Source organism: Phaethon aethereus (assembly GCF_964289735.1).
Source record: "Phaethon aethereus genome assembly, chromosome: 7".
Taxonomy (NCBI): domain Eukaryota; kingdom Metazoa; phylum Chordata; class Aves; order Phaethontiformes; family Phaethontidae; genus Phaethon; species Phaethon aethereus.
In genome coordinates, this window is record NC_138583.1 from 18,479,120 (window position 1) to 18,600,007 (window position 120,888).

The 120,888-nt window shown below is 42.9% G+C and overlaps 5 protein-coding genes across 5 annotated transcripts; 1 reads left to right on the forward strand and 4 right to left on the reverse strand.

The window, feature by feature from the left end:
* Nucleotides 1-251: 251 nt before the first annotated feature.
* Nucleotides 252-14,777, reverse strand: LOC309406836 (neurotrypsin-like; the record flags this gene model as incomplete). Its single annotated transcript, XM_082002180.1, has 15 exons — nt 252-562; nt 2,228-2,508; nt 3,050-3,172; nt 3,418-3,496; nt 4,044-4,249; nt 4,507-4,648; nt 5,637-5,839; nt 6,918-7,059; nt 7,476-7,654; nt 8,475-8,622; nt 9,127-9,302; nt 10,021-10,144; nt 11,484-11,720; nt 13,112-13,157; nt 14,706-14,777. 15 exons carry the CDS (start codon nt 14,775-14,777, stop codon nt 252-254), a joined length of 2,469 nt encoding a protein of 822 aa, XP_081858306.1.
* A 4,881-nt stretch (nt 14,778-19,658) lies between these two features.
* CHCHD1 (coiled-coil-helix-coiled-coil-helix domain containing 1) lies at nt 19,659-22,027 on the reverse strand (the record flags this gene model as incomplete). Its single annotated transcript, XM_082002355.1, has 3 exons — nt 19,659-19,769; nt 21,153-21,271; nt 21,886-22,027. 3 exons carry the CDS (start codon nt 22,025-22,027, stop codon nt 19,659-19,661), a joined length of 372 nt encoding a protein of 123 aa, XP_081858481.1.
* An 8,325-nt stretch (nt 22,028-30,352) lies between these two features.
* Nucleotides 30,353-38,541, reverse strand: FUT11 (fucosyltransferase 11). The gene is made up of 3 exons (XM_082002016.1): nt 37,672-38,541; nt 35,753-36,378; nt 30,353-30,904 (listed from the first exon to the last, which is right to left on the reverse strand). The coding sequence occupies exons 1-3, from the start codon at nt 38,419-38,421 to the stop codon at nt 30,757-30,759; spliced, it is 1,524 nt and encodes a 507-aa protein (XP_081858142.1). The 5' UTR covers nt 38,422-38,541; the 3' UTR covers nt 30,353-30,756.
* A 3,524-nt stretch (nt 38,542-42,065) lies between these two features.
* On the reverse strand, nt 42,066-71,334 carry SEC24C (SEC24 homolog C, COPII coat complex component; the record flags this gene model as incomplete). Its single annotated transcript, XM_082002117.1, has 24 exons — nt 42,066-42,206; nt 42,635-42,724; nt 43,153-43,344; nt 44,026-44,205; nt 44,583-44,701; nt 45,500-45,638; nt 46,115-46,260; nt 46,550-46,646; nt 47,032-47,202; nt 47,663-47,779; nt 48,985-49,078; nt 50,074-50,265; nt 50,534-50,658; nt 51,926-52,041; nt 53,967-54,105; nt 56,673-56,800; nt 57,659-57,770; nt 59,536-59,604; nt 60,853-60,983; nt 62,046-62,495; nt 63,707-63,885; nt 64,866-65,007; nt 67,533-67,619; nt 71,160-71,334. 24 exons carry the CDS (start codon nt 71,332-71,334, stop codon nt 42,066-42,068), a joined length of 3,531 nt encoding a protein of 1,176 aa, XP_081858243.1.
* A 9,647-nt stretch (nt 71,335-80,981) lies between these two features.
* Nucleotides 80,982-118,981, forward strand: SYNPO2L (synaptopodin 2 like). Its single transcript, XM_082001912.1, has 4 exons — nt 80,982-81,173; nt 96,618-96,769; nt 99,532-100,193; nt 116,367-118,981. The coding sequence occupies exons 1-4, from the start codon at nt 81,069-81,071 to the stop codon at nt 118,700-118,702; spliced, it is 3,255 nt and encodes a 1,084-aa protein (XP_081858038.1). The 5' UTR covers nt 80,982-81,068; the 3' UTR covers nt 118,703-118,981.
* The last annotated feature ends 1,907 nt before the right edge of the window (nt 118,982-120,888 follow it).

A 120,888-nucleotide genomic window follows, 5' to 3' on the forward strand; every position in this document is an offset into this window, starting at 1 on the left:
TAGACTTATTATTCTTACCAGTGTGCACCTGCTTTCTCTGCTGAGAGATTATGGACTAAAGTGAAACGAAAGACTTTAAAGAATCAGCCGTAACTGTTTTCCTCCCAGTTCTACATTAAAGTCTTTTCCCAACATCCAACAACAAAATAAATCTCCATTAGCCAGTCACAGGCCACAGGCCACAAGACACAGCCTTCTGCTGCTGCAGGGCAAAAAGACCATACAATGAAGTTCCTAGAGCTCAGACATTGTCATTTTAGCTTGGTCACTTTCTTGATCCAGGGTACGTATTTGCTGACCTTTGTGTACACACCGGGGGAATCCTTCCGACCACAGCCGTAACCCCAGGAAGTGATCCCCAAAATGATCCAGCGTCCGTTTGACCTCTGACACATGAGTGGCCCTCCACTGTCTCCTTGGCAGCTGTCCACTCGCTTATCTTCAGAGAGGTTCCCAGCACAAATCATGCGGTTAGTGAACTTCTGTCCATAACGGACCGCACAGTCTTCCCATGGGAGAAGAGGCACCACCCCCTGCAGCAGGGTTCTTGAATAGGACTTCCCTGGAACAGAACAGACCAGTCAGACCAAGTCATGTACAGACAACAGCAGCGACCTAGAGCAACGGTGCTCCATGCAAATCCAGATATTTGTACATTGCACATCAAGACTGCAGCGCAGAAATAGGCCAAGCTCAGCATCTCTGAACCAGCAGAACTTCAGAAAACAGTACTGCAAAGCTAGACCACAAAAAAGAGTTGTAAGATCAAAGAAATGGGGAAGAGGTTGAGAAAAAAGGTTAGATCAAAGGGTGAGTCTTACTCCTGGTTCTGCCAACAAGTAACTTGAACCTTGTTCAATTTATTTTACCTCTCTGAGCCTCCACTTCCTGCTCCGTAAAACAAGGACAGTGCTTTCTCAAGAAATAAATGCAGTAATATTTGTAAAGCGCTTAACCCTCAGAGAAGTTTTGGAAGATATTTCAGAGGCATCCAAATATTATTCAAAGGGAGCTCACTTCATCTTTGGCCGGATTTGTCTCTATTTGCTCAAATCTCTTTATTACCCTAGCTTTACTCAAAACATAAGGTTCATGTGCTATATTATAGTATGACCTTTCTGTGCCCAAGGTTTACGGTAAGCTCACAAGGTTGTAGGTAACTGCCCCTCTGTTTGGCAAAGCCAGGTTTGGTGCATGGGAGGGATTCTAGCTGTTAAGTCCCAGTACAGCTGAAGGAAGTTACATAGCTGGGTTGCTCCTTGATCCTCCCCAGACACCCAGTGACACGTGCACCTGGTGCAACTGACTCCAAAGGCAAATGTATACTTGCAGTTAAACCCTTGGGGTAACAGCTAGGGGAACAGACAAGCTCCTGGGGCTATTTGCCTTTTGGCAGCAAGTCTTTCTGAACATATGGCTTTGCTCCAGTCACAGCAGTGCCAGAATGGCCTCCTTGCCCCCAGCCCTGCGTTGCACCTCTGATCCTCAAATGGGGGAGGACTGGACAAGCAGTTATAAAGCTTTGTTTAGAGTTTAAAGCTGTCTCCAGACCTTGCTAATGCGTTCATGTCAGGACTCCACCAAGCCCAGCATCACCTTGAGAGAGTTAAGTATTTAATAACGAGTAATTTCTAGAATATTCCCTGCTCCCTTTTACCTAGGAAGCTCCATAGCAATGTGCTGAAAGAGGACAGGTACAGACTGTCTCAAACCTAGTGCAGAAACTAGCCTCAGAGCCCAGCTGTCCCTGCTGCAATATCCAAGGAGATCAAGCAAGGTAGTCAGAGAGATTCCTTCCACCTCTAAGCGCCCCCACAGTATCACGAAGAAGGCAGGAGGTCATGGAAACATGGGGGCCTCTCACAGGCCTTGTACACCAGCTCTGCACAGGCTGCTGCCTAAGTGTCTGCTGTGGGCAAACATGCATGTAGAAAGGGGAAGGAAGAGAAGGCTGTGGCCAGATGGCAGCATTGCTCTCCCACCCAGCTTCAGAGGGATGCTATGGCAACCCAAATGTCCACCATGGGCTCAAGAAGCCTCAAAATCAGAAAAAAACACAATGGCATAAAAATCACCTAACCTCCCTGCTCCTTAACACCATGCGCTGGCACAGACATAGGAACAGTAAGAACGTGGCCTTGAGTTGTGCAGACAAATTAATGGCCCATGTAGGCTCCTGAACTCAGACTCCCCCATCTTTCTTGCCCCTCAAAGCCCCATCACTCACCTGTGTCTCCCCAGCCAGAGATGATGCAGGCTTGCCTGTTGATGTCAGACTTCTCTTTCCTGTTGGGCAGGCAGACAGGCAGAACATGGCGATTGAAGGAGACACAGTGCCCCTCTCTGCCCCGCATCCGGACCAGGGCAATGTCATTGTCATTGCTGCCAGCCCAGTAGTTCCTGTGGAGGACGATCCGCTCCACAGGCAGTTCCCTCTCAAACTCATCCTTCACACCTGTGTGATAATCTCCCACTCGCAGCAGGTAGCGCCGCACATCAACACCAAACCTGGAGAAAAATAGACTCAAGATCTTGATACTCCTGCTAAGAGGGAAACAGACTCACACAAGTCTCAGTTGCTATGAGACTGAACCACCTCCTCACAAACTGATAAAACACTGCCAGCTACAGGACTGTGGGACCTCTTTAGCAGATGTGATAATGCCAGCTGTTGCAGTCAATGGGTGTCCCAAATCACTATTTACCACGCACAGGATGTTTTTTCCTATAGAAAGAGCTACAATAGTTGCAACAGGCTTGTGACCTTATCTGTTCACAGTTCCTTAAAGCACTGAAGAATGGCAAAATGCTGGTTCCCTTTAAGTTGTAAAGCTTCAAAGTTAAGAGGGCAGGTGTAAGCAGTGAAGGATAAAGCAAGCCTATATTGAGTCATCCCCATAAGTGCTCCAAGATCACACACATCATAACCTGAAGGTCTTGGTTTAGAAACTTTGCTCATGTGCTTCCACTGGGCTGGGAGGATAACCTTGTATGAGGTTATCTTGTTCATCGTTGAGTATCCCTTGAGGGTCCCCACTCACAAACTCACCTTTTGAAGCAGTGGGCTGCAGTCACTACCCAGCAGCTGCTGATCAGTGTTGCTCCACACAGCAGACGGGAATCTCGATGAAAACCCTTCAACCGTAGTGAGGCCTGCCATGGCCAACTGCCTCTGAAGAAGAAACAGAGAAACAATGGGTGTCACACATAGGAGCTGTCTTCCTCTTTTCCCATCCGCTCTGCCCTATCTGGGCTCAGCTGGCATGCATCCTTCCATACATAGGCCCACTGGTTCAAATAAAGTTAAAAAATCACCAGTGAAAATGTGTTAATGTGCTCAGGATTTGCCAGGCTATTTCCAGAGTCTGTAGGAATGCTGGAACCAGTTCTGGTTTTCCCAGTAGTACAGGGTGGTACCTGAGAGACTTGTTTCCACCTATGATCCTCTTCTTGCGACGGTGAAGCAGGCGCATCCCACACACACCAGATGCTGGACCTGCACAGCAAAGTTAGAGCAGCTGAAGGTAGATACCGTCAGCTTAAGTATCAACAATTGCTGTCACAGAGCCAAATACCATTCACCTTCCCTGAGGGCATTAAGCCTGATGGTAGTTGAACATATTGTGTTGTGCATATGGAATTCATAGGAGATTTGATCCTATAGGTTTCCTCAGTTTTGGTGAAGATGCTTACCTGCAGTACCTGTAGTCTTATGCCAGGAATGGGGGTGGGGAGACCTATACAGCTAGTTCTTTAGTACTCTAAAACCCAAAGTTTTCTCATGGTTACTGCTCTAAGAAACTTGGGGACTTGGCTGTGGGGAAGTTCTGCACGCTCAAAGGCCTGACGTGGGTGAAGCACCCTGTTCTCCTAAGAAGAGACAATAAAATCAAGGAAAAAGTAGGAGGTGCAGGACAAGATATGCTTATTTTGTAGGTAAAGTTTCAGCCAAAGAGAAGAACTGCAAGGAAAAAGCATAAAAGCATGCAAAGATCCTACAACTGGAGCTCCAGGTTTCTGCATAGAAGAAGTAGGCATGTCACCTGTTCTCCTGATATCTTGGACCTTCTCTTCCACATAGTCACAGATCACACCGGCATCCTCACTGTGCCAGCAGCTGTGAATCCCGGTGTCAGGCCTGACACATTGCCCCAGGGTGTGCTCCGTGCCACTGCATTCTATGTTGTCCAGATGGATGGGCCCATGGCCTTCGCCAAAATAAGCCATTGCTCTGGCTTTTGCTGTACCACTGCAATTAAAGAGAGGGTGGCTAATCTGCAGTAAGCAGGAGGCAGGTGAACCTGAAGCACCAGCACATTTTAAGAGAAATAATATTTACGTGTCACTCCACACACAGACAGTAGTACAGTGAAAATAGGACCCTACTCCCTCAAGCATATGTGGGTATGCCAAAACTAAGAAACAAAGCCCCCAGAAACAGGTCCAGAAAGAAGGAATCCCCAAGAGCTGTTTCTATCTGTAAGATGCATATACCAGAGCTCTTACCTGAATCCCAGTTGCCTGCAAACTACTGCAGCGTCTCTGTCTGTCCAGCCATCATCACAGACACTGCCCCATTGCCCATTCAGGAATACCTCAACCCGCCCCTCCTTGGTGCTTTCTCCATCCACCAGCCGCACGGGAGGCCCTGCAGGATGGGTTGCTGCAAGCAAAAACACCAGAGAGTGTGAGGTGCCCAGAACTTGGATTCTACAGGAAAAAAATGAATCCCAGATACCAGTAAGCTTAAAAAGAAAAAAGAAAAAAAAGAGTGTTTCTATATTGAAGACATTTTACCTCGGTTGCTGAATCAGAAGACTACATGTTAATTTACTTAATACATACTGGAAATCATTAGTGGATCATATTCTGAAAGCTGAATAAAGAGGAGAACAAGAACAGAAGGAAAGTTATTAACTCCTGAGCCAAGAGTGGACAAGCTTAAACATGCCTGGGAAAGAAATCCATTAAATTATAAAACTATTACATTATTCTAATCAAGAGAAGAGTTCTACATCCAGGAAAAACAAAAATATTGGATGCTGTCTATTTCAATAAAAAATGTCTGACAAACTGGAAAGTCTCCTGTAGCAGGGAAAAGGGAGAGTATCAGGCCCTCATATAAATAAGGAAATTATGCTAACTTGAAATACATGCACTATTTTAATTAAGTGTGCCATTCATACAAGAGAGTGCAGATTTCCACTCAATAGTCCCTCTGAAGTCCTCTTATCTTGGTAAGGTGTGATACTAACATAACTATACCAGTTTTCTGAAGGGTCTAGTTAAAGGGGTCCTGTGTTCCCACAGACATGGGGCTGAGGTGTCTCATCAGTGAGCAATAGCACACTAAAGCAGCCACTGTTCCTCAGCCTCTCAGGTTTGTTTTAGAGACTGCCAACACAATTCTCTCCAGTTTCAGTTTCTCTGTAGGTCTGGCCATAGGTCTGGTGGAGCCACAGCTCTGTGGCTCTGCCCCAAGACAGACAAGACTTGTTCCTAGCAGTCCTCCTCAAAAAGCAGCCCCCTCACTGAAACAGCACAGGGGAAACTCCCACATCTGCCAGAGCTTCCAAAGGAACAGACCAGCAGGTGACACCTCGCCACCATCCAGGGCAAGAGGCAAGGCAAGTTACCCAGGCTGCCATCCATGACTGTGTTGCTCTCTGGGGAACAGCGGACTCCCACATCCTCGGTGTGTGAGCAGTCATGCTGCCCCCAGTTGCTGTGGGGACAGTCCAGGAGGGACAGCTCTGTCCCCACACAAACCACATCATCCAGTAAAATAAAGCCTTGGCCAGCAGCATAGTCCCCTTCAGAGGCCAGGGTAGCAGGACCACTAGAGGAAGGAAACAGAACATAACATCAGACTCATTAAAACTCATTAACCCCATAGGGGGACCCAAGCTCAGACCCAAAGGGAAACTCCCCTGCAGAGCTCAACTGTGATATCGGTGGCCTCCTGACCTAAACCACTCAGTGACACACAGGATGGCAACCAAGCAACTTGGAAATCTCACCACCTTCAGTTTTCAGGGAGGCCCGCTCAGACCAATCCATTTTCTAGTGTCTGGTCAAAGGCACAGTCATAGTAGCACAGAGGGCCAGCTATATCACAGAGGCTGCTTTGTAGACATGACACCAGGTACATCAATGTGGGGAGGGGCTAGCAGAGGAGGCATCAAAAACATCAACATTTAAGTAATTCTACTTCTTTTTATAAGAAGCAGCTACCTGGAATTGAAATGCAGAAAGCTGCAAACTTTTAGGCACTACAGTATATGACAAACACAGTATGCAGCTGAACCCAAAGGGAAGAATTTAGTTTAGTCTATAAAGCTGAAATTTTACAGGGATACCCTAATGATATTAAAAAATCTACAAAAAAAAATTTCACTGGCTCCGAGACTACAGTATTCTGATTTAAATCTTCCCCAAACTCATACCTGGAGGGACGACAGTTCAGCAACAGGCTGAAAGAAATGCATTACGAAAATCCCTAATACTATTCTTTTTTTTTTGCCCTGATGGTCTTCGTTCAACTACTGAAGCAGGTGATATGTTTAGCTGACAGAGCAGAGGGGGTGGCAGTGCTGAGCTGATACACCTGCAAATTTAAGGATTGTTAGGAGAACTTTCTGACTTTGGTAAGGGTTTCATAAAGACAGTATCAAGCCTGTTACCTGCTTTCAAAACAGGCCGAGGCAAGAGATAAAGATTCTTTTTTTTTGCCTTAGAATAAAGGGGAATACCTTGGATATCTATTAATCTTTTCTGAATAAAGTTGTATAATGGTAATAACCATTTTAACAAAGACAGCATTGAAGGATTAAGGTCCAGCCTACCCCAGTGAAGGGTGATGGAATCTAATCCTTGAAATTAGGAAGCACAGACACTACATACACTCTCAGTCCTACCTGAAGCCCAGCTGCCTGCAGACCACCTGGGCACTGAGGTCTGTCCAGCCATCATCGCATACTGTGCCCCAGTCTCCATTGTAATAAACTTCCACCCTGCCTTCGCTGGGGCTGCGGCCACCAGCCAGCCTGACAGTTCCCTCTGCAAGGGGTGGGAGAAGGAAAGGTCAGCACTCAGCCAGGGAGAAAGGAAACAGCCTATGCCCCATTGCTGAAGTCTCTGTACAGCCCATGAGTGAAAGAAACCAAAGACACAGATATCTGTGGGTACTCAAAAAACAAACATTCATTACTCCCAAACATGCCCATCTGTCAGGGAAGGATTCACCTCAGCCTTTCCATGCCACCTGTGGAAAGCCATGGGAACACCACCAAGCCTGGCTCTGATCCATTCCCACTTGCTGCTTGCTCTCTGCCTCCACATCTGGCAGCCCTTATGGGAGCTGTATACAGAAGGCCTGCAGGATCCTGAAGCAGGGGGGTTATCTGCTGAGCAAGTCGTGTAATATGGGAGTAAGACCGGCTGTGTCTGACTGGCATAGAGCTGTAGGTCTGTACCTGTGAAAGGGTCACAGGAGACCCCAGCATCTTCAATGTGGTCACAGTTTTGCTGTCCCCACTCACTCTTCTTGCACTGGTCAAGCGAGAGTTCATTGCCTGAGCACTCCACTTCATCCAGCAGGATTGGGCCAGGCCCCTGCCCATAGTGAGCCCATGACAAGGCTTTTGGGTTCCCACTGCAAATGTTACAGACACACATGTTCAGTGAGGAAGGTCACAGCCTTGTGCCCTCAGATTCTGCCTTGCACAAGGACTCTCCTATGCTAGGTCAGTGTCCTCCCATAGATAATCTATATTTCTGACACAGTGGTGTTGCCAACCGTTAACAGAATTACATTATTCAAAAGTTTTTGAGACCTTCCAATACATAACAAAAATGTGCCTGCAGCATGAACAGTTCAGACACTTGGGGAGTTCTGAGGACGTTTCAATCTCAGTAACAGGCAAAACTCCCAAAGTTTGAGGGATCTCAAACTTGAATCATCTGTTTTAAACAATTCTGCATGGATGTGATTTTCAAGAATGCTCAGTATACAACAGCTCCCATGTTAAGTGCTGAATGGCACACAGAAGAATGAGGTGATCTCTCTTGCTTTCCTGTCTGAAGAGGATAAGGGCAGTCAGTGAAACTGGAGGTGTTTAAACTTAACCAAGTAAGAAACTGCAGTTCACATATGGAAATCACCATGACAAGTTATCACTGAGGCCAAGAAGATTTGCATTAGGACATGTGTGCAAAAATAATGAACAGGGATAAACACAAACAAACCTTAGACAGGGATGTACCGACTCTTTTTTTCCACAGCATAAGCCCATAAAACTGACAGGAATTAAGTACAAAATCCCTTTATAGGATGATTAGTCCAGAATTCTCTTTCCTAGGCTTTCTGTGTACCTCCTATAGAAAGGGCAGGTACTCTAGTGAAAGGACATGCTGTCATGTTCTTCATTCTGCTTACTTCTGTTACCCTCCATGACATACAGTGGGGAAATTACCTGAGTCCCAGCTGCCTGCAGACTACTTCAGCGTCCCGGTCATCCCACTGGTCGTCACAGATGGTACCCCACTTGCCATCATGGTATACCTCCACTCGCCCTTCAAAGCTCTCCTTTCCCCCAACTAAACGCAGAGGGGCACCTACACCTGTGCTTCAAGAAATGGAAAGAGAGCACAACAGAACAAGACAGAGACAAAGCACATCTAGAAGTTCAGGGCGTAGAACCATTCACCAGCCAGAGGAGCTCTTGGGATGCTCTCGTCCCACCCTACCACATTCTCCTCTCTACACCCGCCAGAAGCATCTGTGATTGCAGCCCAGGGTACTGCTGGTCCAGGGATGGCTCTTTAACTGGCTGCTACAGTGACTAGGACTTTGCTGCCTGCAGACAAAAGTCTGGTTTGATAAAAAGGGGATGTGGTCACAAGCAACAGCCATCTTTCAGTGATTGTAGAAGTATGCCCACTCTGAGTATTTGGGATTGGGAAAGAATGTATAATTTTCCACTGGAAGGAAGATAACCACCTGTATAGCAGGTGAAAGAACATGCTCCAATGATTTGCCCTCCACAGCTTCACGACCTTAGATTTTACATCTTATCAGCAACACTGATGCAAGAAACAGGGAGTGAACGTCCCCTGGAGATTTACCTTCTGGAGGGACGCAGGTTACCATGGCACTGCCCTGGTTACAAGCTCCTGACATAGCTTTCCGATAGCCACACTGCAGCAGGGCTTTCTCATCCCCATGGCAGTTTGCTGACTTCAGGTGCAGGGGAACAGACCACAATCCAGCATGACTCTTCTTTCCAGCTGTGCCGATCTCACTGATACAGAGAATTCAGAGTGATGAAATGCTGTACCACTGCTTGATTTACAAGTTCCCCTCAGTTCTTGAGACTCTCCAGTCCACTTGTGCCATTTCACATCCCAGTGCGCCTGGCTGATTGGGAGTGCATAAAGGGGTGGCCATTCACAGTCTAATGGGAAAGCACAAGCAAGCACAAAGCACTTCCCATCACCTAACCCATTTTGTATTCCTACTTACTGCAGAGGAGTTGGCCTGGTCAGAAACAGCACTCTTGTTTGAGAGTGATGAACAAACCCATCAACAGATTCAAACATCCAAATATCTGAATCACCTTCTTCCTTCTCTGTGGACCTTATCTCCTTGCTACTTGGAAGTTTGAAGGTCTAAATCCCAGATTCCCAAAAAGGAATTTCTCAAAATTTCTATTAGATCACTACAGTAACTCCAGCTGGTAACACCAAAAAGGGGATACAATCTCACAGCTCACTCATCACAGTCTGTAGCACCAAGCAGAAACTACAGTTTTAAAATATTCTTGCAAATGCTGATTGAGGTTGGGCATAGCCACAGAAAGAAAGAAGTACAAAAGGATCCTCGTAAGTGGGAAATGAGCCCACAAAATAAACTCCTCTCCCCCAGCCAACACACGGTGCCAGAGGGACTGTAACCACAGAGGCTGTTCTTTCAAAGGCCACATGAGCATGTAACTCCCACAATCAGACTGACGTTCCCACCTGAGACCTAGTTGCCTGCAAACAACACTGGCATCCCAGTCAGTCCAGTGGTCAGCACAGATGGTGCCCCAGAGTCCATTGAAGTACAGCTCCACGCTACTATCTTCAGCTAACCGCACAGCACCTTCAAAGAGAGAAAAAAAAAAGAAAAAAGCTGCTATGTTCTGATGGAGTTTCAGACCAGCAAGTCTTGGACTTGCATGTAGCTGAGCTGAACTGCACTTGGCTTCTCTCATCCCTGTTTTGCTGGTGTTGTCACTGAAGTGACTTGTATGGAGGAGTGCAGGACATAGCACCTTCCCAGTTCCATCAACGGCTGCTTGGGACAATGGCTGGTGCTATGTTCTTTTCAAAGCCATGGTAACATCGGCAGGAAGCTTGGCTTCTGCCACAGTTCCTGGATCCTCCTTCTGTGAAATGGTGGTGATTTTACATGCTACCTTGAAAAGGTGTATGGAAATGGCAGGCTCTCTAATTCCTTCTGACACTCCACTGATTTATTTTTCATTGACTACCTCACCTGTGAGACTCACTGTTGCTACAGCTAGATGTTCAGTAACAGCAGGTGAATCCTCTTTAATTTCTCTAAGAAAAGCAAGTGCCAATGTAAATGCACTTTCAATTCCCCTTGCACTACAAATACCTACCACTGTTTAGAAAGCACATCTCCTCACTCAGTTATGTATTGGGAGAAGGATACACCTTCTGTCTGTAGTACCTCAGTGCAGGCACATGGCACAACTACACTTGTATCCTTCACTTTAATGAAGCCATCTTTGAAAGCACTTCCATTGGCAAGAGAAAAAGACTTTGTAATTTCATTTATTAAACTGGTACTTCATCCATTCCACAAAATGTAGGAAAAGCAAGGAAGGTCAGAAAACAGGAGAACAAACAAAACATTTTCAAGAATGTTGCACTAGAGTCAGTGCACTGAGAGAGCTCAGCTCCCTTGCATGCCTCAAAGTAAGCAACAGTCCTTGTGTCAACACTGCGAGGAATTTTAAAGCAAGCCTATCACCTACTTTGCCAAAGAAGATTTACAAACCCAGCCACAGAAGATTATATCTTGTTATATTTGAACTGCTACTCTTACATGAAGAGAGCTCTGATATGGACACTTAAGGAGCAGGAGTGGGTTGTTTTCCACATAACTTAAACTGTTTTCAAAGTAGCATATATTAACAGCAAAAAAAAAGTCATCTCCTTGTATGAGAATAAAAAAATCCATACAAGCCATTATGGCTACAGCAGCTTAAATCCACCCCCTACTATATACAGACGTTCTTCTCCCACACAGGCTAGCCTATAGTCCTAATTATTTTGGCAATTTGGGACAGTTACTGTACTGTGCTTCTTTCACAGGGTGTCCCACTTGCTGCTTGCAAGTCTGTGCAGCACACGTTTCTGGCCTGAGCCCCCCGAGACAATGCAGCCTGGGTGGGACACACAGCTGCCCTTACCTTGCTTACAGTTGCAGTTAGCCCAGCTGATGGCCCCTGACGCAAGCCGGTAGAAGCACCAGGGTGTAGTTCCCCCCTCCGGGTTCCTGCAGTGGTTGTGGTCCCCCAAGCCACGGTCTGGGTACTGCTGAACATAATCGGGGAACTCGGCCCAGTTGAGGCACTCTGCCCCGGCCTCAGTGACCGCCAGCGAGCCATTGTAATACCCAAGAGGTCCGACACCACACAAGTTGGACGCTGGGCACAGGAAGGGAGCTGTTAGCATCACTTAAGACATCACACACTGAAGCTCAGACAATGTGGGAGACACCAGCTGATCTCCTGAAACACCTCCCATGTCTACGGTCTTGATTACTACTTTCTTGATTTCAATTCTATCACTCTTCAAGGCAGCTGCTCAAAGACTGTTTATAATATGAACTATATAAAAAACAAATTGATCTGAAAGTCATGAACTGCCCAGACAAACCTTTGAAGTGTGTTAACACTGGGCCCAAACATGAAAAATTTGAACTGGTTCCCATTACCATTTATTTCAAATAGATGTATTCACTTACTCTGGAGCAGCACTTGAGTCTGGCACACACTCCTCCACTTCCTTCCCCACCTGCTTTGGCACCTGAATAAGATACTCTTAAATTTCCTCCTAGGCTCTTTAGAAGATTAATTGCCTATCTAAATTGATTGAAACTGAGAGGACTTTAAAATTAGCTATAATTTCATTCTATACAGCAGAAAGGTGGGAAATGACATTGTATTTCATTGTATGTATGTTCGCTATCCACATTAGCACATCACCTGGCTTATCTGAACTTGGCCAATATAGGCCAATGGAAGGGAAAGGGAATATATTTTGGGGGAAGTACAGGTGCCAATGTTCCAGGCCAGTGCCCATGAGAAATATCTCATGCAAAGAAACCCCAAAAATTAATGTAATATGGTCTTTAACAAAACAATAAAACTCTTAATTCATGACCCTGAAATAAGAAAGAGGGAAACTCGATTCTGAGCCCATAACATGGGAAGACCAGACTCAGAAAGGAATAACAGTTACAGCTCTGTTCACTGAAAAAAGAAAAAGATGACAATACCTTCAGAAAACCCTTTAGCCCTAAAGACACATAGGGCAAAAAGCAAGGGTACAAAGAAATTTTGCCTCATGCCAGTTGCCTTCCAGCTGCTGCCAAGCCCAGAGGGGGTAAGTGACAGCTGAAGGTTAACTGCAAGGTACAAAAACGAGAAGCAGTTACAGGTAGGTGTCTGGAAAACACACTGTGTGTGTTTGCATCAACTGGGACCCTCAGAGGGGGTGCATGAGAATTCAGTAGTTATTAGAGTGGAGGAAAGGTGAGCATGCAAAAAAGACTGAGGCAGAGAAAGAGATGAAAGGAAAAGAACATCTGGGAGGAGTAGAGAACTTCTAGAGTATTATGCATGAAGAAAAGAAAGTGGTCTGGCCATTTTGGGGAAGGAGATAAACAGACATTGAGACAGGAGAAAACACTGAAGAAGTAATGGAAAGAAAGGAAGAACACCAGGTAGCAGTGGTTCGTCGTACCTATGGTCTCAGATCACCACTGCAGGAAAGAATCTGCCCGATGACTGAATTAATAGCTTCTTGTTCTTACCTGCACTCTGCAAATGGTTTTGGTTGGGCTGGGATCCCAGGAAAATCTGGGAAAAGAAACAGAACAAAAGCAGAGAGATGATTATCCGATGAAATAAACATGGGCATGTCCTAAAAGCAGCTCAGTCTTTTGCTGCTTTAGGCAAACACACCCTAGTAACCAGCTTCTTCCTCGCTCTCCCCATTGCTCCTCTTCAAATCCAATCACAGCTCTGCCCACTAACAGCAAAAAGAGTAATTACTGGCCTGCAGAGATTTACCCTTGATCTAAGCACTACATTACAGGGCTCTGCTTGTTCTTTTCAATAGAATTAAGCCTGAGCAATATGCCTATGGATAGAAAAGCTAGAAGAAAATCGTTGTTACCAGTAAGAAAAATAATGAATAACCACTCATTGTCTCTCCATTTATAGGACAAGCCACCTATGGCCACAGAAGCAAATAGAGCTATATCTATGTGGCAGAATGATGCCCCCAGGGATCCCTGTTAAAACAGTAATAACCATCTATGTACAAAGTGGGAAACACCTAAAGAAGAAAATGCAACAAGGCTTTTTGAGCGTTTGGTTTTAATATATGAGAATATGATATGTCCTATGGTATTATTATCCAAATGGGGTTAAATAGCTAAGAAAAAAAGTATGAAACAAAGCCCCCAGAATTCCAGCATCCTGTCTGGCCACAAAACTGCATTTCCTCTTATAGGCAGTATTTTTGGTGGTTAGAACTTGACTGCTGGCTGAGAGATAACGATCTCCACTCAACACCATTACATGGTGTGCAGGCAGGTGCAAGATCTTCACAGACTCAGAGTGAAAAGAAACTGTTCATGCTTCTGCTAGCATCTTGTAGTTTAATTCATTATTTCAAAGCTCTTTGCAAAGACAGGAAAGTGAACTAAGCTACACTTTTGTGACTGCACCGAACAGGTGACTGAGCCACAGTCCAGGTCCCCTGACTCCTAGCTTTTAGTGTGCACCTGCACACACACGTAAGCCTGCAGGCGATAGAGGGATCAGTTGGACTAGTAACAGGCTATATATGAAAGCCTGAACCTGCTCTTCTTGGAGACAGACCATAAATGAAAGAACTGCAGTCCAAGTAATACGCTTCCCTTCTAATGGAAGATTAGTAGCTGCCAGTTCCCATGGCAGCTTCCAAAATCCCACGATGCTGACCATCACCACCACCAAATTTAAGTGCAAACAGCCTGTGCTGCAGTCACTGCCCCAGGTCCGTGTGGCTATAAATCATCTGTCCACAACAGCAACAGGCATAATCAGTCAATCAGCAAAGAACAGAGACAAAGCATCTCTCCTGCCAGGGTCACTGCAGTGCCTGAGAAACATAGGAAATCTGAGCCAAAGCATCTGCAAGCCCTTGTGTATCCTGCTTTCCTGCTTTGTTTCCTTTCCTGAATTTCTTATGCATAATGAAATAAATCCCTCCCCAAGCCCCCAGCCCTTCCCAGGGACCACAGCTGCCTAGACGCTTTGGAAAACATATTCAAGTAATAACAAGATCCACTTCCAGTGAAGACGCTAGAAGAGCCATGTGACTTCTTAGAAGCAGAGAGAAGAATAACCATTTCTTACCTCCACACATCTGAGACAGGATAACAGACTCGAGAGCTCTACCAGGAGCCCGAGTACTTTGGGGATCTCCATCTCTTCTGTACAGAGTGGGCAGAAGCTTCTTCAAGCTTCACATTCTGGTTCGGCTGCCGGGCTCAGCCGCTGCCGTCGCCCCGGGCTCTGCAGCTGGGTCTCCCTGGGAGCCGGGCGCTATCCGCTCCGCACCGGGGTGCCTCTTCCATTTCTCCGCAGGGAAAGGATCCCAGTTCCCAACAGCATCCTAGAATTTCACTTTCTCCTTCCTCTCCTCATCTCTCCTCGATTCTTCTCTTCGGAAAGGCAAAAAAGAAGGGAGAGAAATAAGGGAGGAGAACATGCCCCAGAATTTCTCTAGCTGGAGGCGGCAAGCGCAGGCGGGTGGGGCGCAGCCCTCAGCCCGCTCCCGCTGTCCCTCCCTCTCCCTCAGTCTCCCTCCTTCCCTCCCTCCCCCCCGGCCGTGCCGCCCGCCCGCCGCTGCCCCGTCCTTCTCTCCCCGAGGCACAACGGCCGGCGTCCTGCTGCAAAACCTCCGGCACCAAAACCGGCCAAGGGTTTTTCCAGCCTCCTTCCACGAAGCCTAATCGCGGGGCTCATGGGCGCACACTCGCCAGCGATTAGGCTTGTGGGAAGCAGCCTGGACTTTATCCCCCCGCCGCTGCCGCCTCGGTTAGCTGCCTGCAGCTTCCTGAGGTCAAACTCTCCTCCAATTTGAACCTAGGTACACGGGACACAGAAAACTTTACGTTAAGCGGCTTCCAGGTCTCGCCATGGAAAAGCCACAGGTAGCATAGCCCTCTCCAGGGTGCCCTCCCGATTTTCGGCCCTGCATCTTGCCAGCATACGTAGTGCCTCCAGAGATCTTTTCCATCAAGTTTCCCCTCGATCTTGGGCTGTAAAGTTATTTTCACTCGATTGGCTAGGATGCTTTCCAGGGGGTTGATCATTACTGTATCGCTATGAACAACCCTATGGGGTTTTTTTTAGTTTTTTCGGCTTACTGCTCCTTTATGAGTTAGGGTTAGAGGCTACAACAAATGTTTTAAGCCTTACTAAATCTAAGAAGGAAATTGCTCCATTTGAAGCTGTTCAGTCTCAGACTTTTTTTTACACGTTCCCTGTGCTGCTCCTCAGCTCAGTCTGATGGGCATTTCCTATACTTATATTCTGATTTTGGAGGCATTAACTCCTGGTGTTCTGCAGCATGCAATATGAAGGTCACCTTAAGAAATGAGCTCACTTCTGGCCAAGTCTGCTGAGCAGCATTTCGAAAGACACCTTCAGCATAAAAACAAAGAATGGGCTGATAAAAATCCATTAGCTTGACAAAAAGCCACTTTTTTTTCTTCTCTTACTTATTACCCATTACTCACTTCACATGACAGTTTTGGGTTGCCTCATCCTCAGTCACTCATCAAATGCAAGGAAATTCTACTACATGCTGGATCTTTTACAAGAGTCGCTGAGTGGTAGGAGGGAGCCCTTTCTGGAGTCGATTTTTACCACAGTGCATTCTGGACACAGTGGATTTGGCCAAGAATTACACTCAGTTAATTAGGAGCAAATCTCCTATATCCTCAAGTGAGGGAGGCAGATGATCAGGGCAACAGAGGATGGAAATAGCTTAGATGTTACAGCATGCTGTAACTCTCAGGCAGAACTGACAAAAAGGAGGAAAAAAAAAATGAAAATACGGGAATGTGTTGGAATTTAGAACCACTTACTCCAGTGAAAAGATAAGGAAAGGATATACTGGAGGCAGAAACAGAAAATCTACTAGCATTCAGAGAAATCTGCTGCTTAGTCAGGAGTAGTGAGGTTGTTCATGCCCCTCCAGAACTCCCGTAAGACACTCACCTATTTAGCCCTCTGACACACACCAATAGGGTTTAATACCTCTAGCAAAAGCCTGTACTGGATTTCTCTCACAGTAGCTTATAAGTTGCTTCCCTCTCAAGGCAAGGCTCTTCTAGATAAAGTAACTTCCCAAATAAAGTGATTCTAAAGGAAACACAGACCAGTGCACCAAAAGCAACAGAAGTCCAAGTCTGGTATTCAGTTTCTGAAGGAACGACAAACTGTGCAAAGATAGAGTGGGTTTTGCAGTTGTCTCCTCTGTGGCGGGTCCTCTTTTGGGACTATTTCCTTCTTGCCAAGACTCCCCCTGGTTTTCTGGGACATATAATGACATTTTCTTGAGAGGTGGATCTCAGATTTTCAAAAGTTTCTCATGGCTATATGGCCCCCTCCAAAGTGGAGAGTAAGACCAAGAAGGAAATTATACCAGTACAACCATGGCAGTTTAGACAGGCAACATATCTAAAGATAAGGTAAAACAGATCTTGAACTTTCTTGTGTGGGCAAGTTTGAAGTAATTGTAAATACCCAAGTCCACTATTTAACACAAATCTCCCTCTCACCCTGATATAAGCACAGTTGTATAATAATGTCTATGATTCCCTACAGACTCTTTCTGTCTTGAGTTTTCCAGATTATTCTGCATTGACCCTTCTGAACAAGAAGTACCATCTTCTAAAATGTTCTTGGCTCTCTGGAATTCAACCTATTTTTCCTGAACTGGCAGGACTACTATTCATCAAAACCAGCTGAAATATGAATGTTTCCTCCATAAGAGATCTTCAAGGAAAGACTAAAAAGAGAGGTAGTTAATAGCAATCATACCCAGAGCTGATATAATACTCAAGCTGTAAGGAACAGGAGTAAGATCAAGGAATTCCAGCAGATTTGCTTAAATCCTGTAAATCCGACTTAGGAGGGTAGAACAGCTAGTCAGCTTTTGTTTAATTCTTTCCCCACCACGCAATCACATACAGGACTCTGCAGCAATGTTCTTCACCAGTGGGCTCAGCACCAGAACCCAGTTTTCTTTTATTCCCCAGCAACAGCATCATGGGGTGGCAGGAGCCCTGAACTCAGAGAGCACAGTGTCATTCGCTGCAGTTATGCACATGTACTATGAACAGAATGACCCCCAATACGAGCATGTCACAGAACGTGTTTATACACCCCATATAAGCTTAACGGTGCGAGATGGGGAAATGGCAGCAGCTCCAATTGCCAAGGACAATCACTAACTGGAGGTTGTTTGGTTACAGCATGAGATCCTGAGCCAAAAGAACCCCTACAGTCCTTTTAAAAGAAGCACTGTAAAACCTGGGTGCATCTGAAAAACAGTCGCTTTCTAATTCTTCCAAATAAATGCATTCCTTTAAGGACTGGAAAGCCATAGCATCGTAATTTTAAGCTTACAGTAGACATGTACAAGGTCAGAAAAAACCCCAAACAACTGAACTTGTGAAGCTCACTGTGAAGCAGTAAAATAAAAAAACAGCAGTCCAGATTAGTGGGAAATTATGAAATTTCAAAAGTAAAAACAGAAAAAAAAAGTATTAGTTTCTCTGTTACAGCCTCTTATATAATGACAGTTCTTCACAGACACTAGAATTTGGTACCTTTAGCACAGCTGCTAGCTTAAGAGGTGCAAAACTGTACTTGTATTTTAATACAAAGAAAGAAAAACAGAAATGAATTCAGAATTCATCGGTTCCTCACTCACAACTTAACTTGTCTCCTTCAGAAACAATGAATTAGCAAGTGTCTCTCCTTCTGTGAACATCTTTTGGACTGAAAATGCAAAACGTCACCGAAGTGTTTTCCCACACTTAGATGTGGACATCATGTTCTTAATGACCCCAAATCCTCCGAAAGACCCATTCATGCCATAATAGCAACAACAGAATAAGCTACCCTGTGGGATAACCCACTAATGAGCCACCGTAAGTAACAGCTAAATGAAAATTGCTTCAATAACTTGAAAGCATACACTTGAGCAATATTTATGTGATGAACACATATCAGCCTGGGGCTCCAGAGAAGTCAGCTCCAGCTCCATGCAAACTGCAGTCACATGGGAGTGATCACACAGTCTGTGTGTGCCTGACTCCCTCCTTACTCTTCGCTTTTTCTTTACGCCCCAAGGAATTAATGACATAAATGGTTATATCATTAGTTCTCTGACGCACTGCATTTTTCTTAGCAATTAGTACTGGTCCTAAAACAAGAGGGACCTGCCTGCAGTTCTGTGGTACTCTAGTGAAAAATAACAAACCAAAACCAATAATTACATTATTTCAGTATTAGTCCATGTTTGAACTTTCTCTCTTCCTTTTAGTTTTTTTACCAAACCAATGGAACATTTTGTTGTAGATTATGAGTCGCCCAAGCCAAACAACAGTCTTGCATTATTTTATTGTAGTACAGACAACATAATTGATCTGACATGGCACCGTACCTGTCCCACCTGCAAGTCAGAGGGCCTAAATCACAAGCTTCTACATTAAAGTTGTATTTGATCCTTACCAATGTTTTGTGTATTAACAAAGTATTCTGCTGGAGAGTTGTTCTTCATTCTACAGCCTTCTTGTACAGCAACAGGAATTAAAAAAAATTCAAGAGGAACCAAATTGTGTATACATACATGTACAAGTAACAGTCATGAGATTACTAACAATTTTAAGTTGGCTCAATGTCTGCGTCTGAGCACTTTTTGACAGCAGCTCAGAAGTTAGGCAGGAAGCTTATACATGAGGAAAAGTCAACCCTAACTGTTAGAAAATACATTTACATGCATTTCTTGAAGATTTTATTTCACAGTGAGGACCCAACTCCACACTGTGGCTAGCTGAACAACACACTGCAGAAATCCTAAGACTGTAAGACCCAAGAACCTCATGAACAAAGTCAGCTGATGGTCAAGATGGGTGTTTTTCACTCTGGAAACAAAGGTGGGGTCAAGATCCATACAGCAACGCTGACAGATACCACTTGACATCAAACACTCACTCAAGTCTACCTTTCGCTTTTTTGCCAAAGACTCCAACTTTAATTGCTTGTCTGCAGTCCCTTTAGTAAAGCTCATTATACGTAACGTGTGATCTGAGGAAACCTCCTGAGGAGTTTGTTCGCTTTGCTTGAAGTTAAGTTTCCCCTAGGTGACAGAGTGTCCGCATTTTGATTCTTGCGCTCCTTCTGAAAGAGAAAAAGAAACCTCAGAAGGTTAACTCTTTATTTGCAGAATTGATACTCAACCCCAAAGACTACTAATTGTACTTCTTTCAGAAGAATACTATTTCTATAAGGAACACTTACAATAGCACTTGGCTTAATTATCACAAGGCTTTCAAAATGTAATTAATGACTTACTGTCATCTTGTGAAGATTATATTCTTCCATACTCTTTGCTAACAATATTATAAACTTATAGTAATAATGCAGATCTTTTCTTTTTACTTGCTTTTATTCAATTTGATCCTTTTTAATCTACCAAATAAATTGTGGACACTTTTCCATTCATGCTGTCAACAGAAATAGTAAATAACTATTTATTAATTGATGGCACTGTTACTGGGGGAAAAAAAAGGAAACCTGAAATCAGTTTAAGGAGAAGTTTAGTACATATACTTACCTTTAGTCTGCTTTTGAAACTAACTTAATTTCAAGTTTATCATGTTGCTGGAAACCTCTAATTTCCAAACAACATGAAATTTGTTTTTCAAGAAAATATCTAGCCTTCAAAGTCAGAAACAGTCTAAAAGAACTCCTAATTGAGAATATCTGTACCTCACGTATCCTGAAAATTCTCTTTGTTATGAGGATTACTGACACCACTGGTTATTTCTCCACCACCTCGTCTCCACCCTCACCCCTGCAAGCACAGAACTATTTACAGATTTATAACAGATTGGAATCTGGGTATCCTAACCTGCCACTCTCCCCCACTGTCTAGATAACGCAGGTATTGGACTGGTACCCAAGTCAGCTATTTCTCAATTTTATGAATCAGAACAGTTGCGGTAACTTACCTACACTGTACATGTCCCCAGTTACAATATAATCCACATCTCACACCATACAAATCACTGTTCTACTTAATAGCTCCAAATTGTACTTTTCCTCATTCAGAACTATTATGTAATTATGGAGAAGAGCAGTGACTGTTATTACTTCACTAGTGCTGAAACTTTAGAGATTAAAAACTGGAAGAAACAAAAAAAATAGCCTAGGTTAGGGTCAACTGACAGCAACTGAGCTCTGCTTCAAGAACCTGACAACACAAAAAAGACAGGATGTGACTATTGTTTCATCCTTAGTTATAACATAACAAACATCCAGTCCCTTCCTACAGTTTCTTTACTTTAATTCTACTTTCATTATAAATTAATTTCTGCATTCAAAAAGGAAGGACTGCGTGTTTGATCTACGTCATCCTGCATCTCTCCTACAGCTCAAATGGGTTAGACCACCAATCAAATTGTTCAGAGAACATCATAACTGTTGGCACACAAAAAATGATTGGGGACTTCCTCCTTCCCTGCTACTAGCCTTTAAGAACACAAAAGAGGCCTTAATTACTTCTGCCTTTGCCACGCAGTCATAGAATATCCGGATCTCCTCAGCACAAGCTGTATCGCTGAAGTCATTCTGTTTCCAGCAGGCCATCATTACTGACATCTCCGTAATGCATGTCGCCTCTAGAAGGGAAAGACACAACAAAAATCTCAGGTGTTTGGGATTTCATGCTAAAAGCCTCCACAGTGCATAAATATACACAGAGAAGTTTAAGATGAGTTAGAGGCAGGCAACAAAAAAAACCACTGATGTAAAGATCTCATCTTTGTTTTGTGTAGAGAAGATGTTGCTAGCACAAAGATCAGCACCATTACAGCCATCTGACATCTGACTGAATTCTAAAGGTAAATCCTATGTTGAGATATAACAAGGTATTTCAGATGCCTGATTCATATACGGAATACCACAAGACACAAATTTAGGTTTGTGTGTATGAGAAAGTAGTCTTTTCAAAAGAACCCGTGTGCTAATTCTATGGCACAAGCCAGACCCCCTCCCTCTCTGCTGCCCTGAAGAGCAAAGGCATTTCCAAACGCCAACTCGACCTTGCCCCGACACTACCATGACTCTTCCTAAGGTAAAGCTGCAGGATAGCGATGGGACAGCTCTCGGGGACAACGCAGGAGGCCTCACCAGCGGCAGATCTAACCCAGAGGAGCTGGAGGCCCAGCTCCTCTATCCCCGGCCGTTTCTCCCCGAGGAGGCGGTGTTCAATGGCCTGGCGCCGGCAACTCACCTCCCGCCTGCTCCCTGCGGTTCGCTACCTTGTTGGACAGCACCAGCGGCCGGGTCGGGCGGAGAACCGGGGGCCGCTTCTTCTGCCGCCACTGCCCAGAGACCCAGCGGGTGACCCAGGCCGGATAGACGGGCGCCGCCATGATTTTTGCGACAGGCCGTACGGCGAGCAGGCCCCGCCCAGGCAGCGTGCGCTTGCGCGCCCCCGCCCGGGGGCTGCGGCGTCGCAGGAGAGTTCCGCTGCCACAGCGTGCCGCCGGCTGCCGCCGCCGATGGCCGAGAACGGTAACCACATCTCCGGCTCTGACAGTAAATGCGCATCCGCCGGGAGCCCAGATGCGGTTGTCGATAGGTAACGTCGTCATCCCATTAAAAGGCAAATCAATCCGTTTGTGGTGTAAGCATGTTTTTCCTCCCCCGTCTTGTTGGCGAAGGCAGTGAAAATGAAGTGACTAATCACAGTTTCTGTGCTACAGGGAACTGCCCAGTAACAACTCCAACAATTCACCTCTCAAAACTTTTTGTGCAGCAAACCTAACCACTGAAGGAGCATACATGCTTCAACCAGAGCAGAAGAAGTAATGATTGTTTCAAATAATTCAAATGGATCTTAAGGAAACCTTTTGCAACTGTATGGAAACGTTTTTCGGTGCTTGAAACAGCACTGCTTCATTCTCAGCCCTTCACCTCTCTCCACTACTAACAGCAGGATCTCTTCTACATAATTTACTGATGTTCCTACCCTATTGTCCAAGAAGATACTGAAACCGCTGCTTCTGAAATGGTAGCGTTGTTCTCACAGCCTCGTACTCTGTGGTGGAGAATCCCGTTGTTCCCAGAAACGTCTTTCCTAGCCTAAGATTTAAATCCCTGGAAGTCTTCAACTCATCTGGCTGATTCTGGAGCCTGTATGTCCCCAGCTGAAAATGACAAGTAATACAGAAGGCATGGTAACATTTCAAGGGCTGAGGTACAAACAATTTTTGCACAATATGAGGGACAAGGTAGATGTAGAGAACTGAGGAGTTAAGACGTTGGACTGGGGACCTAAAATACTCAGATGCTTGTCATACAGTGGTCACTAAGCCATCTTATCGCCGTATCAGGGCTCCTTCAGGCACCACCAATTCCCCTTGTGCACTGGAGGACATAAGAAGAATCAGTTTTCTTCCATAGGAATGTTGGAACAATTTTTGCATAGCAGATTGCTTTGGATGAAAAGAATATATTCAACCTCCTAGCTATGAACAAACAAACAAAACAAAGAAGCACTCCACTTCTCTGCCCAGTCAAGGAAGTTAACAAGACATTGGAAATTTTGTTAACTTGATTTAAACATCAGCAGACCTATACCAGAATATTCTTGGTATCATCACTAGAATTTACTGCATGTGCAGCTTTAATATACATTCTGGTATGTCTGATTCTGTAATTATTTTTGTGTTATTATTAAAATAGCTTTTTCTTAGAGCCCAGTTTAAAGAATATGAGAAGACATTTTCAAGTAAACAAAAGATTTCTTTCGGTCCTCTTTAGAAGGAAATTTCCATCTCTTTAGGTCCAAATTCAAACAGTCTGTCTGGAAGTTCTGGAACATTTTGATAAGAGGGATGTTTCTCTACTTCCATTTTTTCTGATGGGACAGGAAATGAGCTATTGTTCTAGTTTGGCTACCAGTGGGGAAGAAAAAAACCAAGCTGACATCTTCAAATTAGGCTAGAGGCTTGCATCCTGCAATGCTAAACATTAGAAATCTTGCAAATTCAAGACAGGAATATGAAGACATTTCAGTATTCCAGTTCATGTAAGGTTCAGCTGCTCCTGGTTTTGCCTCTTCTAGTTACCCCTATTAATATCCAGTTTTCTCTGTGGCGTTTGCTGCAGTTACTAACTAGACTTGCACAAGAACAATAAAAAGGAAAGGTGCAAATAATAGGACGTAAGAGAAGCTGAACTGCACTCCCTGTAAATCAACCTCCCTTTTTCCAAATTACATTAGCTAATGGTGACAGCACCTTCAGGTACATTCACCTTCAAAAGCTCATCTCTCTTAAGTAATTCCAAGAAAAATGGGGGGAGGCTGAAAAACAAAGGCAAGCTACGTAAGGAGAATTGTAATAGCTTCCTGTCAGTTACTGCTGTCTGCATTAGAATTTCTTTTTTTGGCATTCAGCCTGGGATTGGGGCATCAGCCTAAGAAATTCCCAAGCAGACAGAGTAAGGTACGTGATGGCGTCTGCACACTCCATGCAGGGATGTCTGAAGCAAGACGCAAACATTCGTTTTAAGGGAGAATGTAGCACTACAGAAGAAGTATGTTACTCAATAGCCAAGTCTCCCTATAACCTGTATTTCATACAGCTGATGGCACAGAGACACTAATGGATGTGACAGAAGTTCCACCTTTATAGGGACAGTCAGAAACCCAATTCCCTCACACTGATGAGTGAAGCCCACAAATGTTTCATTGTGAATCCTGAATGTACAACTATGAAGTACATGTAAAATTCTAACTGCATTTACAACTACTTTACTTGGATCAACATAGTTAAGGCTGAATCCTAGCCTGCATTTCAGCTAGTCAAAATCAAAATGAAGCACAGAGATTAAAGTATTAGTATTAGATTTGAAAAGAATCTATATCATAACTGGAATAAGGGCCAGTTATGATGCTACAGTAAAAGCTATGCCACAATTACATACAATGCTAACAATGCAGTAATAAAATACACTCTTAAAATGAGATTGTTGTCTTAAACACCTCTTTTAATAGGCGATAAATTACACCGTGGATCCCTTGCTTTCTGGAGTAACTACGTAAAACCTCCAGACACTGCCTAAAAAACAGTTAGGGGATGAGGCTAAGAAATCAGTTGTATTGGGAGAAATTAATAGAGTTGATATTCGTGTCTTTCTGAACTGCTTGGATCCAGCTTTCAGGTACATTCCAGTATATTCACCCAAGTTTATCCTGAATGCCTCAATTCTTCTCATACAACTTCATAATACCCTCATCTACCACAATTTATTCTCAGCTGTCCCACTATGACTTCCTTAAATTCCAACTTAATTGGAGACGCCTTAAAAGATATGGCATCCCCATTTTAACTTTAGTAGCGAAACTATCCAGTTTGCTAAGATTCCAGTCAGTTCAGACTTACTCCTGTCTGCTGAGCTATCATGTTTGGACAATATTAGCACTTAATGCATTTGCTAGAACAAATGCATTCATTAGGACAATAACAGATGCAATTTCTTTTCTGATATGTCACCCCTGGCCCCACTACGTTATCCTGTGCTATCTCAATCAGATCAGCCACCATGCATTTTTCTGTCCACCTGACTAGTTCTGAGCTGCCATCCCTAATCCCAGATCTACTCAAATCCAGCCCATTTCCACTGCTAATTACCTGATGCCTCCTTATTTGCTCAGAGATGCCACAAAGTATCATGATCTGCTCTGATCCATTCCAAGATGCCCAGAACCATGCCTAGCTGAGACACTTCAGCATTAGATGGATCTTTTCTGCAGGAAAGAATCTATGTAACAGCATACAAATTAAGATGCCAGTCGTGTCACAGCTCTGGAACAAATCTGCAGTTCCATTCTTCTCCACCCTTCCTAATTCCTCTGCAGAGCCATGGATCTCTCACTGCCAGCTCTGAGACACTGAATAATAAGAGAAATGTAGTTTGTTAAAGCCTGACACAGGCTTTGGCTCAGCTGGTCATATCACTAAAAGGATTTTGTCTCTGATTAATTTCAACCTGTCAATAGAGGTCTCTGGGCAGAATGAAGAAACCTGCCACCCTGTATGTTTCTGATTAATACAACTTCTCAGAAGGTGCCTGGATATCCATCAACAATCTTAATTAAATGCAACGAAATGGATAACAGCTAATCATTAAGGGAGTGGCTCTTTTGGGACAATGGCTGAAGATTGGGTATGCAAAGATGGTAAGGGAGGCAGATGGCTGCTTGTCTAACATAGCAAAGCCTGTTTAAACAGTGATGTCCCTGATGGCTGTGTTTCAATTCAATTTACCCTGTTCCCAGTCCTTTAGGAGTTATTTATTCTTCCATACCAGTGAAAACTAACCTTTGCCAAGACGCAAGACAGGCATTTCTGCTGTGATTCTCCAGCTGCTGCACTTTGCAGACCATTTCCCGGGAAAGAATCTCATTCTCCTTTCTCTCCAAACATACACATCCACTGTTGCTTGGCTCTCATTCTACTTACTGTCACAGAAGACCCAGAGATCCTACATTTTGAAAATTACTACAGTAACAGAAATAAGAAAAAGGCAATTCTTTTTCAGTTCTAGAAATTATCATTAGGTATCAAATCAATATTCTTCAGTGAGGTTATCTGCTTCCTAGAAATTGCAGTCCTTGCTAAAGGACAAAAAACAGAGACTACTAGTTCAGTATATAAAATACCCAGCTTCTTACTGAAAAAATAGGCAGCACCTGGTATCAAGGTTTGGCAGGAGAATGAGAACTTTAGCTTGTCCAATGCAACAAATTGGATTGCTAGATTTTTAACCTTCTGTCAGAGATTTGTTTGTTCTCTCTCACCTCTCAGAGGACATAAACTTATTCTAGTTGTCAAGTCAATTCTGAGACACAGCATCAATAGAATCTACTGGTGTCTCATATGAGCAGTAATGAGAAGACATCTATTTTTAGAATATTAATGTCAGTGAATAAAGCTATCCTGATGGCTTTGAAATCCTCCCTTTAGTCACACAGTGAACAGGCAAAATGCATGACAAGCAGTGAAGTGACTCACCCTAGTTAGTAAGAAGCCTACCAAAGAGGCAACCTCTTTATCATCCTCAATATATGGTATCTTTTCTAAAATTCCCAGTTAGTCTCAGTTGTGTGTTTTTATGAGTACGGGCACCAGCACTGTAAGAACTTGATTAAGAAAGATCACAGAATCATTAAGGTTGGAAAAAACCTTTAAGATCATCAAGTCCAACCATCAACGTAACACCACCATGCCCACTAACCCATGTCCTGAAGTGCCACGTGCACAGATGTTGCATACACTGTTCAGTCTGAGTATCATAAGCCTTCCAGTAGTCACAACATGAGTGACATTCAGCCACCATCTAGGTGGTCTGGATTTACAGCAGTGAAGTGAGAAATCCCGTTAGCAGTCAAGAACAGAAATCAGAAACCTTCTTCCAAAATATCAATAGTTACTGCAGTGACCTTCCTCCTTCTCTGCATTCACATACTTGCATTAGTAAAAAGACAACTAGGATCGTAAATTGAATTCACTTTGGCTAAGACTGGCAGTAGTCTTTGGACATGATATAGAAATCCTTTCAAATGCACTATTATGTAAATTAATATCAAACTCTTCAAGGGTATGAGACCCAGCTTCCCCTCCTGCCTCCTCCAAATAACAGGAGAGACACGAAAACAAATCCCTGGTGGTAGAACAACCTTACTTCAGCATTTTGCAGTCCTTGCTGGGCCAAGAAGTGGATGTTGTGAAGGTCAGCAGCCTGGAACACAACTGCAACCACAACTCTTTAGCCAGCTAGGGAGGATTCTCACTTCTGCTGTCCCTGAGGAGTTTGCCTGGCAGCTATACAAGTTATTCATACTATGCACCGGAAGAAATACTTCAGCCTTAATTCTTGCACATCATGTACAATAAGTGAAACATATTTAGTATATTAACTTAGGCAACAGTCACACTGTTTTTAAACCACGGACACACTGTGACATACAGGAGATTATAAAGCTAGTATGATCCTATTACTACAGAAAAAACCCTGCAGATACAAGTGAAACACAAGGCTTGGGTGAGCATCATGGCTGCGTAGAGTCGTAGCTGATACTCATTACCTTTTGAGAAGTCCACCACCTCTAAGACTGTAAAAAATAGATAAACCTAGGAAGACACTAAGAACTCAGAAGAGAAAGCTATTGAAACTGGCTCGTGTCTCTTAACTGCAAACTAAAAGTTGTACTTTGAAAAACTTGGACAAAAAAGACAGAATATCTGTGATGAAGTTACTTTCATATCTCTGCTACTTTCATACCCATGTTAAGAAGGGATATGGCAATCAGAAATACTCATGCTTGGCAACAGTCATGAAGCTCAAAGCAACAGCCTTCTGTAGTACATACATAAAGCAAAAAACTCAACCAAACAAAAAACCCAAACATCTAGGACTGACAAAAAAACTTGTTGACTGGTGACTGTAATAGACTGAGTACAGATAAATATAGTGGTGAAGGAATACATGGTTGGGAACTAGTAAACTGATGAATCAGGGTCACAGGAAATATGTTTCTATCTGGTTTGCTAGCTACTCTTAAGTTTGTACCATGACATCTTCAATTCTATTGTTAGCTGACAAACATACTTGTTTTGCTGAGCAGGCAGGCAAAGTGAGGCTTTAGGACATCACTAACCAAGAACTAAGCAGGTGCTATGATACACATGCTTATATTGCTACTTCCTCCTGTTATTCCTGCAAAGACAATACATTAAATGTAGCATATCTAATTTTGTCAACAGTACATAAATTACAACAAATACCTGGACTTGGTTATAAATCCCATACTGCTAGAAAATCTACGTAAATTACAGGGTAGAATAGCAAAAGCAGAATGTGCTAGTACCTGGTTCATATTTTTTAGATTTAGTACAAAAAGCAAGATCAGAATTTCTCTTCTTTACTTCATCTCACCAGACACTGAGTAAGAAAGGGTTTTGAGATATAGCTAATTCAGAGTACCACGCAGTCAAAGACGACTGAATGATTTTCTATACAGAAACATGAAGAGAATATGAAGTAACTGAAGGCATTAATTCAAACAATTTATTTAAAGAATATTAAACTGTTCAGTAGAAGTTGATATTCAGAACTAAAGCAGCCATAATTTATCTTAATTTACTTCTCCAGCACACTCTGGCCACTTCAATCCTGAATACACATATCTGTAATCAATAAGCCACTTTAACAATTAATTCAGATATATTCACTTAGGTATTCATGTCTCCTGAGTACCTGAAAAAAAAGGAATGTAAACTGATGAAGGTATTTCAGATTAAGAACCATTTATTACTATTACAGAAGAGCTATAAAAAAGCAGTTTTCTCCTGGAAAAAATCAGGTGAGATCAGTGTATATTTTATGTGTTTTCCACATTTATAAGAATCCAATGATAGTTATGGGTCTGAAGTCTCCTCTGTCAAGGTGCCCAGGTTTAAACACTGTAATATTGTTGTACCATCCGAGAGGCAAATGTTGAGATGCATATCATTACCTATGTTAATATTACACCTACAACATTATGAATGGGAATTTGAGGGAAAAAACCGACATTAAGTGATCCATCCACAGCTAAGCAATAAATAGTGACTTAATTAGGGACAGAATATAGATTCACTCCTGTTCCTAACTTTTACTAACAGGCTTCAGATTTCCCGTAGCAATGCATGAACTGCCTTACAAAATGGAATTACCCCACAGACTCTAGACCTTCATTACCAACATTCTGTCTTAGACATGGATAAACTGGCTATTTAGTCAGTAGTTACTTCCGAAGAGGGAGGAGAAATAGAGAAATAAAACACCATTATACCATTAGAGACATCACTGCAGTGTGGCCATATTTACCTGTGCTTTTAAACCCGTGACATTAAGTGAATTAGCCTCCCTCCAACCCAAGATCAATTATTCAGAAAGGTACCTGACATGGCAGAGAACACTGGACTTCATTTATATCTGTAAGAGATAGAGGCTATGCAACAAGGAAGATCTATCCACATGTCATCACTTTTAGAAACTCCAGTCACAGACCAGGATCATACTGCATTAAGATTTGGTTAGAGATACAAAACCATCTCAGTGCACCTGACTCTCATCATCTACTCCAGCACAGAAAGACTAGTTTGTATCCAAACTGGAGAGACCACTAGAAAGGCACCATCGTTACCATGTATTTGTCTTTGCAGAGCGCTGCAGATACTCAAGAACAAATCAAAGGCCTCTGAATTGCTGGTATTAAGGAGATAACAAGAAGTCAAGATTATAGCTGGGATTTCAGCTCTGATGGCAACTTAAAAGAAACAAAGCATACCAATTTTACTCTAGTTCTGCACAATACCAGGTAATACACTGGTGTGAAATACTTTGTTGAAAGTTGTGATTTAAATAATTTAGTCTCTCATCCCATTGTGTGTATCACCTAGAAAGTCAGCAGAAGAGGAAAATTTGGCAGAGAGTAAGTGACCTGCCCATAGCTATTCAGTTACCCTGAAAAGTAGGAGTATTTGAGGCATGCTTACTTGGGGAGAAGAGACTTTATTGCTGCAAATTCATAAGGCACAATTGCTCTCCACAGACATTTGTCTTTTGTAACTCCTTCACTGAAAAAGCTATTTGTTAATAGCAGCTAAAAGTACACTTTAATGAGGAGAATAAGTGACTGACAAAATACTTATAAAAATGATTAATATTTTGGAGATTAAAAAAATCCCTGAAATAACTTAGGGCTTTTGAGCAAGAGTCTGAAGAGGTGTTCCTCTTAAGTCATGTAAGCCACAAGGAAACCATACCAAATGCAACAGGAGACTAAATTCCTCTTTTGCCCCACATGTTGACACCTGCAAGTCAGGAGTGGCTTCACACCACAGCGCTGCAATTCAAACCAAAGCAGTTGCCAAGATCTCCACCGCTGAAATCCAATCTTAACAGAAACTTACTCACTTCATGCACCAGAAAAAACAGTCTCTGTGAGAGTTTTTCTTCTATTTCAAGGCAAACATTTGTAGCGAGGTAAGAATTCACAGTCTCAACTTTCAATGCAATTTATAAATCAAGCTCATGCAAAGGTGGGTCAGTGTTGCTTTGTCCTCTTGAGAAAAATCTCATGCATATAGTCCCAAAATCTTCCTTGATGCGACTCATTGCGATGAATCATAGCAGTGAGGGCCTCACCCTGATCAAGGCTTTGCCAGTAGTCCTGCAGCCACATTTCTTTCCAACTGAAACAAAAAAAGACCAAAAAAAAAAAACCCATAAAAAAGAGTCTGCAGCTGTAATAGCACTGAAACCACTTTTTTTTCCTTTCACCTAAGAGGAAAACAGGCCCAGAGATGGTCATGACAGAGTATGTTGTTATCATGCCATTGTGCTCCCAGTCATTTAAAGAAACTTGCTATGAAAATTCTCTACAGAAATATAAATTCAGCATTAGCTTTACAATAGTCTAGAAATATCAGCATGCGACTGTCGTGTTAACCAAAGAGACTTCATTATTAACTGTAGAGAATAAAAACTTCTATCAAAATAAATTCTAGCACAGAGTCCTTACATGATTTTGGGAGTAGCCTTCCATGGCCAGTATGCATGTAACAGCCTAAGAATCAATTTTTAATTTAGATAAACCATTTAACAATTAGAGAATGACAGCTACCCATTACAAATACAGGTAATACAAAGATGATGGCAGAGACAAAAAATCATTATATCCTTCAACCCTGACTCTATTCTTTATCTCCAGACTACATGGTCGAGTATACACTTTCTCTTTTTCAATGCATACATCCTCAAACTTTTCATAGCACAGACTACATCACTGCAACTTTCAGCAATTCCCTTCCCATTCATGACGATGTGGACTACTTCTCCCATTTGTGTTATATCTAGGTATAGCAACAATCTATTTATCTCTTTTCCATTACATCTGCTACCCAGCTATATAACCCCATCACAAACTTTGAAAAGAAGAACCAAACATGATGCTCTTTTTTTAATCTGTCTTCAATCTGTTACCCAATACTTATTAACTTATATACAGAGTTTTTTGCTGCTTCTCCCTCCCAATCACAGAAATAAGTACCATGCATTCTGCATTCACTCTATACACCATGGCTGCACTGCCCAGAAGCAGATCTCAACCACTGCTGCAGGAAGACCAAATGAAATGCACATGTCATAGTAGCTTTCTTTGTGGAGCAGCATACAACTTGTATGCCATGGGAATTAACTTTCTGTGGTCAACAGCATCATCTATGGTGGAACATTTCTGCAGTGTACACCAACAGAGACCTCAAAATTAACCTTTTTACAATGTGAAGGATCATAGACAGAGACTTACTTCTGCATGAAAAAACGCCAACATCTGCAAAAAGATTCCTTTGTGAAATGCAGCACTTGGGCATACTGTGAGATCACTTTGCTTACCAGCTAAATTCATTAACCTTTGTTCAAGGACTGCCAACATGAGTTACTTATTTTTTACAGCACTGAATAAGGGCAGATGTTAGGAAAATGAGTATACTTGCATTAAGTACTAGACACAAGACTAAGTGGCAGTAGGTAACAGAAAAAAGAAAATGTTTTCCAGCTGAACTCTATAGAACCAACACTGAAAAGAATTCTAGTATATAAGTGAAGATTTTTGTCAAAAACATTAAATAAGAACACTTTGGTATTTTTCTTTCTACATTGCTGTTATTGGTTTTTAAGAAAATTTCACTCTGATTCTGTAACTTGGAAAAAATTGGTACCCCAGGATGAATAGGACTGTACAAATATCCTGAAACTACCAACTACATACACCTGAAACATTATTACCATGAGATACAGACCTATCTTTAATCCTGATTGATTATTGGATTCTATTGTAAGAGACACCTTACAGTGTAACTGTGGCAAATCTGATACACTTTTAGGCTGGTTTTTCTCTTGTCATAAATAAACTGTGCCATTATCGTAAAATGGAACTAGCAAAACCATGATAGTTTCAAAATACTCCCTTATCAAAGGCACACTGGCTTCTCTTTTCTCATCCTACCACAGATGAAAACTTTAGGTAACTAGAATGGTATTGTCACTTAGTTGTCTTACAGTTAACCTCTCAAACATCCCACTTTTGGAAAATGAATCCTTATCAGTGAAACAAACCAAACATTTCTCTTCACAAAGGTGGGAGTCCAAGAATAATTGGGGATTCCAGTTCCTATTAAACAGATACTCTATTCACCGGTAGTACAGTAACTTACTATTTTCTGTACAAAGCAGTCAAGAATTCAATAGTGACTGAGTTAACACATACAAATGGTTTTTCTACAGCCTTTCTTCTTAAAGCTCACTTGGGTGTGAAGCCCAGAAGTCCAAATACAAGTGAGGCTGCAAGCATAAGGATTTAGGAACCATGCCTCCACACTTTGAGCTAAAGAACAGCAAGGTGAAGGTATATATAATAATGTGCTCCAGCTACATATAGTTACATAGAGAGATTCTGATGGAACAGTTCTGTCAATTCAGCATGTTCATCAACCCTAAAAAGAAATTTTATCTGGGAATAACAATTATAGAGCACGCAGATGCGCAGGGTAACCTTATTGTAACTGGGTACTTGCTCTAAAAATACATAAACTCCAATTGCCTTTGTTGTTCTCTGAGTTCCTGAAGCCTACAGGACTTAAAGTCACAGTGTATGTTTATAGTCAGACCTTGTATGCTGCATATATTCTATCATTTGAAACTCCACTAGGCCTGCCTCATTGTTCCACAATAATGTTTTCTAAAGTAATAAAATACACAATCGACTGGCTCAGTAGACAATCATCTAAATTGATCCGTTGGCATATTACTGTCAAACTCTGACAAAGTATGAGCATATTTAGCTAAGGCTTTGGTGACAATTTTATGTCACCGTCACACCATTTACAATTCTAAGTTAATCACGTTCCATTTTGGAGATAAAACCAGTGAAAGCTCAGATGCTTACAAGATAGAAACCACTGTATTTCCCTGGAGATCCCCTTCATCGTGTCTCAGAAGGTACAGATACATACCTTTCTAAAGTAGATAGCAGACAATGTAAAATGTTCCCTGGTACAATTTTTCCAGCCACATCTCATGTCTATAAACATGAGGAGAATAACACATGAAACTTCTGTGGGATGCAACTGTAGCTTGGATTATGGACCAACTGTTCAAAACTCCTTGCTGATGACCACTGTGCAGAATGATGAGCTTGGAAGCGAGTGGCAGAGGCACCCATGCTGCGCCCTCAAAGGGATTTCTCTACTGCCATCTGCTGCTCAACCAAATGAAAATCTACGAAAAAGTAGAGAATGCTCTCACAGAGCAGGATGCTGCATAGATGCATAGCACGCTACCCGGGAAAAGCACATTTTGCTACCGAGGCTGAGGAAAGTATTATGATAAAAAAGCTCCAGCAAATCAATCAACCAACAGAAAACAAAGGATTATGGGCCCCTTTTACTGACAAGCATAACTTTTCAATTAGTCAATATGAGAATTAATTGTACTGTGAAAAATGCTTTTTAATGACAAACATCGCAAGTTTTGTGCAATAGGGCATTTCCTAAAGAACCTGAATGACTTCAGGCTTATTCTCCTTTTTTCATTTCAGTTGGCCATTTCTGAAAGCATCCAAACATAGGATGAAGTAGTTCTCCACGCTAAGAAAATTCTTCATACTTTTTTGTGGAGGGATAACGTAATAGAAACTTTTTTAGAGCTTCATATCCACATTGAACTTAGTTCTGGGTTAGAGTACTCGAAATGATGGACTCTACATTTTCAACATACTGTTTCTTCCAACATTTTAACACTCCTAAGCATTCAATTCCTTAGTCTAGTGAAATATGAACAAAGCTGTAAACCAATATAAACTGGGATATAGTGTATTAACAACTTCCTTCTGGACAGTGCATGCGATTTTTCCAATGTTTTCAAAAAGTCATTAATTTAATACTACAGTGGGACTGACATCAGAACATTGAAATCTTTGGTGATAGCTATGAACATAGGCAAGATCTGCTATGGCTGAGGGTTTATCTTTGTTAGCTGTCTGATGGCTTATAAAAAGTGAATTGCATGCACTTGAGTAATTGCCTAAAAAGGCAGAAATTGTTGCAAGTAATGCAAAGGAAAATTACAAACCTGGGGGATCCAAACATGTTACACTAGTAATACACACTACAAAAAGTGTACACATGGTTTATGAACCACAAGAACCCTTCCTTCTAGCTTCAAACACTATCAAGGGAAAAACTCAAGGTCTGGGAACACAAGCACTGACATTGCCTGAGGGTTGGTGTATTCAGTTCCCTGCTGACAAGACTTCAGGGCAGCCCGCACTACAGATAGCTAACACTGGGCTATAGGCCTGGGAGATTCCAGCAAAATTAGCAATCCCTGTGCATAAAGGGGACAAGAAACTACTCAATTTATTCTCTGTCCTGCACGGTCCCTCCTAAATAAATGGGATCGTGTCCTACAACACAAGCCAGAATTCACACAAAACAACAATAAGTCTTGTAAAGTACTAAACTTAGTAAAGACTAACTTCTGCCCTGAAGTCAGCAGGAGTTAACCAGGTCTGCACTGAACACTGTGGCAACCCCATTCTTAATGCAGCACTTTGTAGTAAGGTACAGAGCTTCTTTCACCCAAGGGCTACCAAGTGCTTTACCATCACTGTACTGAAAAACATCCCTCCTCTGCCTCCAAACAAACAAACAAACAAAAAGGCTAAGTTAGACAAAGGATAACATTGCCCAAGGACACAGAGCGTTTCAAGACTATTCCGGGTGTCTCACACTCATTCAACCAACCACAACACCGTACATGCCTCTTTTTCAGACTCAGTGTTACAAAATATTACCAGAACTACCATACCACCTACAAGACTATTATAAAGTGTAACTGGAGATGTATTAAGAGATCCTGTAACTTAAAATTAAAACATTAAAAAAAATTAAATTTAATTAAAATTAAAACATTATTAAAAGTTACAGATACTATTATTTGAAGCTTTTTCCCCTTCAAAAAGCGTAGTATTGGTACATTACCTGTCTCCTGCAGAGAGGTCTTCAACACTTCCAAACCCAGGGGTTGGCATAGGACATCCCATGTGCTTGAACTGAGCTATGTGAGGTCTGGGAGCTGGAATTTTCCCATGAGACTTTTTGTGTTCCTGCTCCTCTTTGACCCGGGTGTTCTCCCTGTCACAGATGAAACACTCAAAGCCATTCAGGTAATTGGGCAGAGTCATGTCATTCACACCCCACTCCCGCCTTGCCAAGCTCTCTAGCAAGAACTGGTTTTTGATTCCACCAAGGTTTTTATATTCTAGATACTTCATATATTCCTCTCCATTCTTGTCCAGGAAATCAAGATACTTTGCCAGCTCTTGAGGGCTGTCAAAGTCATCTATAAGAATGATAGAGAGGTTGTTTGGCATCCAGTCCCGCACAGCTGGGGAGCCTCGGTATACTGGGACAGCACCCAAGTGCATTGGACGCCACAGCTTCTCTGTCATGTAGTCGTCACATATGGCATTCTCCAAGGCCAGATGAAACTTGTACCTGGCGATAAAAGTCATAAATTCAGAATCTTCTGTAGTGGCTGTAGAAGTGTCTCTCAGTCGCTCACTGGGAAGCTCACGGTTATGCAGGCATTTCCCATAGGAGTCAACCTAAAATAACAACCAGCATCTTTACAAAGTGGTTTGTTTGCCCAGAGCTTGTTTTCAGAGCTTGTAGTTTTTGTAACATTCATAACTTTGATCAGTTCCTAGCTACCTTAGTTCAGCTTCACTTTCACTCCAAGTTCTTTCGCTTGTGATTATTCTTAAAGTCCCAGTTCTAACAGCTTCAGAGGAAACTGAGTGCGCAGTTTCAAAAGCAGCATAAACTATGCTACAGATTCAGGGGTGGGGGTGTGTGTGGAGAAACGAAGATGTCACCCAAAAATGTATCTATTACCAGATAAATCAGAAACTGAGAGGTAAGGAAGGGCATTTAACTCTTTCTCTGTTAATTTAAAAGTCATCTTTCCACTTAACAGAGACCCCAGTACTTTTCCAAAGAGTTATTACACACAGTTTCTGCCAGTCTCAGGAGGCTAGCAAAAATTTTCCAATTTGTTAGACTAAAAAAACTGATGCAGGGAGCTAAAAGAATGCTGTCTAAAAATGAAAGACAATACACTTGATCTAGAATCTTCTTCATGCTTTGTCAATGCATAGTCATATTTTAAAAATTATTTTGTCTTTGCTTCACTACTAAGCACATGAAGAACTTGCACAAAAAATTATTTGCTACCAACAGAAACAGCAGAAATCACTAGGAAAAAGATGTTTCAGATAGACTATAAACAAATGCTTTCTTTTTTTTCTAATCTACTATCCTTCCTAATTTTTACTAATAAAAAAAAAGCACTAAACTTTTTTTCTGCTTGAAAGTACGTTATTTCTGTTTATGAAGCTACTCTCCATCAGCTGTTCCACAGCAGAACACACCACCACAGAAATTAGATGGTCCTACCACAAGGCAGATAAGGAGCAGATTCTTGAAACACAGCAACCTGTCTTTACTGCACGCCCATACTTTAAAGAGGGAGCAAGGCTTGTAAATGGACAAACCTCCTGTACGCTAACTTAAAGGTCCAGAGATTTCTCCACAAGACCAAGTTTATTCAGGCTTAGCCCAACTTGTGACTGAACCCGAGTCTGGCCAACTCCACAACTAACAGCTACCATCAGGCCTACCTACTGGCACGCAGTGTAGTCTAGACCACGCTTTGGCAAGGAATACAACTAGTTTTTCTGTCCAGCGTGTAGTCGGCATGCATCCCGTTATGATTCGTGTCTCGGCTAAAAACAAGGACAAACAAACCCCATTAACAAGAGGAGCTGGAGGCGGGCAGCCTGGCAGGCCCATCTCCTGCAGCAACGCCATGCTACTGCTCCCCTGCGCACCCCACCTACCTGGATGTATTTCATGAGCTCCCGCACGTAGCGGTCCCTGTCTGAGGGGACATCGCAGTGGGACTGCATGTACAGCACCGGGGCATAGCCCTTCCGCCGCCAGGCGTCCTTCTCGGCCAGGGGCACCGCTGGGCCGCGCAGGTACCCCACGCCGGGAAGCCACTGCAGCGTGAGGGGGTAGTCGGACTCCCGGCGGAAGGTGGCCGTGTAGTTGAAGAGCTGGATGCCGGGCGAGTGGGAGAGCACGTAGTTGTTCATGGGGGACTCTTCGTGGAAGAGCGCCCACGTCTGGTGGGGCAGGCGGGGCAGCGGCGCCTCGTAGGCCCTGAAGTCGGTGCCGTAGAAGATGAGGGCCTTGGTGCGGCGGTGCCGGGCCACCCGCCGGCTGCGGGTGACGAGGCAGGAGCCACGCGGGCAGTCGATCCGCTCCGTGTCGCCAGGGAAGTGAGGGAAGAGGCTCCCGCTCCACCACAGCAGGATGGGCAGTGCCTTGTTACTCCGCGTGTCGTTGTTGCCGGGGCCGCGGTACGACGCGGCGGCGACGAAGGCCGCGCCCGGCGGGACGGCATCCTGCGCCCACCCCTCCGCCCCGCACGGCTCCTCGGCGCCCGCCAGCTCGGCCTCCCCCTCCGCCGCCGCCCCTGGCTCCTCCACGGCCAGCGCGGTCCCCGCGCCCCAGGCCAGCGCCAGAGTCACCCAGAGGCCAGAGGGCCCGCGCCGCGGTACGCGACCCGGCCTGCCGCCACCCATGCCCGCCGACCTGGGCCAGCGCCGCCCGCCCCCGGAAGCGACCGCAAGGGCCCCGCCCCCGGGCGGCGTTCTGCCGCGTGGGCCGCTGCGGCGCGGGCAGGCCCGGGGCGGGGGGAAGGCCGCGCGCGTTTCTACCGCTCCTGTCACTTTTTATCCTCAATGTAACTTGAGAGGCCTGTTAAGGGAACAGCAGCACCTCACTCTTTCTGCAGCCATACTTCCAGCCGATGTCAATCCGCCTCCAATGCCCTTACGGCCGGCTGCGGGGACACCTGCGTGAGCAGCGGTACCGAAAGCTGGCAGGGAAAAACTCAAGCCATGTTTAAGCAAACAGGCATCTGCGGAGAGGTGGTTCCTGTACCACAGGCGTTTAGGTGGTGCAAGAAAGCACAGCCAGGTTAGCTCCTGCTTAAGACCCTAAAGGGAGGGAACCGAAAATAGCTTTTAGTAACTGAACTTTGGGGGTTTGGGCAGCTTGAAGCTGCTCTTCTGTACCAACGTGGAATAACTAATTTGGTGTTAAAATACTCTAAAAGTAAATCGAGGTGAGCTACAGTATAAAAATAAAATATGCTAGAATTACCCCTCAGTTATGGAATTGCTAAAAGCTTTAAATCCATTCCTTAAGAGATAACTTAATCCCAATCACAATACTTGTAAGTGATAATTCATAATACAGGACAGTAGTAGGGACACAAACAAGTAAGTATTCCCTATCAGTATAAGGGGCAGCTTAAAACATGGAAATGTTTTTGCTTTCCTTTGGAAAGTTACGTCTTGACACTGCTCGGGCCTGATCCAGCAGAGAAAGACTACCACCCCATGCCATCCCTACCAGCTCCTCCACTTCCATCCCCAGAGTGTGCTAACAGACATGGGCTCTGTAAGGCAATTTCCACACACAGCGGAAGGGGTGCTGCCACAAAAATGCCCGCAAGCACAATTTACTCCACACAATGTACAAGATGCACAAGACGCATCATTATCGCAAGAGATCAATTCAGTAGCAGATTCTGGACATTATGTACATGCTGTAGGAGAGTAATCTCAAAAATATTCTACAACAAACTATGATTGGATATTTAGCAATGATTATCTTGTGCTTTCATACAGATTGTTGTAAGGTTATCAGCACATTGTTCAATATCAATGTTCTAGGCTACAATCACATTACACTGCCATTTCACTCTGAACTTTGTTTTTGTATAGTGCCCTCCCCTCCAAAAAAAACCAAACCAAAACAAAACCCCACCCAGCTTTCCTCCTATCTGAACTCTGAAATAGGAGCTCTATTTCTCTGAAAAATTAAGACTACAGGAGTCTTTAAGTTAACATTGTCACAAGGAAAAGGTAATACTTTCTAAAGTAGACCGGAAAAAAAACCCAACCCCAATCAATCTGACCCAAGCTGTTAGAGAAAATGGAAAGCTCCTTGCAAAATGAAAGTTCAGCAGGGACAAAGTTAAAAATACAATCATCTGAGATTAAACAGCACCTTTTGTCTGTTGACTCTTGTTGAATTTCTTATCACCATTCACTGTGAATAAGGAGAAAAAAAAAAAGACTGAACTTCGTCAGCAAAAGATCAGATTATAAAGGATCAGTCAGCTAGACTTCAGCCCTTCCCATTTCCTCCCTCCCGCAAAATACAGGGTTTGGAAAAATAAGCAGTGTTTATTTACTAACAATGACATAAAATACATCTTAATATATTTTTATTTCTTTACAAATTAAAAGATGCATTGGAAAAACAAGTGAAGAAAATGAAAGGTTCATTTATGATTTCATTTCCACCCCTCACACCCCCCAATATTAATACTAAAAATTAGTATTTGTGGAATTCTGTGGTTGCTGTGCCTTATATTCCTGGGAAGTTGTTTTTCTCCTCTGGTTAAAAATCCTCTAGGTTTTTTGGTTGGAGGCAGTACGTGGAGTAAAAAGTCAGCCACATTCATAGAAAAACGCTGAAGGTTCTGTCAACTACATCTTGAAAGAGTTTCTCCATTACAATTTTCATATTCCCCTTTCTGTGTAGTGATGAGAGGGAAGACAAACTAGCAGCATTAGAAGAAAAAAGGATTTATATACATGCTACAGGATATGGAACTAAAACCACAGCCAGATATTTTTCTGATCTTAAGAAGGACTTTCCTCTGAAATATCAAGCCCAGATAATACGTTCTCTAATCCACCCACATTCTTCCTTTCACTTTTAGTTCTATTGGTAGCTTAAACTCCTGGGTATTGTCAGAACACTTGTTAAGTGTTCAAGCTAAAATATACAAGCCCCCTTTCAAAAGTGAATAAACAAAGCCCTTAGAATTCTGAATTTCATTTATACTCACTCCCTCTTCACAGGGGTCTTCTCATCCACCCTTGCAGAATGGAGCAGCAGAGTAGCCAAAGCAGATGGATTAATCTGTCTGAGGTATTTTAATTTACAAACAGGCTTATAAAAAGGTTTTGTGCAAGCTGATCAGTAGGTAGAATGGGGGAGGGTATAAACATCCAGTAATGAAACTCTTCACTCTGGCCTGGATGCTTTCAATAACCGAAATCACGTACTTACAAAAACTAAGATTTAGACTGTACTGTAGTAGGTATTCTATCCCCTTCCTTGTATTCCAGGGTACAAAGCAGTCTCAAATTTGTATCAGTACAGCTCAAATTCCTGCTTATTTGCTGTAATTCACAATAATATGGTTGAAAATGGCCAATTATCATCCAGTTCCTACACAGCCCCACATCACCTTGTTAAAAGTATTTTCTGCTTAAGGTTAAGAGGCTTTAGTTCCCACCACCATCTGGATAGACAGGTAAGCTCTGCAGGAGAGGCCATGGAACACGGATTGAGTAGGACATTACAGAACTATGCAATGAGAAGGAAAGGAGTCACCACACATACCAACAAGAATCACTGTCTTTACTCCTACGCTGTTCAGAAGCTGTTGATTGTTGCTCACTGATCTATTACTTCATTACAGATCTGCACAGCAACTTATAGTACAGGGAAGATTGTGGAAAGAAATTTGCCCCGCTGCCTCCTGGCTTACCACTCATTTCCGTTTTCATGGATTTCTCGTTCAGACAGCCACATGATACATCTCTGCTCTGCAACGTCATGTTTCCCTTTTGAGAGACAGACACAAAATGTTTGGCTGCTCCAGCTCCCATCACCTGACCTGCCTTTTATCCTCCCCACCTGTGCATCCTCTTCACACTTGGAGCATGCACACACGCCCATACAAACACACAGCAACTACCAGAAGTTTTGAAGAGTTATCGCTTTTTCACCCAATGTTGAATCATGTACAGTGAACTGAAAAAAAACTACATTCATTACGACAGGATTAGCGAGCATGGGGTGGGGGGTGAACTCCTGCCAAGCACAGGAAACAATTTAAATACAAGTAAAAGACCTGGTATCAAAGGCCTTTTTTTTTTTTTAGCCCTCACCAGGAAAATTTTTCATCTCTCATACGGGACTGGGAGAGGTTGAAAGGATTCTGCTTATGCAATGTGTATTAAAAATTATGGAATTGTACAGATTTCTACGTTGTCCTTTTTGAGGGCGCTGGGCCTTCTGATCAGGTCATTAGTGGAGACTGAAATGTCACTGCTGAGTTCCAGCACCACTCCCTCCTCTAGCTCAGTAGCTGCCGAATCTCCTTGTGCATGTGACACAGGAAGTCCACATATGAAGCCCCCCCACTCAGGCTCTTGTCCTCCACTAGAAAGTGTTTGAACAGCATTTCCAGCTTGTCTTCTTGCTTCACAATTATTAACTACAAAAAACAAAACAAGAACAAAACCAGTTAGCAGAATTCATGTTCTTGGAAAAAGAGCAAAAAGCTAAATAGCTCAAAAATCCAAAGACAGACAACCAGAATCACAGCACATATAGCTCGTGTGCTCTAACTGCTGCAACTAAAAAAGGACTGAGACTTAACCCAGATAAATAGAAGGAAAAGACTGTGTATGTGGTTTGTGCAGTAGTACATTATAATAGGTCTGAAAAAAATTAGTTTTAGAACCATGGTAAGCACAGAACTCCAAAACTAGTAACAATTTTTTTTTTCAGATACTTGAAAACTTTGTTTGAATCACATTTATGAGATCAGGAAGAGTAAGCCCAGCATTGCAGCATTACCAGGCATCACCTGCTAAAAGGGAAGGAGATTTAAAACTACGAACTGGGGGACAACATTTTTACCTTCATGTAGCGGGATCTCTGCACTTGAAGCATGTCTACAATAGATCGTACTTTCTTTGAAAAGGGGTTTTCCAAGACAGGCAGGGTACTCTGGAATGAAAGATATCCAGTCCTCATTAGTCATGTGAAGTAGAATAACATTAAACAAAACTCAGCAGTTTTGTCATATTACATAAGGCTAGAGATATATCTACTCCCACTAACATACAATCTCTTTGACCTCCACTAGCTGAAAGAGAATATAACATGATATCAGAATTAAAGGTCAATTATTCATTCATTTTACATATCAGCTGTCCTCCTCACCATCAGCGGAAGTGTGGCTTGTCAAATAAAGCTAGGCAAAAGCATGCCCAACAATCCCAGACTAGGGACATTGCCACTAGTTTCACATACCTGTGTTTCCCTTGTTGCTAGTACGAAAATTTTAGCACTATTTTCTCAACTTGCTTTCTCATTGTTTTTACATTTTGGGTGACTATCACAGACACTAGCTCCCGTACTGCCATCCAGCTCACCAAGGCGTTGCTAATTTGACTGAAGGATGACACTCCAAAAAGGTTCTGGATCAAGGCTTGCTGCACATTGACTCCCACCCACACAAAGATGTTCAGCCCATTCTCCAGCAGGTATATGTCGCCCTTGGAGAGACGTTCCTCTGAGTTCCGGATTGCTGCTGGCAAGGAGTCACCATCAACATCTGCTTTGGTCTGTTTTAGAGTGAAATAAAAAATAAAATAACATCAAGGTTATAAAACAAGAACATCTTATGAAGTCCTGAAAGTTTCTGCCACTAAGAAACTTTCTTGGATTTTCTCCAAGCCGTCCAATGATTTTCTCATTTCTAGGACTCATAACATCACAATAGCTGTGACTGAAGCATCATCTTCCTTAGCTTAGTTTTCTCTCTGAATGTGACACAGAAGCAGATCTCTAACAGAGACTCTAGGTTAGCAAAAGAGAACATAAGGCTGTTGTGAAATTACTCTGTAGTTCCAATATCGCCTCCTGGAGTAGGAATGTAATTAGTTGTTAGTGTTATTCCAGCAACTGTGGTCAGACTGAAAAGTCAGAATAGTATGCAGAGTTGCCCTGCAATGATGAAAATTACTTCATAAAGTTACAGGAAGCTTCAGGACTTTTAAAAGACTATAAGAGCGTCAAAAGACTCATCTTTGCCACTACTCACGTGCTCACAGCTCAGAAAAAAGTCCCTCAGCAAATTTACAAGATGCAGTAATGTACCTATCACTGAGTGGAATTTAGTGAAGTACCTCAACAGATGGCAGACCCCAAATCTCTTTCCCTTGCTAAAATATAAATGCCAGTCTTTACGATGGGTCAAGGCAACAGCAAGTCCCAAGTGGTAAGTTATATCCTGAATTACTCACCAGGGGCAAAAGCCTGGGGTAAAAGAAAACATTTGTTTCTGCCACATCCATGGATGTGACTAACTGACGAATGTAGGCACGGTCATCCGTTGTGACTTCCGGACCAGGCTGAAGGACATCACTCTTCAACACACAATTCAAGTACACAGGAAGCAGCTTCATGCATTCAGGGAGGATCAGCTACAAGTCAGAAGCAGACAGAAGTTGGTCAGCTGTCTTGCTAAATAAGCATATGTTTGACAAAACGAGGCTTGCATGAACCAACAAAGCGTGGTATGGCTGCGAGGAGTGAAAGCCGACAGTCTAATTATATCATGAACTTGCAAAAATAAAATTTCTCCCCTGGACAAGGCAATGCTTCCTGGGCTCCAGACAGATGTCCAAGAAGCCATTCTCAATTATAGTTTTACTTGCAGTCTCACTACTTCCCTGGGTCTTCTCTGCAAATTTCTGCTGAGCAAAGCAACTGACTTTTTTTGAGTAGGTTAAGTAGGAAGAAGCTCTCATCATCTTTTAATACTCAAGCCTGTGCTTCAAGTGAAAGCATCATTCTTTACCTGGCCAGCAGAAGAGGGACTAGCACAGTTCTTTCGATAGCAGGCTAGGATCTGGGCACACTGGTTGATCAGTGCATCTCGTACAGTCTTTACTGGACTACTCAGAACTCCACGATATGCTGCACAGGAAGAGGAAAGAGATGGACGGCTATCAAGTGATGGCTCATGAACAGTAAAACACTCAATACTACTTCCACAAAGTAAACCTAAACAACTATTGTTTCTGAAGGTCTTTTTTCCTTCCCCTTCAAACTCACGGGAAAGAGATGATACATTCCTATTGAAGATCTGAAGAAGCTCATTTACTCCATTTTATTACATATTATTCAACTCTATCTCCCACATACTTTAAAATACACTTAGTCGTACTTGAAAGCACAGGGTACTATAAAAACTCCTTCTATAGCCTGGCCATCTTTCTTTAATAGACTGAAAACGGCCTGTTTCTTATATTTTAATGCTGATAAACATACACAACTCTAAATCTGTGCTGGATTTGTAGGCTTTTACGGCAAACTAGAAAGGGTAAATAGGGTACAATGCATAAAAGTATGATATTTAACCCAGATCTATGAGCAAAGGCCACCATTTCCTATTCCCAGAGCAAAATTCTGGAACAGTTAAAGAACAAATTAAAACAGTCCAAAAATAAATACAAGGATGAATTAAGATAGCTGTCAATACAAAACTCTATTAAAAAAAATTTAGACAAGAATTTGTATGAAGGATAAGCCTACACCCTCTATCTGTACCTCTTGTCCTAAGCAACAATACTGTCATCACAGCTTTATGCTCTCTCCCACAAAGGACTGAAGTATCAGGATTGCCACCTGACATTTGATGCAAAGAGAATAAACAGGCATCATTGGATGACAACAGGCATTTTAACAGCAGCTAAAAATTGCAATTCTTGTTACCATATTTAGCCAAGTAATTGATGAGCGTGTCTGTCTCACAGTTTCGATAGAGGTCAGCAAGCTGCGTGCAACAGTTTAAGGAGAGGTTGTGAATGCGGAGTCGTCGCTGTCCTGCACAACTTGTATATAACAGAGCACACTGTAGGAGACAAAAATGACAGGATATAGAAAAATGAGGTCCTGCTATAGTAAGAAAGGCAGGGTTTGAATATACTTCATTAAAAACTAGGACTTGGATGCCTAAGCAATTAAGATAAATTATGTAAAAGACTTGCACAATAGGCTAAAAGCATATGCTAAGAATCAGGGTCAAAGAAATATAACAAGGAGCAATGTTCACAGTTTGTATTAAGGGAACTGGTCTTGGAAAAGAGATGGTAGTTTGAAGCAGTCTAGGTCACCCTGACAACAAGTATGCTGAAAGGCTAAGGGTATAGTAAGGAAGAACAAACAAACAGTTCCTTGAAGGAGTGTCTAATAATTCAGTTCAGAGCAACCCCATCCTCTTCTGCAACAGGCACTCTTCCCACTTGAAATTTGGTTCCGCCTTTACACAGTTTTGTTGACAATTCTAAATTGTCAACTCACTTTCTCCTAGAAAGCCTCTCCCCTCACCTGAAGGAGCGCACCACTGTCTTCACTCAGTTTATCATCATGCTTGAATTCCACTGTGATTGTTTTATCACAGTCCAAACCTGCCATCTCTACATCAGTTGTGTTACTCATATAGAAAGCTCCAAAAAAGTCAGTTGCTCGAATACCTGAAAAAGAAAAACACCCCAACATGAACCACAATTTTCAACAGAATAACAAGATGGACAGCCTTTGGAGCACTGACAATCCTGTCATAGGTGACCCTAAGTTATCTTGACAGATTTCAGCAGGGATCTCTGCTCAGTCTTGACAAAAGTCTTAGAATTACAAAGCTTTAGCAGAGCTTTTTGCATAGCCTAGTCTCAGGATATTTTAAATTAGAGAAAAATCTGTTACTTCCCATATGACATGCTTGAAGTGGTCAATTTATTAAGACTCATTCATGTTAACACCCACCTGTGCTTGTGCGCACTCTCATTACAGCATCAAATCCCACTTCTTTCTGGACATCTCTTCTCAAGTCATTCAGGAACCTATCCTGGTCTGTCTCCAGCTAGAACACAAGCAATAATTCAAATTTCATAAATCAGAGCTGCTCCATAAACGATGAAGTAATTTAAAACCACATACTGTCTTCTGCAGTCTTACTCTAAAAAAAAAAAAATCAGCCATCATACAGGGCTCAGTGCACTGCTAATAAAATATTGTGCTAAAAGGTAACAGCATAGCTTTTCATCTTGTTGTTTGTGTTAATAGAGATATTCTGTGTGAAGACATAAAGCTAACAAAATAATTTTGGTGAAAATCTTGAAATTTAAATAGCAATTTATTTCCAAAGAAGTACTTTTCACTATGGTTCACACTATGAAAAAGAACTCTTAACTAAACAATAATTCTTATTTAGATCAAATACCAGTCTGAGTCAATGTCTCTCTTACCTGGAAATACGCATACTTATAAATGGAGCCTCCTGTTTGGTAAGTTACTACACCTAGTGTCGCCACATCCAAATACTGGTTCGGAAATAGGAACAGATCCACACAGCAGCCCTGGGCCACACAGTCCTTGGCCAAGTTGTTGTAAAAGCTTGTCTGTGGTTGAAACAAAGTCTAAGAAAGGAAGTCAGAGGTGAGATCAGAAGTTTGTAGTAAGAAAAGGAAAGTGAGATCCAGTTTATAATCCCAGTCAATACACTTTTACACTTTAACTCTGAAATTAGGATCATATAAATTCTTCCTGACTCTGCCTTTGAAGAATTGTTGAATATTACAAAAATTACTACACATCTTGCTTTAAGTTCAGCACATTTACTTTAACCCAGCTATGGTATTTTATCCTGTATAAGAAATCTAAATCTATCTCTTCTTGTTCTCCTACTAGAGTTGTCCTTATGATGTCAAGTCTACACAGCCCTGATTGAGAACAGAAGATAGAAGTGCAATGTTAGAAGATATTAGCTGGGTTGGTTACATTATGTTCTACCCTTGTAATTTTTTTAATGTTGCTTCAGTTATTTTCTCAGAGCATAATATAGACCTGTAATGTAAGCATCATGCAAGTCATCATTACCTTCTCCTTATCTGTGTTGATCAGTTTCTTATCATCCCTATTCTTTAACTTCCCTGGGGCCTCTGCAATGGGCAGGGAGGTGTGGAAAATGAAGAGCTTGCCAGCACACTCAGCTGCCTGCAGGAAAGCAAGTGCAATAGAGCAGGTTAGAAACACTGATAAAAATTGTAAGGAAAACTGTGATTCAAGAACAAGCATTCAAGCATCCTCATGACTTCACTTCTTTATGTTGGGAAGGCACTATCAGACACACGGGTTCTGTGATCGCTTGGTTACTTCACTGGTATCCCACACAGGGAGCACAGCTAACTGGTCAGTTACGACAAAACAAGTTTCAATTCTACTGGACCTGTGCTAAGTTCCACAGCGGGGAAAAAAGGACTGGCTCCAAGGAAGACACAGAGCAGTAAGCAGGACTCAGCTACAAAAGGTTTTGCACAAACATGTTAGGTTGCTTTTTTCTCTAATTTGCAGCTACTGAGCTTGTGGGAAAGGAAAAGTGTGACAGAAATGGCAGAGGTTTTTGTAATCTGAGCTTCAACAGACCATTAATTTTAAATCAATAACCTACATCAACACTAGCCAATGTTTAGTAGGTTATTTTCTCTGACATGCACAGTACCTAAACAATCCGTAGTAATTTACATTATTTCTTGATTAAACAATTGTCATGAAAACTGAGCCTAAGAGAGACTTCTAAGGACTTACATGACAAATAAGAGTTACAGGAACAGTTTTGGATGGAATCATACAGGCAATCAATTCAATCAGTATATACAAGTTGGAGTTATATCATGCATGTAACTATCTGGATGAAGTACTGGAATGGAAGAACTTTATGAAAGGTTTACTTGGTTAGCACATTGGTGCAGGCAACTTCAACAGATTGCATTCTCTCCTTTTATTTAAGGTTATAACAGAGCTTCAAGCACAGGATTAGAAAGACACCATGTTACAGAACTCCTCAATGAGATATGACAGAGTTCAGTATCTGGTTTTAATGTTGGAGGTCTTTTCTTTGGTAGGTTTTGTAATCCGCTCAAAGCAAAACCCAGCCAGGTAACTGAGATAAAGCCACATGGCTTGTACTTTGAGCAAAATTATTTTAAAAAGGTGGGCAGAGAACAGATAGCTAGCTAGCTACATAGAACCAGAGGTACATGCACTTGAAGCACGAGTCAAGTACTCCCAACATGTAGCGTGTCTACCACAAGCAGATTTACAAAAAGCTTTAAAATTGTCCTATTAGGGTATGTTAGCAGAATATGAACTGTAGAGTCCTCAGACTGAAAACAGTTTGCCATGACAACGCATTTACTAACCTTCAATGCCTCCAGCCCTGCTTGAATCACAGGTGCAAAAACAGTTTCTGTTTCTCTTGTGTCTGCAAACATTTCTGGAATCTGGTCCAGCAAACTAGCAAAGAACACAAAAAAGCAGAAATTCAAGATTCCCTTTAATTGGAAAAGCCACACAGTTGCAGTTGATGTCCTATGAGACTGAGGTGGTTTAAACAGAAGTCCCTAAAATGTCTTTAAATTTGCAAAATTTTTACAGTATTTGGCATCTCATTATTAATCTGTATTTAAAAAAAGATGCTTTCTCATTCTTCATTGGCTTCCCTCATCCATATCCTGTATAGCCTCAACTGATGCCTACTCCAACAGCTCTTCTAATACGTTCCAATATATATTGGTAAGTAAACTCTTAGGAAAGACTAATGACGCTTGGCCTCTGCCAAGCATCCTGTGTACTAGTTAATGAATAGTAAGTTTAATCCACAGTTTTGTATTTACACTTGTTAATGCACAACAAAACAGGCTAGAAATTTTCTTCAAAAGCATGCAGTGCCAGGTCTCGTTCCTAAAACATAGTTAGCTATACACCATTGTTTAATTATAATTCAAGTATCATGTTAAATAGTTTGCCAATGCTTTGCTAATTTCTCTTTCTTTCCTTCTAGATTTTATCTCCTTTATCCCACTCATTCAATTTTCTCCACAGAACCAAAATTAGGCACCACTGCTGTCTCAGTTTACAGTTATTTAGGCAGCTGCCTTAAAGACAGTGATTCAGTACTTTTATGACTTTCACTCTGCATCATTCTAGTTGTGGGTTTGTCACTTTTTTTTGTTCTCCATCCCCCACCCTGAAATTCCCTTTTGCACTAAATCCCCTTATATGTATCCTCTGCAAAGCTAGAGTACGAGCCAAACACACCCTTACACCATGAATTTTCCCATCCTACTTTGCCAGCTTAATCTCAAAGAGTATAGGAAGTTAAAATACAGGGAGCAACTCCTAGGTGAATAAGATGACAAATAAGCAATCAATGTCACACTTTTAAATGCAACACTTGAATCTACCAAACACAAAGTTTACTACACACGTTGTAGATCAGTTTCTGTTACCTGGCAATAACTGTCCTGGACTCGTTCACGTTCACCAGAAAACCATCAAGGAGTGGCACAAACATATCTGCCACATCTGAGACAACCATCATTTGTGGCTGTGCCAGTGAGCTCTTCACGTTATAAAAGTGTAACACTTTGTTGTAGGTGACAAAGCCTACTCGAATGGCTGATTCTTCCATATTGCCTTCCCTGTAAGAGACATACTTGCCTTCACATCTAAGTATATAGTGAAACCATTACACAGAACCCAACACAACAGGGAATAAGGGAAAAATGAAATGAAGGAAAATTTATTTTCACCTAGAAGTACCCAGAAAGATGTTCTGCTTGGCCTTTTTCTGAAGAAAAGCTTGATAGTATTATCAAATAATTTTTTAATTTCTAGCATTTTTTAAAGGGGATAAACGTTACAGTTTCCCCCATTTTGCCTGGCTACAGTAGTACACAATATACCTACCGGGGCAGGTAATCTAGGAGTGACTTTAATTCTTCACATATTAGCCTCACTAAGCCACTCTTCACAGCATTGTAAGACACATCAATCATGAAAATGAAAGCAGGTGGACTGGGAAACTTGTTATTCTGTGGAAAAGAGGGAAGAAGTCACATGATGGCCATGTAATATAGCCCCCACAACAGCCCTGTAACACGGACAAATGAATGCTGGTCAAAACTGTAATAGGTTTCATGTACTTTTCTGCTCATGAAGCAGTTTCTTCAGATCATTCTTCCATCCTTGCCCAACTAGCAGACATGTAAGCACACTGTGCTTGAAATGGGCCAGTATTACATGCCCTTAGACTGAATTTGCCATTGCTCCGTGAAGAACAGCCTAGTCAAACTACATCCTCCATTTACGTGACTAGGTCAGGTATGGAAAGTAGCAGGGAAGTTTCCTGCCAGTTCTCAAGACTTTGGAATCTGACCAGATTTGTTATATGTAATTTCAACAATATAAAACAAAATATTTTCCTCTCCGAGAACTGCAACCTTTCCTTTCTACTTAAATATCAGGTTTGTTTTGGGAAAGAAAAACTTGTTTCAGCCAACAGTTTCCTGAGATCTATAGGCCATACTGGAAGGAGCACACAGAACAAAAGCAAAACAGAAGAATTTTCCAGAAAGCTGGGAAGATTGCATCTCATTTGAATTAAAAATGCTTCTTACGCTGTTAGAAGCAAGATAACTGGTTCTTCCCTTAACCCAAAGTAAAGCTGAGGCATTAAAAGGTAACTAGTATGAAGTGGCAACACTTAGGCATTTATTTTCCCAGCATTTATTTCAGCAGAGATGTAAGTTGCTTTAATAAACACTTTGCACATATTTTTCCTATTCCTTGGAAGTTAATTATTATTTAAATCTTTAATTTGAAAGTGAACTAGCTCTGACAATATATACTTCCACACTCTTCTTGTGTTTTTAACCACTATTTGAAATTTAAGTTCAATAGGTAAAGTCTGTCTTAGGCACGCTACATAATTACTACTGTACTTTTCTTGAATCTCTCCTACATTCTCCTTCTGCCCAAGGACTACTGCAAAAGAGTCCCTCCTGCAGAATTGCTGAGGTAACAGCAGCTGTAGCTGCTTATATACCTCCAGAAGAGAATGACAGAGGCAGCTATAACAAAATTATTTTATGTCACATGTCATCAAGACTTCCTCTACCTTGGGAAGTAAGCAGACAAGCACATCATATTTCACAATGAGGTGGGATGGATTAATGCTGTTAATTATCTCTGCCAGCTAGAAAGAAGCCCCAGGTAATCCATGTCATTCTTACTCTTACGAAAATAGGCTTTTTATTTAAACGGAAAACAAAATAAAGTAATAAACACATATTACCATACCTTGCAATAGTCAACTGTTGCTAGAAACTCATAAGACCCCAGTGATAACTCAGGTCGATCATAGAAGTCTACTCGCTTTCCAGTATGATCCAAATGCTGGAAGTAGTGAGGTGGCACTGGGGAAGGAAAAAACATTCAATTCAGTGACATACCCATGATAAACACTGTGACTAGAGAGCTAACATGACAACAGCTGTTTCAAATAAAACTCCAGGAAAGCTAGCTAGCACTCTCTGCTAGCATGCAAGTATTACTAAAAATATTTATGCAATTTAAGAGCATCATTAAAGCCAAGAAATACAAACTACTTCCAGTTTGTCTTATGCACCAGGTGGCACACTGTATAGTCACTATTGTACTTTTCCTGAATCTCCTTTACACTCTCATTTTATGTTTCATATCAGAAATGTCACTACAACATGCTCTTAGGTTTCTTCTGAAGGATTTAGTCCAAAGGATAAATATAACAATCTTGCATAAGTAGTAACAAATGACTTAGAGTAGAGTTTGAGGCAAACTACAGGCTACAACATTACTGACTCAATTCAGGCTTATCAAAAGACTGAGCTCCCTATTTTGCTGTATGAGTTAGCTTTTTCCTTCCCTTCTCATACTGGACAAGAATAAAGCCTTCTAGGCACTCTGAGGTGCAGGGACTGCCATAACCCTTTTGTCAGAATAGACAGGGTACTTCTTAAAGTGGATTGTAAAGCATTAAGAAGGAGGAACCAAAAGTGTAACCACATGCTCAGTACTTTTGTGCTGGTACCAGGCACTGGAAGGTAAAATAGGAGTTACGCTAAGTTTTCGCCTACAAAAGTCAGAAACAAAGCATTTCTCTTGTGCCCCAAGAACTATCATGATAAAGTCCCTCCTGCAGAAGTGCTAGGGTGACAAAATGGATTCCAGCTATAGCTACCTATATAGCTCCAGGGCAGAATAAAATGAAATTATCTGTAATGATAGTATTCATCAACTTTAAATTATTCTAAATATTCCAAATTTCAACAGTTCAAAAGAAAACAAAGTGACATCATCACCACTATAAAAGCACCCATCACTCTTCTCCTCTTCAAGTACACATCCAGTACAAGCTAGTTACCTGATTGTTTTTGCAGAGAAAACAGAATTTGTTCTCAAGTATTAGGTACAACTACATTGTATTTTCAGAGCATTGCTTTCATCAGCAGTCTCTGAGCATCCCTCCCTTTTCTGCCCCTGCTCAGTTGTTAACAGGTACAACCATTCATGCAGCTCTGAGTGAGCAGGGACAGGGAACTCATGCAGGCTGAAAAAAATCAAAGTTATTGAAGTTGGCCATTTCTAACCCAAATCAGCTTCCCATTTTAGTTTGTATAAACAGTTTGTTCTTATCACCTCAGTACAAACACAACAGTCCATTAAAAGGCATCGGTGCTACCAAATGAAACACTCAAAACATCACCATAAGGTTTGCTGTACCTTACATTCCACTGGGCCTTCAAAACAAACCTACAGATGTCATGCTGTGAGCAGCATATAGTGACTTCTGCTTAAAAGGAAGCATGTTTTTATTTATTTAGAAGAGCAACTAAGATTAAGTGGCATATATTGAACACTCCTATTCAGCTGTAGCAGATTTAGCTGCAATCTCATTTCTAAGCAGTGTTTAAACAGGCTTTGGGAACAAGAAAAAAAATCCTAACTCATGCTACTGACTAGATGTACATCTCACTCTGTCATAGCAAAATGTAAGTTTGAAATACCCTAAGAAAATAGCATAAATAATTTTTCAAACCACCGTACATTATGCTACAAGTACCTCATGTTAAAAATTTGGTACAATAATACCACAACGTATAAGCACCTACTTAATTTGAACATAATTTCAGAACTGAGCACTTAACATGTTTTATAATGTATTTTTTCACAACACTAAACACACATTAAAGCACGGTATTTATTATAAATCATCATAACACGATAACGATTTATTTGCTTGCATCTTGTTCAGAGATCACTCCAACAGAGCCTAGAGACCAATTTCCAGAAGAAACCTTACCCTCAGTGACACAGCTGCAGAAACAACACTGGAACCTCCTTCCACCCTCAATGAATTGCATAAAAGGGCACATGTAAGCCTTGCACCTATTACATCGGACAGGACCAGATTCTCCATGGTCTACCAAATAAGGAAGGGTCTGGGGAAGCAGGGGAAAAAAAGAAAAGAAAGGTCACATGATGATGAGAAAGAAGTAACCACACATATTACAGAGCTTAAAACTATCTTCCTGTACATTGCATAGGATTTAGCATTTTGGCAGCTGTGGAAGATAGTGCAGGGGGTGGGGGAAGTCTGACCGAGTATTTCATAAATACTTTTCAACTCAAGCTCTAGCACAGCAGTTCTTTGTGGGCTGCAGTCATTAATGGGCTATCCCACTTAGAGACAAACGAGTACTTCTGCATGGTGCTGCGCTACTTTAGATAGTAGGCTGTTTCAGGAGCATGAGCTTTAGGAGTACCGCACAGCACAGATGTATCCCAAGTGCACACAAAAGACTGAAACCATGAATTCATGAAACTGAATGCCTGTGATATGCTCATTCCCATGAGGTTACAATCTACATTTCACCACTGGCTGGGTGTTTTAAAAGCAACTCTTCACCTCTCATTTTTCCCTTGTAAAAAGCAAGCTTTTTGACAAAATAGCAGCCAGTCATTGCATTCCATATATTCAAGAACATGGAGCATCCAGACTATCTTTACTTTAAAAATTTCACCTGGTAAGACTTATTTTTGAAGTCCACCATGAAATACCGTATATTTTAAGTTCCGCTTGTCTTGACTCCGTTGTATAGCAAGTCCTCAAAACTGTTACATAGTGACACCATTTTTGAACTATTACTGATAATACATTCTTTTTGCGGCCAAACCAGAATAAGATGCTTGGCAACTTCTGCTGCTTTTCAACCTCAGAATAAGCAGGAAGCACTTTAAAATTATTAAGACAGAACTCATGCAAGCTACAAGCTGCATTCATAGTTCAAAGCACCTTTCATAACTAAAAATCTAGCTCAAAAGAAAGTTTAACTACTTACTTTTAAATTTTCTGACACTAAAGGTGTCCAGTCTTAATTCTCTCAGTCACCCTAAACCTCTGATCATGTTTAAGAGACAACATATTCATTGAGCAGGAGTCAAGCAAATGCTCCAGTCACTGTCATCCTCTTTGTGCCACAGATGTGTCACATCTTTCAAGTTTTCTGACTGCCAGGCAATGTTGGTATTGATATTTCCACACAATAAGCTTTTTTCCTTGCACGCAAACAAACTACAAGGGTGCTGTAAACAGTCAGTGCTATGCATAACTTGTCACTAACCACTTACTCCCAGAAGGCACAGAGATACTTCTTTGTGAAGCCTCAAGCTTAGCTTTCTGAACTGTGCATTAACATAGGGCAAAAGTCCTGTATCTGGGAACTGGGTGCTAAATTTTTATATATTCTAGATTTATCTGAATGCTGTATTTTCATGAGATATTTATCCTCTCATTACTGGTATGTCAAGCTTTAGCTCTATTTACAGTCTTGTTGTGCTGAACAGCTGAGCCTTCGCCTGTTGGAAGGGCTCCCACCACAGGGAGTTTACAGTTGCCATAAAGAACTTCCCAATGCTAGAAGATGCCAGTCTCCAAGGCAATTTTGTGATCCTAGCCATGTATTTTTTTGGGTATCACAAGTGTTTGTTCAAAGCATAAACACACCAGGTGACCTAACAACTATTTGTTTCTAAAGCTCCTGTAAAAATGTGCAGCTCCACAAGCCTCCAGGTTTCTCAAATAAGACCACGTTCTCCTATTGTGCTCCTTTTAAACTCCAGCCACAACACAGCAATACAGGAATTAACTTCACAACCATTTTTCAAAATCCAAAACATAGTTTAGGAACATTAATGAAATGCAACAGGACAAAACCACCCTTAAAAGCCCAGAGGATAGTTCTTTCCTCAGCAGACGCTAAAGTTAAGTTTAACAGGGCACAGAATACCGCAAACGTATGTATTCAAATTTAACAAGCGTATTTGTCTTCATGTCACTGCTCCACGCAGGCTAACAATACACAGTAGGCAGATTATTTAGAATATTTTTTAAAGTTTCTAGCTCTGTACTCTCGAAGCTTTCACATTCTTAGCAACCAGACAGAGTGAGTAAAAGGCTAGCTAGTAACACATGGTACCCAGAAGGAAGTGCTTCACAGAGCAAGGGCAGAAATACAAGTGCAGCTCAGCAGTGCCCAGTACTCAATCTTGTGCTGTCATCCCACACAGTGCTCCGCATGTACATACAGATTAGACATCTTAACCAGTGCTGCTGGATACATTCTCATCCAATTCCACAACTTAACATCCTACAAAAGACTTAACATCAGTGATTAGTAACCATATAAATACTTTAGGCCAAGGAAGAAATTGAGATCAACTGGAAGTGTTGATTTGTGACCATCCTAGTATTGTGGTCATTTGGTCATAGTGCTTGACAGTTACTGCAAAAAAGCTGAAACTACCACAACAATTAAAATACTAAATGTTTTGAACACAACATTCTTCTGCCTTAGAGATCTCTACCACATGCTTGTGTGACAATCAATGTTTACCTAGTCTTCATTATCTACATATACCTTCACAAAATATCTGTCAAATGTTGACATCAAATAGCATTCTCCCGATGAGTTCAGAGTGCATACGTAGCTCTGCATAAGGTTCTCACCTCCTCTGGGGGTAGAGTAGCCAGTGGTTTTATGACAGCAGCTAGGGGAACTTGGGACTGTTTGGCCATATCTGAGGTGCAGGGAATATTGTAAGATGTGCATCTTATGTAGCGGGGGCTTGCATTACCTGGGGAAACAAAAAATCCCCCCAAATTTCAGTACAAGTTAATTTTATATATTCAGTACAAGGACAGAAATAAAGATACCTTCAGTTACGTTATTAACTCACAGAGACTAAGAGCTTATCTAAACAATTAATTTCAATATATGTGAAACTTGAACTGCAAACAAAATGCCTCTTTATGATTAACTATGAATAATAAAAGCCCTTAACTCAAAACTAATAAACTTGACTCCACATCAACTTAAACTTCCCAAAAGGCATTCCTATTTCACCCTTTTTGCAGACTAAAATGTACTATAGGCAGAAAAATCAACTCAAACATTTCAATTGTTTGATTTTGTAATTTTGGCTGAAGAGTAAAGCACTTGACTGTAGAATCAGATTCTGAAGTTTTAAGTGAGCTTAAAATATCAAAAAAACCCATGGGAAATTAAAAGATGAAATATCCTTTCTCTATGAAGCTCATGGACCAATTGCCATTCCACTCAATTAAAAAAAATACATTTCCAAGCCCAATTCAAATGATATTGCTAGTAAATTTCAGTTCTTAACTGTCTTTGATATAGCTCTACAGAAGAGGCTTCATTTGCTGCTTTCTGATATCCCTGCTAATACTGGTCCCAGGTACCTGCCTTGGAAAACATTTTTTACTTGCAAATTGGTTACTAGCTACCAAACAATCAGGAGAATCTAAATTGAGATTAAATCAACACAGGACTTGAAACTAAGCTTCTGTTGGCAAAACATATCCCCAGCCACTGAAATAATTGCTCAAACTTTTCTTTTAAAGACATAGTTCTGTCACTGACTCTTTAGGGTTTGTGTTTTGTCTGCTTGTTTAAGAAAAGAAAAATATTTTACCTTGATCCTTGACCAAGAAATTAGTAGTAACAAGAGGTGGGACCTGCCCTCTCACTCCAGTGACAAATGGTTCTGACCCACGGTTACTTCTGTCATCTTCAATCACTTGAATCTATGATGGAAAACCCCACATTAATATTTAGAGGCTTGGTTTCAAAGTACTGTAAAATACAAAATTAGTATCTCTAAGGCAGTGACAAGGGGACCTGAGGCAAACACTACTATCTCTAAAAACAAGTAGTCTAAAAGCAAATACGTTTTGTCAAGCAGTCACCTCTCAGTTTGATATCAAATTGTACTTAATGACTAACAATAAATTACAAGTTGCAAATAGTGTTTTTCCCCCAAGTATTTTGAGTAGTAGCATATTTTGTGTCTTAAGGCTGATCTGAACTCATAAAAGCAAAACACAGATCAGGAAAGGATTTTTTGGTAGTATTCCCCTGTATTGGTCCTAGCCAAATAAAATTAGAAGTTTCTGTAAGTCTCAGGCTGAAGTTCTATAGATAATCTGGCTTTTTCTTCCTGTTATGTTCACACTGTTTTCATGGTATGTGTTTATTTCTAACTACTGTAACTCTGACCTAAAGGCAGTTGCTTGCAAACTCAGGTGGAAGTCTTCATTACTCTGTGGTGCTAAAGAGTTTGTGATTTGAGTTCTGGGGATGTGGAAAGTGAAGTTTCAATAGACTTGTCAGTGAATCAAGCTTAAACTTCAAAGACAGTAAAAATAATGAATTTTTTAGTATTTCAAATTCTTAATGAATGCAAATATGCTTAGGGTAATGAAAATGCATTAAACAGTTTTACTTGACTAAAATATCCACTGACCTTTGCATAAGACCAGAAAATGGTAGTTATACACAGATTTTCCACACTGGTGCCTGAATGAAAGCATTAAAGCTAGCAATCATTCTTCTGATCTTATTTTACCACCAGACACACATGCCTTTGTTTAGACCAAATCGTGAAATGCTGAAGTTTGCATGGCAGAACTTCTACCCTCTCACTAAGGATTCCAAGTTGTCAGCAGAAAGCCTCCCATAGCATCAGACAGTGACTATTCTACGATAAACCTAGTCCCATTTCGTAAGTCTACAGATTGACTGACAGTTGTGATCTCACTGCTGGTATCTGTTACATGACCAACTTTGGCTAAACAAGGAAGAAGTGACATGGGAGTGAGTAACAGAAAGTCAACTTTTTTTTTTTTTCTTCCAACCCAAAAGGTAGCTGCTTTTTTCTTTCTTTAGGTAAGATTCTCTACACATAAACATTAAATTTTCAAATTCAAAATTTAATGGTTATGTATGAGCACAGATAATGAGAGAATGTTTATAGCTCCCCATGCCTCATATTAATCTACTAGAAGATTTATATCAGGAATTAACATCAAAATGAAACAGTTCATCTGCAATTTTAAAACTTCAAAGCATTAGCCCAGTACTTGCATATCAACAAGAACAGTAATCAAATTCTGCTCAAAACTGGTAGAAAACATGGCTACAAAGGCTCATGCTGTGTGTACGTTAACATGAGACACACATTGTACGGACAATTATACTGATGGCTTACACTGAAAATGCCAGTTGGAATCTGATGAAGGAGATATTCTAAAGATCAAAGTGAAGGGGAGACATTCTTCATGATCTGTTTCTGAAACAGTCTGCTTTCTATTGCCTTACCATTTATCACAGAAGAGAAGATTTTAACAACATCTTGTGGTGTAATGTTACTTATTTTGATAAGGCAAGCAGAAGACAGCAAGGAAAAGGTAAAGGATTAACGGTGGAGGGTTAGTGAGGTGAAGTTCAGGTTTCAGGCATGCAGATGGTCACCAACACAGAGACTACAATTGACATATATACAGCACTTACTGGACTAGGAATTGCATCTGGGTCTATTCTGTGCCTGGGTTTCTGCTGGGGTGGCAGCTCATTAAGTTGCTTTTTTTTAAAAAAAAAAAAAAAAAAGAGAGTGCCACAAAAAAAAATAGAAAAAGAAAAGAGAATAATAAACCAAAAAGTAACAGTGTTACTTCTCTCTACCCAAACCTGTAGCACTGGAATTAGATACATTTGGACACTGGTTCATGCAACAGGAAACATCAGCTTCTGCAGCATACACCGATCCCAAAACCAGTCTTGCCAGGATATTGGGCTTGGGCTCTGAACGCATTGCTAACAGAGGTAGTGGCTCATGTGCTCATTTTGGTTAGGAACTGGGGGTTTATGCTTTAAGAACATGCTAAAATGAAGGCAACTGACACAAGCCATTTAAGATCTCATTTAGTGGAAGAGAAGCAGACAAGCAATTAAAGACTTCTTAGATTAAAAAAAAAGGCTATAAACTTGACAAAAACCTGGAGTCTAAACAGATAAACCTTTTTAAATAGAAATAACTTCTGAACAGTGCCAGTCCAGATCTAAGATGTAACAAAATAATTTTTATAGTTTTTAAGTAAACTGATTGTAAGCACTGCCCTGGAAAGGTTTCCTGTTATCAAATGACTGTGGCCTTCTAAGACAATAACAGAACGGCATTAGCAGCAGTGGAAGGAACAGCACAGTAGTGGCAATAATACTGCCAGTCTTAATATTACTCATCATTGCTAACCATTACACATCACTGCTCATCCTTTCTCAGAACCTCCATTATGAAAGATAATCCCAGTTTGAGAAGTCGTCCATATTTGACTGAATTAGTGTCATGACTTAATGACCCAAAAAATGCTAGCCAGCTTTTTGACAGATTACAGGAAAAGGAAAAGCACTACAATCATCTCCTATTAACCATACTTTAAACTTGGATCATACAGTTCATAGACTGTCACCTCAAAACCTGAAATTAGTTCACCTTGGAAAGTCATTAAGCAATAATCCAGAAATGGAGAAAAAGCTTAATCAAAGCCCTCAAGGATTCTCAAAATGTAACATAGTACAGAAAAAGACCTGAGGAATTAGAGCGTTGATTTGCATATGCAGTGCCTTTCTTTACTCATGAAGAAAAATACTGCTTATGGGCTTATTCCTAACAAAAGACTGAAGCTGGATATACAAGAGAAAAGCAAGCAGGAAAACAGACTGATGTTCTTTGGAAGGAGAAACCTGTTTTCAGCTTTGGTCTTTGTCCTTTCTGTTTTATGTGAAGACACTATGGAAGATTTCACGCTGATAAGAACAAAGTAAGCTTACAGGGCTAGGAATGGAATCTGGATCCAAGCGTTTTGGTGGAGGTGGTGGTCCAGGTTGACTTCCATAATTTGGTGTTCCTGGATAGGCTCCTCCATAGTTTGGTTGGGGACCCCTCACCTGCCCAAAGGAACCTTAAAAGAAAGGGACAGCAAAAAATCAAACAATGGCCAATACCAGGCATTTCCTCATTACACACTTAACACTTCTCCTGTCATCATCACAAAACAAGTCAGTCACATGCTCTTCAGTTAATTAGCATTAAGCCTATCTATCACAATGTTTCAGCTTAGACCTGTACATCTCTATCAGTGATTCAATAAACTGATGGATAGAGACCTAAGGCAACACAGGTTTTTAGACTAACATAACTATTTTTAGAATAACATGATTACAATGCACATTAAGATCATGCACTATGAACATTTACGTTAAATTGCAGAACTGCCTAATAGAAAGTGCACACAGAACAGCCAAATAAGCTAGTGGATGACCCGTAATTGCTCAAACTAAAGGTATGCACGGAGTTCTCTTGGACAGTTTTGGCCTGTCTGAAATCCTCAATCCTAACACTTGCACATGATTATTTTATCTTAGTTATCTGTAAATGTTACTGATTAAAAATCAGCCAAAACTCTTTATAATTCAGAAAGCTTAACTGATATTACTTCTAAGCACAGACAAAACATGAAAGCTTCTACAAGGAGAAAAATACACAGTTTGTGAATTAAAGAACAAGTAGCAACTCCTTTTCAATTTTTAACAACTCCTCTCAGACACATTGTGTATGTACACTGGCCACAAATTGAAAAAAAAAGATAATATGGATTTTCAGGGTTTCAAATCCATTACTTTTGAACAGATGAGGTTGCAGACATCATACTGAAGTTCACAATAAAGTTTTTATCACAAATTCCTGTAGTATTATGGCACTAATTATTAAGCAACTTTTTGGCCAAGTAAGCTAGGATTCCTTAGTTACATTAATCTGATTAAAACCTGTATGACAAATACCTTAGAATGATGCATCCTATCATTTATCTTGGATTTGTCCTTCAGTCATGAGCACAGGGAAACAAGAGGGAAGCTTTGAAGTGCAGCTGGAAGCCCACAAGTAAAACCTGAAATCCAGTTCTCAGTTTGCAGCACACAGAGAACACACATTAACTTACAATTCCTATACTCAGAATACTCACCGTTCTGCTGCATTTGATATCCTGGCTGCGGAGGATGAGTGGGAGGAGGCGGTCCATGGAGGCCACTCATGGGAGGCCCAGGGTGCGGCCCTGACATAGCCGATGGAGGTGGTGGTGAGGATATATGATTAGGCTGGGGCATTGGCGGTCCAGCAATTGTCTGCCCAGGCAGTGGTGGGCCTGCCATGGTAGGTGGCCTAGTGGCACCTGTGGTAGGAGGGTAAGAGGAAGGTCCAATCCCTGTAGAAGAGGGAGGTGGGCCAAAACCAGGGACTTGAGTAGGTAGGTGCTGAGTTGATACTGGTTGACCGGGAAAAGGAGGTTGTGCCAAAGGAAGACCCTGAGACACAGTGGTAGGAGGGGGTCCTTGGCTCGCAGCGTAAGGTGTGTAGAGACCAGATCCTGTTGCACTAAAGCTTCCTGAGACTGGGGGAACCGATGTTGGGGGACCTGATAAGAAGAGAAGAATATATAACATAATTTTCTTCTATCCTCGAGACATTAAGATGCAAGCAAAACCCATTTGCTCTAGATCGTCTAAGTAAGTCTACCACTTTCTCATCTTCAGATGGACTTGCCAGTAATAATAAAGACAAACCTTAAGTGAAAACCCTCCTAAATTGAGGAGAGCTGAAACTCCTTCAAGGGATCTGAAACTTGGTAGTTCCATCATTGTCCTCTCTCTCTCCATCTGAGCTTATTTTACATAGTGAGAATACATTTCAGGATTCAGTGCCAGAAAAAAGGCGCAAAGCCAGAGTATGCAAAACTAGAGCCACCACAAACCTGTCTACCGATTTCTTGAACTGAAGTAAGTTTGTGTCTTAAACTCCACGTTAAGTTGGGAGCCTGTAGTTCAAGAATGGTTTTGAGCATCATGATTTTAACAGCATGGAACTAGTAGCTTCTGTATTTACCACTGTACTATTTCTAAGGATAATTTCAGACACATTGCCAAAAGCTGGAGAAATCTGTATCCCCTACTCCTGTAGGCAGTCTGTGTTAGAGTATGAGATGCTTGTCAAAAAGTACTTTACCAAAACAATTAAAAAAAAATAGAAAAGTGTAGTCAGACCAGCTTACACACACTAAAGACAAATCTCTAGCCTTCAATTAAAAAAAAATAAAGTCCTGTAATCTACAGCAGTGGGACTGTTGACCTAATACAATAAAACAAAATGTCTAAATTCAGTTTATACTGTTTAAATAAGTTTCTTCTCAACTTCCAGCAAAACCCTTCACAGTATCATTTAGATTAACTTCAGCCCTTTGTGATTTACCGAGCCCTTTTTCCTTCTTTTTTTTTGACTGGGCTGCTGCACAACAGTGGCAAGGCATGTAGACTCTCCAACAGATTACTTAGGCATAGACTGGTTTTTTGCTTCACACTAAGATTGACCTAGTTGAGGAGAAATATTGTTATTCTCTTTTATTACTCATGTCCTCCAGTACTTCCTGCACTGTCCCCTACCATAGTCTCAGTTCTGTTTTCCCCAATGATGACCTTAGTCAAGGAAACTACTGTTTACTATGGCAGATGTCAACACACAGAGAATTCCCATCACCATATGGTAATGAATTGTTGACAAGAACAAATCTTTTACGAAATTACTAGCATAAATGAAAAGCAATAGCATATTTCTGTAGCCAGGAAACCTCACCATAGCCCAGTCCAGCTGGGGGAGGAGCAGAGGCTGTAGTACTGCCAAGTGTCATCCCTGCCATGTGATTGCTGAGCTGCTGTACACTGGCTCCGGGGGGACCATATTGCTGGAACGTAGATGTCTGGCTGACAGGTGTGGGTGCTGAGCCTGGCAGAAACAGCTGAGAAGCAGGTGGCCTGAGAAGGAAATGAGAAACTTCACTGAATTCCCCGTTATACAAGCAGTTACAATTCTCTGTGCCTTTTAAAATTGTTCTACCACATGAACACTAGCTGGGTCTCAATTATTTACATGAAGCACTGTAGCTCAGTTTTGGAAAAATAATTACATATCTTGCATGGATCTGAATCCTCTTCATAAAAAAAAAATCTATTGGTTCTCAAGATACAAATTTTACTCTGATAACTTTTTTTTTGTTAATTCCATTTTAGTTATCCAACAAATCAGAAATATTGCAACAGAGTCTATAGGGTAAGCAACAGTAAGGCCTGCACAGCTAGATCAGAATGCTCTGTTGCTCAAAAGATTTGGACTCTCCAGCTGACAGTGCTAAGCTTAACCAGAAGGAAATAAAAAATAACTACCTTCCCCCATAACCAGTAATTGGAATGAAGAAGTGAGGACTTGCCACTTTCACCACACAGGTAATGGCAATATCTTCCTGGAAAAGATGCCCAAGAGCTTAGACGAAGGTAACTCAGGGATCCGTAACAGACAGAATGAATACTAAAGAATTACTCAGTAATGACAGACAGCAACATGCTCCAGACAGATAGCAATTCACACTGCTAAGGAATCAAGTACTACAGCTGTGGGGATGCAATTGTTTTAAAACAAGACAGATTATGGGAATCAGAAAATTCCTTATGGGAAAATGACTACCACAAAGAAAGTCTTTGCAGGACAAGTGGTTTTGATCAGTCACTGACATCTACTCATATCCTTCAAGAAGTTTTTCATGTCCACAGATTCTTATTATCTAAAAATACCCCTACGGCAAAATGTTATTCCAAAACAATACGGAAGCAATAAAGAAAGTAAATTTCCATCACAGGAAAACCGAGGTATTTAGTTTGGTTTAGGTCCTAAAAGGTCTAGACATATCATAGGTCTACCAAGGCAGGCCTTTGTTATGATTTGCTTTTCTTCCACGTACCTCTGCACTGGGGCTGCTGAGGCTGGAATCCCATTCTGTACATCTCTGTGTCCAAACTGACTGTGTGTCAGGTGGCCAGAAGGAAGCGATGCTCCAGAGGCTGGAGGGGGAGCTCCAGATGTTGGAGTGGCTCTTAATGAACCTACAGACATAAGGCGGAAAAAAATTTAAAAAAAATAAAATCACAAATTACTCACAGAAACAAGGGCTTGAACCAACTACCATGAAAAATCCAGGAAATAAAAAAAGTGCAGAAACAGTTTAGTGATGACCAAATGGATGTATCAATACTCCACGAGCAACAAATAATTCATACAGCTATATTAGGAGTAGCAAAGTTGAAAGCACAAATATTTTTAGCCAGTGTCACTACTCACCATCTCCACACAGATCAAGTAGAAAATATGTAATGTGGAGGGTCTTCAAAACACAATTTAATCTTTTGATGAAGAAAAACCAACGTTATCTTGTCAGCAAGGTATTAAATTCTTCCTCCTCCAAGTCCAATTATTTTTATCCAGATCAAGAAGAGTATTCACATGGAACCTAATGTTCATTACAAGTCAGTTTTCCCTACTAGAAAGCTAAGCAGCTTATGAGTAGATTCAGTTTTCAAAAATTACATCTAACTGCTTTGATATATAACATAATGGAGCCCACCACAGACTGGCTGTTCCTCCTAGTCTCTCAAGGTTGGAGCTAACACGAATACATTCTCATCTTTCAGATTGAGCTGGTTCAATCACAGCACAAGCATACTTGACTCAGAAAGAAGTGTTCACACTTTCCACAGACCACGCAATGCTGGATGCAATACCAGCAGACCAACTGCAGTGTCTACTTCCAAAAAAGAGAATATAAATTTCTATTTTAATAATATTATGTAAAAAATACTGATAATTAGAACAACCATATGACCATGCCTACTAACCACAGGGAACATATTTCATGTATGGGCTATCGTTAAATACAGATGACCAAAAAGAGTAAACTACTCCTTGAGACCAGGGCAGCACATACACACTCTTGTGTCTCTCTAACAGTGACCAGTGTGACAAGTTTAAAAGGGACTCTGAAACCTCATTATGAGGAACCATTATGAAAGAAGAAATAAGAGAAGCCATTTCTCAATTCTACAGTATAATTTATACACCAAAGCATGAAGTTTCAACTGATACATATTTTTATCTTATCTGCTACATGTAATTCTTAGTAAGCTTGTGGATGTAAATTCAAGGAAGGAATTAACTAGACCTTGTATGAATAACCAGTAATTTCTTAGGGCTTTTTTCTTTATTACTAAACCTCCTCCTGTTCTTCATTTTGAGACTTAGGACTTAATTATTTCCAGAAACATTTATTACCTTTACATACCTTCATCTCATTAAATATTGTCTACTGTTACAACACCTTCATCTTACTGTTCCTCTGGCTAAGCATTTCCTGATCTCTAACTATTTGTATGTTGTATGGTATTTCTATTTCTGAATGTCTTTTGTGATACCTTTTCGGTTAATCTGATAGACTTTCATCTATTTTGGAAGCCCTTTCCTTTGATAGTACATGTAAACTGTTTGGCATTGTTATTTTTTGTCTTTGAAAGCATATTTAATCCAATTCCTGGAGGGATCCTACACTTTTTTTTTTACATTAACTCCCCCCCCCCCAACTTTAACAGGCATACAATTTGACAAATACATGCTTACTTCAGAAAAAGCTTCTGAAGTCATCTTCTTCTAGTTCTTGTCACAAATATACTTCTGTAACCATTACCATAGACTGCTCAAATAGCCACTGAAAAAAATTCACTTGAACAGGTATGAATATCTAGTGGTTTATTAGCTTAAGTTTCATTACTCTTGAGGAATCCTGAAGCTCCTCTTCAACACCTTTAAGATATTTTTTTTACTTAATACAGACCTCAAAATGGAGGTACGTTACAGCAAAAGGGGAAATGCCTGTGATTTTACTCAAAGCCCCAAGACTATACGGTCTTGGACCAGTTCTGACTCTCTGCTCTTCTAAACAAATTGACACTGCTGGAAATAGCTCTTCCAAAATACCACTAGTTGGAAAGAAGGAAAAATACAATATGATTTCTTGCAGTGTTTCTAATTCTTACATCTTGATTGCTAGCTTTGCAGCTTTTGGTATCATAATTATTCCTAACATATATTTGGGTTCTATGCTATAGCCAAGGAAGCTAAAAACTTTTTTCTTCCCTTAAATGAAAGCACAGGTTACAAAAATCTCATGACTTCCAATAAATAGCCTCCTGCTGCTTGGGAATATTTTTTGTTTCTTCATTGCAGTGCTATCATTTCAAATCTCACATTTTAGTTCTCTCTCAAGTGGGAGACTGCATTCTTTTAAACTAAGTATTCTGGGCCAATTCAGGTTTTGAAACCAGTCATCAGAAAACATTAGTCACAAGTCAGGTTTTATCTATGAATCTGCAGGCATAAGGGATTTCTACTAGGACTATTTCTCCATATCCTATTTATGTTTCTGGAGTGCTGCCTACAAATAGATTGGGAAGTGTCCCACCCACCTCCGCCTGAATAAACAGGTACCCACACCTTTGAGATAAACATCCATATTAAATGGGAACTTGGCACAGACGAAGTGGCACAACACAAACACTCCCACAGAAAGGACACCATTTACCTATGAAATTAGGTGCAAGAGAAGAAGTGTCAGAGTTGAGAGATACAGGAGAGCCCTTCGAAGGGAACCCCAAGGAAGGAAAGTAACCTGGAAAGACAGAATACACCAGTAAATCAAGCCTGAGAGAAAGCACTAAGTGTTTCCAATGTTGGGGACAGTCTGCAGTGCAGAAAATACCATATGCTTAAAAACCATGTCACATTTACCACACTTAAGCTATACTTCCTCTCACTGTTCTACCACGCATAACACATATTACCAACATAGTTCATATATTAACATGAATACAAGTGTTAATAGTATTGTAAACTGGGTCTATATAAAACAATGCAGCAGACACCCAATTGTTACAGGTATTCAGAGAGTTGTGTTTGCACTTTCAACTGCATGACCTCATCAGAAGGAAACCGATAGACTGACTGAAAGACTGGGGCAAAATTGTCCTGGTTCTTTCAACATTCTCATAGCAAGAAGCAGGTGTTTTCAGCTAGCAGCACAGTGCTCCACTTCTGGTCTCAAGCAAGACTAGCATCACTGGCACAGCATTCCCGTGTTTCTATTAGTTAGAGCGAGGGTTTGTCACAGAAATCAGATGCAAAAGACTCCCTGACTGAGGATGGCACCTGTTCCCAACAGTTGTCTCCCGAGTCCTCCAAGCAATTTTATTGTTATTTTTAAAATAACTCCCCAAGACAACTACTTTGACATCACTAATGTTGGCAGTTTTCCTTTTACGCCTCAGCATTCACTAAATTCCTGTCACTCTCATGCCTCTCAAATTAATTCTCACTTTCCTCTGTGTTATGCAGCTACAACAAGTCTTGCTACAAAGACCTGCAATAAACATAACATGTTGGAGATGGGCATAGAAAGTATAACCATCACTATCCTCATTATCACCTGTCTGCTCTCTTTGATAATGCGTTGTTTGTTTGCTACTCTTTCCCATCTGGATGTCATATTCAGCAGCTACTACCAGGTCAATTTCTGGCTGTTGTGCTAGTGCTCCGAATTTCACACTCCCTCCTTCTAAAGATAGGAATCCAGCGTTTACAGTAACAGGTCCAAAATGCACAACTTGACAACTGATATTTCCTTAACACAGTCTGCTAAGTCTAGGAAGGATGGTCTCAGAAGAAAAGATGGAAGAGAAATCTCTACAAACCGTGGGTGGCTTTTGCCTGATATATCAATAAAGTACGCAAGATACTACTTAAGAGTAGCGCAATACACTTTTGTTGTCCAAATGAGACCACCTTGTTGCCCTCAGTGTCACGCTACTTTTCAGTCATTACTGGTCCAAACAAAATCTGCATTTTTAATCTGCACAAGTTTATAATGCACATTATAAAGCTTTCTAGGTATGTCCTTACTGAGCTGTCATGAACCACATTTCTGTTGTTCTGAAATTTAGAAAGGCAAATCAGAAATAATTCAGAAGGAAAAAAGTGAATTCCCTTAAAAAGAAATGCTTTTCAGACTTGTAAATAATTCTTTAAGTATCTGATGGAAGATGCTCATCAGTTTCTTTTTACAAACATCCTAAACATTCTTCACACTGACAACAGCCAAAACATCTTTTCTATAAATAGCTACACTGATGAAACTTTTGCAGCAAAACTGTAGTAATTTTTGTCCTTCTTGAATCTCCTTCTCTCCCTTACTGAAGCAAGTCCAATTTCTTCCCATTCTTTCCATGGGACAGGAAACACTAGCTACTGAACGGCTACATTGAGCAACAAAACACAGTGCCCAGTGGCTGAGCTCTGCCCCTGACTTCCCAGGAAGCAGAATTTCTTTCCTCTGCCTAGTGCTGATTTTCATTACTTTTATAGGAATTTAAACCCTCTGTGAAATTAGTGCAAAGCTCACAGATTAAAAGGGCTGCTGGAAGAGATTTATTGAGAGGAGGGGAAGAACAGGATTAAAGAAAGAAAAGGAAGATGGATCAACTGAAAAACCCATTCTTTCACACACCACACTAACTCTTCTTCTTCTCCACTACCCTGCTAACTCCAGACAATAAACCCAACAGGGCAATCATTCAGCTCCCAAATTTCAGTCTCCTACTTCTGTAAGCTTCAAGACAACTATAGGCACTTTGATTGTTTTATCCTTCTCATTGAGTTTGGTTTAAAATTCCAGAAGTTGCAAAAAATTCAAGATGTACTTGGAGGGGAGAACAATACAGCGACCATTAGCATGATTAGCATATTTGTCATTTCCTTAGAATACCAATCTGAAATCCAAACAAACATTTCAGAGTGAAAGTTCATGTTGTGCTTATCTCCGTGGACCTGAATTCATCCACATGATTTTGAAAGGCAGGAATACTTCTATTCAAATGAATAGTATTTTCTCCTCTACATTTCAGATGTTAAAGTGTCTTGGTTTAGCCCACCTCTGGGCTAAACACTAGCAATTGCTCTATCACCTGAAAACTCCCTTTCAGCCGACAAAGGGGAATCGGGGAAAGAAAGGAAACCTGTGGGTTGAAATAGAAAAACATTTTACAAAACTACTATTAATACTAAAGCAATGTAAAGTACACAAAGTTATACTCAGCCCATATAGTGGTCATGAGCTGTACACTCCCAGCAGTGAACACTGGTTGGTGAACACTGTGAGCAGCACAGCTCCAGCGAAGGGAGAGTAGGCCTCGGGAGCAGAGTGATGGGCAAGACTGTCCAGGGATGGCAGCCATGAAGACAGCGAGAGCCATTCCCAGCAGACTCCCCAGTTTATGGTCAGTGTGACGTTTATGGTATGGAATACTTCTGCTGGTCAGCCTAGGTCAGCTGTCTTGGCCTCCATTCCTCCAAGCTTTAGTACCTGGCTATCTCAAGATTGCTAGAGGCCTTCATCACTATGCAAACCTGCATACCATGGCTGGCCATGAACTAAACCAAAGTGTCCTATCCACTTTGTTCTCACAGTAACGGGGTGCTGCAGTTATCTTAGAAATGCAGCTTTCCTGAATAGAAAATGGATTTTATGATTCTATCCCAGCAAAACTAGAACATAAAGTCACTCCTAAAGCAATTCAGGTACTCAGAAACAGAGACTCATAAAATTCTTTAATAATTTTAAGTTAGTCTTTCTTTTGAAAACAGGAAAAAAAAGTTTAATTCTTTTTTCTTTTTAAAGCAACAGAGAAAATAGCTCCAAATACACTTTATACCTAGAATTTTATGTCTTAATCTTTCAGGATGGAGTGCAGATCTTTCTACATAATAATGTAAGGCAGTCTCAGTTATAAATCTGCTACAGGACTTAACTGCTGCCCCTCAACATAATATAACCTCATCAGGAAGACTGTCCTAGTCAGGTACCTTCAGTACCACAGGGGCAGGGACATACAGAAAAAAAGCAGGCTGTGCTTATCAACATGTTAATTTTATGAGCTATTAGAAGAAGAGTAAGCCCTACTAAGATGGACAAATGACAAAACAATAATCTCAGAAAGTGCAGGAAGTACATGATTTTTAGCATCATGTAAGCTACATACAGAAGAAGAGGTAATTGCTACCACAAAATAAAGACTAACAATAGGAAGTATACAGAAAAAAAATCCACGCATGCAACAATTCACAGGTTATAAATCACTAAGTTTTGACTGAGAAGTACCTTGTGGAGGGACTGGCTGTTGATATCCTGGCATCGGACCATTATAAGCTCCATATTGCAATTGAGGAACCCCTGGCAATGGCTGTCCTCCGTAGGCAGGCTGCTGGTATCCCTGATATCCAGGCTGAGGTTGCCCATAAGGAGGCCCTGTGTGAGCTTGCTGGTTTACACTCATTGTATTCACATCCCCAAACTAATCTCACCTGCAAAAAAGCGGGGAGAAATGGCTTTTAGCAGACATAAAACCAAACTGGCCAACTCCTCTACTCTTTTCACAGAAATGAGAGTTCCCGAGATCCTAGGGAAGGTAAAACATTAATGGTAATTTATTCTTGCACAGCAATTTTTTCAAGTAAGATTAAGTGCTTTATAAGAGCTAGTTAGAAGTCAATATTTTCAGAAGCTATGTTCTGAAAACATTCACTACTTGACCATGCTTCCTTGCTACAAGCAACACACATTCCACCATCCACAAAGGCCGCTGCTTGAAGTGTTTAACGGAATCCAGAACAGGACCAATATAGACTCCCCCCCCCCTTTTAATTTTTTATTTACAATAGATGATGCAAAGTCCTTGTTATGTACTAACTTTCAGGAAACTAAGATATTCCAAAAGCAGCACGTTCATCTAAGCATCATGTTCAAAATGGAAAAGCATCAGACACAAAGATGTCACTAAAGGAGTTACACAAAAGGGTAAGACCCAAAACAGAGCATCGGAGAGAGGAAAGATGTTTCTTAGCAAAATTATGCAAGAAATCTTGCGTTAAGAGACAGATACCTAATTTCTCTAATTAACTGTATGAAGAGATTGACTATAGTTTATAAAGAGAAAAACAGAAACTGTATTGGGAGACCCCAGACCAAGCAGGCAATTTTTACAATACCACAGTACTATGCAGGTAGATAAGCCACAGAGCCCTTGAGTTGTGGAGAGCCAAGCAGACAATTTCATGGGCAGGAGATTCCCTCATGGTCTATCTCTCAAGGATCTTTTGCATCCCCTGTACTCCTTTGGACACTCAAGGATCTTTTGCACCCTCTGTACTCCTTTGGACACTCCACATGTCACTGTTACCCTCTTCAGCTAAGACAATCTACACTAACACTGTAAAGAAATATGTGTTTAGGGCAATTTAATTTTTTTATTAAAAGACTGCAGTTTATATAAAAATGCAAAGTTAATATGAATTAAATAACTGATTTTGCCGTCATATTTTGCTCCAAACCCTATGATAAACTTGTGCATTAAAGATCCATAGTAAATCTTAACACAGAGGAAACACAGCTGCAACAGCCATCAACCAGTTGAGGCAAATCCCAACAAGGAATCTACAGTTTAACTCAAGCAGGTAGCAAACCCCCAGCTGTTTTGCCTATGCACCGATTAGAGCATGCCAACCTACTCAGGTTGGTTATTCACATTACCAAAAATATAACGTCAAAGACTTGTTTCAACAACTGACACAACAATTGTACAGCAAGGGTACTAAAATAACTACAGCTCTATAAGAACCATCCACACAGGAAGAAATGCTTTCAGATTCATGTATGTATATATAAAAAAATAAAGGGAAAATACATATATCACAACAGAACGATCTAATTATTTACAGAAGAAAGCTAGCAGAATACACACATACTACATTTAACCTCCTATAGCTAGTAAACATGACAAATGTCAATACTAAGGATGCCAATGCTTACTCTGAAATTAGATATTAAACTTTATATGAAAGGCAATAAGTTTTATATTTTTATTCTACAAGTAGTACAAAGGTAATGCTAGGACTTCTGTTTAGAAAAACACCTTATCTTAAATATTTAAAGGTAATTAGCTCTTGAAAGTAACATATAATGTCATTTGCAATAGCTTACAACAGTGTGACAATTTTTAATCAGCCTGCAGTGTTTCTAAATACAATTACACGTGATAAACACAACAGCAAGCAAGTCATTGCTAAAGATTCTGGTTTCTTGCACCACTTTTGACTTAGTTCTGCAGAACCATCTAACCTGAGCAGCCATGGGGCCAGGAAATACGGACTTTGGGACCTGCTCCCTTCCTAAGTTCCCCTGAAAGTTAACCTCTTCCTCCCCAGGTAGGCAACCAGTGTCACCACACGGCAATCACAGACCTACCCCCAACGACCTCCTGTTCAGAGCAAACAGTAAAGCAGGAGAGTTCCTCCTGCAAAGGTGGTAAAGAGAAGGGAGAACGCAGCAAGACTGCTCTACCCGCACATCTTGGAACATCCTGGCAGGGCTTTTGGCCAAGGAAGGATTTGCTTTCTCTTCTTCCTGCCCCTCACTATTGCTTATTGGATTGTGCATGAGGAACTTGGCTTCTAGTCACTGCTCCTACAAACAGGTCCTTCCTCCAGGAAAAGCTGCAGGCAAAGTAGCAGCATCCTGCAGGATACCTCCTGAGCTATAATAATCAAGACACTCTTTACAAGTTACACCTACAGAAATCCCTGAACAGATCTAATGTTTGAACAAGGAATTACTACAGGGCAGGAGAAGATCAATCATGCTTCATGCTTTTTTTTTTTTTTAAAGCATGATAGGGCAAGAACTCAAGCATGTCCCTTGCAAATTACTTCTGACTGTTCTGAGTGTATACTCAGTAAGTGGTCTTATCTGATGATCTTTTACTATTCTCTTTTCAGCCTTCCCTTCCTCACGTGAATATCAGTATTTCCTGCTTGAGCAGGTAATATCTATTGGCTTGTTATTCTCTCTGCAAGAACATTGAAACCAAGAGGTAAGCTCATTTAATGCAAGCCTTATAGAGAGTTTTGAGATAACTTCCTACACTTTCTACAGAAAAAAGTAGCTACACAAAGGAAATGGTTCTCAGTGTCCCAACTGAGAGAAAAGTAGATATACCTCAGAGCTTTAGCTAGTCCATATGGCAGCCAGCACAGGCTAATCTCCACCATAGCACAAGCTGATGCTTGCTCTATACTGGTCAAGGAGGCAGCTGGAAAGGAGGAGGAATACTCAAGAACAAGCTTGGTGTTGAAGCTGGAGACAACGCTGCTTCATTAAGTTGCTCGACTTGCTCCAAACATAAGGCTAGTGGCATGCTTGCTCATCACTGATGTGAAATACCATAAAGGGCAGGGCCAAGGGTATCTACCTCTGAGAAAGCAGAAGACAGTTGTCACTGAATGAGTCCATTTTCCTTCTCTCCCAGTACAAGTAATTTGTATCAAACAGCATTCATTTTGTCTCCACTCAAAAAAATATATAAATTAGAACCTGGTCACTTGATGCGATACAGGGAAAGGGAGAATTTTATGATTTGTCTTGTAACATGAAGAGGGAAAAAAAAGTCACAGGAAGAATGAAATACATATACCAGATAAGGAGAAATGGACAAAACAGGGTCTTTCACTTGATAAAAATACTGAGGATATTCTTTTGCATGTAGTAACACATTACCAAAATTAAGCCAAACATAATACTAAAATATGCTGTTGAACACTGTATTACTACTCAGCAGTTAAACTACACCAAGCTCAAATAAGAAGAACTCATGTTGTTGGAAAAATACTATGACAAGTGGTCATTGCTATAAATAAGAAACAATTCTCTTGCAAAGCACGAAGTGGTCAATACATGCCATTTTCTGTTCCTCCATATAAAGGCAGTTAACCATGGAAGTTTTGGTCAAAATAGTTACACAGCTAGAATTCATACTGGAAAGCTGTTATGCAAGACAGCCAGTGCTGATCAGCAACAAACTGATGGGAAAAAAATACACAGTAATACTGGGGGTGGGGCAGAGGGGAATAATCTTTTAACTTTTACAGTAGTTTCCAGATTCCTTAGTACACAAACAAAGCAAACTACAGTGCAGTTTTTATGGCCTGTTTGATTTTGTTTTTTTTTAAAACTAATGATTCATGTGAACTTGTTTCAATCAGCAAATCTCCCAAATCACTCAAAACTGCATATTCATCATTTTTTATGGTATGCATTCACTGTTAATTCCCTTTTGAAAATGAAAAGCTTGATCTCATCAGTTCTTGATCGCTTTCTAAAGGAAATGCATACAGCAAAATTACTTTCCTTCAGAAAGGAATCAGAATTTCCTTCTATGATTCTAAAGATGCTAATGCTTTTTTTTACTGGTCCCAGAGAAATAAAAGGCTTGCTTGTTTCAACTGCTGGGGAGACTGATTCTTAAAAAAACAAAACAAACAAACCAACCACCCCCAAACCCCCACACAACAGCACAGCCTCCTATATTATGCTGAAACAGAAGGAAATACGTCTACTTAATTTCTGAGCACAGAAATCAAAACCATTTCTAAAAGATAGGACAGAAGGGGACAATCAGCATCCTCAGAAACTAATTCAGAATATTAACGGCAGTGCTTTTAATGCTTCCATTCTGCAACTTTCTGGAGAAGTAGCAAAGTTATGCTATTCTAGACTTAGTCTCTGGAGTTAAGAACACTCTGCTGAAAGGCAGATGTTCTTGCTTGTTTCACCAACAGCTTGACTAGGTTCTCTACACACACTCATGGAATACTTGTTTCTTTTATCTGAAAAGAAACTCCTGTTTTGTTTTTCTACAGAAAATCCTTGAGAAGAAGCTCATATCCTGAAAGTCAGAGACTGGCAACTGACCTGGAAACACTCAGGCCATTATAACAAATGCCTCCCATACATTTGTCCAAATCGATCCAAATGCCACTTCTGGAACTGACCCTCCAATTTGATTGTATTTTTGTGGTGCTCTTTCTTTGATGGGCAGATTCTCAACTTGTCACACCATAGGTAATATTTTCTTCATCTATGCATTCTGAGTCACCACCAGAAAGATCTGTTTTAATAGTTCATGAGAGGTACAAGACACAGTTTTCAAAATTAAACGTTACAATTTAATATTATTGACAATCCAGAAGCCACAAAACTTTCACTGAAAACACTTCCAGGACAAGAAAGGATAGATTAGTTGTTAGAACTTCTTGACACAGCGAGTACTAGTGCAGATTTTTGCAGCCCAGTCTTTCCCAGGCTGTTTTGAAGATGTCTTTCAAGCTTCAGGACATTAAAAAAAAAAACAAAAACACTACAGTTCACATCTAAGGTGTGATCATTTCTATGTTCTTCTGAAGAAGGGCCACGTTAAACCCAGGTTTGTTAGGTTGTTTCATCATCTTGGTCAAGGTACAATACAACATAGAAGTTACAAGAGAGTGAAAGTAGATAAAAATTGAATACAAAAAAAGCTTAGTCTTGACCTAGCCTTAAACCTACCACTACTTCCAACCACTGCCACCACCACCAGATTTTCACTTAAGTCAACAAAGAGTATAAAATGTGATTGAAGTCTCCTGGTGGGACTGATTTACATCTCTATCTCTGTAATAAAGCTCTAAGAAAAGACTTCAAAAACCCTCAGTTATGGGCATGGCTTCTGGACAGCAACTTGTGGAGGCAAAAGTCATTGAAAATATGACATCAACAAAATGACAGTGAAAGATTTCTCTCTTCCTTACCTACCTTCACATACATGTTACCACATTTGAAGTCATCCAACTCATTTCTGTGAACTTTGCACATGTATAATCGATTAGGAAAAGTTACAAGAGTAGTTTAAAGCTTAGAGAAGAGGCCAGAAGGAAGAATGGATGAATAGGAATACACAGAATAAGACTAAAAACATGTTACCACGCTAAACAAGTTTTCTTCACATACACTGTAACACTGACCATCTTTTATCCAAACTTTCTGTACTCTGGCACGTTGACTTCCTCTACACAAATACGCATTACGCAATTCCCATCACTCGCAAGAAACAAAAAAGCCCAGAATTAGCTTTTGCTGACACATACTGCCCAGTTTATACTGCCTTTTAGTGCTTTCTATGTTAAAAAGGAATCTTGATGAACATATAAGAACAAACTATCTTCACAATTCATTGCTAATAAAGCTTTTCAAACCTAAAGAACAAGAAACATCCACCTTCTCTCTTCTGTGGAGACCTTGTTGATCTCTTTTAGTCACTCTTTGTACCTTGCCCTTCCTTAGCCAACCATCAATTCTTTCTTGGATTTTTGACCCTCCTTCTGATAAGTGTTACAGGAAGAAAATATGGTCCTTACAGTAGCAGGAAAAAACATTCAGAGAGGTACAAGCACCAAATGACTCATTAAAGCAATAATCCTTTAGTCATCTGTTCACTGCTATAACTCAGCTTTCAGCCACAAAATTATAACTGTAGCAAATGTCCCAGCATATTAAGAAGAAATACTCTTTATATCAATGTCCACTTCACAGTCTGCCTATAGCAATAAAGAATCCCGAGGTAAAGCTTCAAGCAGAAAAGAGTAGTTGCAGAAACAAGAACCTTTTCCACACAAAACCAGACAGAAATGCTTATGTTCCCACAGAGCATAATACATACATCACTGAAGGTAAGTCTCCTCTAAAGACAGAGGCTCTGGAGTTTCAGGCCACATGAGTTTCATAGCACCTGCTCTACAAGAACAGGGGGTGGGGAGAGGTTAAAGCCAAAGTTCCCTAAACCTACTCAGGACAACTTGGTATTAATAAACACTAAAGACTTTCAGACAAAATCAGCAATGAGTCATCTCCCATTCTAGAGGTGTGATTTTACACTGCTTGTAAACAATAACAACAAAAAAAGACATTGCATGTTACATCTAACATCCCTCCCCCAATATTTGGTAAAGTTGACTAAGTAACCCTGTAACATAAAAGGATCTAGAAATATTTTTATGGAACTATTGCATTAATGGCTAAAAATGAACACTGAGTACCAAACTGAAAAATCTGTACTTTAACGTGACTGTACAAATCCTAACTCTGGTGGATAACTTCTGACATGGGTGTAAGCAATTCACCTACACTTCAGCGACCATTTCCATATAAACAGAACTTCAACTACAGTGTGACAGCTACCAAGGCGGCCCAGTCTGGATTGTTTTACACAGTCTCTCTGATAAAGATTTCAGAGCTAACACACCACACACACATACTGAAAAATACTCAAGTATATAATAAAAATAAAAAGAAGTCAAATTAACCTTAATTCTACTCCAAAGAGCATTACTCAGAAAGAGTGAAAGTGAATTCCAAGGATACAAAACAAACGTGTTTAAAGCACCATCTAGGTGGAAAGCAAGAGTCCATCTCACATCACCATTTTTTCAACAGTACACTTGGATATTGGTCATGCCATCTCCACCCCTTTCCTGCTTCCTTTTGCAAAACCACAGCCAGATAATCGCTAAGTTTTACTACAAAATCCAACCAAACTCAGCCACCAGCTCCCCGCACCATCCCTCACAAGTCCCGAATGAATGGAAGCTTAAACAGCACAACGCAAACGCTGGGGGAAGGATCCGCGGATTACAAAAGATTAGGGACGTTGCAGCAGGGGTATCTGCCTCACGGCGCACCCGAGCTGAAAAAAAGTGCTCGGTTTTCCGTGAGGGAGCGACGGCCCGACACGTAGCGCCCGGGCCTCGACGCACCACACCGGGACGCCGGCAGCTCCCTCGGGGCAACCCATGCCCTGGAGAAGAAGGCTCCACCAACAGTCTACCCCGCAGGCCGGCACCCGCTGAGCTGAGTCGAGCCGGGCCGGGGCGGACCGCACCGCCGGCGGCGCGGGGCGTTCCCGCCCGGACACGTTACCGGGGAAGACCCGGGCCCCTGCAGAGGCCGGGCGTGGCGCGCAGGCACGGCGGGCCAGACATGCCACCCGGCTGGGCGCCGCCAGGCCTCAACTCCTTGGCGGGGAAGGAAGCGGCAGCGGCGCCTCGGGCTCGGGCCCCAGCCGGGCCGCCGGGCGCGGTGCCAGCCGCCCGCCCGCCCCGGAGACCATGCACGGCCGCCGCCGGCCAGCCCGGCGCCCCCCACTGCCAGAACCGCTCCGAGGCCTCACTCACCGCCGCTGCCCGCCGCTCCCGGCGCTGCTGCCGGGCCCGCTTCCGGTTCCCGGACCCGCCGCTCCCCCGGAAGCGTCTCTCCCCCGCCCGCTGCCTGCCACGTCCGCACTCCCCGCCAACCCCCGACCGCCGCCGCGCCCCACCCGGCAAGGCCCGGATGCGGCGCAAGCGCTGTGAGGCGGGGAGCGCGCGCACTGCCTCCGCCCGTGGGCACTGACGTCACTCCCGGGGCGCCAGCCGGCCGCGGCGCTGGTTGGCAGTGCGGGTTCGTGGTGGCGGTGCTCGCGCTCCGTGCCGTCGCTGGGCGGCTGTCCGGGAGTGCCCGGCCGCAGCGACCGGGTCGGCCCAGCCCTACGCTTGCCGGGGACCAGCCGCCCCTTCGGCAATGGCCGTCGCCGGGGCGCCCAGGCCGAGCCGCGCTTGCCCGACGGGCGGCGTGCACTTCACCTGGGCCTAGGGCAGCCCCGAGTGGGGCGGGAGGGCTCTTGCGGGCCCGCTGTGGCTGCGGTGGGGGGCGGAGCTGCGGGACCCATTTCCTCCTGTTGCTTGCATAGTCCAAACGCCCGCGTCAGGAGTGGCTGAATTGTGGGCTGCGGGTACGGCTGCACTGTAGCACGGCCGAGCACTCCGGGGACTCAGCCCACGCCGATCATGGTGCTCTTGGCCACGTTCCAGCCAGCGGCCTAGTGAAGGACCGTGACACGGGAACACGCAGGGACAGTTTTGCACCAAAGTGCAATGGTGGTGCAAGAGTTGTTCACTGCCTAGTAACGTTTTGTTGGTGTGTGCCCACCAGCACCATGCAATGCCACTGGATGAATGGTGTTAAAATACTGGCAGTGGAGTAGTCAGCTGAGCAAAACTGCATCTTTTGAGTGTTCCAGTACAAAAGTATCACAAAGATTGGTTGGTATTTGTTGGTCACTGAGAGCTAAGCACATGCAGAATAAGGAAGAGATAAGTTTGTCCTCGAGATCTTAACAGAAAGTTAAAGTTTTAAGCCCTGTAGCAAAAGAGGGAACATGGATTTTATTTCTCCTATAACTCCAAGGGATCAAGGTGGCTTGGCATAGCCAGGAAGTCTTGTCTGCCATAGTCCTTAAAGAGAAGACAGTGAAGGACCTGGGTGCAAAACCATTCCCTTGGCCATTGGGAAGTCTATGTGTGTAGTACCCTGCAGAGAACTGTTTGAATCCCATCTGTGTAGCTAATCCTGGCTATTTTGGTCCTGGTGTGTAACATTAGGAGTGGCTGTAGGGGATGTTGGGGAGCAGCAAGCTGCAGAGGGAGTATGTTACATCTATCGTCTGTCTGGTTTTCAGGACAGACAGACAGTGGTACTGTGTAGTAACACTAGCTGCACAAAGAAAACACAGGTGGAGAACACCCCACTTGCAAGCTGGTTTTGTTCAATTTCTCAGAGCCAGGTGCTATCACTTGATCTTGTACAAGTTTGTGCCTGTATCATGTCCTCGCCTGAAACTCATACTAATGAATCCCAAGTGCTGGGTGACTCTAGGATTTGCATTTGGAATGGGAAGTGGAAATAAATTTTTTACTGAAGCTTCCAGCTTTAAGAGTGTCAGACAAAGCTCTGGAGAGACAGGAGGTGCGCTATTTTCAGCCACGCTCCGGTGAGAGATCCATGGTGTTTGGGGGGGTGTGCAGAGGGTGAGATTGACGTGACACGTGTGTAGGACAACTCTGGCCCCTTACCAAGAGCAGAATCAAATGTCTAATCATAGGCAGAGAAGCAGCTGAGAGTCCAGAAGAGCAGGGAAGGCTGGGCTTGACAGTCTCATCTCTCCTCTTGTGTGTGTGTGATCGTGAAGGAGAAAGTGAGCAAGAGGGCCTTTTCGGGGACCAGAGAGTTGTGGTGTGAATTGTGAAGATGGGAGTAGAAGGTACCACTTGTTAAGAACTGGAGTCTGTTTTGAAATTGGGAAGACAAAATATCCAAAGCACAGAAATCATGGGAGCTGAAGAAGAAATGCTCATCACTCTGTCTGGAGGTGCCCCCTGGGGCTTCCGGCTGCAAGGGGGTTCAGAGCAGAAAAGACCCCTTCAAGTGTCAAAGGTAGGACCTCGAAATGTGAACTGTCAGGGCAGAGTTGTTCCATTGAACTCAGATCCCTAATGAGTTGGGCATCTTTCACTACTGTTAAGGAATACAGGAACTCCTTACTGTGTCAGTGGATCTTAAAAGGAAAACTTGGGTGGAATGGTGAAGCAGGGTGTGGAGTGGGATGTGGGTCCTGAAATAGATGCTGTTGAGGTAGAGACAAGTGTCAGGAGAAGATCTGCATCAGTGCAGGTCTGTACAGCTCAGACACTTTATAATCTGTACAACTCTCCCCAGTTGTCAGCAGAGATATAACCATAGTGACAGTGCAGGAAAAAAGGCTTAAATATGGAAGCTTCAGTACTTGTATAAGACATCCAACTAAAGAAAAAATAATTTAAATTGAAGCAACAAAAGCTGTATTTGTAATTCAGTTCAACTGTCCCTAACACTTCATTGCTATAGTCCAGTTTCAAAATAGATGCACATTTCTTTGGGTCTCTTCTGTTGGTGAAACTTTCTCAATACTGTCTGAAGTGAATATTTTTGATGCTCTGAGCAGCAAATATTGGTTCCATTTCAAGAATTAAAGAAAAGCAGTTGTTTGGAGGGGAGATGAAATAATGAAAAAAGGAATAAACATGAACCTTGAGTTACACTACTTTTGATAAGCAGCAATTGCTGCTCTCTTTTCATAAAGACTATTGAGTAACTTAAAAATTAGGAAAAATGTCTTCTGTTTATTAAGCTCATAATGGCTGCCTTAGGCTTGACACAATGATATCTTGGGATGTCTCACTGGAAAGCACCCAGCAGCAGGAATGAAAAAATGCTATGCCCAGCTCCTTCTGTTTCCTTAAGTAGACTGTGCCTCTGACAGCGAGGCACAGAATTTTAACATGAAATGTTCTGTGTCATTTGGCTCATTCCACGTCAAGGAGTGTTTGTAACTTGTGACAAATGGTTTGGAATCCCACAAGTGGATGTTTCTTACATAGGAAAAGATTATTTTTCTCCAGGAAAACAACTTCTGCACATACTCACAGAGTTTCAGTTTCAGGTCCTGAAGAGAAAGAATCAATATCCTTGAAATGAGTATCTGTTTCTGTTTTCAACCACATCATTAGCTGTTTGGAAAATGGGATTTTCAGTGGTCATGTTAACTCCATAGGGTCTAAGATTATTTTGACTCTTGTTTTTCCCCCAATAGACAAGAAACTGGGACTGAAGAGGGAGAAGATACTGAGTGTCATAAAGATTACTTAGGATTGAACATGAGCAAGAACTAGCCATTACCTAGACTAAGCTGCACCTTAAGGTGTATGGAATATTGCTAAAGGATTAGTAGCAGTAACAGAAAGGCATTATGTAGAAGTAGCTCTCACCCAGAACTGGGTATCATACCTTAAGTCTAGCAAGACAAATTTTTACATATTTTACAATACTTGAAATTGCATAAAAAATAATTACAGAAAATATAATTGATACAAATCCATTTGTATACATCATTCTTCAAGCAGGACTTTGATTTTGTAATTATCATTTTGGACTATTATTGTGCAGAATTTAGTAACATCCAGATGACCATATATACTCACTGTCTGAAAGGCAACACGGTTTAAACAGTCTCCAAAGAAAGAATTTACATATCCTTACTGGGAACCCAGTAAGATATCTGAATGTAAACTGCTCAGAAGAGAATAAGCCCCCAAGAGTCATGGAGTAACCTAATTGTCCTCCTCTTACTATGCAGAGTAGAAGTTTGAATCTCAGTTTTCAGCTTTTTGAGTTGAACCACAACAAAGATCATTCTTCTGCAGTTAGGATGAATTCTGGGCCAAAATGCTGCCTGCAAAGCCTCTTCCAAAACTCAAATATCATTAGCATTGTCCGTTTGGTTATTTTAGGAGCCAAAGATGGGAATGATCCCACCACTAAAGAAGCCTGACCGGGGATTGTGGCCATATGATGTAGCATAAAGAAACAGGCAATATTGTCTATTTTTCTATTGGTTTGTTAGAGCTGGGACTCATGTGGATGAGCAATTTGCTTTGTTCGGCTTCCACTCAGGAGATCAGTGCCATGGGGCAGCACTGGGAAGTGTGGTCAGAGGGAGGTGTCACTGAGATTGAGCCTGCCTAGCAGAGGTAAGGTCAAAGTAACAACATGATGTTCACTAGTACAGTGAAGAATGTGTTGCGCATGTATGGAAAGACAGATTAGATAAGTGAGAGGGCCTATTAGTAAGCTGATTGCTGTCAAGGAAGGGACTCTAGGGGAGAAATAGAAGTGTTCATATGAGACCAGGAAAACTTTGTCTTAGCAGAACAGAAATATTAGCGCTTTGATTCTTATAGCAAAACCCATTTGGACAGAATAGGGAAGGACAGAACAGATTGAATGTGAAGAAAATGTGATAGGAGATGCAGGCATGAATATCCAATAGGTGCCAGGAGATAATTAAGTGGATACAGTTGGTGTCTCAGGGGATGCCAGTGCTGTCATTTTAGGCAATTTCAACTTCTAGGCTAGAAAAGTCATAGTAGTAACACTAAGGAAAGATGCTTAACCTTGGATGCCAAGTCAAATTGTTTCTATATAACTTTCTGGATGAAAAAGAGCAATAAAAAGCTAATTTGGGCACAGTAAGTGGAAATGAATCAAGTATAACAAATAAGTTATATATAAATGATATACACTGTAGTTATGTAGAGATGCTGGAATTGTTAGACCAGACTAGGTTAATGGTCACTCCATCTCCTGCTTCCTGTTTGCATTGTGTTTCCTGCAGGTGTTTCAGAGGAAGTTGTAAACTTCATCAATGCATCTAATTTTCTAGTGATGCAATGCAGAGGGAAATTCCTTCACCCCAGCTGATTATCAGCATGCCCTATGAAGTACATAAGAATTGACAGTCCTGGTGGTTTACCCTACACATAAACAGATAATTATTTGTGAACAGCTAGTGCTTTACTTGTCTGACTAAATCTTACATCATTTCCTAAAGAAGGTTTGATAACATCAAGCAGCCAAAGACTAAATGTTGCACAAAGTGGGATCTCCTGAGTCGCTCTTGTATTACAAAGCCCTGCATAATTAATCGTCTTATATGATCAATTTACACAGTCACAGGTGTTCTTGCATTTTTTCTTTCTCAAGTTTACATCATCATCATCTTTTTGTTGTTTCTCTGTATGTAAATTATGATCAAATCAATCAATAATTGCTGTTCTTGGTATCTTTTTTTTTGTTTTCCTGAAAATTCTTTGGGTCTTCTGTAATGCTTTCTTTTTTATTTTTTTTCTTTTTTTTCTTTTTTTTTTTTTTTTTTGGAGACAAAATGGTATTTAATGACATTAGAGTGTTTTCGGTATTATTTTCTATATTCTTCAAGTACATTGGTGGGCCTCTACTTGATTGTTCTGTCATAAGCTGTTTACAATGATGGCTTAAATTATGGCTTTTTTCAAGTTGCAGCTAACTCAGAATGTACAGGGAGCATATGCATTTTAAATCATCCTTTCTAACGCATTCAACTGGCCGCAGCTAAATAAAGTAGATGAACATGTTGGAAGTGGGGTGTGAACCCATTTTTCTATAGACTGAAAGGATGCATAGCCGTAGTTTAAGCCATTTGACCAAGCAATGGATCAATTCTAAACCTCAGTCCAGCCAACGCAAAGCAGATGGATCTTCGCATGCTGGATCAAGCTGCCACAAGCTTCTGTGCCATCTGACTCCCCGTGGGTTATGGGTTCAGCGACACGCCTAGAGCAAGATGCTGGAATTATATACTTTGTGGACAGCCTCTTGGGTCATACATAACTAGCTTCCTGTTCAGGTAACTTTATGGAGCCAAACCAGCTCTGCCTGCCTGAGGATCAGGGAAACGTGCATTGCTTCTTTCAGCAGTGCCCAGTGGATACTGAGGAAAAAGATAAAATTTAAATAACATAAGCAAGACTGAAATGCTAGTATTAATACCAGCTGACTATATGGTTCCAGATCTGTAACTGCAAATGTCTATTCATTTCATCTTAAACTTGCCTACAAGAGCACATACTGACTATTTTGTTCCACCAAACAATCATTTGGAGTGTCTGGGTGCTAAGAATGTCTCATGTATATGAAGGATGTGATACTGATGTGTATATGAAAGGGGTACCATAAAAATTCAGTCTTATAAAAACAGATACTGTAAGAGTGGAGGGTGAGACAAAAGAAGAAGCAAAAGAAAATGTATTAGTGTCTGGGGAGCCCTCAGTGAGAAAGAATAGATGATTTTTAAATTAGGCTTGTATTAAAATATCAACTCAGTAATGAGTAACCTGAAAGAACAGCAGACATTGAAATGCTCAGCAGGCAGATACACAGCAGTATCAAACATCAACAGAGGGCATGAATAATTCTGCAGAAATTAGGAAGTGTTGGAATATGGAGAACTAGAGAAACAAAGGTAAAATAAAGAGTAAAGAACCCAAAAAGGAAAGGAAAATCTCCATTTTGTTCTTAGTTACAGCAATGTCCTTTTAAGTGAAATAGTCAAACTATTGTGCATTCATATTTGACCTACTGTGATTCCTAATGAATGTTTTAACTCTTACCCAGTGAAGCAGATGAAGTATAGTGGGAGGACAGGGAGGTGATTTGAGACAGCCAGCATGGCTTCACCAAGAGCGAGTCCTGCCTTTGTCTAGTGGCTTTCTGTGATGGAGTGACTACATCAGTGGACAAGGGAAGAACTACGACTGTTGTCCATCTGGACTTCTATAAGACCTTTGACATGGTTCCCTACAACATTCTTCTCTCTAAATTGGAGAGATACGGATTTGATGGGTGGACTGTTCAGTGGATGAGGAATTGGTTGGATGGTCGCATCCAGAGGGTAGTGGTCAATGGCTCAATGTCCAGATGGAGATCGGGGATGAGTGGTGTCCCTCAGGGGTCCATATTGGGATCAGTACTCTTTAATATTTTCATCATTGACATAGTCAGTGGGATCAAGTGTACCTTCATCAAGTTTGCAGATGACACCAAGCTGAGTGGTGCAGTTGACACGCCTGAGGGATGGGATGCCATCTGGAGGGACCTGGACAAGCTCAAGGCATGGGCCCATGTGAACCTCATGAGGTTCAACAAGGCCAAGTGCAGGGTTCTGCACCTGGGTCAGGGCAACCCCCGGTATCAGTACAGGCTGGGGGATGAAGGGATCGAGAGCAGCCCTGCCGAGAAGGACTTCGGGGTACTGGTGAATGAAAAGCTGGACATGAGCTGGCAATGTGCACTTGCAGCCCAGAAGGCTGACCGTATCCTGGGCTGCATCCAAAGCAGCGTGGCCAGCAGGTTGAGGGAGGTGATTCTGCCCCTCTGCTCTGCTCTGTGAGACCCCACCTGGAGTGCTGTGTCCAGCTCTGGAGCCCTCAGCACAGGAAAGACATGGGCCTGTTGGAGAGGGTCCAGAGGAGAGCCACAAAAATGGGGATGGAAGAGGGGTGGAACAACCCTCCTATGAGCAAAGGCTGAGGAAGTTGGCATTATTCAGCCTGGAGAAGAGAAAGCTCACGGGAGACCTTATTGCAGCCTTCCAGTACTTAAAGGGGGCTTATAAGAAAGATGGGGACAAACTTTTTAGTCGGGCCTGTAGTGATAGGACAAGGGGCAATTTAAACTAAAAGAGGGTAGATTTAGACTAGATATAAAGAAGAAATTCTTCACAGTGAGGGTGGTAAAACACTGGCACAGGTTGCCCAGAGAAGTGGTAGATGCCTCATCCCTGGAAACATTCAAGGTCAGGTTGGATGGGGCTGTGAGTAATGTGATCTAGTTGAAGATGTCCCTGCTCATTGCAGGGGGCTTAGACTAGATGACATTTAAAGGTCCCTTTCAACCCAAACTATTCTATGATTCGATGATTCTATGATTTTACACTACCCCTTATGAAAATAAAGCTGATGTGGTATAGCTCAGTAGCTGACCACACGGCAACACAACACAACAAATCTTTGGCCAGAAACAGTCATCAGGAAAGAAAGCAAGATAAAAGTAAGAAACAAAAAGGATCCACAGATAGCAAGATTTTTATTTTAGAAAGGCTGAGGAAAAAGTACATGGTCCTGACATGTACAGCATTCCTTGCAAGGAGAAGCTATAAATGATGAGAAGGTTCAGCCATTCTGAAAAGGGAGTAAGAGTGAACAATACCATCAGGTTCCTGGAGGGTTTCTTTGCAATGTGGATATGTACATCAAATTCACTTGAAACTCAACAAAATGTAAAATAGCTAGTCTGAGAAAAGTCATAAGACGGGACATAAGTATTAAGCCCGTAATCAACCAAAGTAGAAACATAACATGGAACTATATTAGGGAAATATTTTTTATGAAGATGAAGAGGGCAGCTTTTCGATGGTGCAAGTGCATGCAAAGCTCCTTTAGGGATCCTGCTAAAAAACAAGATTTATTCATGAGAGGGAAACCCAGTTACTTATACAAAGCAAGGAAGGCACATGTACCTCCAGCATAGTCTGGTGCATGAGTAATACTGAAGAAATAAGTGGAAACTGGAGGCTTTCCAGCTGGAACTGATAGTAGAGGAGAAAGACCTGTGAATATTAGTGCATCACAAGAGGATAATGAGCCAGCAAAATGATGCATCTCTGAAAACAAGGCAAACATAAACAAATGAGCCTCAGGTAGCCATATCTGAGATAGGAAGGCATTGATGTTCCTGTCTAATGCACAAGTGGGAATTCACTGGAAATATCATACCTATGGAGCCAGCCACTTGCAAAAAAAATTAATTTAAGGTAGAGGAGCTACAGAAAAGGAGGGGAGGAAAGAAAGCTGCTTTCACCTAGCAAAAGGTTGAAAGATGTGATTGCCGTCTACAAATAGATGTTGGGCAAATACCAGCAGCACTGCTCAAATATAGGACAGCACTGTCACCGATCAAATGTGCACAAAACGACTAACCAGGGAAGTTTAGCAACAACTTTCCAATCTAGAAAAAGAAATGACAACCTTTTGCAACTAGTTTATGAACTGGGGTAAACAATATGGCATCTGAAACAACAGGGGATTGGCCCTGATAACTCAAGAGGCTTCTTTCAGTTCCCTGTTCTGTACAAATACTCTGCAGTAATGGAGTGAATTGTTAGGGGAAGCAGTGACACAGGACTGTATAGCTTCTAAAACCAATAACTGTTTTGTTGTTTACGAGCACTTCATTACGACCTTTTTACCTATTTGTCACATATCTCCACTCTCTCCTGTATGTTTGTCTGCTGACAATTCATTGTTTCTACTGTCTCCTCTGCCAGATAGACTTGCTGCCTGTATGCCGTGCCACTGGTCCCTGTGACCCACGGCCTGGCTGCTCTGTCCCGTTCACTTTTGCTTGTGTGACATTATTCCTGCTGGAGGCTGACAGCTATAACCCAAATAGGTCTGACAGCTTCCAGATTTGCAAGCAACTTCTCTTCCTCTCCCCCTTGCAGTGAAAGGTGGGCAGGCTGTTCTTTATCTGTTTTGACAAATGTTTACTGTCACACCTAAAAAAGCACTGCGGCAGCCTAGTCTATAGCAGTCACTAATGCTGGTTTTGGAGGGCTCCGTATGTCTGCCAGCGCTGTGGGAGAAGTGCCTTGAGCAGCTTTGGGAGTGCTCCTGGACATGTTTTATGGCCTGTCGGCACTTAGGCAGGTGCCACCCTTGGCTGCCAGTGAGGGAGCGCAGGCTGCGGTGCCGGTGGAACTTTCCAAGGAGCAGCTGAGCCTGGCAGTCACTGTGGGGAGAATGTGGGAAGTGCCAGGGCTGCTGTCTGGACGAGAAGCTGCAAGCTCTGCACAGGGCTAGGACACCAGTGAGCAGGTTCTAGAGCTTGGGGAGCTCTGCTCTTCCTTCCCAGCAGAGATGGGGGATAGGACCTCCAGGACAATGATAAGAAGGTGTTCTAAACAGAAAACCATATTATCATGGTTGCAAATCACTATTGCTGATTGTATCAGCTAATGATCTGGTTCACAACTGCTTGTGCCTCACCAGGACTTGGAGGTACTGGCAAGGGAAGTAGCCTTACACAGGAACTCCCTCCCAAAACAAGTACAGAGAGCAGACCGTGTGGATGGACTGGATTGGTGGTTATACCATTCCTTCTAACTATTAGAATCTTGATTTATACTCTATGTTTGCTCTCAGATAATCTTTAACCATTTGTTAAACTATTCCCTTCTCACTGCCCAAGGCACTTCACTCTGTGTTTATCCTTTTTTTTAGCTTCCTACCTTCCCTTGAAATGACATGAGGCAATCATGCCTATGACAAAATGTGATGTCATTTTCATACATTCACACATTGCTGTCCTGAATGGTTTCTCCTCTGCCGTGTGACCACAGCTGTGCTTCCACAAGTTGTCTAAAACTTCTATTTGAAGGACAGCACTAGAAAAACTTCCCCTCTTCTCCTTCCAGAGGTGAACAGTCTGGGCAGTTTTGTCTTTACATCCCATTTGCCCATCAGCAGGCAGGAGTCCTGGAAGAATCTCTTGACAGATGACTACCAGCAGTTGCAGTGAAACCACACAAGCTACATCTATACCTGGGGCATTAAATGTACCCAGGACCAGTCTCTGGCACTGATGCCAGCTGCTACAGAGTGGAATGAATCCCAGCAATTAATCTCATCTATTCTCTCAAAGAAGATGGCCACATGCAAGCTGCCCACAGGCAGTGGCTCTGAGAATGGTCTGTTCTAGCTCCCAAACTGTGCCTGGGAATTGTTCTGGAGAACATTAGCTGTCCTGAGCCGAAGATGTGCCAAGGATCATTTCAACAGTTTAATGCTAGAGGCAATTGCGGTACAGAGCCCAGGTTCATTCGCTGGCATTATTCAACCCGCTACTTGCTAGAACTACTGAATACATCTATGAAGGCTGAGCCTGTTTTTTCCTGTATGTTCATACCTACAAGAAGCCACAAAGATACTGCAAGGCACAGGAAGGTCTCTGTACCAAAGTTCCCTGGAATCCTTCAGGTGAATGGGGTACTTGTCTCATCCATACCTGTGGCTGATCCTATCCTTGCTGCTGCAAAACAATGGTGCTTATCCTCCTCAGACGATTGCTGAGAGGCTCTCTTAGGGTTAGCGAGAGCTGTGTTTTCATACAGTACCTAACACTTGCAAATATGATGAATGCTGTGTACAATAACTTTTTGCAAACAGAAGTGGCTTTTTTTTTGTCTTGGATCATATCCTCACTCTATCAAAATATAAGTCGGTATGTTTTCTTCTAGTTTGCCTTCTCTCAGCATAAATACTGGGGAGGCATATTATACTTAAGACTGCTGCGTTCAACAACTGGTAGCAGCTGAAAAACAGTCTCTGTTCTGACTAAGGGTTTTGTTCAGAGCTTGTATATCCTCACTGCCCTTTAGAGCACAGTACCAGCATGCAGTGCTAAGGTTGAGAATACCTTGTTCTGGAGGACTGAAGCCATGTCTCTGGGTGACTCTGCCCTGTGTTCAAAGCTCTCTCACTCCTTCCATCCCAGTTCAGTGCCTGTCCCTGTAAAGAGCCATTTTGGTGGACATATTTGCTTATGAGCTCTAATTCCCTTAGATTTTGATCCTAAAGTCCTTTATGTCAAAAGGAACAAGGCTGAGCCTGTAGAAAAGGACCTACATGGGACATGTTTAAGCATGTTTCTTCTCAACACTCAATTCCTTTTGTCCCAGCAGGTAGATGTGGGCACTGGGACTCTTGCTTTTTGACAAACATATCTGTTACTTCTGAATCCTTGCTTCATATAAAAAACCCTTAATATCCTGCTGTTTACTGTGTTGAAAGTAAAATGCTTATCAAGTTCTTTTAGTGTCATACTTTTAGTACTTGTGGCATTATTCCTTGTCATTTATATTACACTTCACTCACTTTTCAGCTAATCTCCCATCATGTAACAAAAGACCATAAAGCCTCTTTTTACCTACCTTCAGCTAACTCTGGCTAATCCTTGATCCCAGCAACAACCCCTGTGCTAAACTTTTTGCTTAGGCAGAGAAGGTGGATTGTTTGGGGATGTTTTTCTCTTCCCTGCCCCTTGTATTATCATGACAAAAGGTCATGATAATACCTTTATTTTTTAAGGTACTTGATTTCAACAGAGAGAGAAAACTAACAACGCCTGATTGCTTGCATTTGTTTTTTATCAGCTTGTACCCCCTGGTACAAATCAGAATTAAGTCTAGTGCACCGAAGAAGTTGTTCTCTCTTTCCCACACTGCAATAGCAATATCCTTCTCACCAGTACACTCTAGGCAGTAACATATAATAGTAGTCTTGTGTGCACTTAATCGATTGGCCAGCACCAGCATCCTCTGCCACCACCAAGTTTCATCTCTAAACCCCTTGCCCAGAAGCCACCAAAGTCTGTCCTGCTACTCAAGATACCCTCTTTCACCACGCTCCCTTGCTATGTTCATCCCAGAAAGTGTGTGTTGTCTCCCTTCTTTCTCTATATAAAGACTCCCTAATTAAGCTTCACCGGGGATGATCTGTGAATTAGGTCTGCAGAGGCACTGGACCTACTTTACCAAGAGGCAAGTCATCCAGTGTCACCTCTTAAACAGGAATACGGTGTTTGGTCAGGAAGTTATTGGAACTAAATAGAGAAGTGTAATTGTAATGGTTAGTGTAATTATAATGGATTAGAGTAAATATTCTCCTGTAAAATAGCTTCCAATAAAAATATGGCATTGCCATGATGATGTGATGTTATATACATACTTAATAGACAAGACATAGAAAAAGTATCTTACTGGATCTCTGTGTTCAGGTGGGCAGCTGAGACAAAGAAAATCTAAGAGCCAGAGCAACAGACTGTTGAAAAACACCCTGATTTCCAGATTCCTGGAATTTATGGCTCATAGGCTGAATGTTTTCTCCAAGATCACAAAAAAACCATCCAGGACTCCTGAATCCCACTCTAGTGCTTTAGCCACAGGGGTGTCCTTCCTTGTACAAGTAAAGATTAGGCCCTGGCCTTGGCGGAAAAACAAACTCTTCCAGTAATCAAAATGATGTCAACACAGATGTTCAGAAAGAAGAAGAGATGGGAGGGTGTTTGTTTCTGCTCTTGCATCTAGCAACTACTACATTTGTGGTTCGACTGAGCAGGAAGTTTTGGGAGGAGCAGACCCAAATGCTGGTTGCCTCCTGCCTGAGTTCATTCCCTTTTGGTAACACTTTATACTGCTTTATACTACAACAAGGCAGTTCTTACATCTCCATGGGAACTCTGTGACAGGACTACATTTCACATAAGGCTGGGAATGAAATTTAAACACTGCCAGGTTGCCATGGCATGTTGGACCCTATGGCATTGTAGCTGCTGAGGGAAGGGCAGCAGCTGTCTGATGAGAGATGCAATCAGAGAGTGGAAGGGGCATTGGATGGGAAGATTAAATTGTATTCAGTATACAACTCTGACCTGGCCTGAATTTGCTAGGTTGCTGCTGGAAAGATTTTAGGAGATTAGGGGAAGACTGATAATGTAATTTGTCTTCCTACCTCATAAACTGAGCTCTCCTGATGAGAGGAGGTGGGAGGTGCCTTGGGGAGGCAAGGGGGAAGATGGCATGAACTTATTACAGCTTATTGCTGAAAGGCACTGCAAACCACTTCTGATTACCCACAGCATATTTCCTTTCTTATGAAGAAGTGGTGCTGGCCAGCAGGCAGGGTGGTTGCAAAGATTCAGAACAGGTTCCTTGAGCTGTACTCAGGCAAGATGTGAAGCCACTGAGTTACTATCAGTATTACTCTATTCTTAGCCTCCCAGCGTGTGTTCACCCCCCACATACCACTATCTAAATATAGTCCCTACTGAAGGACAGATGCTGCCAAGTTGCATCTGACCCCCTCCTCTCTTGCATTCTGTTCCTGAAAGCCAGGCCGAATTCCCCGAGATATGTCCAATAATCAGCATGTCCTTTTGTCTCCCCAGGACTGTACAAGGAAACTTGTACTGTACTGTTAAAGCCTGATCCCAGCCCTGGCCTTCCTGGTCTCTCCTAGCACTGGCCTTACCTTCAACACCTTTTCTTCTTCACCTTCAACACCTTTTCCTCCTCATTTGCTGCCTTCACCCTTTTCCTTTTTTCCACTCAGCTACTTCTGACCTTTGCCTCCTGTCTGATTCAGTATGATCAATGAGAGGAAGAGGGCAAAGTAATGAAAGAAAACATGCACATATATGTGCATGTACCTAGGTGCTGCAGACACTCGAACCTCTCTGACAAGAGCTCTTCTGTCACAACGTAAGTCCTGCTGAGAGGGCAGTGAGATGGACAATAATCTGAGTAAATGTGTTTCATTACTTTATAGTTCCAGTTTTCCACACTGATTTGTTTTTCCAGTAGCATAGGTCAGAAAGGCCCTGAAATTGGGATTCCCTAAACCCAGCTGAAATCTAAACAGGACATTCTTCCCATGTGAGCCAAGGTGTGTCATGGTGGAGCATGTCCACTGAGGCATGGATGGTAAGTATAACAGGCAGTTAGTCACAAGAGGCTCAGAGAATTTTTGAGGCTCTCCCCCAAAAAAGGGGAGGTCAGTCCTTGCAGTATGTGCTAGGAGGTCATACAGCACAATTGCTCAGGGCCAGGTCTGGGGCTAGCCCTGACCACTTGTCAGAGTCCCTCAGCGCTGCCTCTCACTCACACAAGAAAGCTCTCCAAGGATCTGCTACAGGAAACAGAGAGGATTTCTCTTTGAAATACCGCTTTTTCCATACTTCCCCATCTCTTCAGAACAGCTGCTGGGTGACACCTTCCAACCAGTCTGCAGCCTAAGCAGAAGCTTCCTGTTAGTGACGCTTCATGTGGCTCTCTGGGTGCCCAGGAGAGGGCATCTTTTGGACATGGGGAGCAAGTGGCTGATCCTGAGGACAGCCTGACCTTCAGGGTGGGCAGCAAGCCCGGCCTTCAGACTGGGCAGCCACCCTGGCCTGGGCCCTCAAAGGCTCAGTGCTGCCCTCCCTGTAAGCGAGATGTGCAAGCTATGGGTTGTCATTAAAGTTCTCCGCAGAATGGTGCTGGCAGTCATAGAAAAACTGGCAGGCTTGTGCTGGTCTCTGTCCAGAGGCTCTCCAGCCTCCGGCACACTGCACCCTGCTGACGTGGTTGTGGATTAAGTCCTGTCTTTTCTGTATGACAAGCTTTCTTCCTTCTCTCCCTGCAAAATCCTCTTCTGCCCTTAACCCCTTTGCTTTCTTCCCTGGCAAATGCAGTGGGGTAGGTGTTTGTCATTAAAATGAAGCTGTGAATAGTTCATTTCCCTCTGCCCCTAGGAAGCAGATTCATAAACTTGCAGGGAGGGGTTTATAAACCTGTGGGAGACTGACAGCCAGGAACATTTATGTGCTATTTTCAGACTCCTGCGCTGGAAGAGACCTGGTCCTGTTTTCCGGAAAAGGAACGGGGACAGGGAGAAGGCCCCTCCTGGATTATAGCACTAGTTTGCAGGCTCCTACAACAGCACTGAAGTAACTATAGTTGCTTTAGTATGTGGGCCTTCTGCCACCCTGGTAAAATCTAAGTACAGACCAAGCCAGAGCCAGGATCTTTACTAACCACAAAAGAAATGCATTGCTCATGTTGCTCAGCCCACGTGGGGCTGCTTGTATCCCAACAGCCTACTCTGATCTAAAGGTGCCTGAAGCAGCAGCAGGCAGTGTTGACCCTCCCTGCCTGGAAATCCCAATCAGCTGTCTGCAAAGTCCTGCAGTACTGTGGGACCAGAGGATTGCAGGAAGCTTACTGGCTCTGCTCTGGGTGGTTACCAGCCCACATCCAGTTTGTTTCAGTGAGCATGGAGGAGTATGATGGGATGTGAGGAATGCTCTGAGCACCTGCTTGACAGCCTTTAAGCCCCAGTCCCCTCGCTCTATAATTGGGTGAGATACTCAGCAAGTGTGTTCCCATCCAGTGCTGAGCACCAAGCACTTGGCCATGGAGCAGCAGTTGGCCTTTTGGGGAATACCAGAAGGACACCCTCCTTCTAACCTCTCTTCAACTTCCTAACCCTCTGCATAAGCTGCTGTGTCAGTAGGCAGCACTGGAAAATGGGTCTGCTATCTCTTCTCAGCAACAGCTGCACCTTGAGGGAGTATCAGGAAGCAGCATTTATACTGTAATAGCAGAAAAGTGGTTCTTCAGCAGTAGTTCATTACAGACCCACACATTCTCATTCCAGGCGTATACTAACAAGGAGAGAGATAAAGGACTAAAATGACAGAAGCTGATGGATGTGGCAGCTGGGATGAGACAGTCCCTATTTTAAGCATGCAGGCAAAATTTGGGGTCAAGCTGGAGAGGCTACAGAGTGATAAAGTGCCAGTGACCACACAAACAACTTGGAGCATAGCCCTCCTCTTTCCATCTTCTTCCCCAACACCTCTCAATCCTGCTGACAGGCTGACCTGGGAGGAGTGCTGCTCTTGCCTGCTCAACATAAGCAAGCAGGGCTGAGCCCTGGGTGTCCGCACACCCCATGGCTGCAGGGGGCCTGGGCCCTGACACCAGCCAGCCATGCCACAGGACCTCCTCAGGGCTCCAGTTCTCTCCTTTCCTGCTCCCCTTTGGCCCCTGCAATAACAATGACAGGGCAGCAATCCCTTCACATTCACTTCTCTTTTCTGGGGCTGCCATGGGAGTGCAGGCAAAGTAATTTGTGCCATTTTATAGCTGAGTCTGGTTGCTCAAGCAGTGAGGCTGTAAGATATGAGAGAAGGTGCCCTGCTGTGTGTTACCTCTTTGCAGGAATCTGCCACAGTTTGTTCATTGCACCCTCTGTTAAACAGCTCTGCACTGATTTGTCTCTCACTTAACTGCAAGATCTGAAGAAATATTCTAGAAGCATCTACAAATCCAGTGCATTGCTACCTTGGGCTTGGTTTGCACTGACCCAGTGTTTTTGCCCAGCTATTCTTTTACGTGCAAAATGAGTGCATCATGGGTGCCAAGCTGTCCTACAAGACTATCCCATTACTTGCCTATATGGGAGAGGTCTTTGGTTTTGGGTTGAGCGGGCATTTGGTTTGCTTGCTTGCCCTAACAGAAAGGCTAGGCTGGGTTGGGGGTTTCAATAAGAAGTTTAACTGATGGTTGATGGAACAAAAGGGAGAGGAAACACTTGGTGTTTGGTGGTGATGAGAGGCCAGATCTAGGAACTAGCCTGGAACGAGACCCAGACTCCATTCTCAGCTACAGCAATGCCTATCTTATCTTGTACACCTCCTGTTAAAGCTAAAGACGACTGGTCATCCACCCTGGCAGCACAGCAGTCTTAGGCCTTATTTTATTTGGTCAGGGACAGAGCAACAGAAAGGCCATCAGGAGACAAGTGACTGAACTAAATAGCTGCTGTTCTTCCATTCATCCTTATCCTCTCTCTTCTGCTTTTCCAGATCCGAAAGAGAAGCAAAGCATGCCGCGGAGGCCTGTGGGAAAATGATGTGCTAGTATCTATCAATGGGAAGTCATGTGCTGGCCTCTCCCATGCTAGTGCCATGCAGATCATCGATTCCTCCAATGGCATGCTCAACATCCGTGTGAAAAGGTAACCTGCTCCCAAGTGCTGGTGCCGTGACAGTGCAGGCAGCAGGGCAGCTTCATCCAGTGCAGCAGCTAGCAGCTATCCATACCTAGCAGAAAGAAGGCAGGCAGGAACCCTTTGGTTTCTCCACACTGCAAGGTGTACTAGCAGGACTTCCCCATGGCTAACATGTGGCCATCCAAAAGTTTTGCACTGTCTCTGTGCTGCTCTCCAGAGTGCCTGGCCCTGGGGTTGAACTCATCCCAGTCCACCCTGCCCCTCAGGCTGGAGGGAAAAGTTTGCAATGTTAAGGCTACACTGCAAAGAATGAGCAATTTAGGCTCCAAGCAAGCAGATGCCATAGGGCAGTTAATCTCAGCAATTAACCCAGTTCATTCTGGGTAAATAACTGTTCTGTAGAAATGGATTTGACTGCACATTGAATAATTGAGTCAAGACAGAGATTATCTGAAGATTTACTAGAGCAGGCCATTGTATTCTGTCAGACGGTGTGACATGACTTCTACAAAGATGAGAGTCCCTTTTTGCAGGAAGAAATATCTCTGGCAAAGTTTCTAGTCCAGCAGAATACTAGAGACAGGCTCAAATTTAAGCACAAAAATGGTCCCAGTAACATCCCTCATTCTACCTGTGCTAAAGCTAGCCCAGTGCCTCAGTGCATGCTGGATGAGGCCCAAGCTGTAAATGAATCGTATAAAGATGAAGGCAGCAAAGCTGTGTCAGGTCTCAGTCCACATTACTGCCAAAACAGAAGTCACCCTCAGGAAATAAGGCCCTGGTGAAGAGGGTTGGGAGATGTGATTTTCTACAGCCCTGAAAAGACAGAGCACTGTAACCAGTGGGGAGGGAGAGCCATGCTGGTTGCTGGCATCGGTAAAGCAGGGGCAGAGGTGGGCAGTGCTCAGAGAAGGAAAGCCTGAGCATGTAGGATCTTCCCTTTGGCTTCAGGGAAAGCGCCGGAGCCTTCTGATATGCTCACCCCATACCCTAGCTGTGATTAAGTGGGATGACTGAGCCATGCACAAGATGTCCAGAATAGCTCCCACTCTCTTGCCAAGGCCTTATCTCACCCCACTGGAGCCTATCTGCAGCCAACAGGTGCCTGGGCAAATTCCAATAGGCCAAAATCAGCACATGTTGAATTAGCAAAGTGACAAAGACAGGCTTCTCGAAGCCCTCTGGGAGCCAACATCAGATGGTTTGGAAATAACATAACCAGGCTTCATCTTAGGGTAGTGGAGAACTCATCAAATATTCCTTTCTGATCACATCTCTATTCCCACTTCATATTTACATTTCCAGAGAAAACATCAATCAGTCCCGTTCAGAAAGGAGACGTAGCTGGATGACTCAAGTATGCAAGTTCACATGTGTATTTCTGTCAGTGTGGGATGTGTGTAAAGAGAGAGAGAAAGAGAGGGAGGGAGAGAGATTGTGACCTGACAGTGCAGACTAAGAGAAACTGGCTTACAAGCAGTTATTCTTTTCAGTTATCTGGTCAGGTATTTAAAGAAGAGGAAGGACTGCTGTTCTGCTTGGGGAGTTGTGAGTTTGCTCCCCTGTGAGAGTTCATAATAGCAAATATTATTAAAAAAAATCTGTCAGAGAAGTTGCCCCACCCTTAGCTTCCACAAAGGTTTGCATTTGACATGAGTATAAATTTTTCAGAATTGGGATCCAAGTCATGAATTCCACAGCTTTACAGAGGCAGTGCTGTCTGCCTGGCTTCCCACTATACATGTTCAGAAGGCAAATATTTAGAACTCCATTATAACTCTAACAAGCCCTGCTGACTCTAGCAAGGGAAGGGACAATTTCCCCGCCCCATCTGTGTGGTCTGGAATCAAGCTGACGTTGAAATCTAGACTCACTCTTGAGGAGACAGAGGGCAGAGCTGGCTCTTTTCCCATCAGCACAGCCAGTTCTCCCTCCGTCTGGCAGTCAGCAATGGCACTGACTGCCCAAGCCTGCCCTGCCCCTACTCTAGTCATCCTTCCAGCTGACTTACAGGCTAGAAGTTGCTATGTCTAAGCCAAAGGCAAATGCCACCATCAATTGGGCTGGCTAGCATGACTGTAGTATGGTTGTCAAAACCCAGGCGCTAGTAGCTAGCTTGCGAAGCAGTCCCACAGCAAGCAAGCCACGCATCAGGGTGGACTCCTACGACAGGATAGCACAGTCCTATCCCCAAAAACCACTTGGGACTTTCTTTCCTATTTGCTATTTACTCCCATGTAGAGGTCACGGCAAACAAACAGCACCGACTTTTTGTTTGGAGCCCACTCTGAACTAAAGCAGTTTGGGGAATCCACGGAGATGACACAGCTCCATGGTGCAGCCCCAGCTGCAGGAGCAGCTGGAGTGCAGGGTGGTGGCTGAGGCACCACCTGGTCCCCCCGGCAAGCAGCAGGCTGTAGGGGTACATCCCACTTTCCTGGGGAATGTTTGCTATGCAGGAATTAACTTCCAGGGAGGAATGCCTGGGGAGCTGATTAAGCTGGCTTGGTAGATTTTTATGCTCTGAGGGCATTCTGATTTTCAACACCTGGTTTTCAGAGAATCAGGAAGCAAAAAATCAGGATGAGAGCATGTAGCTGATGTCAGAGATGAGTCTGCCCTTGGTGTCTGCACTTCAGGTGTCTGTGTCACCTGAAAGACACCCAAAACACTGGCTCAATCCTTACCTCTCTGTCCCATGTGGGGAGTTCCTTCCAGCTCAGCCCCACAAACCAGACCTCGCTTATTGCTTTTGCTTCTGCCCACAGGATGGTTGGTGGGGACCAGACCGGTCCACGGCTCCAGCGCTCCCCTTCTCCAGGGCAGCGAGTGCTCTCCCCACCATCCCCGCTCAGCCCCCCAGCACAGCTACTCAGCCCTGAACCAGCAGGAGCCCCAGCCACCGCACAGCCCTCGCAGCCACAGAGGTCGCAGAAGCACCTGGAGAGCCTTACCTCCCCACCAGACAGTGAGGCTTACTATGGTGAGACGGACAGTGATGCTGACAACGTGGCGCAGGAGAAGCACCGCCGGGCTCGCAAGAAGAGCCCACGCTCCCCACCTGACAGCACCAACAGCAAGGTGGATGCACCTCAGGATGAGGTGTCCCTGTCCGAACAGAGCGGCTATGAGAGCATGCCGGAGGCTGCTGCACAGGGGGGAGCCGAGGTGGCCAGCTCGAGTGGGGTGGCCAAGAGGGAGATTGCCTGCCCACCTGGCAGCCGCACAGACACTCCATGCTTGGAGAGTGAGGGCCAATTGTGGCCACCGCCGACAGAGGGACGGGAACCTTCTCCAGAGGCAATGCTCCTGCCCCATGCCACCAAGGCTATCCGAGCAGAACGCCACCTCATTCCCATGGTAGGGCCAGTGGAGCACCCAGTTGACGAAGACCTAACCACCACGTACACGGAGAAAGCCAAGCAGGCCAGTAAGTCCTCTGCACCCTGCCACTCACCCATGCCCTCTTCCTATGCTGGATCTCCTTCCAAAAGCCTCATTCCTGCAAATGTCAAGTGGGTTAGCTCCTCTAGCTTGGGAAGAAGCAGAGTCAAGTCAGACCTGCAGGGACTGGGGCTTCCTATTGCAGCTTTGGCACTGGGGTCTACCTCACCCAAGATGTCCCAAGGAACAGATGAGAGAAAGGGTGTGGGACCTGGGAGTCACTCATAGAAGCTGCAGCCACACAACCAGCTGTGCTCTAGCACCTATATGTGTTCAAAACAGGGTGGACGTCATTGGTTTCTTCAACACTTTGGGCTGAAGAAGACTCAGGGGAAATGATGGTGTCAGGAAAGAAGTTGGAGGTTAAACTTCCCAGGCCTGGCCTTTCAGAGATCTTACAGCAGCTCAGTTTGCTCCTTAGACATCTGTGTGTCCAAGCACGGGGTGCTCATTCTGAGGAGCTCCTGAGAAGCGCCCTGTTTAGCTCAGCTTTCCATGGGCACAGAGGCATGTAGTATCACACATGATTAAGGACCGAGTAGAGATAATTTTCAGTCAGCATAGCCCTAAAAGAGCGTTATCAGTAGCTCATTTACTTCTCTCATCCTAGGGGCTTGTCTACATCGACTTTCAGAGGATGTTTTCGCTGCAGTCACTTACTGCAGCAAGGGTGTCCATGTCTGGTAGCAGCTGGTGAGCTCTGGTAGAATTTATCACTTTTTAGATATCAGTACTGGAGGGCTGCCAGCAAGAACAGACAGCAGCTGATAAATCATCTGTAGGAACAGCTCCTTGTAGTGGGACCCCTACTAGTCAAGACCTTTCCAGGTGGAATAAAGTACTGAAAAATATAGTGTAGTACATGGGTGATGGACCTAAAGTGGCCTTAATTGTGAGTATCTTTCCTGGTTTCTGCTACACATGGAGTATTTCAAGCCCAAACATGAAGGCAGAACAAGGTGCTACCTGACTTCACAGTTGTGACCTATCCAATAATATTAAAAACAAGGTAATAAAAAACTTGTTTTCATATGACTACCTCAGCATGAAGTATGATTGACTAATTTGTACTTCTCTGAGCCTAGAAATAAAGCAGGTTTTTAAAAAGTGACTTAGTTGGGGGACAGAATGGGAAACAGAGACACAGAAAAGTTACTAGACTGAATCAGAAATAAAGCACAGAGATTCTGATTCTCTCCTCCAAATACTAGACATTTTTCCCTACACCAGAAAATATTGCAATGCAATTGTTAAGCCTCTCTTTTCTGTTTCCCTTGGACTAGACGTTCCTTTATCTATTCTGCCTAAGGGATCCTATAGAAGTAACTTTCAAATGTAGGCTGCTTCTGTCAGGCAGGGCACTGTTTTACTGCTCTGCCCTGTAATGAGAGGATAGATGTGGTTGGGTCCCTTATGTCAGGCCTTGCTAGGCAGTACAACTGACCTGGTGCCTTGTACTATTTCTTCCTAGTCTTTAGAACTCACTTTCCTTACGACAGCAAAGAAAGGAGCAATTTCAACCTCCCTGAGGATGAAGCTATTTTTGCCCCCTTTGAATAATGTACAAGCATGAGATGAATGTTGAGAAAGGCATGTTCAGCTGCTCCCTGCTACCTGATAGTCCTAGCAGTGGATGAGCAATTGGTTTACATCAAGACTTATTTCCATGGACAGTGTCAGTACAGAAGGCTCCCAGGAAAGCCATGTATTGTATGTAGAACATTTCTGATGGCAAAATAATATCCCATGGCAGAAGGTGATGCAACTCTATTGCCAGCTAGAGGTAGGGTTCCCGGAGGCACTGCAGATGAGATAATATTTTATTCTCCTATTACCCCTCCACTGCTCACTGCCCTTCTGGTTTATGTTTAGCTACAGGTGTCCTTATGTAAGAGTTACTCTGCCATGGATGGCAACTCACATGGCCAGCTTAGCCTTTTCTCAGGTTAGGAATCTTGGCAGTGAATGTGAAGGCAAAACTCTATGTCCTGACTATGCTGGAGCACAGCAGCCATTAAAACAAAAGTCACGATCAGCAGCTAGTAACTCTGTGAAGGAAGGAGGCAAGGAAGGAAGAGGGTTGGAAGGTGTTCGTTATGTGGTGAACAGAGCTAAGGAGCACTTATACCTGCAATAAACACAGGAGGATGTGGGACTGCTGAGCTGCACTGGCTCCGTGGGGAGGCTGCCTGCAGAGAAGCTATCGGTATGGGAGGCACATGGTACAGCATCTCTTGCCAGATGGATGTAGCCTTGGCAAGGATGTTTGGGCTTGCATTGGTTCAGCTCCTACAGCCGCTCCAGGCTCCCACAGAGCCAGCAGAGTTTAAAGCTCTGTTTCTCCGCCTTTCCTTAGCAATACCCACAGCGCAGCAGCCCACTCTGGCACACAGAGACACCTGGGTTTTGCTAAACAGGAATAAAGCTAGGCAAGTTTTAAAAATCTCAGTTAAATACGGTATACAGTAGGTGACTTGGACTGTCAGTCATAGGAGCCTGGGGCTCAATATGTACACACTAGACATTTAAGGACCATTCTGGCTACCTAATCAGATGTCTGCCTTTTGGAGCACTACCTGTCTAAATATATTCCCAATGCACCTGCTCAACACACCCTCCTTGCTTTGCCATGGTCTTCTCCATTATGGCTCCCACCGCTGCACCATAAGAATGTGAAAAACTCCTTTTTGGTTTGTTGGGACTGTTACCCAGATGGTTCTTCAACTTTTCTTTCTAGAATGTACTCCTTTCTCATGCCTGCTCTGATGTTTTCTCCAGTTTTGGGGGTATTTCTCTTGTCCTTTGTATTAATTCTTTCTAACTTTTCACTGTCATTTTTAAGCTACAGAGACTTTCTTCCTTTCCTACCTGTCCCTGCACCTCAGGCAAACAGAATTGCAGGTACAGTATTTCTAGATGAGTATCTAGAAATACCAAATTTCTAGATGCATAATTTATATCCCTGTACAAGAACAGAGATACATAATAATTCTTTTGCACACCACCGAGAGTACCAACTGACATTCTTCACAGCTCTACTGCCCTTCAAGGTTCTCAGTAAGACTGCTATAGCCTGCCATCTCTTGGGTTTTCTCAAACTTAAGATCTGTAGTTCTGTTCTTTATTTCCTCTCTCTAGAGCTTTTGTAGACCTTTGTCCTCACTGCATGCTTTCCAAAGCTCTGAGCTTTCCAGATCATAGGCAAGTTGACTCAGCCCCCCTGCCTCCCCTTTTCTGTATGATATTCCTTTGTTTCTGATGTTGTTAGCAAATCTGATCTGGGCTAACTGTATACTGTCCTCAAGATCATCAGTGAAACTAGGAAATGCTTCCCATATTCCCCCACCGTCTTTCCTAGTCTCACCATGATGGGTGACCAGTCTTTATGCGCTGATTGTTACTGATTCATTTTATCTTTATTTTCATCTGATTGACATTTCTTCAGTACATGTATTTTTTTGCACCAACTCCACCAACTCCTGACAACTACAGCTACACCTGCTTTCCCTGCCTTTGCTAAGAGGCTACAAATCATGTGGCAATTGCCAGGGGTGACACTGTTGTCTAACACCTGCTTTGCATCGCAGTAACACAGGAGCAGATGGAGGCTCACTTATTTACACTAGGCAAGGATTTGACTCCAGGAGCAGAACACAGTGTGGTGGCAAGTACCAACAGCCCAAGACGAGGATTTGGCAGTGGATGGGTTGGAGCAAAATAAGCACAGGGAAGAGGGGGCAGCAGCTGATGGTGCCACGTCACAATGCCCTGCATGTCATCAGTTGCTGAGGTGTGCCTCTCCTTCCCCAGCAAAGACACAAGGCATTAGAGCTCCTTAGAGAGGCAACAGCCCTTGCAGTGAGGTTTGGGCCTGTCTTATTCCAAAGTTTCTGCCCTATTTGCACATTGGTATTGGCTCATTTTTTCCAACCTATGGGATAAGCACATATATCATCCCAGACCTCCACAGGGCTTGGACATGCCTGCTCAAAAACCACTCAGAGCATTGCTGATGCAGACTAGTGGGGCAGTGCAGGGAGCCACATACCATCCAAATGTGGGGAACTTGCCCTACAAGTAATAGGACTTCAGTCTTCATTGCTACCCAGTGGCTACTATGCACCCTGGTGTTTTGCTCAGTGGGGCAAGAGAATAGCCAGCAAACAGGGACTCTTTGCCATACTTTAAATGAACTACAGGAGACCACTCATACTTGTGAATAGCCAATATTTTGCCTAATATGAAGAAACAAAAGTACAAATTGGTTTCCTCCCCACTAAAACAGTAACTCACTCTCTTTAAAGAGGTGATTAATCCCTAGGGAAAATGGGGATCTTTAGGGTCTTAGTTCATCATCACTGTAAAGGGCCAAGCCACATCTCTTCCTGAGATTATTTCTGTGCTGCTTGGAGAAGGAAAGGAAGAGATAACATGACAGAAAACATAAATAAAAAAATTTGAATGAGTTTCAGGAGGTTAGTGGAAAGCAGGAGCTTGTGGCAGGGAAAATCAGACTATAGTTGTCACAAGTAATTGCTAGTGAGGTTCTTTCGTTCCTCACAGCTCCTGCAGTGTCCTCCTCTGCTCACTCCACCCTCAGAGACTTGGGATCTATATGTAGCCAGGGCTGCTTCTCCTCAACCACCTGTGCTCTCTAAGGTGCACTGTATTTTCAACCCCATCCTAAATCGTCTCCCAGGGACAACGGGCTCAGGCTTTCTCACAACTGGAAATACCAATACCAGGACAGCAGTCTAGTCCTAACTTGCTATCACACTGTAGGAATTTGTCAGTGCAAGAAGTTCTTCAAAATATCTCAATTTAAACTTATGCACTGGACTATTTTTAGTTCCTAGGACTCAAGAGCCTCTCCATGTATGGTAGGGGAAGGGAGGGAAAAATGGGTGGGGAAATTTCCACCTCTGCTTTATATGGGCCTGGCTGCCTGTGCAGAGTCATCAAAGTTACTACATTCCATATCAGAAAAGGAAATCCTTCTTGTTTAAAGCGGATGTACAGCAGCATCACTTGATGAGATGGGATGCTTATTTATAAGTGGCCTATTCATTGGAGGGTCATACAGATTACCTCTTCTAAGAGTGAGTGCAGTCACATTTCTCTGCAGAGAGGGTGAGCGCAGCAAGCCATCTATCAGGCTGTTACAATCAGTGTAAGCCACAGGAGCTGTGAAGAAGATAAAGCACCTGAAAGGCAGTGTGAACTTACTGCACCACATTTTCTACTTGGCTTTCAGCTTTGACAGTTGGGACTCTAATGATCACAGTTACATGGTTGTTAGGCTAGCTTACTGATTTTGCCATTCACTGCGGTCTAGAAGACCAAAAGGTTTAGGATAGTAGTCAACTGTCCCCATCCTACCTGCTTTAAAGTAGAATAGAAAAGCATTCTGCTCAGACCAGGAGATTAAAGTTAATTGCCTGAACTACTGATCTTACAGGAAGTCTGTTCCTAGCAGTACGAAGCAATGCTGAATAACCCTTGGCCCTTGCTACTCAGTGAGCAGCCAACCACTAGGAAAACAAGGACGACAGCCTCCATGGTTGAATCACAGATGGAGAGTCTGATCCCATTTCAGCATGCATTGGACTGGAAATCGCCTCCATTTGGGAAATCAATTTACATACACTGATGTATGCAGTCTGGTTGTATGTCTTTGCTTAAGAATATCCCACTTAATAACTAATATTCAGTTTTGAATTCTCTGCAGCTTAGAAGGCACTTATTAAAGAAGACAACAGAGAGATAAATGCTGTGCGTCTGGAGCCCTCTTCCTCCAGTTTTAGGCTTGAGTATGGCATTCAAGCTTATGCCTTCAGCTTATGTTCTTCTATCTAAAGCACAGCAGTGATATTTTCAGGCTGATGTATTAACTGATTGGGCAGAAGACAGAGGTTATAAGCTAGCGTTGTCTGTCTTGGCTAGTGTGGATGAATTTTTCCTTCTTTCTTGAGCCATCTCAGAAATTGTCACAAGTAATTGGCCATCTTCCCCAGGTATTCTTACTGGAGACTTCCAGCATGGTACCTTCAGGCATCACTCTTGTCCAGCATTTCAGTGCAGATGCTGTAGGTTGCAGCGCTGGAAGTAAGGCTGATAGAGTTCTGCTGTGCTTTACCTTTGTACCTCACTGCTAACTCCTGGTGCCCCACAGAGCCTGACAGAGACATGGATTTAGCTGAACATGTGTTAGCTCAAGATAAATCTATCTGCATATAATATTCTCTGAGAGGGGAAAGATCTTTAGTATTTGAAGATGTTTGGAGGAAAGCTGTATGTGATCCCTGAAATGAGAAAGTATATAGTCTCTTTTGTCCTAGTATTTCCACTATATGAGATACCATTTTGAGCATCTTTTTAAAACTATCAGTTACTCAGACATTACTTCTCTATGTTATTATTGTCAGCGCAGGGACTCTGACTCTAGGTCACAGTTCCTCAGACATAGTCAGAGGTCACTCATCATCCTGCTGCTGGTAAAACAATGTCAGCAGTTCTCTTCCAAGCTCATGCTTCCATGGTCCTTGCAGAGGCCCAGCTAGTGATTTTTCAGAATATGCTGCCACACACATTAAGTTAACACAGCCTGTCCTTGCACATGCACTTCTGGAGTGACTTAGAATGTGTAAGGCTGATGTGGGATGGTGGGATGAAGCCAAAATTTTGCCAGTAGTTCATATCTCAAGGTGATTAGAGCAATAATTAAACTAAAACAACTATATATATAACCCCATAGACTATCTTAGCCAAGTTGATAGTTTCTAGGGTCCAGGATTTTGAGAGCTGAGTTGAAAGAAATAGTAATGCAATCAGGCAATGGGAATCCCTCTCCCTGTCCATTGTTGTTTCCATCAGTTCTGAAAGTGATATGGGACTTGCTGATAAGGTTGGGACAAGTCTGCTCGGAGGCAACACTGAAATGAGACAAAGTGATAGTGATGGGGGAGGGAGAGGCATAAAAGGGTGAGGCAAAAAAGGACTTTGACAAGGGGTAATTAAACAACAGAGTCATTGCTCAACAAAAGTGAGAGAAAATTATAGCTAGGAAGGAGAAAACTGTCAACCTGACAAATAATCATTCTTCAGTTTCACTTAAATCCATTGTAGGAAGGGAGATCAGTTTTTTGTAAAATCTGTGAAGCTTCACTGTCATCACTGTATCTACTGCTTATGTTAACCAAGAATCTAGCCCTTTCTATAAAAGAAAGAGGAGAAGGAATGGGAGTGAGTAGATTCAGCATATCTTGATATACTGACTATACTGAAAGGACAAGGCTGAATCGTATTCTCTGTAGAGGTGAAACGTAAGGAATTAGTGAAAACTGTATCAGAATGGCCCTCAGTCCTTTCTAAATACCCTGGAATAATGGGAAGTGTCTCAGGGAAAGAGACCAAGAATAGCACCCTTCTTATAGACACAGGCTCTAGGGATAAGGAAAAAAAATATGTTTAGCTTCAGTTAGGTGAATGAAGTAGTTCTTCTGAGCACACTTTATGGAAAACAAAATGATCAGTAAAAACAACATGGGCTAATAAAAGCTAGAAAAAGAGATAGTCTTTGACCTCTTCAGTAAAATAAGACTTTGTGGCTAAAGAAATAAGGTGGACACAGTACATGTTAGCTTCTGTACGATATCTGATATGGTTCCACATGACTTTTCCAACGAGAGAAATATAGATGAGATAGGACTACTGTAAGGTGACTGCACAATTGTCTAAGAATAGAACAGAAAACATAACTATTAATGGCTTGTGATGTCAGATTAGCTAACTGGCTAAGTTGGTAGTAATGTTTCACTGGGCTTCTGAATCTAACAGGACTACCTCTATATTTTCACCCATGGAGCTTTAAACACTAACATATGTCAATCAAATGTCCTCTCCACCTCAATGTTATATGACTGGCGAGGAGACAGATGATTAAAAATCCCAACCCTCCTCTCTTCTGTCAGTGGATCTTGTCCTCTGGTTGCATCTAGACAGAACCAGCAGTATGTGCTGTGGGGCACCCCACAGCCCCGAAACTGCTACTATTCAGAACTGGGACCTCGCTGGGACACCTTGCAGCTTTTCTCTGGTCTTTCTTCCCACAGAAACCCAGGTGTGTGTGTGACACAGGGGAGGGAGGTGGGTTACCTGGATTGAGGAGGTACACCAGTATTGTCTTCCTACCTGCTTTTTCAACTGCAAACTCCTGCTAGTGAAGCTTTTTAAAGGGTTTTTGTTTCTTGAGTGTTTTATACCTAGCAAGCAGTAACAGAAAATAGCAATAATACCATTTTTAATGGATGGCCTGAGGATTCAGCAGAGATTGCTGTGCATTAATCAGCAGGTGACATAAGGAATGGAAGGTATACAGTTGTCTCATGAAAGGCTGGATTTTTAAATGTAGTAGGAGCTTGACTGATTGCAGAAAAGGACTAAAATCAATTGGATAACAAGAATATGTGGTAAGTGCTACAGTATTAACCAAGTCCCTAGACACAGATGGTGAGCATATGCTTGTCTGTATTACTAGACAGTGGATGCTGGAAACACTGAAGGACAAAGAGAATATGAATCAGTGGTACCCTGCTGTCAGACATCAAGCAATTTTGTGAGCCGCAGAATTAACAGATCCTGGTGTCCTTTTAATTTGTTTTGTATTTGATATCTCATTCTCTCATGATTAGTGAAATGCAAATCTGTCTGATGTCTCTCACATTCAAAATGACAACTCATAATCTTGCTGTTGTGTGTGTTCTTTAGTTTTTGGCATGCCTAATTAAGACTGCACTCAGGCTTGCTGGTCCTATCTCCTCTGTCCAGCCATCTATTTTCACGTAAACTTGTAGGAGCATTGTATCTTTGTGACTTCAGACTCCTAAAATTAACAAATAGACTCAAAAACTATTAGCATGAAACAGATAAGATCGAAAGACATGCAGCATGACTGCATAAACCTTTCTTAGGAAATCGGGCTAAAACTGCAAAAGACAGATTCACTAGCGCACTCAACAGGTGCTGTCCTGGCAAAAGAAAGCTCTCCTTTGGCAGTCTTGTCACAGAAGACTATGTAAGGAATATCCAGGGCCCGAGCGTGAGCTGTCAGCACAGGAAAGCTGGCCATGTGTGCTACGTTTGGCACTGAGGACACATTTCCATCCGGCTCAGGAAGAAAGACAAACTCTCACTCAACTGAGGGAGATTTTTTTGAGTGAACAAGCTATTCAAGTCTCCAGCAGGATACCATGAGACTAATACATTGCAGTCATGCATAGCAATTTCTCTGCACGCTCTCTGCCTAGCAGAGCTCTTCAGTAGCAGTGTGGGAGTTGCAGAATGGCTAAGAATGGTCAAAAATATACAAAATGACCAGGCATGGTTTTTCTCATGGGCTGTCGATTCACCTGCAGAGAGTCTTGATTTCTTCATTTCTAAAACCAGGAGACTGCAGTGAGGCAGTGTCTCACTGGGAGCTCTTAAAATCACTAGCCATTTAAGAAGAAATACTAGTTGACAAGTACTTAACTATATCTTTAATTTCAAATACAGGCTTAAGTGTTGCAGACTTGACTAGGACTGAAGAGTTTGCCTGTGGCATCCTAAATTGGAGCTGAAGCCATATCATGTTTTATATTATGCACAGATTATGTGATGGAAGTGTGCAAATATCCAAGAATGAGAAAAAAGTTTTCTGTCCCAAAAGTTTTACCACTTCTTTTAAGTAAAAGAAGATATACTCTTCTGCTTTACTGTTTGCAATCCAAACATTGGTTGAAGCTTGAAAGGTTGAAAACAGGGAAATGCTTAGAAGACCAATATAATCTATCCAAATCTTATTTTGAAAGGACTCCAGGTATGAAAAGCATGAGCTGTCTATAGCCTCTAATGACTTACTGAGATATTTGCAACGTTAGCCATGGAAAAATGACCTTGTCTAACATAAATAGCTGGAAGAACAAAATTCTAGTTGATCCCATGTAAAAAAATAGTAGACAAGTAGTATTTCATCACAGAGGAACAGGCTCTTTAACTCTGAAATTAGCAGCATGCTTATTTTCAATGGTAATGGCTTTTCTAGAATTTGGTCTTTGGTAATGAAATTTACCATTGTTTGTTTCCTAGTGAACATGAACAGCATCTGACATGTAAGCCTGCTTGTTCGGTAGTTTTCCTGAGCATACATTAAAATGCTTTCTTTCAATAGGGCCTGATCTTGAAAAGCTTTATACTTTTTACACTTCTCTTTCCTGTAGTTAGTAATGTAATTCATTTCACTTCAGTGAAATTTAGTTAAGTTAATGGAAGAAGTCTTTGTATGCTTTGCTTAATAGAAATATTTCCTTTTTGTGGATTATTCCAACAGAATTTAGTGCTTTAAAGGTTAACAAAAAGTTTTCTATAGAAATTATCACCATACCAACATTTAGGAGAGTTTTGTAAATATTCATCATACATTTGTAAATATTCATCAAACAAGAAGAGACTGAACCACTTTCATTGCTGTTCCTATAAGAGCCTCTGTATGAGGCATGACAAGTCTCTCATAGCAACATTGCCTATGGAAGTCATCTTCCTTGGCATGCAGGGGTGGCTAGTGGATTTCAGGAGACATGGTCTGACCTTCACTTTTCTAGACTCACTAACACTGGACATGGTCTGTTTGAGTCTTGGGCTAAAGTGTTGCTAAGGCTGGGACTGCTGGGAGAGAGAATTCACAGGGCAGTGTCCCTTGACCACAGCTCTGGGGTTCTCTCACAGGACCTATTGCTCGTGTACAGAAAGAGGCTATAAGACAAGACCTAGCCAAAGCGTGAGGAGATGCTGAGCAGGACACAACTGCAGAGATTTGTAGACTCCCAGCACCCTTTGTTCCCTTCCTCCCCATCCACCCCAGTCCTCACTATCAGCATCTCGTCTTTCAACACCTCTCAGTCTCCAGCGCTGGAGCTCTGAATGGTGCTGCCAAAACACCACTCCTTGGCCTCCAAACACTCCATCACCCTCCCTGGGCACAGCCACAGTCTTCAGTGGTGTAGGTAACAGCCTCTGCCATTTTAATTCAGCTAAACCACTTCACTACAGGCACCTAGGATCCTAATGCTCCTCTGTTAAATGTTCCTCAGTCCTGGTACACAACAGGAATCTGTATCATGGACTGGTTCTCCTCAGGCATGGAAGGAAATTGATAGACACAAGAAGAGAAAGCCTCTCCCCTATCTTTTCTTCCTTTATATTTGCCTGGAGCTGGGTGCTCTCTGAGGGTTTCGGACAAGGAAATTTACCTTCCTCCTGGGTGGGTTTCTCTGTCTGTCCATGTTAGACATGAGACTGTGTTAGTCTCATCTCTTTGAAGGGCTCTTTAGCACAGAAATGCTGGACATCGAGGCATGGGAAACACTAACCTGAACCTTGCACCTTTTGAACCTGAAGCTTGTACCACAGAAGCAGTGAGAGTATAGAGTATATTTTCTTATTTTAAAATTAAAGAGGAGATTCTTCCCACAGGGAGTAGATGGTGGAGGAAAGAAAGAGGGTGTTTAAGTGCCAGGTGACAATGTCCATCACACTGCTCAGTGATGAAGCTAAGAAGACAAAAATAGACAAAGTGACCTCATGGCTTTCGGCAGCAATGCCTACGAGACAAAAGAGGGGCTTTAAAAGGCTTGTGGAGCTGATAGCAAAGGGCTTGGACACCTCAGAGTTTTGGTTCCGCTCCAGCAGGGAACTGCTTTGCTTCTCTCTCATTGCCCCTCTCTCTGTTTATGGGGAGTTGTGAATTAAACAGGCTTTGTGACATGCCCAGCTCTCCAGGTCTGGACTCTGCCTTCTCAAGCTTGGATCAGCCTTATGCAGGTAGCAATGTCTCTTTTTTCTTTTCTTTTCTTTTCTTTTCTTTTTTTTTTTTCTCTTTTCTTTTCTTTTCTTTTCTTTTCTTTTCTTTTCTTTTCTTTTCTTTTCTTTTCTTTTCTTTTCTTTTCTTTTCTTTTCTTTTCTTTTCTTTTCTTTTCTTTTCTTTTCTTTTCTTTTCTTTTCTTTTTTCTTTTCTTTTCTTTTCTTTTCTTTTCTTTTCTTTTCTTTTCTTTTCTTTTCTTTTCTTTTCTTTTCTTTTCTTTTCTTTTCTTTTCTTTTCTTTTCTTTTCTTTCTTTTCTTTTCTCTTTTCTCTTCTCTTCTCTTCTCTTTTTTCTTTTCCTTTTCCTCTTTTTTCTTTTTTCTTTTTTCTTTTTTCTTTTTTTCTTTTTTCTTTTTCTTTTTCTTTTTCTTTTTCTTTTTCTTTTTCTTTTTCTTTTTCTTCTTCTTCTTCTTTTTCTTTTTTATTTTTCTTTTTTATTTTTTTATTTTTCTTTTTTCTTTTTTCTTTTTCTTTTTCCTCCTCTCCTCTCCTCTCCTCTCCTCTCCTCTCCTCTCCTCTCCTCTCCTCTCCTCTCCTCTCCTCTCCTCTCCCCTCCCCTCCCCTCCTCTCGTCTCCTCTCCTCTCCTCTCCTCTCCTCTCCTCTCCTCTCCTCTCCTCTCCTCTCCTCTCCTCTCCTCTCCTCTCCTCTCCCCTCCCCTCCCCTCCCCTCCCCTCCCCTCCCCTCCCCCCTCTCCTCTCCTCTCCTCTCCTCTCCTCTCCTCTCCTCTCCTCTCCTCTCCTCTCCTCTCCTCTCCTCTCCTCTCCTCTCCTCTCCTCTCCTCTCCTCTCCTCTCCTCTCCTCTCCTCTCCTCTCCTCTCCTCTCCTCTCCTCTCCTCTCCTCTCCTCTCCTCTCCTCTCCTCTCCTCTCCTCTCCTCTCCTCTCCTCTCTTTTTTTCTTTCTTCTCCCTTTCCTTTCCTCTTATTTTTCTTCTCCTCTCCTTCCCCTATTCTTTTGCCTATTCTTATTTCATTCTTGCTCTTTACCTTCAGCAAGTAATCTCAGTAAGATTTCTCTTTCCCTTTTTTCTTAAACTGTTGTGGGAGATTGTAGCTTGAATACCATGATCATTTTTCTGTTGGGAGGATCAGTATAATTATTTATGACCTTTAGCCTTTGATGAGAAGGAAAGTAGGAAGAAGAGGGAGGCAATTAGCAGGTCCCAGAGGGCCTTACTTGCCAGCTGCTTCAGAGCACAGGGCAGTTCAGAGCAACTTCCTAGGGAAGTTGTGTGTGAATGCTAATGCTGAGCCAGGACCGAGAGTTGGTGGAGGCATAGCCAAGACTGTCTACTGTTATATTTTCTCTGACAGTATTTGCTAGCCCAGAGTTGAGCGCCTTCATGGTACTCTGTTGACGGAAGGGGCTGCACAGACACTCACTTTGAATGGTGTAGGTCCCTACCTGTTAGCTCTCAATGACAGAAATCCTTCCATGAGTCACTCAGCACCCAGACATTATACATTCCGGACTTGACTAAGATTCTGTAGTGCTGCTATTCCTCCTTGTAAATTTAGAAGCAAAATATAAGCCAGGTGAAGTGTAGCAGCTTGTAGCAAGAAAGAAATCTCTCTTATTTCCTCCATTGTGAACAACCTACAGAGATATATGTATGCATATTTCTAAGTGGAGTGGACAGACCTTCAGGACTGTCGCTCATTTCCATCATGGACAGCATGTCTTTGAGGGCAAGTCTATGACTTCCCTGAAGAGCAGTAAGTCACCACAAAAACCTGGAAACTACTTCAGTCTTGGTTCAGCAAATTGGAGTCATTCTGTAAGGAAAGTTTTGCAGCGGGCGTTCCCTTTGCAAGTGCAAGTACAAATAGTGAGCCATTTTTTCAGCATTGATTTTGCTGTTTACAGTTTTCTGTGTGCAAAGGGGAGAAATGGACACTGCATCCACGTGAGGTGCTCAAAAACTGCTGAAGTCCCTTTGCTGAAATCCCAAAGCAGCAGCACATGCTATGGAATGACTGCAAACCTTGAGAAGAGTCTTTCCTTGTATTTGTCTTAAGCTTCCTTGGAAGGATGACTGCTCTGCAAATCAACACCTTATTTTCAGCATGGGGTGAGAGAGGGAAGCTCTTTCTGCTGTGGTTACACTGATGCAGTATAGAATGATGACACCTGCCACAATTGTGCAGCCTAGACAGGTTTTAGAGGACATCTGCAGCCCTTGGGAAAACTACTATCCTTCTTAGCTAAGCTCCCTGTCCCCCACTGCAGGTAACTGTCACATTAGCAGGTCCCCATTGAATGAACGCTCTGTGATAAAATGCTCAGAAGTAAGACGCTGAGAGAACTGAGCAGCATCCATCCTCTCCTGAGCTAACACCGTCCCCCAGCACTGCCAGCAGCCCTCTCGTCTCCTCTCGTCTCCTCTCCTCTCGTCTCCTCTCCTCTCGTCTCCTCTCCTCTCGTCTCCTCTCCTCTCCTCCCCTCCCCTCCCCTCCCCTCCCCTCTCTCCTCAAAAATGTCAGGGCTAGACAAGGTGCTACACAGTTTTTTGACAAATTATTAGATACAGGCAGTGGATGCATGTTTCATCTGTACTATCATGCCGTGAAAAAGACAATGGGAGTGAGGAAAAGGATGAAATGAAAGAAATCAGAAATTAGTCTATGGTTTAGGTATAGGTTTTTTTCATGGGTTTGGGTTTTTTTTTCTGTGCAAGGTTAGCACTGGTTTCTGTCACTGATTTAAGGCATGTCCATACTTTCCTTAGGGCAGCCGAGTTTGGTTTTACTATTGAATCTTGTTCACCCCCTGCTTTCCCTGCATGCAAGGCAGAGGACACAACGTTCCTCCCTGGGGCTTTACTGGCTGCTGGGCTGGCAGAGCAGGTGGAAAATGATTATCCCACACTTTCATGCCAGTGTCCCAACAGGTGTTGACTTTTCCAAGCAAGCCTGTCTAAGTGGATTCCTTCTGGCCTGGCTGATCAGTTGTGGAAGTCTGGGATTCTTGCTCAGCAGCAAATATTCTTCTTCCTTGCTGGGCATGGGGCACAGGCAAGGGACTGCAGCAAAGGTGAAAACATGCCTCCTGCTCTTACAGCGTGGCTGCAAAGAGCAGTGAACAGTGCTACACACAGTGCTGCTGCAAGACACTGATTGTAGCTGGCACTGCAGGGCCCAGAGCAGGAGCAGCCCAGCTGTGCCTGCAGAGCATCTCTCCCACTGCACACAGGCATGGGTGCTACCAATAGCAGTGGCTACTTCCCAGCCTCTCAGGGCCAGGGGCATTGCTTGCTCCTGGGAATCCTTCATATGGGAGGAGGAAGGTCTACAAAAGCAGGGCTCCACCTTCAGGATGGTAAGTAAATGGTAAAAATTCCCAGGAGCAAGGGCATGCACTGTACAAACGCTGTGAGATATGGCCTGGGGCTCTTGGCCACATGCTGCAGAAACAGCAGGTCTAACCAGGAAACAGACCAGCCGTCAGAGTGGGAGGAGGTCGCATCCCACACCTGCTCTGTTGTGTTTGACAGGAAAGAGAAAACTGCACCTGGGTTTGTTTGCCAGGAAAGAGAAAACTGCACCTGGGTTTCTATCAGTTCCTAAAGGCACTATCAGCAAAGGGAGGAAAGAAAAATTATCACAGAATCACAGAATGGTAGGGGTTGGAAGGGACCTCTGAAGATCATCTGGTCCAACCGCCCTGCCAAGGCAGGATCACCAAGGGCAGGTTGCACAGGAACGCATCCAGTCAGGTTTTGAAAGTCTCCAGAGGAGACTCCACAACCTTTCTGGGCAGCCTGTGCCAGTGCTCCGTCACCCTCGGAGGTGGTAGTAAGGAAGTTTTTCCTCACAGTAAAGAAGTTTTTCCTCAAGTTGAGGTGGAACTTCCTGTGCTGCAGTTTATGCCCACTGCCCCTTGTCCCATCTCTGGGCACTACTGAAAAGAGACTGGCTCCATCCTCCTGACAGACACCCTTCAGATATTTATAGACATTTATAAGGTCCCCTCTCAGCCTTCTCTTCTCCAGACTAAACATCCCCAGGTCTCTCAGCCTTTCCTCATACGAGAGATGTTCCAGTCCCTTAATCATCCTCGTAGCCCTCGATTGGACTCTCTCCAAAAGTTCCCTGTCTCTCCTGAACTGTGGAGCCTAGAACTGGACACAATACTCCAGATGAAGGGCAGGGGGTGACAGTGTATTTCCTCATACGGGATGAGAATACCTATAGCCTTATCACTGTCCATCTTTGCCTACCCAGCCTCTTGCTGAGCTCTGAGCTTGCCTCTTTTTGTCTCTTGCAGAGCTCCACCGCCACGAGAGCATCCAAGAGAAGAACGTGAAAGAAGCCAAAACCAAGTGCAGAACCATTGCATCCCTGCTGACAGATGCACCCAACCCCCACTCCAAGGGAGTGCTGATGTTCAAGAAGCGTAGGCAGAGGGCCAAAAAGTATACTTTGGTAAGCTTTGGGAGTGTCGATGAAGACCGCTCCTACGAGGAGGAAGACGGTGTTTTTCCAACTAGTGAGTCTGAATTTGATGAGGAAGGTTTCTCTGATGCCCGAAGCCTAACTAATCACTCAGACTGGGACAACACTTACCTGGACATTGAAAAGTCCAAGTCTGACTCTGAACAGAAGGAAGAGAAGCAAAAAGGTTTGAGTGAGGCCTCAGGTAAAGGTGCACGGTTATTTGAGCAGCAGAGAGAACGGGCTGGGAAGTACACAATCGAGAAAGTCCCGGCACAGAAGAGTCCCCAGCTTGCCCCAGCTGCCCAGCCACAGCAGGGCACAGTGAATGGAGATATGCCTGTGCCACAGAAGGCAGACAGTGTGCCCCTCAGCATCCACCTGGAAGGTGTGCAAGTGTCCAGCAAGCAGCCAGCCACCCTCCCCGCTCAGCTCCGGGCTCCCCCTAGCCCCACTTTCTTCCTGCCTCCCCCAAGCACCCCCGACCCTTTCTCTGCAAGCACAACGAGCATGTTCAACAGGTCTGCACGGCCCTTTACGCCTGGCTTTTCTGGCCAACGCGCAGCAACATCTTCTGTCATCTTCAGGCCATCTGCACCCAAAAAACCTAGTGAAAGTTTGGGTGGGCAAAGCACAGTGGTTCCCCCTTTCTCACCTCTGGCTCCAGGAACTGGTGCCAATGCACCAGTGCCAACACACCGTGGTCCAGTCAGCTCCTCCACATCTCTGTATATTCCTGCACCAAGAAGGCCAACACCACCACCAGAGTCACAGCCAAGAGGGGGAGGAAGTACTCCAGAGACTAAGCCTTCTGCCAGCACTGCCCGGACATCCACCACCTCTATCTTTCTGTCAAGTCCCTCAAAGCCAGGAGGGGATGTGGCCTCTGCAGCATCCCAGCCACGAGTCCCTGGAACAGCCTCTTCTTCTTTGTATATTAGTCCAGCACCATCACAGCATACGATAAGCAGTTCGTCTGTGCCAAAGCAGCCTTCTCCTGTCATCTCACCAGCAATGCCACGACCTCCTTCTGAGCCCTTAACCTCCAGGGAGCAGAGGATTGCTGTGCCAGCTCCCCGTACAGGCATTCTGCAGGAGGCTCGCCGGCGGGGCAACAAGAAACCCATGTTCAGTAAGATTGAGGAGAAGAAGAATTCACCCAACCCTGAGCTCCTGTCTCTGGTGCAGAACCTGGATGAGAAGCCAAAAGGTGACCACCCTGGGGCAGGCTTTGAGTCTGGGCCTGAGGAGGACTTTCTCAGCCTGGGTGCTGAGGCCTGCAACTTCATGCAGTCCTCTGGCCGCAAGTTCAAGACCCCACCTCCAGTGGCTCCTAAGCCTCAACAGCAAGATGCTGGACTGGTAAATGGGGCCCAGGACATGCCTCAGCTTAAAGGCAAGGGGGCAGAGCTCTTTGCCAAACGCCAGAGCCGCATGGACAAGTTTGTGGTGGAGACAACACTGAAGCCAGAGTCCAAGCCCAGGACCCCCTCTCCTTCCCCTTCTCTACCCTCATCCTGGAAATATTCACCCAACATCCGGGCTCCCCCTCCAATAGCTTACAACCCAATGCATTCCCCTTTCTATCCCCTGGCAGCCAGCAAATCTCAGGCTAGCAAAGCAGAGAGCAAAGTGAAAAAGGCACCTGGCCAGAAATCAGGGATCAAGGTCATTGATTTAATGCGCCACCAGCCCTATCAGTTAAAGTCAGCCATGTTCTGTTTTGGGGATCCCCCAAACCCCAGCATTAAGGAATCTCCTGGTCAGCCGGCCCCGCAGGCTAGCTCATCCTTCCTGGCAGCCAAGCAGGTCCCTGTAAAAACAGCCAAGACCCAGGAGATTCGTCGCTTCTCCACTCCAGCTCCCATGCCAGCCTCAAGCAGCCTCGCACCCACTGTGCTTGCACCCCGCTCGGCCACCACATTGGATGAGCCAGTGTGGAGAACAGAAATGGCCTCTTCTGCCCCCACTACACCAGCGCCCTTCCAGGTGGAGCTCAGCCAGTCCCCTAAGCCATACCAGAGCTCCCCAGAGCCTGGTCAGGCAGGCCAGGGGACTTCCCCAAACGCAGCCTCAGCCTCTCGGTTTCAGGTGGCCAGGCCCAAATTCTCAGCCGCGAGAACGGGGATGCAGGCCAACGTGTGGAGGCCGAGCTTTGGCCACCATTGAGGCAGGCACCCCTCCCTTACTGTCCACGGCCCTGCAGAGATAGTGCTTGTTTTGTCTTTCATGTCAGCTCAGTATATTGGGATGAGTGACACAAAATGAAGAAAAGAGAAAAAAAAAATTACTCCCCTTCTGCACCACCATCTCCCCCAGCCTCCCCTTGGTCTCAGATGGGCAGCTTCATGGCAAGGCTTACTGGCTGTGGCTACAGTACAAGGAAGAATGTGGAGAGAGGGCACATGTGTGGTACACAGAGACTGGGAACTTGCATGCAGCAGCAAAACCTACCTCTGGAGGGGGTGAATGGCAGCGGTTGTCTCACATGAGGACATGTAGGCAGTAGTGGTTTTCCTTTCCCAAGGGCTTTGGAGTCACCCCTGAATGGAGGAAGACTGGGGGACAAGAACTCTCCAGGAAGAAAGGGTCAGAGGTGGGATTACAGTACAGAAGCCCTAGCTTCCCCATTAGACTGCTTTTCTCTAAGCCTGTCAGTCTATACACATGCACCTGTGTGTGCACGCACACACACGAGCACACGTGCACACAGCAACAACACTCAGAAGGGAGTGAAAATAGAAATGGGGCTTCACCTTGGACACTTCTCCCAGACTCTCCTCTGGAGGGGCATGGGAAAGGAGGCGAGAGAGCAGAGCGAGCAGGGGTGTTTGCACATGCAATGCATGGACAGTGTGCCCTGCGCAGGAGGGTGGCCGTGTGTGCCCATTCCTCCAGTCACCAGGGCTGAGGGTAAAAGGGAGAGTCATCCTACCTGGTGCTAAACATGGTTAGCAGGTCTGGGAGCAGTTTGCCAAAGAGGGGCATTGAATGGACTTGGTGGGGCTATCACAAGCTGGAGGAACCGCAGAAGGAAATATCAATTTTTGAGGATACACAAAGTCAAAGCTAAGCTCAGGCAGTGGCTGGTTGGTGCAAGGAAGGCCCTGCAGCATTAAGTCTCACTGGAACAGGATACAGATGCTGTAAGTATGAAGGAGAATTGCGTGGGAGAAGGTACAGATGGCTTTAAAAGGAAGCAGGACTGAATATGCATTTGCACATCATCTTTTTGTTTAGGACAGAAGTGTGGCTAGATTGGAAATGGGTCATGACATAAAATTTGCTGAAAACTCTGTGATGAGCTGGAAAATGGAGCCCCTTCACAGACGGTCAGTATGAAATCAGAGGACAGGGAAACAGAAAGTCACAAGTAGAATTTCATACTAAATGATGTAAGTATCCTTGGGGTCTGAAGTGCTCTGAGAGTCCCAGAGGATCTGCACTCACACACACATACAGAGTTCAGTTTGCTGGCAATGCTGGGGAAACAGGACTGGTTATTCCTTGAATGACGCAGGCTAGCCTCAGATAAAGGCATACAAGAAGAAAGTATTCCCTTTCTCAAGGAAGAATTCAGGATATTAGTAGGGACTGTGCATGTGTGTGTGCATGTCATCTGTGCTCTGGTTTGCACACACTCCTACCATTTGCTTCCCACCTGTGCTCCCTCTTTTGCAGCAGCCACTTTTACAGTGTCATCCCACAAATACACCAAGAAAGCTTTGCTTCTGATGCACTGGCTCCCAAACACAGCAGATGCCCCAGCTGCAGAGAAAGGGCTTGCCACCTCTTCCTGGGCAAGGGTTGCCCAGCCTTTTGCTAAACCCTCAGGAATGAGTACTGGAGGCAGGATGAGGGTCTCATAGCGCTGCTTGAGACACATCTCCATCTCATTAGACCTGCTCTTCTCCTTCAAGCAGAAGCTGTTCTCTGACTGGACTGAGCACAAACTTTGGATGTACAAAACTGTAGGTTCTGGGGAGAAAAAAAGGGGTGCAAATGAGGCTGATGCCAAGTCTGTAAGCAGGGCAGCTAGTGTGGTTTCATACTAAGTCCAAGCCAAACTTCCTCTGTGAAGCTGGAGCTTATGATGTGTAGCTCTTTTCACGAACACCTGGGGCTCTACTTTTTCTTGGACGCTCTAAGGTGCTTCTCTGTGAGCACCTGGAGATTTTGCGTGTGTGCTCCCCCACGAAGAAGATGAAGGATGGAGAACCTAGCTAGCAGCTCTAGTCCCAGACAAGTTTGAGAGGGAGAGAATGAGAGAAAAGGAAAAGTAATACACAGTCCTGCCTTTGAATCCTCCACGCTCTGTCTAGGCTTGTTCTGCAGGCCTGTGTTTGCAGTGTATG

Excerpts from the sequence above, each read along its gene's own strand:
- FUT11 (XM_082002016.1), bottom strand. The coding sequence starts at position 38,421 with ATGGGTGGCGGCAGGCCGGGTCGCGTACCGCGGCGCGGGCCCTCTGGC. Across the intron at positions 36,379-37,671 it reads AGCTCATGAAATACATCCAG|GTTGACTCCTATGGGAAATG; the intron begins GTAGGTGGGGTG and ends TTGTTATTTTAG. Across the intron at positions 30,905-35,752 it reads GACCTCTCTGCAGGAGACAG|TTGGAAAGAAATGTGGCTGC; the intron begins GTAATGTACCAA and ends TTTTTGTTTCAG.
- SYNPO2L (XM_082001912.1), top strand. The coding sequence starts at position 81,069 with ATGGGAGCTGAAGAAGAAATGCTCATCACTCTGTCTGGAGGTGCCCCC. Across the intron at positions 81,174-96,617 it reads GACCCCTTCAAGTGTCAAAG|ATCCGAAAGAGAAGCAAAGC; the intron begins GTAGGACCTCGA and ends CTGCTTTTCCAG. Across the intron at positions 96,770-99,531 it reads CTCAACATCCGTGTGAAAAG|GATGGTTGGTGGGGACCAGA; the intron begins GTAACCTGCTCC and ends TTCTGCCCACAG.